The sequence below is a fragment of the Oryza glaberrima genome, chromosome 12, assembly GCF_000147395.1.
Source record: "Oryza glaberrima chromosome 12, OglaRS2, whole genome shotgun sequence".
Classification (NCBI taxonomy): domain Eukaryota; kingdom Viridiplantae; phylum Streptophyta; class Magnoliopsida; order Poales; family Poaceae; genus Oryza; species Oryza glaberrima.
In genome coordinates this window covers 4,959,118-5,086,552 of record NC_068337.1, presented here as the reverse complement: position 1 = coordinate 5,086,552, position 127,435 = coordinate 4,959,118, and the positions used below count along the sequence as shown (strand labels likewise).

The window sequence follows — 127,435 nt, the reverse complement described above, 5'->3', positions numbered from 1 at the left end:
TACCCAATAGAGTGGGAACCACGATAAATTCTTATTCCAAATTTTGAATTCAAAATTTTGACCTCCACGCGGTAATGCACAGTAAGCCGTTTCGTTCAATTAGATAGTATCTATAAGACCAAAAGCATGCCTGTCTTGTTTTATTTATCAAATGTTTTGTGTTCAATGTTTACATACCTTGTTGCTTGTATGATATATTCAGATATGACAGTTAATATTGGGAGCTTCCTGTGTAATTGAACTTTGCATTCTGGCATGCAAAGGCATTGATTTAGGGTATTTCAATCAATTTTATTTCAGACATTACTAGTATTGTATTAATCAGAATTATTAGAACTATTTAGATTGGCTGTATAAAACCATATGTATGATTCAGATGAAACATGGATGGCGTCTTTGGGGGATTTTGTCCAGCGTCTGAACTTTGAAGGGAGTTGTATTGGTGCATTGTTACTTTGTTACGCCAGTTTATCCCTTTTTTTGGGGAATGCAAGAACTCTGTCAGAAATTCAGAATACTGTTTAGCCTAGTTTAGTTCAGGTTAGCAGATTGCTGAAAATGTTATATCAGTTGATCGTTTTTATATCGATTATATTGGTTGGGTATACTCACTTTCTAATATTATCGATGATTATTCCCAGGAAAACAAAATAAAACAAAAACAGAGCAAATTCGGATTCGGAAGATTACCTCGAGAGGTTCCACTCCCTCCCCGGCTGCCGGACAGCCGCCGCCCCGGTAGGTTGCTCGCATCACCCGCCCGCTCGCCGCCGGCGACCCTCATCTCGGCGGCGTCGCGCCGTCGCCGGCCGCCTCTGCTTGCGTGCGTGTGGCGCCGGAGAATGGAGAGAGGGAGTGAGATGGGTCATGGGGTGGGATGGTTGTGGCGGCCCATGAGAAATGGGCTTGACATGAACTGGCCCATCTTTTGGTTTCTATGGCCCATTTAGTTTTTCACACCGAAGAACAACAAAACATACCAACAATAATAACCATATTTTTCTCCTTTTTGCTAGGTACTGAGAATAAAACTAGAGATGAAACGAGCGTAAGCTTAACTAGTTAAGTTTTCTGTGATGGAATAAATTCTAGATTTAACACGGTTACACTTGTGCTTCTATTTACTGCTAATTACTATTTTAATAGTAACATCGTCAATTCCAAGATATTTTCCGGTTTCGATTATTTTGTGATTTTCAATCATCACACACATTATGGATCATTTGCACATAGTCTCACGAGCTATGACTGATGATCCTCATCAGGATGAAAAGATAATACTCCAATAAGGATGTTTCGCACTCAATCCCTCAAAAGGCCGCCACTACACATCATCCATCCCATCGGTCACCACTACATACGCGTAGTATATCCACCACTATATATGTACGTATATAGTGAGTATATGACTATGCTACCTACCTCTTGAGCTGTATAGTACTGATACTAGTATATATTTCGTTCTAAAACACCATTAACTTTCTCGTAACATTTAGTTACATTTTATTCAAAAAAAAATAATGAATATTATTTATTTTATTGGGACTGGTCTTCCCATAAAGAAAACTATGTTCTTACCTTATAATTTTATATATTCATACTAAATTTCTAAATAATAAGACGAATATATAGTTAAATGCTATATAAAAAAATTAACAGTGTTATATATTTTTGGACGAAGAGAGTGTATGCGTGGACGTGCAATGATACGGTCGTTGTACATTCAACTTCAGAAGTAATCAACCCATCACATACGACGATATATAGATTATACGTGCGTACGTAGCGTAGACGTTGTACCGGTTAAGCGTCCAATCAAGCTTGTGATCTAATTTTGTCATTTCCATAACTACTTCATAACGGCAAGAAAGGTAGGCTAGCTTGCCTAATTAAACTTTGTTTTTTTGCCTAATCTTATCGGCGTACTCGATCGCCATAAAAGCCTTGGCAACACATGGTGTTTTGAGTCGATGGATATAAACCAAACGTATGTATATACCTAACTCTCTTGAGCAATCTAAAATCATCATGCAATGCATGTGGAGAGAAGAGCCAAAGTGAAACAAATGAGAAATCTATAATGTATATACCAAATTAGTAGGTTTATTCCAAGTCAAATATATATTTTAATTTTCAACCATTCTATTCCTATAAATTCATCTAGTTTAACATCGCAAGATTTATATTTTTAGATTTAACACTAGAAATACTTTTCAAATATATAATTCACATGTTGTAAATCTACACGGATAATGGTCAAAGATATATAAGCAAGTTTTACTTAGAATAAACATAGAACAACAAATATTTAAAAAGATAGAGGTAGTATCAAAATTAGCAAAACTGATTGATATCTTGCTCCAATATAAACCTGTTAAACATTATGTGTGACGTGTATGTACCGAGTACCGACCTAAAAAGAAGAGCAAATTAAAGATTATATATAGATCGAGATTGATGTCAACTCACAGTATCTTTTAACTTATCCTTCGCTTACTGATCGTCCTACAAAGCCTTAATATACTTTTTGTTACAGTACCAAGCATAAACTTTTTCTCGCAACAGGCATACCAAATCGATCGATCGATCGCACCTCTGTAATCACTATAAAAAGGGTTACTAAGTGCTTGTGGTTGCATCAGCTAGCCTTTAATCATAAGGAATCCAAGTGCTTGTTTGGATCTGTGAACACGTCAAACGAAAAAGGAAGAAACATAAACAAAAATACTTTTGTAGAACCATCGGTGGGGCACATGTAATTATTCCATATAATTTGTACTCATATATAATTATGCAAGCTATGCTTTTAAAAGAATTTTAATAGTTACACAGGTTTATTCATGACCTCCTATTCAACATATATATCTTGAGATGAGTATATTACATTTACAGCTTAGGACGCTTGTTAGCGAAGTTTTATTTTGTATTCTAAGCGTATATATTTATTCCAGGCCCCTTCTCTTATTTTTGTTGTTTCGCCTGAACCACCTTTTAATTTTATTGGTATATACAAATCTAGTCTCGATGTGCCACTATGATCTATGCACTAGTCATACTCCTATTGTCTCTCCACTAGATTGAGATCCTTTGAGGCTTTGACATACCGTCAGAGGGATGTGGCCTGGTCACTGATACGTAAGCCTCACTACCTACAGACCGATATATTAGTAGGGGGCATTTGCAAACTTGCTACCGATTTTTTTAATATTGCAAGGATGCTACTCGAATGATAGTTCTAGTAGTATTTTTGTAATTTTTTAGTGACAATTTTGTAATAACAATTTAAAGTAGTGGTAAATTTGTAATTGCCCCTATTAGTAACTGTACATGTCAGGTAAGTTAATTTAGAGGATCTACATCATGTTTCTACCAATATACGACGATGTTCTCTGTCTAGACGGAGATGATACAGTGTTGTGGAAAAGAAATCATGCAAATCGAAGATAAAGAAATTAAAATGGTGCCCAAAGCGAAAATATCTATCAAAAAGGTTCTGACATGAATTGAACTTCAGTAAATTAATAAAGGGTCTAATGTAAAGTCCACTGTGACGTACTCCTTCCATATTTTAATGTATGATGCCGTTGACTTTTTAACCAAGGTTTGACCATTCATTTTATTCAAATTTTTTGTGTAAATATGAAAATATTTATGTCATTCTTAAAGAACATTTAATGATGAATCAAGTCACAATAAAATAAATGATAATTACATAAATTTTTTAAATAAGATAAATGGTCAAACATTGAATAAAAAGTCAACGGCATCATATGTAGTAATTATTTAGCAGATGAACTTGTGAGCTTGGTGTGGCGTGCTTGTGAGAGGGTGCACTCACCTTTTCTTTTTTATGTAACTTTAAAAAAATAGAAATATTGTACGTTAATTTATAGAGGAAACGTACACGCGTATATGTGAAAACGCTTGTGTCTGTACTATACTTTTCTATGAAAAAGAAAAAAAATAGAATACGTAATCTTATTAAAGAAAAGAATAAAAGAAAAAGGAAAAGGTAGAACAGCCAGCCTACCATCCGCAGCAAGCAGCATATGCACCCAGACAGCAGGAGCTGAGATTCTTCCCGATGAAACACACAATTAGCTTAAGCAGGGCAGAGCCGTACACACACGCGTCGTCCGATCCGTTATGGTTGCTGCTAGCTACAACCGCTAATCTGGCCGGAGTTGGTGATGATGGCATGTGCGGTTGAGCATGCTGACGCCGCCGGAGCTGTCACGGCTGCCGCATTTGGTAGCTACCACTACCCTCAGTCCCTCAGGCCTCAGATGGGATATCGACCAGACATTCAGATTCAGAGACCAATCATTTAAGCTACAATCAGTGAATTTACCACTAATCCACTACTTACAAATTCAAATTCTTTCGGTTGGTTAGTTATCCGAGTCTGAACATATGTAGGATTCGGAGATGAGGACGTGCAAACCGGCAAATCTATTCCTTGTGCTACACCACCCAAGAAATGACGCTAGCTACACCTCCTTGCGCACTACAAACTCTCTAGGAGGATTTTGGGCAGAAATATAACGGTGGACCCGTCTCCATCTTCGCTTGCAAGTTTAGGAATCATCAGGGTTCATAATTCCGACGAAAACCGATCGAATTTCGCGAAATTTAGACGTTTCAACACAGCTTAGAATTAAGTTTCGATTTAAATTTCAAAGGTTAAACAACAGATTTGGTCGAAATTCAGTTGATATTTATCGAAAACCGATCAAAATTTACCGAAAACCGTGATATCGATGGGGCTTGAAATTTAGTGGTCAACCGATAATGTAAATCCTGGGACGCATGCGCCTCAGTTGCGCAGTGGTGGTTTTGCCTGCTAGCTACACACGCGGACACGCCGCTAAACCTGAAAATGCCTCTAAAATCGTTGATCATGCTCGTCGCTTGGGGAGCTTTGGGGGTGAGCGTAATGCTAGTGTATTCCGTTACATAGCTAGCACGCCCACTACAATCATTGCCGAGACAACGGAAGAAGCAACGGCTTAGGTGAAAAGCGAGAGATATATATGTACGTTACCTTGCCTTGTGTTCCTGATCTATTTATTTATACGAGTCAAAGCTTTACTTCTTTTAAAGAAAAGACAAGCTGCCAATTTTTATTGAATAGAGAAGGAGTAAACTGTACAATAGCGAAAATGAGCTCAAGACCTTTGGTCCGAGCTAACTAAAAGAAAGCCAATTATAAAGATTTTTCGCGCCCACTAAGTCTCATGTTTTGGCCTCTTCTTTGATTTTGACCAGAAGTGAGGTGGTCGATAGCTTCTTTTGCTGAAAGGTTCTGCGGTTTCTCTCATTCCAAATCTCACATGCGACCAGCAGCATCAGTGTGTGAAGAGCCTTCTTGGTGCCTCCTGAATGGTCCCACCATTCTAACACCGTGGAGGTTTGCTGCCACTGACATGGTTTCAGCCCCTCACGTTGTCCATTCCACAATTGCCTCTCAGATTCTCTTTGTATATCTACATCCCGCGAGAAACCCTATTTTTTTAAAAAAAATACTACTACTTACTACTCCGATCCATCCATTCCAATATATAAACATTTTTAGATTATGTACTTACTTTTAATATCTTAGTGGCTAAATTGTAATTGCTTATATTCTCATTCTAAGCACACGATTGGCTGAAAAAAAATATGAATTTTGTGCATTAGAATCGGTGTTTAAAAATATTTATATTGTGTGTAATATTTAAATCATGGTTATATTTTTGAATGGAGGGAACAGTTGCTACTGTATTGATGCGAATACGGCTACTGTACTACGGTGCCCGTGGTCGCAAAAGTGGTCGCATTAGTTGAGCTAATTAACCACCACGTGACCTCACCTCAATTCGTCGGCCGGTGATATAACTGTAGATTAATGGACGACGACACGGTACAAACAAAAAAACACACACAGACAATAGTAATGCATGTGCAATTATGCATAATTGCATACAAAAGGGCATGATCATGACCAATCACAGTGTACCAATAGCAAATGCGTTAGGTAAACTCGTGATAAGGTAGAGTAATTAGAGAGTGAATTAGCACTGTTCTATCTGCTGGAGAGGTACGAGCTAGGCCAGAGTGCACATCTGTAGCCTGGATTTGGTAGAACAGGGGAAAATCATTGTGCTTGTGATGTACTCCCTCCGTCCCAAAAAAAAAAAAAAAGACAAACCCTGGTTTCCGTGCTCAACGTTTGACCGTCCGTCTTATTTGAAAAAATTATAAAAAAATTAAAAAGATAAGTCACGCATAAAATATTAATCATGTTTTATCATATAACAACAACGAAAATACGAATTATAAAAAAACTTCATATAAAACGGACAGTCAAAGTTGGACACGGAAACCCAGGATTTGTTTTTTTTTTTTGGGACGGAGAGGGAGTACTTTTGCTGGCCCAGGAATGATCATGAAAAGTGATCCAACACTGAGGCAGCTCTCCAGGTACAAGAATGATCTGGGGTTAATTTCAAGCTAGCCTAGTGCCCAAGTTCAGGGCCCATTTGGAATGTGGAAAAATTTTTGGATAGTAAGTTTGTTTTAAAAGAATAATTATCTTTATCAGAGTCAGCTGAGCCAGCAAATTTCTAGAGCTCACACAAATCTAATTACGTTGAATGTTTGAAATCATTACGATCAGGGGCGGAAAAAGACACGGTGCAGCTCGTTTTTAGCCCCATGCCTAGCGACATAATCCCCTTACAATCTTTAAAAATACTATGTAATACGTGAAGCTTTTCCAGCTCCGACACTGACTACAGTAACATAAAAGTTATGTTACGTGTTCGAAGACAAGCTCAAGAGATTTGGATCGCCATACGCGCCCCTAACTGCCTAACATAAGTTCATGTGCGGGTTGAATGATCAGCTTTGGAAGATCATCTAGGAAATATAATGTCTCATGCAAAATGAATAAATTTTGATGTTTTGCGAAAAATGAAAAAGCTTTGTAGCGTTGGATTAGCAATATGAGCCTTCTTTACAACATATAAAAGAAAGTATCCATTACTGCAGTCTGCAGGAATCAAACTGGGGTTATTTTTGTAAAAATCTTGCAAAATTCCTGTGAGTTTGCTACCCTTCAAATGATGCCATACTGTTTTCAAGAAGTGGCAATAATTATGCAGGGGGAAAAACTGGGGAGAAAACTATAGGATTTGCTCTGTTTTTTACTTTTTTTTTTTGATATTTTGGCTTGTACATGCAATTTACCAAGAGTTTACTTAAGAGGAATGTGCTAATAAAGCAACAGCATTTTTGAAAAAAGTGTGTGAATCTACTAGTGCTTCACTGCTTCTCTAGTTGCTGTTGCCTACCGTAAATCATTTTCTGCAAGAACCTGAGGCGTACAAAGCTGGAACATGCAAAAATCTACTTTTTTTCGCGAGGAAAAAGAATTAAAGGATGCACTTTTGGAACATGCCACGATAGATCTACTTTGTTTCCCAACCACTCTAACCAAAATGATTGTCCTTTCCTTTCAGTTCACTCCTTTACACGAATGTAACATCCAATCTTAATCTTATCAAGTAATCAGTAAACACTAACACCACATAAAGTCCCAACAACTGGTTTGGTAGGCCTTGCTAAAATGTCTAATCACTTTTCAATTAGATTAATTCCTGCATCGTCATGATAAAGACCAGATCTCGCCAGACTCTGCAGCCCTGTAATTAGCATTAGACATTAGTAATTACTTGTTTTCTGAAATCCATTTACCTCAAATAATATTCCATTGTTTTCCTTCATGGAATAATTTTGTGTTCATGTTGTTCAACTGGTGTTATCATTAGCAAGCACAGCACTACACTTAATCATCAATTAATGAAACATTCCATGAACTGAAAAAGGAACAGGCTGTGATGCTGGACATATTGGGTTAGCATTAAACCCACTCGAGTGATTAGCTTCGCTTTCTTTGCAAGCTCAATTAGTTGGTTAATCGCATTCATTGGGGCAACCGGTAACCTCTCAAATCTTTTTCAGCAACAGAAGGCACAAGAAAACAGTGTCCATCCGTACCTGAATATAACTGACTAACCGTTGCTAAGGACACAATTAATTTGTCCCTACAGTCTGGCGACACAAAATCCAGGCAAACACAAAATTCATGATTGATTTTGTAGTGGATCAACCTTGCCAATTTTCGAATTTTTTTTGTAAATTCGATTTTTCATGATATGTTTTTAGTAACTATGTAATATTATAAGTGGTTGTAGCTTCAATTGAAGTAAATGTTGGGTTTAATATCCATTCAAAAACCAGGAAACGAATAACGGTGTAATTAACCATTAAGCAGAATTGCTTCGATATTATCTTCTTAATTATTATATATCTGAAAAATTAGGAATGAAAATTCCAAACCGACACCCAACATATCTACAAGATAGGACATTGCATTCGCATCATTTAAAACAGGGCAACATCTCTCCAGTACTTGCACCCATCATCCACCACATCCATCTGATATAACTCTCGATATATCTCTATCTCCAACAATTAATAGATACTGCAATTAACAAAACCAGAAAAAACCCCACCAAAAACTAATTAATCTCTGACATCCATAATGTCTGCAATTAATCAATCTGTTAATCTGTTATTAGTAGTTACTACTAACAATTATAGAGTATATTAATTGATTTAAGCTAAAAAAATGGGGCCCACAAAGCAGAGGAAGAGAACCCATCCATCCAACCATTCATAAAATCTATCTAGAATTCCAACTTAACACCAAATTTATTGGTCTCTTGTCTTCATCACCAAACCCCATCTTCATCGTCGTCATCTTCAACCTCCATCCCCATATATTCCTTTGCCTCTCCTTCAAGCATCATCACCAAGCAAAAAGAGAAAAAGAACCCATAAATTTGAAGAATTTTAGCTTCATTCAAGAACTCGATCGAGGAGGGCCAAGAAAGGTGTGAGACCTTGATTTGGTCGCCATGTCGAGCCCCATGCATGTTCGCAAGGCGATCCACTTCGTCTCCATGAAGGCCAAGCTCCAGAGCTTCGGCGGCCTCCGCCTCCTCCTCGTCGGCTGCCTCGCCGCGCTGCTGCTGCTGTTCGCCGTCAGGACGCTGTCGTTCACGACGTCGTCGGCGACGGCGACGGCGGCGAGGGAGGCGGCGGAGGCGGGCTGCGGGAAGCTCCCGGCGGCGGTGGCGCAGGCGATGGTGCACTACGCGACGGCGAACGTGACGCCGCAGCAGACGGCGGCGGAGATCGGGGTGTCGCTGCGGGTGCTGCAGCGGCGGGCGCCGTGCAACTTCCTGGTGTTCGGCCTGGGCCTCGACAGCGCCATGTGGGCGGCGCTCAACCACGGCGGCCGCACCGTGTTCCTCGAGGAGGACGCGTCCTGGATCGCCTCCGTCAAGGCGGGCCACCCGGGGCTCGAGTCCTACCACGTCGCCTACGACACCCGCGTCACCGACGCCGACGAGCTCATCGCCCTCCGCCACGAGCCGGCCTGCACGTCCCAGCCGGACCTCGCCGCCGCCGCCGCCGCGTCGTGCCGCCTCGCCCTCCGCGGGCTCCCGCCGGTGTTCCACGAGGTGGAGTGGGACCTCATCATGGTGGACGCGCCGACGGGGTGGACGCCGGAGTCGCCGGGGAGGATGGGGGCGATCTACACCGCGGGCATGGCGGCGCGCGCCAGGACGCCCGGGGCGGGCGCCACCGAGGTGTTCGTCCACGACGTCGACCGCCACGTCGAGGACACCTTCTCCAAGGCGTTCCTCTGCGACGGCTACCTCGTCGAGCAGGTGGGGCGCATCCGCCGCTTCGTCATCCCCAGCCACCGCGACAAGGACGGCACGCCGTTCTGCCCTTGATGAGAGATGAGCTTCGCCTTCGCCTTCGCCGCGCACATGGACACCGTGATGACACCATTGCCATCGTCATCTTCTTCATCTTCTTGAATTCACATGTCTTTTGTGAATTCACATGTCTTTTGTGATGATCAAGGATAAGTAGGATGATGAGTGCACCTTTGGGATCATGCACCAATGGAGGCGGTGGCGCGATGCGTGTGAGCTGTCGGATCAAGAACGGACGGTTCGGATCGGACCGTGGAGATATTGTTATTATATATAGTTTCTTTTTTTTTTTCAAATGCAGCTTTTTCTTTGTTGTTTTTTTTATGGACTGTGGGTGAGATGGATATGCAGGCGAATTATAATTCTTGGCTATTTTTCATAGATTATCGTTGTGTTTCTTTTTAATTCATAATTGAGATATCATCTTCAGTGGGTGACTGATGAGTGGTGCCATTTGAGATTCCTAGCTACTGAAGCAATAATGCTCAGATAGAAACTTGCATAATTTGTTGAGAAATGCAGTTGATTTTTAGATGATTAACAATTAATGTGGCAGAAGTGAGGGTGTGAAATTAATACTCTACTCACTTTAAACAGGAGAGTAGAGTACTAGTACCATTCAACTGCACTACTACTACAGTACTATGTTTGCACAAGCTGATGTGTGAGGAGGGTGACCTGATTTTGATAGCCTATTGGAATATCTGGAGTACATTGCCTTTTGCCAAGGCTGTGACCTGCTTGGCATTTTGTAGGCAGGACATTGATTTCCTGGCACATGGCCCAAGTATGATGAACTAGTACCATGAATATGAAGTCACCTTGGGAGATGGGCATCAACAGATGAACTGCTGAAGACTTGACAATCGTCCTATGCTGTGTAGCAGCACAACCCTTTCTTCTGGGCAAGTGCATGGCTCTGCTTCAACAAGTGTATTTTCCCTTTTTATATATACTAACAATATGCTCGTACATTGCAACGGATCAACGGGTCAATGACTACTTCAGTTATGTTCGCAAGTAAAGGATTTCAACCTTCACTTCCTAGAGTTTCTGAGCTACTAAACAGTTCTTTTTTTGCAAAAGTTTTATCAGAAAGTTGATGTAGAAAAAACTCATATTAATCTATTTTTCTAAATTGTTTAACTAATACTCCCTCCATCCTATTGTAGATGCAGTTGCGAGCTTCTATATGTAACGTCTGACCGTCTGTCTTATTTGAACTTTGTTATGATTAGTATTTTTATTGTTAGTAGATGATAAAACATGAATAGTACTTCATGCTTGACAAATTTTTTATTTTTTTATAATTTTTTTAAATAAGACGGATGGTCAAATGTTGGATAAAAAAACACACTACTATATGTAAAATGGGACGAAGGGAGTATTGAATTAATCATGTGTTAATAAGAGCAGGTACAATAGCAAACTATTAGCCAGCTGTAAACATATTTTAATGAGATAAAAGATGAGAGAGAAGACCAGCGGGCTACAAATCTGTAGCCAGCTGTAGCGTTAACTCCAAGACGCAATGCGTGTATGATAGGTGGGACCATATATTAGTAGTATAGTAAACAACTATTGTACGAATTGGCTATTAGATTGGCTATAGATGAATTGGAGCTAGGAGTGGGCTTTCAGTTTTTAAAACCACGGTATGTCTCGCGGTTATCACGCCGATCTTTTCGCGGAGGTGTGGTAACCGTGCTAAAAATGATAAGGGGAACCTGTTGCGAGGTCAACACCTTTTTGCCGCACGTCTTTGGCACCGTCCAGTTCGTCGTGAACGTAAGATAGTTAGCTCAGAACTCATCTTGATTACTACTAATTAATCTCATCAGTGTCATCACATTGTTTTCTTGCGTGTGCAGAGGTGATCACAGCAACGACAGCGATACTGCTTGGCTGGCATGAAGTGGCTGAACGGTCTCGCTGAGCTCTACACCGACGGCTCGTTGAACTGAGCTTCGAGCAGAGCACACCGGCACGTCCGCCGTCTTCGCTGCCTTACCACATCGTCATTGATACTACCTCATCATTTTTAATAAATGATACCATTAACTTTTTATTACACGTTTGACCATTCATCTTATTAAAAAAAGTTATGTAATTATAATATATTTTGGTGTGAGGTTTTTTTATCACTCAAGTCTCAAGATACTTTAAGCAAAATTTATATATTATGCATTTGCGTAAAATTTTTTAATAAGATAAATGGTCAAATATGTGTTCAAAAGTAAACGGCATTATCTATTAAAGAACAGAGAGTGTATATTTTTTTAAAAAAATATAGTTCACTGATAGAAAAATATACTCCCTCCGTCCCTAAATATTTGATGCTGTTGACTTTTTAAAATATGTTTGACCGTTCGTCTTATTTAAAAACTTTTGTGAAATATGTAAAACTATATGTATAAAAGTATATTTAACAATGAATCAAATGATAGGAAAAGAATTAATAATTACTTAATTTTTTTAATAAGACGAACAGTTAAACATGTTTAAAAAGTCAACGGCATCAAATATTTAGGGACAGAGGGAGTAGTTCACTGATAGAAAAGATAAACAAACATCAAAACATGCAATCTTCTATTATATTCTAAAAATCCATTAAACTTCCTACAAACGCTCTCAAATCGTTACATGGCGTTATAGTAAATCAAAACATCTAACCATTGGTTTTCATTAAATCTGGTGGACCCATTGTTTTCCACCATTAGATCCATATTGAAAATTTACCATTTAAATTTTCCACAATATAGAATGTACATCGCTCCTCTATAGATGCACGTATGTACGTCCGTACATAACAGCCCATCCCAAAAATAGGTACGTACTTTTTTTTTTCTTTCCCAGACTAATAATTCAATTCTATATTATCTATGCTTTTATGCTTTGAGTTATAAAAACATATCTGATTAGTATTATTAAAAGTTACTCGCTCCGTACGGTAGAAAAAGCACGTCACATTATTTTATTTATTTATATATTATTTGAAAATTAATGATCAAATATATTATTTGGACACCAATATTCTATATCTCCTACTTTTACTACATTTGATCTAGCTTATTGGTTAAGCTAAAAGTCCATTAAACTTTCTACAAACACTCTCAAGACGTCTTATGGTACTCCTACAAACGCTCCTAAACTGTCACGTGGCGCTCTAATAAATAAGAGAAAATCTTACAAATTCTGAGAAAAAAAGAAAAACATCCAACCTTCGATTTTAATTTAATTCGGTGGACCCACTATTTTTAAAACATTACATTAGATTTATTTAAAATATATCCCACGTATATATACGTACATATACGTACTTCCATACTTTGCTACTCATGAAAAAAAGGAACAAAATACATAATTATGATTGAAAAAAAAGAAGGATTAGCCATGCCACGGTCCCACCTAATTGCTACTAGAGAAACGTACATACGTACTGCTCAACAAAAAGACTGAAAAAATTCTCACATGTATAATACATGCTACTATCCACGATTGAGAAAAAATAAAATCTCCCGGGTATGTACATACTACGCACCGTTCTTCCCTACTCGTATCTTTATACATACGAGAAACATCCACCCGTCCCTAATAAACTTATCTAAAGTAGATGTATATAGGGAAAATACTACGACTACATTTGATATTACCTATATTTTCATTTAAAAATTATCACATGGAAGTATATTTAGCTCTTTGCCCATTAAACATTATGTAAACGCTCTCAAGCCGCCATATAGTACTTCGACAAACACTTCTACGCCGCCACGTGACATTTCAATAAATTAGAAAAATCATAAAATTATGAGAATAAACAAAACATCTGATTGTCGATTTTCACTAATACATGGTGGACCCATTGTGCGTATGTACCTCCCCACCTATATCCTTTCTCTCCTATTTTCCTCATTTAGTTAGATGAAAAAATATTTTATGATAAGAAATTTTAAACAATTACATTATCTAAATCATATAGCTAACTTTTTATTGGTGCTCACCATTAGATTATTTAGTATAAAACTTAAAATTGAAGAACCAAGTTAACTATATTTTTACAAAAAAAAAATCATTACTTTGGATCATACATATTCTATGGACTAGCTATTTTTCACTAATCCATACATTTTTAAGAAAAACATCAAATATATTTTTAAACCTTCTGATTAATAATATACACTTAAACTACAACAATTTAAGTAGTTTAATTAAAAATACAATACCTAAAGTATTTTCTAATATATCTAAGATTAAATGTATTTATAAAAATAAACAACTCAAAACTAGGACCCATTCCATTTATCTTAAAAACAATAATCTCCTCCCATCCTCATGCTTTTCATACACCTTTACCCTCCCCTATGACTCTCCCATCCTCTCCTCTCCAATTCAATTATCTCCTCTTCTATTTTTTTTAACTAACATAAAATAAAAATAGTCATAGCTATTGTTTTATTTATAATAAAATAAATAAATCAAAATCACATTAGCTATATTTTACTATATAAAAGTTAAAATTATCGTGGACTGACAACTAAACAACAACGAAAAATTAATTGAACCTATGTACTATGTTATAAATCACTTTACGTAACAAAAATCAATTAAACGCCTTCCAGAGCGCTCATAAATGACCATATATCATCACCTAAAATTCTAAGAAAAACCAATTAAATTGATGCATCCATTATATTTGACTATCAGAGCTATTTTATTAAAAGAAAATCTTAATTTGCCACGTGTCACGTCCTATAACAGAAAGAACCTTAGGAGTTCTTAGAAAAACGAAATACCCCATCATCGTCTTTGTCTTAATTCATATAGAAAAATTAGAAAAAAATCTCCTCTACCTCTTCCTTGCCATCACATGCACACAGCACTGTTCGTCACCTCCCTTTTTTTATCTATTAAACTAAAAAAGAAACAACAATTAATGTTGGATATTTTTTTAGAAACAAAGACCTCCTTTTTTTATCTATTAAACTAAGAGAGAAACAACAAATAATGTTGGATTTTTTTTTTAAGAAACAAAGTACATACACCCCCTATGAACGAACAACCTACCCCTATGAGGACCTCTGAGAGATTAGTCTGGCATATTTTAAGATTAACGAACTGTTGATGGATACGTCGTCTACCACTGAAAAAAATTTTCAAGTCTAGGACTTGAACCCAAGTGGGAAAGTTCCACCACAAGTAAACTAACCAGTTGAGCTACATTCACTTTGTAATAATATTGGATATTAAAACAACCATAATTTTTAAGCTACATCTTTGGAATATTCCTATGCTTTTTAAACCGATGAAACCATTATTTCTAATAGTTAGATATATCGTTATATGTATTCATGGTACATCACATTTTAAAAATATTATTGTGCAATTATATTTCACATCATGTTAGGTTGTGTAGTAACTCTTACCCACTCTACATAAAATGTTAATAGATGGACCACCTCTGAAACTATGTCAATCATGATAATATGTATGCAATTAAAAGAAAAACATCTTACTTTTATTTTACACTTACTTTTACTTCATTGACATGTTTTCTAAAGAAAATAAGTCCACCTTCTTTTCAAATGACGAAGAAGATTATAAATAATTATTTATAGATATTATTTAAATATGATATAATATAAAGCTAATATGTTAGAAAATTATAAAAGCAATTAATACCGACAAAAACAATCGGGAGAAATTATGGCAGATGTTCTTGGTTAATATTTCGCTCTTATAAGTATCTCAAACCTAGCATACGACACATGCCCGCGCATTCGCATGGTCTACCTTTCTAGTTAATATAGAGAAGATACACAAACAAGTGAAAGGAAGGACACAAACACCCAAACAGTACTGTCATCAACGTTGATCGAGTTTAGTTCCAAACTTTTTTTCAAACTTCCAACTTTTTCATCACATCAAAACTTTTCTACACACATAAACTTTCAACTTTTCCGTCACATCATTTCAATTTCAACCAAACTTCTAATTTTACCGTGAACTAAACACACCCGTTGTCTAGCTTGCCATGGAGATATATACGACCGTGTGCGGCGGCTGTGGCATCCGGCAGCGGTGCGTACGACTTTGACATGTGTACGCGCGTGTCGTTGGAGGTGGCCAACAGGTTACATCGCCTGTACCGTGCTGATCAAAAGGTGTGGTTTGCGCTGCGTCGTCCCTGTCTATAGACGAGGTGGCGATGGTGGAGGCTCAATCGGGTGGGTGCTCTTTCGTACGCTGAGGCGCCCGTGGACGGCTGGGCTACCATTTACGTTGAGGCCCATGACACGTCGTAACCGGACGAACATACACCATAGTGATAGTGTTGAATCTCTACTATTATAAGATATTTTTACCGGTATTTTGATATGTCATCCGTGTTTAAGTCAGTTTTTAAGTTCGTTTGCTTTTGGGAATACAAATCTATATTTGAATAGGATTTTAATCTCGTTTGCTTTTAGAAATATAAAAAGAGTCGTATAAGTTTTCTCTTTTAAAAAAACTCCATATGCTAACTTGCGATGAAAGTCGTACTCCTAATTGCAGCTCATGATTTTCTTAAAAAAAAAAGTAAGCGATTTCCCATAGTGAATTTTACCCAACTAAACCGTATATAAATAACAAGATTAAAATAAAATTCACCCACTGTAAACACACGGGTATTTTTCTAGTATACTGATAAATTGATTCATGCACTTTTGAGGGCCATGAGAAGCGAAATATGGCAGGCATTGGGGAACGGGATGAAAGTCGCAACATAGTCGAATTGGTGCACGCCCGATCAACGCAAACTTTTCTGTGACGGACATAATCGCACTAAGGAATCAGAATCGGAATCGCAACGCGAGATGGACAACGTACCAAAATTTTTTGGCAAACACGTCTTCAGTTTTTATAACAGTAGAGAAAAAGAAAGAGATATCGCATTTGCTATTTTGCAGTCGCCTGCAAAATTTTAATCGATCAGTCAACTTTTGTGCGTGCTATCAGGCTAGTGGAAAGGCTCTTTTTTTTTATATGGGTCGTGCTTTTCCATCACCTTTTCCTTGCTAATAAGCCCAGAGCCCGCAGCCCACAGCCCACAGCCCACAAATAGCTCTGGAAAAATCCACCACACCTGTGACTCTCTAGAGAGCGCTTCTGCTTCTCGACGTTTCTGTTTCTCGAGCAGGAGGCGGAGTCCTGCAAGCGGAAGGCGCCGGAGATTCTTCTAAGGTAGGCAGTGGAGGGGAAGGGGAGGGGGGCGGCGAGAGGTGGGGTGTGCACCGCGAGCGGCCGCGGACGGCGCCGGAGAAGAGAGGCGGGGGGAGAGGAGTTGATGCACTGTAGGTTTTTCATCTCTCTTTTTTGTTCAAATCCTCACATCGTGGCGGCCTGATTTCCTTTGGTCCAGATTTCTATCCTGTGGATTGTGAGCTATTAGGGCTGGATTGGCTACCATTTCAAGGGGAGGGGGAATCCCGTGGACTTTGTTTCATTGCTTGAGTTTTGAGTTGATTTTGCCCAATGTCGAGTAAAGCATCCTGGATCTGAAACCACATGGTGAGTGCGCTTTGATGTTTTGTTCGATGTAGTTTGGGAAATTTTTTTAGGGCTTTACTGCACATCGTGTATGATATAGTCGGCGGGAGGTGGGCTGTGCCTCTGCCTGGTTCTAAACCTTGGCACTAATTATTTTCTCTCTAACTTCATTTGTTAGGGAGTTTTGCAGTTTCACTACTTGGATCTGATATATCATGGAATGCACACACATGGTTTTACTCTAGATTTACTCGTTAATCCTGTAGGCCAGTGATGACCTCTGTGCCGTGGCATTTTAGAAAGGAGTTTAGGGATTTGGTAGCAATTCGAGCTCAAGAACTAACCAATATTTCATTAAATCCCAGCAAATGCTCTTACATTTGTCCCTCAGTATTGTCAGATTATACAGGGAGTTAATCAGAGGTTACTGTATACAGGGATACCACATTTTTTTGGATTTCAGTGTCACTGTATACAGGGAGGAGTTGTGTTTTCTGCTTGTAGACAAAAGCTATCTTTTGTTTTCTGTGCTGTGTATTTTTTTTAACGGTAGTCCTACTCAACTGTGACATACTCCTGCTCAACTGTGACATACTAAGCCACTTTTGCTTCCATTCCATCAGTGATCAATCTGAGATAAGCCTCCCTGAAAATGAACTCCAGGCTCTGCTCCTATCAATTATGTTTAATCTTTTTAAGATTACCAGTAGATCACTGAGAGAGGAGAGTAATCGCAATTCGCAAAAGCATCGGTCTGTGTCATTAGCAACTCAGTAAATGACAGTGGAAAACGCAAACGAGGGTGAGATTAATGGAAACAGTAGGATTAATCTGAAACTAAAATACAGAGAATAAATGGACAATATAATTTACGATAGTACTGTATAAATGGACAGTATAAAGCATTTCTCTTCATATGCTACGTACAGTTATGTTGTATCAATGATTCACTTATTTACTGCTTTAAATATAGCCTCAAACTAAAACCTATGCTTTCGATCAGCACATGGCCTTAAATTTTCATTATTTCTTTTTCTGAAAATTATGTATCTACGCTAGTTGCGCTCCCTGACTATTGTAGTAGCCATTTTGAATTTTCGTGCAAGTCGTGTAATAATTTTGTGCAACTAATGTTTTTTTAACCAAATTTCCGTTTACTTTGATAAATAGCGTTTGTTGTTTGGGAAAACATGCATACAAGTGAGGACTTTTGGTAGACAACTTGTTTTCTTAGTAATTTCATTGCCTTTTCTTTTTCTTTTTATTATGATGGGAAGGGGATTCATTTGGTGTTTTGCGGGACTTGGGATCAACGCCACAACAAATCGGCGGTTCTTTTGGATGTTTGGCGAGCTCAGGTTTTTCTGGTGAAAAACCTGATCTGGTGAAAAACCTGAGCAAACTGCGGATGCTAATACAGTAGTAGTATAATCAACAGTGACTCTCTTTGCAATTTTTTGGCTGTAACTTGGGGAGTAGTCTAAGGATGGATTGGATATAGAAGGATTGGCAGTGGTTTGACAGTGGGATGGTGGAGCTTGTGGCTGGAAGTTAGTTCTCTTGTTATTAGTTACCTTTTTCTTCATTTTTCATAAATCCCTTTGGCAGTACTAATTTCTTTTTTTACAATTTGCATACCCAAGATGTTGTAGTTGACACTTTTCTAAATATGCGCAACCATTAATATGTTTTTATATAGCTTAGTAATTGCCTTTTTTTTCAAACATGGGCAACTTCTAGGTTAAGTCTCTACAAGTTTGGTTTATAAAGTTTTTTTTTGTCCAACTTTTCATGTGTTTTTGCTTTTTGCAACCCATACTAGTTTCATGTTGTATCTTTTTTTTCTCATGAACACACGACATCAAGTGTGTCTCTTTTTTTCATTTACTGTGTTTTTCCGCTTCAACCATCTACACCCCAGCAGCATAGTCCAAATAGCAAAATCAACTAATACTATACATTTCGCGCAAGTTATGTTATAAATATATGCAATTTCAATTAATAAATCGTGCAACTAATTCTTTTTTAGCTGACTACTATATGATTTTTTTCCTAATTTTGGTTATAAACAAGCACAACTTCAGATTGATTGTATGCTCAGATGTAATAGCTCACTACGATTTTATTTTCAGGGAGGGTTGGATCTACGGGGGAGGAGCTTGCTGCAGGCCAAGAAGAGTACATTTCCTTCTGTTAAGTTTTTTGATTTTGCTGGTGAGCTTGGAAATGTGGGCGGTCGAATAATATAATGTCATGTCTATCCAGTTTGTTACTTTTATTTGCAAAAATTGCACCTTCCTATTCCTACAGTCGCCATTTTTTAATGTTGTGCAACTTTGGTTATTAATTCGTGCAACTTTAATTATGATTTTGTGCAACTATAATCATGCTAATAGTTAACACAATTTTTCGCAATACCAAGATGTTGTAGTTGACATTTACTCATATGAGATAGTAATCAAATTTTCTGTGCAAGACATTAAATTTTGTGAATTAATAATGTTATACCTGCATATGCAGTTTGCACATGATTTCAACCTTTGCACGAATTCTCAAAAAGCAACAAGATGCAAATGGTATTGTTTGAATTTGGCACTACTTCTTGTTTTTTTTGGCACAGTTTAACATGTGGCTTAGCAGCCTATCAGGACATTGAGAGTTTTTTTTTTTGGTTTGATTGGTTACACATGGGCAACTTCTAGGTTAAGTCTCTACAAGTTTGGTTTATAAAGTTTTTTGTCCAACTTTTCATATGTTTTTGCTTTTTGCAACCCATACTACTTTTCATGTTGTATCTTTTTTTTCGCATAAACGCATGACATCAAGTGTGTCTCTTTTTTTCATTTACTGTGTTTTTCCTCTTCAACCATCTACACCCCAGCAGCATAGTCCAAATAGCAAAATCAACTAATACTATACATTTCGCGCAAGTTATGTTATAAATATATGCAATTTTCAATTAATAAATCGTGCAACTAATTCTTTTTTAGCTGACTACTATGATTTTTTTCCTAATTTTGGTTAAAAACAAGCACAACTTCAGACTGATATGTATGCTCAGATGTAATAGCTCACTACGATTTTGTTTTCAGGGAGCGTTGGATCTACGGGGGGAGGAGCTTGCTGCAGGCCAAGAAGAGTACATTTCCTTCTGCTAAGTTTTTGATTTTGCTGGTGAGCTTGGAAATGTGGGTGATCGAATAATATAATGCCATATCTATCCAGTTTGTTACTTTTATATGCAAAAATTGCACCTTCCTATTCCTACAGTCGCTATTTTTTAATGTTTGTGCAACTTTGGTTATTAATTCGTGCAACTTTAATTATGATTTTGTGCAACTATAATCATGCTAATAGTTAACACATTTTTTCGCAATACCAAGATGTTGTAGTTGACATTTACTTATATGAGATAGTAATCAAATTTTCTGTGCAACACATTAAATTTTGTGAATTAATAATGTTATACCTGCATATGCAGTTTTGCACATGATTTCAACCTTTGCACGAATTCTCAAAAAGCAACAAGATGCAAGTGGTATTGTTTGAATTTGGCACTGCTTCTGTTTTTTTGGCACAGTCTAACATGTGGCTTAGCAGCCTATCAGGACATTGAGAGTCTTTTTTTTTTGGTTTGATTGGTTACAAGATCTCTCTTTTTTCCATTTAATGTGCTTACTTCTCTAGTTCTTTTTTCCAGCATGGCAAGTGACAGGACATCATCAGATGATGAATGTTCATCAAATAGCAAGTCGGACAACAAAGTGGCAGATTCTGATTATGCCAACTCTATTTCAGAAGAGGAAGAAACCAGTGATTCTGACAAATACATAACAAAAAAAGATCTCGTCAGCAGATTAAAAGATCTGGTATATATGTTTCTTCCTTTTTTTCCAAAATATCATTTTCTACTACCACAGACAGCTATCAATAACTTCATACTTGTTTTGCCTCTGTTAGTTTTCAGTATCGATCAAAAGGAAAAGAGCTAGGACAGACAAACCAGTAAGGAGACAAAAACAAAAGGTATCACTTTCTGTCTTTTTTTTCCTAAACATTTTTTTCCACATCCAGTATGTTAATTAGTTTATGTTGTTCTTTGTTAACAAGACATAATTACATCTCTATTTTTTTTCTTCCAGCACACAAAACTTGAATATGACCAAGATAAATCTGGAAGTGCAGAGTCCCCAAAACCAAGAAGCAGACTAAACATCACATACTTTTCCAATTTGATTGAAGGGCTCAGCAACGAGCAAAGGTCAATTATTGAGAATTCTGCTTTTGGTTCTCTTCTAAACTTTCAAAGGTGTGCTATACCACTATCTTTTGTCAAATGGATAGCTAGTCACACTGATGTCAGCTGCTCAGATATAGTTGTCAATGGGAGATCCATACCAATCAACCCAAACACCACCAACTTCATACTTGGTATCCCAAATGGAGGTTTAGAGATCAAGAATGACAATGATGCAGGAAAACATTTTTTTCATCAGCATTTTGGGAGCACAAAACCCTTAATTTCCTTCTTTGGCAGTAAGTTGCTTAGCGACAAGGGTGTGAACAAACTATCAGAAGATGATGTCCTACGTTGTTTCATGGTGGTTGCACTATCAACCTTTCTTTGCCCCAACTTAGACACTCACCCCAGCCCAAAATACCTTGAACCTCTGATTGATATCAAGTCCAGCTCAAAGTGGAACTGGTCAAAGTTTGTTTATGAATGGCTTATGACATACATAGCCAAGTTCCAAAAGGAGAGTAAATCAAAGGAACAAACATCAAAAACCCTTGGTGGCTGCAGACACTTACTTGCTGTATGCATCTCTTCTTTATTACTTAAGTCATTTTTTAAACCCATAATATTTCTAAAGATTGACTTATTCTTTTTCTTTTGTGTTGTTTCCTTAGATTAATTATCTTGATTTCAAAGATTTTGGAATTAGAAATATCCCAATTGGTCCACCACCTAGAATCTCTGTTTGGAAAGGCGGAATGATAAAAGAGTATTCAAAAATGGATGAATGCAAAACAGGAGATTTTGGAAAGCGACCAGTAAGCAAAAGCAACAGAAAAATTTTATTCTGTGTCAATTTGTTTCTTTTTTTCTTAGATCATACTCTGTTTATTTTCTCAGATCAAAGCAATGGAGAAATTAAGTTATGACGCAATATGTTCAGGGGCCCGCTGCATTGAGCAACAGGGCAACAATAGCAACATGTCATGCAACGACGCTCTCCAGCAATAGCATAGCAAATCATTTAACCCACGGGTAATTTTTTTTGCTCCTCCAAATGCTCTGTTTTTTTAAAAAAATTGTTTTTTCCTAGTTTGTATATGTATGCTCCAATATAGTCACTCCTATTGTATGAATCCTACCAATCAGATTATAATCACCCTTTTCAATCCCTCTCCTCGCCACACTTAGATGATGAATACATTTTTTATAATGATTTATGTGCTTTTTTCCTTTTGTTAATCCCTAGTTTTGTGTATATGATTTTTTTACCGACCTTCTATTGTGTTTTTTTTAAATGCAGCTCATTGATGACATTTCCACAGTTTGCAAGTGGTTCACAAGAGAACATTCTGACACAACATATGGAAAAAATGCACAACTTGCTGCCAAGGTTTTGGATTGCGTCTACATGTCAAAAGCAAGCCTATTCACACAAAAAGATACCACCACAACAAGAGAAGAGAAGAGTGGAGAAGAGAAGAGCAAGGGGGGAAGCAAGCAGGGTGGCAGCAATGTAGCACATAATGGTAATGCCCCACCCCTAGAACAAAACCACCCAAACAACACTGATGTATGTTCCCAACTACCAAAGACACCACAAACAAAATCAACTGCAGAGCATAAAACAAAGTCTAACATCAACAACACTAGCAATAGCAAAGGAGCACCCCCTACAGGTATATGTTATTATTCTGTTAGTTTGTAAATTTTCTTTTCAGACAAATAGCACACAAACACAACAGATCAAATAATTGTGCCAATGCTAAGCAAAATTTCCCTACCACCAACACCAATCTATCCAGTCCAAAAAAATGTTCATTCTGGACTATAGCATTTTTTTTACTTGGCATGTATAATTTCTTTAAAATCTGGAACAGGACTAAGCATAGCCTAGTTCTGCGTCAGTACTCAATGTTACCAGAACCATAAGTTATCAGGCCCAAATATCTGTTTTGTATTTCATAAATATAGAAGATATATTAGGATGTTCATACAGAGCCCTATTAGTCTATTGCTCAATTAAATTTTTCAAAGCGAACAACTATCTGTTGTTCATTCAATTTTTTCACATAAATCTTGTTTTTTTTGTCCCAGTAGGCTACCCATGGATCACATTGATTAGTTTTATTTTTTATCACCAATTTTTTAAGCTGATTTAGCTATGCCACAGTCCATAGCTTTGCAAGCTGAAATTTTTTCAATCTGAAAATATAATCTCGCTGCACACCATCTACTCCATTTTTTTAATGTTGTCTCACTGGTAGCTGTTTCTTTAATATCTGTTTTGTCAGCAATACTTTTTTTCTGAAACAAACTTTTTTCAGAGAATGTTACATGTTCCCAACTACAGACCACACCGCCATCAAAACCAACTAAACAAGAAAACTTAAAGTCAAACAGCAACAAGGACAACGCTTGCAAAGAAACGCAGCATGCAGGTTTTTTTTTGTTCAATTTGTACTATAGCATTATCTTGTTTTGTTCATTTTTTTATGTAACAAAAGTGTCATGCTCCCATAAACATTCATTTCTTTTGTTTAGTATGCTTAAGCAATGTCTTGTTTAGCATAATTTCACTCTAAAACAATCCTTTTCCAGATAAAAAAGCATCCAGTAAGGACTTTGTTTGTAGTCAGCAATCAAACAACTCTGTGGCATCCAGGACTAGAGCTAAGAGATTACATTCAGCATCCCCTTTGTCGGTTGTATCAATTAGCCCATCGAAAAAAAATTCTTCTGACCAAAAGATTCGCAAAGCAGTAAGGAAACAGGTAAAAACACTATTACTTTTTTTATGTCATATCATTATATACAATACATTATTCATGGATTAAAAAATTACAAAAAAGTTTGCATAATATAAGTTCATTTTTTTCAGCCCTTGAAAGCAACAGAACCTATCAGTACTCAACCAGACAGGGAAGAATCAAACAAGGATGGTCTTTTCGTGGAACCTATATGTACTATACCAGCTAAAAAGGAGGAGGTAAAGTTCAAAATTAGGCAAGAGTCAAAATTTCAAACCATTATATTTTTCCCCCTGGCTTTTCACTACATGTCTTTTTTTTTTGTAAAAAAGGTGCAGCCCACCAAGAGTCTTGAAAGCAACTCTACAGAGTTTGTTATTGATATAGAGGGTCCATATGATGCTGAAGACATAACAGGTCACACAACGGTAATAGAAAAAGATTTTTTTGACTACATAATGTACTTTTTTTAAAAAAATAATTTTTTGTTCCATTTTTTTCAATGATTTTAATCAATTTATATCTTTTTTTATTATGCTTTTTTAATATTTTTAGGATAAGACGAAGTTCATTCTTGTGAATTATTCAAACTCTTCAGAAGAACATAAGAGCTAAGATCCTACACAAGATGAATCAGACAACATTCCAAACAAGAGCACAAATGTATCAAACATATATCATGCATTTTAAAGCACTAGTATTTTTTAAGTATTTTTTTAGTGTTTGTTTTGTGAGCAACAAACCGCTTTTTTTTTCATTTTCTCTTATTTTTGTTTATTATACACCTCTATTTTTTATATAATGTTTTGTTTGCATTGTACACTGGTCCATAATTTTGTTTTGTACATATTATATATGTGTGGATGATTTTTTAGAAGCAGATAGACATTTTTTTAGAAAACACCTCTATACACAAAACGATAGACTGTTGTGCCTATGTAGAGTTCAAATTTTAGAAAACAGATGAAACTAGAGCATAGAGGTGTTTTCTAAATCACTTTTATTTTTTGGGTCATCTTTAATTTACAGTGTCATCTTTACTTATACACATCAAGAACAAAATCTAAACTCCACATGTCATAAAAATTTGGTTTGTCACAATTTTTCTACTAGTACCGTGTACTGATTTGTTTTATTGTTTTGATTTTAATCCTCTCAATTTTTGCAGCATTGATTGACTGATAAACTATCTTTTTTTTATATCTGTGTTGCACTTTTAATGTAGAGAAAATGTACTTTATTTTTTTGATCTGTCCCGATTTGTAACTTTTTCATTTCTTCTCATGTAACTCACACACAGCAACCCAAATTTGAATGCTTACATCATTTTGATGATAAATCAAAAACAAACAAAAGTGCCAGCCTTGGGCACTTCTTGTCCCAAACAACATCAGGCACAAACATCATGGACATTGAACATAGCAGCATGCAGGTGACGCAGGGGGAGAGGTACATGCACACACCAAAAACATGCATAAACAATAAAAATGGAGTTCAACATTTATCAGGTACAACTTTGACATGTTTTCTCTGTACACATAAAATGATTTTTTTGTACTATCATTAATTTATTTTATAGACGTAAGTACTAACAATCAAGGGGGGAATCAAAATGTCTAGGAAGAATAAAGAGATTAACTAGCCAAATTTATTTTGCACAATCATGTTAGATGTTTCTTTTCTTGTTACTCTTTTTTATTTTTATGTGGATGATTTTGTTAGCAAACTTCACTGCAAACATGGGGAATAGGAGGCTTGAGAGACATCACTGTGATGAAAACGAGTATCAAGATGACTTTGCAGAATTCTTATATGAAGAGGAACCATCAGATAACATCGATATGGTTGAACAACATGTGGTAATAACCTCTGTTTTTTTTACTTTTCTTTTTTTTACAAACATCAACCCTTTTTGGGGTATGCTCATTACTGGACAATTTCTAAACTTCTGATATTTTAACACTGGTATTATAGTATTTTTGAGAATAATTCTTATGCAAAAAAGGAATAATTCTTTTTATATTTATGAGATGGAGGTAGTAGTATAGAAGTATATATTGGAGGAATAAACTACAAGCAAAAGCTGGCACTTGAAAAATATAATACTATCTTGGGATCCTAAACTTTTAATATAACAGCACAACTTAAAAGGTTTGTTGGTTTTTGGAAGGTCAGTCTACAATTGCAATTTTGATCAGAGCATCATCTTCTCAATTCAGAGCCACTACCTCTTTGAGTTCACCACTTCCTTTCGAGTTCACAACAGCAAACACATCCTTTGAAGTTCATATCCTTTTTCTTTTACTTTTATTTTTCATCGTTGCAGCAACCACAAATAAACAATAAGCAAAGTAGCCCTCAAACACCACTGCACATAAACATTGCTTCTGCAAGGACACCTGCTACAAAACAAGTAATACAAATTGTAAGTACTTTCCTATCAATTTTTTGCTTAATTTTTTTCAATCAGCACGACATAAAACTATGTCTTATACTCTTTATACATTATTACAATAAATTCTTTTTTTTCCCATTTTTCACTTGTTTTTATTTTTAATGCAGAGTTCACAATCATCACCTGATATAGGTATGAATTCTCCAAGAATAGCACAAATGAGGGAACCAAATCAACATGCTCAAACAGAAGAAAGACAATATTCAATGATAAGAATCATCGACTCACTAAATGCTTCTGCCAATTGCTCTTGTACCAGACACAATCTTTATCGCCCTAAAAAGAATTGTCCATCCAAGTAAATACAAGAGCTCACCATATGACAACTACACACGGCACCAAACCATCTCGGTAGCTGAACTAAATCACTACAACAACATACTCAGCATTGGTGAGACGCAACAATATAAATAGTAAGTGTCACAAAATAACATTATAATGGTTGCTTTTTTACATTTCCTTTTTTTAGATTTTGTGATCATTTCAAGCTTTTTTTATTTAAAAAGAAATGGGAGGTGGGGTGTTTTCTGTAGTTTTTTACAAATGTTGTTCATAACATAGAGTAGAACATGCACCGCTGAAGTGATACATGTCGCACTAATTTTCCACTTTTGATTTAGATTTTATATTTTGTATGATAATCCTGAAGTGGTAGGCGCAGCTGAATTTTGCATTAACAACCAAATGAAAGTTTCACTATTTGTTTAACACAACAAGGCATGCAAAGAAGGTGAAAAATCTATGACATTACAAATTGTTTTTGCATTTTTTCATAATATGCATAACAAAGAGCATGTGCTGACTATTTCAATTTTCTGAATTTAAGTAATCTAAACTTTTTTGTTTTGTACTCTTTCTGTCTTAAGAGTACTTTCTGCCTTAAGAGTACTAAGCATTACTAAAAGCATTTATCTTCTTTATTTCTGGTACAGCAAATTTGCAGTTCTAATGGACAATGTAAAAGTCACATGGTCATCATTGTCTAAATCTCTATCACCAAGGGGAGTGGTGGATACATTGGTCCTCAACGCATATGCCAAGAAGATTGCCAATGACCAGAATAACAAAGAAAATGAATACAGGAATTTTTACTTCTTCCACAGAACTAGTGTATGTGATTTTTTCATACTTTCTACCACATACGTTTTTTCTCATCTCCAGTTGTAGCACTTCAAAATTCTCTACCTTTTTTCCACAGGTTTATTTCTTGAAGAATTGGGAAGGTACTGGAAAAGAGGAAGACTATGAAAATTGTGCAAGACAAGCCTTTTTACATTTGCTAGGAACAAGAAACCTCTGCACTACTATGACTTGGTTTGTACATTTTTCTTTTTCAAACATAAAATTGATCGGCTTTTTTGTGTGTGTGATTAACATAAAGTGATGCCCTTTTGGTTTTTATGTTATGTAGCTTATTTTCCCATGCCTGTATGACAATCATTGGTTTGTGTTTACTGTGGACATCAAGGGGCATCACTTTGTCTTCCTGGACTCCATTTATGATGAAAACAGCAAATATCATAAGAAAATTGAAGGGCTACTGGTGAGCTATACAAATTTTGTTCATTTTTTTCCATACAATTTTTTTATAGATGCATCCACTGATTTTTTTTCTGGTATTTTTTTTTCATGCTCCTCTTGTTATACACAGATACCAGGATTCATTGCAATGTGGGAAGAATTCTCAGATGTGGAGAAAAACTTTAGTAAATTTGATATCCAATACCCACCAATTACTCGCCAAAACAATGGGTAACTGCCTATCAACCCCAACAAACATCCCCAAATTACATATCATTTTCTTTTTTGTCCAAAACTCCTCCCTTTTTTCCATGATTTTTGTTTTTCTTAAATGATTTATTTATTTTTGTCTCATCAAGCCATGATTGCGGAATCTACGCTATGAAGTGTATGGAATGGTGGAACCCAAGGCTGCACTTGAAAGATATGATCAGACCAGAATATATCCCAAACATGAGGAAGCAAATTGCAAATGACCTATTGTTCTCAGAACACAATTCACAAGAAGAAGCAAAAATGCTAGCTAGAAGCTTCAATCCAACAAAGCATGGAAAGTACGCAAGGCAACAGTGAAATAAACTCCTGTTTTTGTTTGTGTACCAACAGATTACACAATCCTGTTTTTTCTGTAAAGCCCATAAGATGGGGCCACACACTACCTGGTAGTAAGAGAGAGAGAGAGAGAGATGTCATATTTTCTTGTTTTTTCAAGCCCATGCAGTTTGGGTTTATGTCAGTCCTCAACTTGTTGAAAAAAAATACTATCTAGTAACATACAGTTTCAGTTTTGTTTTGGTGCACAAATGCAAGATACACTTATATATACAAACACTTTGTGCTTTGCTTGTGTTCTATGTGCTACAACTGAGTTCTAAACTCTAGGACATGTGTTAGCAAAATTTTGTGCTATGTGTTTTCTATGTGGAGCTTAATTCCTATTCTAGATATGATAAATCTAATATCATAACACCCAAATATTAAAAAAGGACCTGTATTTTTTTAGGATTTCTTTATATGTTTTAAAGGACCTATATTTTTTTAGGATTTCTTTATGTGTTTTACATTATATTGATCGTCTCACTGATGAGAGATACTTTTTCTCTTTTTAACTGTGTGCAGGTTCAATTGTTTTTTTAGGGGGTGGGGGGTAGGGAGTGAGGGGAGGACAGATATACGTTAAATACAACAGAAGGGAGTGAAGACAAACTACGGTATGCCATTTTTCACACAAGCAATTCTTTCTTTTTTAACAATCAGTTATGCCTGCAAAGCCAACCATGTAACTGTATTTGCACCATCCAAAAAACACACAAACAAAAAGGGGGTAAAGACATACTGTGGAATGCCATTTTTCTTGATGTTTCTACTCATAAGACATAGGCCAGTCATTTTTTTGCTACCCAAAGAGTTTTATGTCCCTAAAGTTCTCTAGATTTCCTCTCCTTCATCACTTCTGTTGCATTTGACTTCTCTTTTTTTTTGGGACAAGTCCGAATGTTATGGTCATGGGACCCACAACCACTACATGTCACTGAACCCTTGCTTCTAATCACATCTATCAGCCTCTTTTTTCTTGGCTCACTCTTGTGCCTGCCTTTGCTATTAGAGCATTTTGGATCCAGCAAAACAAAAGTAGAAGCAATTCCAACCATATCTGTTGTTTCAGTTTCAGCAACCGCACCCTTTGTGCTCTCAGCATCAATACCAACACCACTAGGACCCATCGGTATACCAGTTTGAGCATCAACAGAAGCTATACCACAAGTTGTCGCCGCTGCATCCTGAACATGAACAGTAGCATCATTAGGAGCCGTGTCACTCATTGCCTTCAACCCATTTTCAATCTTGTCACTTTCATTCATCACATATACAAACTTTTCTTTTGTTTTTGATGCATCTGAAGCCAACTTAATCATTTTGTGTGACAAGATGTTGAACCTAAGTAAAGGGTTGCTTTCAAGAACAGCAGCAGGCATCAATGTGTTTGGCACAAATAATTCCTGGTTCTTGTCTTTTAGCTTCCATCTTTCAATAAAATATTTCTCAGGTAGTTTTGTTATGTTCAAGTGAATGAGTACTTTGAGCACATGAACACACAAAATACCATCCTTCTTAAATCTTGAACAGATACATTCATATTCTTCAGCTATAGTATCAACAACCACAATATACTTCCTTTTTCTGAAATCCTGCAGTGCATGAATCTCTGATTTGTACACCTCAAAAATAGAATCGTGCACTTTCACGGTCACATCATACTTGATATAGCTTTGCAAGATACGCTGAAATGCCCAAAATATCTTCCTAGTATACAGTTTTGCAGCTTGCTTCTCAAATTGATATTCTGACCAAGTATCTGGAACAGTATTCCTAGTCAGCGATTCTTGTTCTTTGAAGCACTCATAAATTGTTTCTGCAATCCTTTCATACTGTGCTAGGAATGCAGAAACACTATGAGATGAACAAATGTTAGCTTTGTACCTTGAATTTGTCCCCTCACTCCTTGCTGTTGTCTGAATCAAAGGGCACCAATTGCTTTTGAAGTAAATTGGTGCCCATCTCTTTCTAGTGACCCACATAAGCTGAAAATACCTAACATTATACAGATTCTTTCTTCTTATGAAATCTTTCCACAAATATTCAAATTCAGCCTCTGTCTGGGATTTTGTAACAATATCATGGAAATCCTTGTAAACTTCTTCATCCTCTGAATTGAATGTCCTTCCTGTTTTGTCCCTTGCATTTGATAACATATGGAACAGGCAATTCCTATGAATAGTGTCTGGAAAAACTATGGCAATAGCAGCTTTCATTGCCAAGTCTTGATCAGTTATAATAGTAGCAGGAGCCTTGCCACCCATACAATCAAGGAACGTATTGAACAACCACTGAAAAGTCTCACTTGTTTCGTCTTGTAGGAATGCATAACCAAATAGGCAATTGTCACCATGACTAGTTATCCCTACAAATGGAGCAAAGGGCAAATCATACCTATTGGTCTTGTACGTCATATCAAAACTAACTATGTCACCAAACATCTCATAAAATTTTCTGCTGTTCCCATCGGACCAAAACAGACTCTTCACAACATTGTTCTCATCAGTTCTGAATCTGAAATATAACAATGGATCCTCTGATCTTTTCTTCTCAAAAAAATCCAAACACTGCATCATGTCATTTTTCCCACTTTCTCTTCTAATACAATCTCTATAATTGCTCACAGCCTTTTTTGTGTAAGGAACTGCAGACAAGCCACCCCTAACATATGACAAAACAGACATAATCATCCTTGTGGGCACATTGATTTTGTTCAGAGTTCTTATCAAAAGTTTCTCCTGATCTGTCATATGTTTGTGAGACCTTAGGAATTTTCTTTCTTCTGGTGGAGATAGTGGATGATTGTGCTCTAGATTAAGCCTTGTAATGTACCAAAAGCCCCTCTTCAATGTTATCACCATCTCAGCTTTGCAATTTGTGTAAACCACTTTGTTCTGTTTCCTTTTTTTTACTAATGGATTTGTTGTGTTTGTTTGCAGACAATTTTCAACTTCATCAACCTCAGGCAGGTCCTTCTCCTTTGGATCACTTGGTTTCCTCCACCTGTTGCATTTGAATGTGTGCCTTGTCACAATATCGGTTTTCCTGCTATGGTAATTGCTAGCTTTGCATCTAGAGAAACCAACCATATAAGCATAACCATTGTAGAAGTCAAAAGCTTCATTCTCATCAGCAAAAACTTTGTTGATTGACGGCACATGTGCACTGTTAGCTTCCTGACCACCTCTCTGAACACCTGTTACACTTTCATTCTCCAGAAATATATTTATATCTTCCTCACTAAAATTTTGATCTGGATTTTCTGCACTTTTATCTTGTTCTATTTCCTCAACTTGCTGAAATGTAACTATTGCATGATCAGACAATAAATCCTCTTCTGTTGCTTGCTCAAAGTGCTGGTCAAAACAGGCATCAGCCTCAATGGTTTGAGTCTGCATTTCATTATAAATCACTTCTACAGATGATGCTTTCAATTGTACTGTTGACCTGCACATCTCAGCTTGATTATCAACATCAGCACTTGATTTCTGCATTTCATCATATAGCATGTCCAGTGATGCCACAGGAGGATGCACAACTACACTTTGTGGCAAAGAGTTGCACATCTGAGAGGTGTCTGTTTGTGCATTTTGTAGGTCATTTTGTTGATAACCATTGTGAGGATCGAAACCCCAAAAGGTGTTGTCATACTCAAATCTATTGGATGTCAAATATAGAGCAGTCTGCAGTGGTAAGAAAAAAATTCTAATAAAGAGACCTTTTTATAATTCTATTTTGATTTGAACTTTTATCCATATTAGCTATATCCACATCAATCATGAATATGTTTTTAATCAAATAATGGGATGGCACAGCACAAATCAAATAAACAAGAGGGAACACACCTCTGATTCAATAGGAGCTTGCAATAGCTGCATGAAACTGCCACAAGTGTTTTGGAGCAAGGGAAGACCACCCTGTTTTACAAAAAAAAAATACATTGGGGGTTATGACTGTGCACATAAAGTTTTAGTTTAAACATTTTCATTTAATATGTGTTTTATTTCTAGTCACTGCCACCTGAGCACTAGGAAGAATTGCATTAGGTGAGACAGAGACTTGCTGGATTAATTTTGTATAGGTGATGCCTCCCTCCTGTGATAACCTGAATAACATCCCATAGTCTTCATTTGATTCTGTCTCTGTGCCCTGTACATTTGGATAGATGAAAAAAAATGACATTACATCCTTTTGTACAATGTAATGGCATTGCATGAACAGAGAGCTCCCATAATTCAAAGAATGACCACAAGAGAACAACTACTTGAACTAGAGCAGTTTTAACAGTTAGCGAATCAAGATATTCTGAGTTGTGCACTATTAGAAATTCAGTCACCCTATTGTGCATAAGGAAAAGCAGACACTCTGCACAAGATTTGCTATAGTTGACTGCAGTATTGCATTACAACCACATGAAAAAATAGACCAGATCAATATTTTGTGTTTCTTATGAGTTTTTATATAATAAAGTTTTGTGCAGGGAAGCAGCAGAAAACGCAGGGACAGTGGAAAGGGAAGAAAGGAAGAAGAGGTTAAACTAGAGAGAGGGAACACAGAACAAAAAAAACCTCCATCAAGTAAATTTCCTCCAAGTTCTTCCTGTTCTTTCCTCAACACACGTTGTTCTTCAGAGGAAGGGAGTGGTGGAAAGGTAAGAGAAAGCAAATAAAATTCAAAAGATGGGAGGAAGAGGTGAAAAGGAGGGAGGTGGGAACAGAGAACAAAAAGAAAAACCTCCATGAAGTAAAAAATTTCTCAGGTTCTTCCTGTCCCCCCCGAGCACACGTTCTTTCTTCTTCTTCGTATTCTTTCTCTCCCTTTCTCCCTTTTGCTTTTCCAATCTGAGTTTTGATCTCTCCTCTTGTTTTTCTTTTGGATCTAAGTTTTGATCTGAGTTTCTATCTTGGAGCACAAGACATTTTTTTAAGGGAACCAGGGAGTGGACCATTTTTGTGACAGAACCCAAATCGGAGCTAAAAGGCCCAAAACGGGTATCATGTGAGAGCCTATTTGTTTTGTTGAAAAAAGCCCAAATCACAGCTAAAAAACTGAAAATCCAGACTCACTGAACTACAATCCAAAAAGACTTGGGCCCATACCTTCGCTGGCCCATAACACAGCACAAAAAACTGGGGCCCAAACATTGGGCTTTTGTAAGTTTTTGGACCCAAAAGTGTGTTTTAACCAACTTTGGGCTTTGGGCTTTTTGTTAGTTTTTAGGCCCAAACATCTGCACCAGATTGTGATCTTTTTTGCACGTCACGTTTTGATTTTTTGAGCTTTACCGTTAGATACATATCTAATGGTGCACAAAGTTGACTGATCAAACGCAAAAATTGCAATCAACTGCAGAATAGGCAGTCCCAAGAGATATACTACTCCTTTCAAAAAAATAGGACTTGGATGTATCGTAATATGCTGATATATTTTAGGGTTGAAGAAATAGTTTGTTTCTTTGCTTTACACAAAGATTTTTCTACATGTTGTTAGCTTTTTTAACTACCTTAAGATTTTCTTTTTGGTTTTTTTCTTGGAGATGAACATTTCTGTTTTTGAACATATATACCAAAGTAGATATTGCAAATTAAATATGTAGGAGTAGCTAATCTATTCAATGTATCCTCATTTGAAAGTCCAATAAATTATTATGGCGAGTATAGGTTTACATCAGAGTTCACAATATCGGTTTTCGCAGTTTAGTGTTTTCCTTTTTCCCCTTCTCTTTTTAAAACAAATCGAGCGGCGCGGAAATCATGATATTGTTTTGTACTCATGTTGGTTGCTCAGTACTAGCTAGCAGGATAAATTGGAAACTACAACGATCTGTCTAGTCTCTGTAAGCGAAAACAAACAGAAATATTCAACCAGTTGGTTTTTATATAAGACTTGGTATGGACTTTTAAATTCAAGTTTGGTACAAATTCAGAAGTAAATTAAAATGCAGTAAATTAAATACAAAGAGCCATACTGAAGCAGTAATCTTAATTATATCAAAATTTTATTACGTTTGCCAAAATTTGGGTCAAATTTAAAACATGGGAAGAATCAGGGCCCCTTTGAATCGCAGGATTGAAAAAACGGAGGAATAGAAAAAACACAGGATTTTGGTAGGAATGCAAGTGTAAAACAGAGGATTGCAAAACATAGGAAAAATATAGGAATGACCGTTTGATTAGACCGCAGGAAAAATACAGGAATAAGATGAGAGAGATAGACTAAGGAAAGTTTTCCAAGAGGTTAGAGTGGATGTTAACTTTCCTATGTTTTTGCTCTAGAATTGTAGGAATAGGAAAGTTTCCTACGTTTTTCCTTTTCTTATTCCTACGAATCAAAGGCATGAATAGTGTAGGATTTCAATTCCTTTATTTTTCTCCATTTTTCCTCCAATTCAAAGGGGCCTCAGTTTGAAACATGCGCAAAATCTATTCTTCTAAAGCCGGCAGTGGATGCCGGCATCTGATTGGTTCAGTTGATGGTCCTCTGTTTGATTGACACGTGGCACAAAGAAACAGGTGAACATACCGCTGGAGAGATCCGGGAAGAAAACGAACCGTGCGTGCGTGCAGTAAAAAGAAAAAGATGCGGCTAGGCCGCTCGCTCCAGGGCTGTGCGTGATTCGTATGTCAGCCTGGTAGGAAAAAAAAAATCATCGACAGCATGCGACCTAAGACAGTTGTGCAATATAAATAAATAAAAGAATGAGATAGAAAGGGGAAAATGTTAGGATTCATAGATTTCCATGTTTAGCAAATTTATTCAAAAAGTTAAATCAAAATCGATATAGTAATTTCATCCTGTTAACATTTATACTCCATCTGTTCCAAAATATAAGTATTTTTGGATCTTGACACGGCCTCCGAGATGCTACGTTGACCAATAATATCTATTATATTAAGATGTTTTAAATAAAAAGTGTTGTATATTATGATAGTTTGTTTAATGATAAATCTAATAACATTAATTTTACATTATAGATCTTTTTTAATGTTTTGCTAGTAATGGTCAAAGTTAAAAATGTTTGACTTGTCACTATGCTAAAAATGCTCATATTTCAGGACGAAGGGAGTAATAAATAGTAAAATTAAATGTACGGATAGTTAAAAATCTTTGAATAAGTATGATCTACTATAGGTTTAATAAAAAATTCAAGACAAATGCCTATGGTTCTATAGAATGAAAACAATATATAGATTTATGCGTGAATGTTAGAAAATATCTACTACCTCTGTCCCATTTTAAGTGCAACGGTGAGTTTCTGTGTTCAAATTTAATCGTCCGTTTTATTTGAAAATTTTTATAATTAGTATTTTTGTTGTTGTGAGATGATAAAACATGAATAGTACTTTATGCGTGACTCATGTTTTTATTTTTTCTAAAAAAAATTTAAATAAGATGGACGATCAAAGTTAAGCACGAAAAAGCATGGCTGCATTTAAAATGAGACGGAAGGAGTCGATAACAACAAAAATATATTTACCATGTTGGTGTGTCCTATATTTATAGAAAAATGAAATAATATGTAGATAGAAATCGGTAATCTAAGACACATTAGTTTTAGGATACATATTTGCAGCTAATTATACAAATTAGATGACTCACATGTAAACACATTTTATTGTACGAAAAGGAACAAACTTTAGAAAACAAAATTTTACTTTTTTTTCTCTAATATCACTATCTTCCATGATTAGTTCCTGGACATTTTTATATAAACACAAAATTGAAAACTCATTAAAGAATCACCTTGAATGTATATTTCCTAAAAAGAACATTATAACAATTATGCTAATGTTGATAAAATTCTTGCAATATTTCGACGTATGTTGCTAAATAATACACATGGGCTATAATTTAGGGTAATTTGGAACCATGCCATTATAATTTTTCAAAGTTTGAGATACGCTATCGGTATCTCAATGACATGTAGGACCCATATGAGTCAATGACATGTGGGTCAAGATGGCATATCTCAAATTTTACAAAATTATAATGGCATGGTTACAATTTTCCCTATAATTTAGTGGGCGCCAGTTGGCGCGCTTTATTTTCTAGTTATGTATCTCAAAATAGAGGCAAATGTGAAAGTGGTGTAAAAAACATAGGAAAATATGCAAGGGTATACTTGTCTTTTTACCTCACATTTAACACCATTAGCCAGAGTTAATAGGACGCTAATTCGTTTAAAAAAATTTAGGGAAAAAACCGAAAACACTAAAGCACATGAATAAAATTAATATTGGACACCAAAATAGGTTGCAGATTGCAGTTACCATCAAAAGTAGTGCTAGTAAACAACAATCTCGCTGTTTGGGCCGTTTACACTATTAATTGGGCTCTCAGAGTTTGGGCCGAGATGTATGAAGTCATCATCTTTCTTCTTTTTTTTTTTTGGGCAAACTACACAATTTCGGATTTCAGAACAATCGGAGCTCTTATTGTTTCAGAACAATTCATGAGAGCTATAACTCAATTCCAATTAAGATCACGAATTTCAGAAAATTTTGTGTTTCAAAACTTTTTGTGCAAAAACGCATATGTAGTTGAAAGTTAAAACTACAAGCATGTTCATTCACCCAAAATTTACGCCGGTGTCCACACTATCTGAATATTTTGTCACCTGTTGGTAACTAGAGCTTGATTGCAAAATAAGCCCCTGTTCCAGCAATTGCACCCAGAGGGGTAGAAACCATGTAGACCCATATCTGGGTGTAATTCCCTGCGACAATGGCTGGACCAAGTGTTCTTGCAGGGTTCATTGATGCTCCTGTCGACGGCCTGTCACCCAAAATTGAGGACAAAAATCACTAAACCAAGAAAACTCTAGAGACAAATCAAGGTAGTTTTTCACACTTCTATCCAGTCTAACTACATGAACAGCTAGTACTAGTGAATGATGAACAATGACAGATTAAATGCCTGTTTATCCATTTTCCTTAGTGTTACTTAGGAGGTGGAATACGAATTATATGAAACTGAATTTCAGCAAATCTGTGTACTTGTAAATGGACAATAGGATTTCACACGCATACCCTGCGACAAGAACGTTCATCATCGCTGTACCACCGACTGCCACTGCTATCAACTCTTTAACCTGAAAATATAATCATCCTAATTAAGATCATTAAGTAATAACACAAGATAAATTCTTAGATAACAAGAAGAAATATGTAGTTTTGTTTAACGAAAATAGGGTGACGTAGTAGGAAATCTAGCTACTCCCTCCGTTACATATTTTAGTCATTGTGACTTTAATCAAATATATATCAACTTAGCTTTTCAACACAATACAAATACTCCCTCCATTCTAAAATATAAGACACAACCACTCTTATTATCTTGTTAACAGCATTAAATGTGACCAAGAAATAACATAGGAAATAATTATTATATTGTAGTTTGAATCATTCTGATAAATATAATGCATGCATCCAAGAGTATTAGATAACATAAGAGTAGAGGATTTAAAAAAGTAATAATTTAATAAAGAAGATGCCATAGTTAATTGTATGTTTGCATGCATGTCTTATATTATGGAACATCTAAGAAAAATGGTTGTGCCTTATATTATGCAATAGAGGGAGTATACGATAAAAAATGGAAGAGACTGTGGATCGGGCGCTCGATCCGGATTGGCAAAAATCGGGCGCTGATGTCAGCATGACATCAGCGCCATGCATGCATGTAAAACCACTTTAAACTAATTTTTCTCTTAAATTATTTATCCAAATCATGATCCGATTGCACCATTAAATTCGTTGCAGTTAAATCTTCAAAACAAGACCACACATGGATATATTGCGATGGAAATTTTTTAGCTTATATTGAATTATTTTTAAATGCTGCACGATATTCTACCAAGTATATCGGAATTGTTTCACTAAGTAGATCGAAAATGTTTCAATCGTTTAAATTAGGTGTTGTTTCACCTTATATAAAAATAATGTTGCAGTAAATAGCGAAAGAATGTTTCAGTTCACTGCAACATTAGATATATACGTAGTGAAATATTGTGAGTACACTATGTGAAACATTTTTGGTGGAACAAAAAATAAAACGAATTCCCTTAATAGAGGGTTTTCCAAAATATATGGGTGATTTGTTGCAAAAGAATGTTTCGTTCACTGCAACATTAGACCTATACACAGTGAAATATTATGAGTACACTAGGTGAAATATTTTTGGTGGAACAAAAAATGAAACGAATTCCTTTAATAGGGGGTTTCCAAAATATGTGGGTAATTTGTTGCAATAGAGTTGTATGTGTGGACACGTGGTGGCCCGGGGGGAGCGCACGCGCTCGCGCCCTAGGTATGCATGCGCGCGGAGGGCTGGGGAGCGCCCGATTTCTGCTCCTCTCGCTGGTCGCCTGGTGATAATTATTCTCGTCAAAAAAATATACAATATCATATTTAATGAAATTAATTTGGTGTTGTAGATATTTTTTTATATAAATTTGACAGATAAATAATGATCAAAATAATTTATAATGTAAAACGGAGGTAGTAATTAATTACTGCGTTGGGATCGGCAGAGAGAGCGGTGATGACGAAGAGGAGAACAAACGTGGTGACGAACTCGAGGAAGAACGCCTCCACCGTCCCCACCTTGGGCACGCTCACCATCCACCCGCGGCTCGCCGGATGGAAGATCCCGTCGACGGCGGCGGCGGCGGCGACGGCGCCGAGGACCTGCGCGGCGACGTAGGGCAGGAGGTGCGCGGGCGGGAGGCGCCCGAACGCGGCCATGGCGACGCTGACCGCCGGGTTGATGTGGGCGCCGGAGACGTGGGCGAGCGACATGACGAGCACCGCCACGGCGAGCCCGATGGACGCCGCCACGCCGACGAGGCCCTCCACGCCGCCGCGCTGCGCGTCGGTGATGATGGTGGAGAGCATGGCGAAGATCAGGATGAACGTGCCCACGAACTCGGCCGCCGCCTTCTTCGCGAGAGGTGGACATGGTCGACGCCGCCATGATCGACGACGAGGTCCATGTCCATGAGACCGAGAGGCCGGTGGTGGTTCTTCGGGATCAGTGACGATGACCAGCTCGATTGGCGTAATCTTGGAGCTATGGCTTCTGCCGTCGTCGAAACTGGTGGACTCCAAATTTGCGGCGGCGGCGGCGGCGGCGGTGGCCGAGGTGGACGCCGGTGATGAACCATCGTCCATTTTCTTTGAAGCAGAATGGGTTTTGGAGCCCGACATGCACACTCATGTGTAATATCCAATGTGAACGGTGATAGCTAGCTGTATTTTTTTTTCTCAGAATTAGTGGGCTTTTTATTTTTCATTTTTTTAAAAGTTTGAGTCTGGTTCAAGATGGAATATGCTGTTCCTACATGGTATCTTCTTGTTTAGAAAAAAACATTCTACTAATTCTTTTATTACATAGATGTAAAAGCAGAATATGATTTTCAGAGGTTGGTGGTGGAGCAATTCTTCTCCAAGAGCAAAGAAAGCCAAGAGGAGGAGTTGACCTTTGAGAGTTGACAAAAACGATAATTAAATTAAGAACTTTTGTAGATCTTCGAAATCGAAATCGTCACTGGTGTTACTATCTAGGTGATGATTTCCCACACTACAAGAATTACTAAATACTCATCTTCAACATGTTTTTTTTTCAACAATGGAGCTAGGAGTAAATAGAATATCTATCTATCTATTATATACTAACTAAAAGTCCATTAAACTCCCTATAAACGCTCTCAAGCTGCCACGTGACTCCCTTAAAATGCTCTCATATTGTCACGTGGCACTCTAATATAATAGAGAAATCTGACCATCGATTTTCATTTAAATCGGTGGACTCATTGTTTTGCATCGTTAGAACTATTTTAAAAACCAAAACCTCCCACCGGCCCCACCACCTGCAGTACGCACGTACTGTCCATCTGTTTCGTTCTCTTTTTTTTTTTTCGTTTGTTCCTTTCTTTTCTTTTTCCAATCATAATTAGAATTGTACCTATCTTTTTTCCAATCATAGTTAAAATTGTACCTATCAAGATAGAAAAGAATACCCTATAAAAGAATACCCCCACAAATAGACATCAACGCGATAAAATCCATTAAATATCATATAAATGTTTTTAACTGTTATGTGGCACTCTTAAATTAGAGAAACATCCAAACGCTAGTTTCCACTAAAATCGATGGACACATTATTTTACGTCGTTATTAGGTCTGTATTAACTAAAGTCCTAAGTCACCACGTAGCATCCTGGAAACGCTCTTAAGCCGCCACATGCCACTCCAACAAATAACCATTGATTTTCATTATATTTGATGGACCCATTATTTACAACCATTAGATTTATCTTATAGAAAAAGTTAACCACCCAAAGCTAACCCCACCAACGTACGTACTTATATCTCATATACAACTACTTATTATATATGAAAATAATAATAATATACCTCATGTATTATTATTATTATTATTATTATTATTATTATTATTACACCACCCTCTTCCTAGATTAACTCTTCCTTCTCATATTTTTTATGCTTTATTAGTTAGAAAGAAAAATATTCTATTATATATACTAAAAGTTCATTAAACTTCCTACGAACGCTCCTAAATGGTTCCCTGTGGCATCCTACAAAACGCTCCTAAACCGCTACGTAGCCTCACTATTTTTAACTATTATATTTATCTTTATAAAAAAATATCCTACAACCCACCCCTTCTCTTCTCCTCAGTACGTATGTACGTACGTAATACAATGCCAAGCTTTCTCCCCTCTTCCAATCCTTCTCTTCCTATTTCTAGATGAAAATTTTAACATGGAAAAATATTATAATAAAACATCCAACCTTCGCTTTTCACTTAAATCGATCGGTGAACCAATTATTTTAACCATTGTCCCTACAAAAATATTTTAACGATTATTTAAACCGCTAAACCCATTAATCTATATATAAAAGAAACCCATTAACGATCATATATTCCAATGCCTTGATAAAATATATGATCTTTTTTTAAGGATAAATGTATGATCTTATACTATGTGTTCGGCACTGAGGGTTGGGAAACCTTAATCCTTTGGAAGTTGGACATTAACTTATAGCCCAAAATACCAATATCACGTTGCTCAAATCCAACTAATACACCATGAAAAGAAGAAGGACAGAGGGTGTCTACAAAGCGGTCCTTATGGATATTTTACTAATAAAAATTGATTTCAGATACTTATTTGTACTTATTAAATTATCTAATCACTAGAACAAAAGAACATACTGTCCATGGAGTGAACAAATTGGAGGGCTAACCGGTGCATCCCGGTGTGCATGCATGGGTATAATTTTTTTTTTCTTTAATGAAAAGAGGGGCATGAGGTTGTTACATGTATATACATGCAGGGCACTTTTTTCTTCTAAGTATGATGATGTGAGCATGCTGCCGGAGGCAAAAATTAACATGTCTACCATCCATAGTGAGGGAAGACGAATAATTTGCTTAGTTGGACTCTGCACAATATGTTAGATCTTCTACATATCCAATGGTTAAAAATAATGGTCTATACTCGAGGGTCATATATTTTGTTTAATAAATTGATTATCAATTTTTCTATATAAATCAGTAGAGCCATTAATTAATTATATATGGTTTGTGTATGTAATGTCTTTTATAACTTAAGTTTTTTCTCTTTCACTATGGAACTCACAATTTCCTATGAGGACTTATCCATAGCTATGACCAATCGATGTTTGCCGTCAAATAATAAATTAATTATCATTTTTTTCTAAAAAATGGGTAGAGCCATTAATTATATATGGTTGTATATGTAAGGTCTTTTATAACTTAAGTTTTCTCTCTTTCCCTGTGGAACCTCAAGAGTCATATGTCTTAGGTACCATTTTTTATACCGTAAGATACCAACCCTAATCTCCAATAGATAATTTTATAAATAACAATTAAATTTGTCATGCAATTCTAACGAAGAAAATTCATGGAAAAAAACATAATTTTAAAACGTTGCAGATATTATTTCGCTGGTGTCGACGGGTGATACCCGTAGACCGGATATAGAGGGTATTGAGGTACGTTGGTACAAGGGCCTACGTAATACGACATCGAGCAAACAGAAAACAAAGATTTATACTGGTTCAGGCCCCTTGACAGGTAATAGCCCTAATCCAGTTGATATGGGATTATATGATGGAAGTCACAGGTTACAAAAGGGAACAGTGGAACTCGATGAAATCGTCGAGAACGTAATCGAGTAGGTTCAACTAGCTCTCCCGACGATATGGCTCCTGTAGGCTCCGACTTCGTAGGCTGTGGTGGTTGTGTTGGATCTGAGATTCTCCCCCTAGGTCCTCGCAGGGGGTCCCTTTTATATAGCAGGTCGGGCGGTTTCCAAGTCGAACTTGGAGACATCGGACCCCACACGGTACATTGATGACCCAGTCTTGTCCGAGTTGAACTCTTATTCTCTGCAACCTCCATGAAGAATTTCCTTAATGTATACGGAGAACATCCATGTATATGCGGGCATGCCACATCGACATGTGATGTGTATCGAAGGGTAGAGGGTATGCCTGACCCGTAACCCTGACAGTAACCCCCGACTTCTGCTTAAATGAACTCGTGTAACCAATTGCGACTTCTGATGTCGAGACTGACGTCATTCTCGGTGTGGGAACCGTAGAGATAGGACATAATCGAGAACACCATGTGAAGCCCAACGGTCATGAGTGAGTTTAAACTGAAGTCCGAAAAAACTGCCGCGCGCAACGAACCTAGAGATTTCCGGCGGGCATCTCTCTCCTTTCCTTGAAATTCGCACCATCGGTAGTGCGCTTATTTAAAGGAGTTTTGGGGGTTCATCTTGAAGTCCGCCTGTTGTGGAAAAACCCTCCAGCTTCCAAACGCACTTCGTCTTCTCCGCTACGGTAGGAAATCTTAGCTCGTCACCTTCCGTCCCTTCTCCGGCGATCCTCCGGCGGCGATGGATCTCGGCAAGTCCACCTCCACCAGCACGTCGCTAAAGAAGCTACAAGAGGATGGCGCCCTCCCCGGCCGCGGAACCATGGGGAGGGAACCAGGAGGTACTGAACCTGAACCCGTCCTGGGTCGCATGGTTGCGATCGAGGACTACATTCTTTGTGGCTTTCTTCCTCCGCCTTCTGAATTTCTTCTCTTGATCTTGAACTTCTATGGCCTTTCTCTGCTCCACCTGAACCCCAATTCCATCACCTTCCTTAGTATCTTTTCACATCTTTGTGAGGCCTACATTGGGGTAGAACTGTTTCTCGACCTCTTTCGCTTTTACTACGAGTTGCGGTGGATGGAATCGATCAGGGTATCTGGATGTGTGGGTTTCCGGCTTCGGGATGGCCTGAAGTCGCGATATATCCCTTTCCAGTGTCCCTCTTCTCGTAGCAAATGGCGGGCGAGATGGTTCTATCTTCAAATAGAGGATTCAGATCCAATCTTTGCCATTCCTGATGGACAACCAGACAAGATCTCGTCTTGGACCGCAAAACCTGCCTTGACCCCTTCTCTCCAATCGTTCATCGATAGCATCGATGAGCTCCGAGCGCAAGGGTTGTCGGGGTACAAAGTCGCTGCCGACTTCGTTGGTAGGCAGATCCAGCCGCTCCAGGCTCGTGCCCACCCAGCCTTTGACTACTCTGGGTTGGAGGACATGACCCGGGTTTCTCCTCGGGGTATTTTTCTTGCGTTTAATTCGACTTCATTGTGTGCATGTTGCTCCTGACTTACCGACTTCTGGTTTTTGGCTTGCAGGCTTGGACAGCGAGACAGTGGAGCGCCGCGTCGGGCAACTGATGATCAGCGGCCCGACAACAACAAGCAACGTCCCTATCCCCCTTTGCGATAAGGGGAAGGCTGAGCGCGAAGCTGCAATCAACGTGAGTATATTCGGCAACCTCTCCATTTCTGCTCCCAGATCGGAAAATGACTTCATGCGATGTAGGCTCTTCCTCTAACTGACGTCGTCGGACCGCTCGTGGACCACCAGGTGTCGGCTTCGTTGAAGGAGAGTGTCGTCTAGGAGGCGACTGATGCGGCCACTGGTGCTACAACTAGCGGCAGTCGTGTCCCGAGGACGGGAAGAAAATTCACTTCCGTGCTCGGCAGCCGCCGGAGGGCGTCCTCCCCATCGGTGAGTCTCTTAGTCTGTAAGCTTTGTAGTCGGAAGATGTCCCTCTCAATTCGTACTCGGTTTACTTAGGCCGCGGACGCGTCTCCACCACCTCCGCGACGGCAGAAACTGGTGACGCTGGGCGAGAAGTAAGTGGACGAAAGTCGAGATCCTTCACTTGTTCGGACTCTGGCGACTTGTGCTGAGGGCCAGACATGATGATCTTCTGTAGGTCGGCGCGGGCAAAGGCTGCACAAGACCGGTCTGGAGGAAACTCCAGCGCATCTCTTGCGGCAACCTCACCTGATGTCGTGGTCACGCCCAGGAGCCGTGAAGTGACGCCGAGCGGCCCTGCCCATGACGTCGAACCTGCTTGTAGCCCGCCTGCTGAGTCCTCACCTAGGGGGAGCTCCAGGTCGAGATGAGGCGCATCCTTGAAGCTGGCGCTCGCGGCGTAAGTCGCGAGATTACGGAGGCGAGGGCAGCTGCGGCGTCATCGGCGAACAAGCGCGCCGACAAGCTGGAGCGCGACTTGGTGGAGGTGCACGAGGACCTCCAGAAGATGAGGGAGCTGGTGGCCAGCAACGAGGGACAACGGCGAGGACTCGAGAACCTAATGTCGGAACTCGAGATCAATCTGTCGAAGATCCGTGGCTCGTTGCGAGTCAGGGTTTAGGGTTGGAGGAGACGTCCAACGGGATATATACCAGGGCGTCCTTGCGTGCGTGAGGCTAGCGCACCCCGAACTCGATCTTCAACAGATCTTGGTTCAGGGGGCGGCCAACGACGCGCGCAAGGGGGTGATGGAAGAAGTCGGCGAGCTGGGAGAGTCTGTTCTTCCGCTCTTCGAAGAGTAGGACCTAAGTTCCTTTGTAATCTATTGTGCATTTAAAAAACCTTTGTTGGCTTCAACTGTCCTTCCTCGTGCAGTCATCACCTTGGTCTCGTTTAGCACTTTAATCCTGAGTACTCTTTGTTGTCTGTTGTAGAAATGTCGATGTCGAGAATGTCCAACAGCGTGGGCAGCCCGAGTCATCACCGGTCCTTCCGGATCTTGCGTCCGAGGACCACGTATCGCTAGACCACGTGGCTGAGATTTTGCCCGCGAGAACGACAACGACTTCGTTAGGTTGGTGGTCTCTTCATCCCTTTTCGCTCCTCCGACTTGATCAGCCATGTTCCCGAGAGGGAACAGCAGCTTAACTTGGTTGCTTCCATATTGAACAGACCTCGAGAACGCACTTGTGGACCAAGATCGTCGTATCCAGTATTGGAAGACGAAATTTGAAGTGGCGGAACTCGAGAGAACCATGTTACAAGTAAGGAAGGAGCAGGCTGTGGAAGCGCTCCAAGGTCGTGAGGTGTGGTTCAACTCATATTTGAAGAGTTGCTGCATGCTCATGGCCCGAGTTTGTAGAGAGCTCCGAGTACCCCGTGGAGATCCCGAGGAGTCGGCGGCCGGATATATCTCATGGCTGAACGGGGCTTGCGCACAACTCGATGGCATCGGCAAGCGCCTTGACGAAGCCCTGAAGCAAGAATGCCGCCGATCAAGCCGATATGCGGGAGGGCACGTGCTGGCTTGCATACGAGATCATCGTCTGCATCTGCACCTCGAGTTCCTTGATGAGGGGTTTACTCGTTCTCGGAGGACTCCGGGGGAGATAGACCTCCTAGCGAAGTTGATGGCGCCGCTGGCAGAGAAGGTTTTCCAGTCTATGGACTGGTGTTGGCCTTCTTGGTAGTCTTTGTACCCTGTGATATACATCTTAGGGAGAAGAGGTGTAATATAACTCTGGACTTGCATAAAATTGTAAGAAGTGTCATGTAAAATAGAAAAGAACTCTATCTTACTGCGTCCTTCTTACTCTGAATGTAGTGTGCAAGAGTACATCCTCAGTTCCCGACTTTAGCTAGTCGTCTGAGTCGTACACTCTCCCTAGCCCCCAGCCTTGTCGTCGGGGAGTTTTTTCCCGGGGACAAGGCTCTTGGACCTTCGACTTGCCTCGGTTGAGAAAACGCTGATCCTAGCCCCCAGCTGTGAAGTTGGAAAGTTAATTTCCAATTACACGTCTTGGTTAATACGCACGGCGAGAATTCTTACACGACCAGGTCTGACATGGTCTTTCGTCTCTTATGAATCCGACAAGGTCTTATCGGCTCTGGGCGTCCCCAGCCGAGGATCCCTTAGGTTCCTCGGAGACCTTGTCGGTATGGCGTAAAGGGACATGAGGATAGGTTTCAACGCTAGGTGTCATTTGGGTAAGGGATCATCAGGCGGGGACACTGTGATTGTAGTATGCGCCTAAAGATAGGCTTTATTGATACTGTAAAGTGTCTTACAGGTATGGATTGTATTGACTCATACGTAGAATTTACGTAATTGGTCAATGTTCCAAAAATTTGCCAACTCGCGGTCATCGCCGTCTGCAATCTTAAATGCGCCTGGCCGCAAGACTTGTGTGATCGTGTAACGTCCTTCCCATTTGGGTGAGAGCTTGTTTCGCCCTGCTTGGCCTTGAACTCGTCGGAGGACGTAGTCGCCGATCGAAAGTATGCGTGCTCGGATGCGCTTCTCATGGTAACGGCGGAGGGCTTGTTGGTAAGCAACTGCTCGGACGGCAACTCGTTCGCGATGTTCTTCGAGTAGATTCACATCGTCGCTTCTCAGCTCCTCCTGATCCTCGTCGGAAAACCTCTGTACTCGTGTACTTTGATGTCGTAGCTCGCTGGGGAGCATGGCCTCGGAACCGTACACGAGGAAGAAGGGTGTTTCCTTGTTAGACGTCGTCGGTGTGGTGCGTACGGCCCATAGTACTGATGGGAGCTCTTCGACCCATTTCTTGTCGTGTGACATGAGCCTGTCGTAGACACGGGTCTTGATCCCTTGTAGCACTATGCCGTTTGCCCTTTCGACTTGTCCGTTGCTTTGAGGATGGGAAACTGAAGCGAAACATATCTTGACTCCCAGCCTGATGCAGTAATCCTGAAAGTCGGCGCTGATGAACTGGGAGCCGTTGTCGGTGATGATGCGATGTGGTAGTCCGTATCTGCAGAATATCCCTTTGATGAATTTGATGGCATTGTCAGCTTTAATTTCTCCCGTGGGTATCGCTTCGATCCATTTAGTGAATTTGTCGATTGCTACGAATAGGAACCTGTAGCCACCCTGTCCTCATGGGAATGGCCCGAGTATATCTAGCCCCCAGCTCGAGAACGGCCATGTAAGAGGGATGGTCTGCAGCGCTTGTGCGGGTAGCTTTGTGTGTTTGCTATGGAATTGATAGGCTTCACACCGTTGGACTATGTCGCATGCATCTCTGAGGGCGGTTGGCCAAAAAAACCCTTGTCGAAAAGCTTTCCCGACCAACGTGCGACCAGCGGCGTGTGACCCACAGATGCCTTCATGTATGTCAAGGAGGAGCTGTTTGCCATCGTCGGACGAGACGCATTTGAGAAGTACCCCGTTTGGCGTTTTCTTGTATAGATCGTCGTAGATCATGCAATAGATTTTTGCCTTACGGGTTATTTTCTCAGCTTCTGCGTCGTCTTCGGGCAACTCTTCGTTGTTAATGAATTTGATCAATGGGGTGCGCCAGTCATCTGTGGTCTCGATGTCGGCAACGGCGCGTTCTGCCTCTGTGGCCTCCGAGCTGATGTCAGGGGTATCTGGGTTAACTTTGCCGCTGACCTCTTTTACTAATGGCTTTGTCAGGATGTCCAGAAAAGTGCCGGGCTCGAGCGGTTCCCGTCTGGACGCACGCCGTGCTAGATCATCAGGCTCGATGTTGTCCTTGCGGTATACGTGTCGGACCTCGATCTCATCAAACCTTTTCTCCAGCTTCCTGACCTCTGCGAGATACTTGGACAATTCGGGGTTAGAGCATTTATAATCTTTGTGCACCTGGTTCGCGACTAGTTCGGAGTCCCCTTTCACGATCAGTCGTTTGACCCCAAGTGCGGCTGCAGCTCTTATCCCGGCGAGTAGTCCTTCGTACTCGGCTGTGTTATTGGTTGCCCTGAAGTTGAGGTGGATTGCGTGCTTGAATTGATCTCCGGAAGGAGATGTCAAGATGAATCCTGCCCCTGCTCCTTGGCTGTTGAGCGTGCCATCGAACGCCATTGTCCATGTTTCGTTGCCGATTTGGTTGTCTGATTTGTTGTCAGGCATCGTCCAATCGGCTACGAAATCGGCGAGCACCTAGGACTTGATGGCTGTTCGTGGCACAAAGTGGACGTCAAACTGACTTAGCTCGACTACCCACTTCGCAATGCGGCCGACAACGTCTTTGTTCCTCACGACTTCACCGAGGGGGAAAGAGGAGACAACTGTGACTCTGTGGGCTTGAAAGTGGTGACGCAGCTTTCTTGATGTCATGATTACCGCGTAAAGCAACTTTTGCATCTGTGGGTATCTTGTCTTTGCGTCATGGAGAGCTTCGCTGACGTAGTAGACTGGTCGTTGTATTTGCTCTCTCTCGACAACAATGACAGTGCTAACCGAATAAGGTATGGCAGCAATATAAAGGAATAATTCTTCATTAGGTTGGGGAGCAACGAGTACAGGGAGGTTTGATAGGTAGCGCTTGAGTGCAATGAATGCCTCTTCGGCTTCCTGTGTCCATACAAATTTGTCCTGCTTCTTCAGCAAAGCGAAGAAGGGTTGTGCTCGTTCTCCCATCCTGGCGACGAACCTGCTTAGTGCTGCCATGCATCCGGTTAGCTTTTGTACTTCCTTGAGTCTTGTGGGCGACTTCATGTTCTCGATTGCTTTGATCTTCTCGGGGTTTGCTTCTATTCCTCTGCCGGAGACGAGGAAACCGAGCAGCTTGCCCGACGGTACTCCGAACATGCACTTCTCTGGATTGAGCATGAGGCGATATCGTCGGAGGTTGTCGAACGTTTCCCGTAGATCGTCAATCAATGAGTCGCTTGTCTTAGTCTTGACAACGATGTCGTCGACGTATGCCTCGACGTTGTTACCAAGCTAGTTGCTAAGTGCGCCCTGGACCGTACACTGGAAAGTGTTCCCTGTGGTTATCAGTCCGAATGGCATCTTAACATAGCAGAATACCCCGAACAGCGTGATGAATGCTGTCTTCTCTTCATCCTCCTTCGCCATGCTGATTTGGTGGTAGCCTGAGTAAGCGTCGAGGAAGCTCAACAGCTCACAGCCGGCTGTTGAGTCCACCAGCTGATCGATTCGAGGAAGAGGGAAGTGATCCTTGGGACACACCTTGTTGAGGTCGGTGAAATCGACGCACATTCTCCATTTTCCGTTGGCCTTCCGCACCATGATTGGATTGGCTAGCCACTCTGGATGAAGTACCTCTCAGATAAAGCCAGCTTTGAGAAGTTTGTCGAGCTCTTCCCGTATGGCTTGTTTTCGGTCTGGTGCAAATAGCCGCAGTCTTTGCTTTACTGGCTTGGCATCGGGTCGCACCATGAGTTTGTGCTCGATCACCTCCCTGAGGACCCCCGGCATGTCGAACGGCTACCAAGCAAACACATCAGCATTGTCGTGGAGGAAGGCAACGAGCGTGAATTCCTATTTCTCGCTTAGTGATGCCCCGATCTTGACAGTCTTGTCGGGGTTAGCGCTGGAGAGTGGAACGATCTTGATCGTGCCGTCTGGCTTCGGCGTCTTGTTTGTCTTGGGCCACTTTCTTGGGTTGCTCAATTGTAGTGGGTGGGCTAGGCGTGTGCTCGACCATGTCGAGGCTCCGCTTGTCGCACTGTACCGCCAACTTGGCGTTCCCTTGAATAGTGATTGTTCCTTTTGGTCCCGGCATCTTGAGCACTTGATACGCGTAGTGAGACACGGCCATGAACTTCGCAAGTGCAGTTCTCCCGATGATGGCGTTATACGTTGTATCGAATTCAGTGACATCAAAGGTGATCTGCTCCGTTCGGAAGTTGTTCGCTTGGCCGAAGGTCACAGGCAACGTAATTTTGCCCAATGGTTTGGATGAGGATTGGGGAGTAATTCCATGGAAGGGTTGATCAGTGGGTGTCAACTCGCTTCGTGGGATTCCCATCGCGTCCAAAGTGCTGGCGAAGAGAAGGTTGATTGAGTTGCCACCGTCGATGAGAACCCGCGCGACCTTGATGCTCCGAATAGTGGGTTCGACGACAATCAGATAGCATCCTAGGATGACGGCAGTATTGGGATGGTCTTCTTGCGAAAATTCAATCTTCTGTTCAGACCACTTCATCTTGGGTGCAGCCCCCCGCGATGTCGAACAGAATTCGTGTTCGACCTTCTTGTATTCTCGTTTTGAGGAGTACGCTGTGGAGCCTCCGAAAATGTGAGGGGCGTGGAGGTCAGAGTCTGGATATGCTGAATCCGATTCCTGAGCAGCCGCCTCCGCATCCTTCTCGATCACTCGTATTCGCTTTCCTTTTTCAAGCGCCATGTGCTTCTCGAGCGACTTTTTGAAAACAAGGCAATCTTCCATAGAATGTCTGTTCGTCTTGTGTATGGGGCACCATGCTTTCTTTGCGTCGCTACCTTGTGGGTCTGGGCGCTTGGGTGGGTTCGCGTATTCTGCTGCGAGAACTTCCGCCTGGGCTTTCCTTTTTCCACTCTTGCGATTTTTCTTCTTGCTTGACTCGAGTGCGTCCATAGCCGGTTTCTTTTCTCCCTCCGTCTTCGGTTTGTCGTTCTTGCGTCTCAACGCATCGTCTACGTGGGCGCATCGCTCAACGATCTCGAATAGTCTCCGAGTAGTTGTGATGCGTCTTGTCGCCAACTCCTGGGTAGTATAGCGATCTCGGACACCGGACTTGAAGGCGCGAGTTACAGAAGCATCAGTGATGTCGAGGATTGTATTTCTACACTCGTTGAAGCGCCGAACATATTCCCTCAAGGATTCACCCGAGTTCTGTGTCAACGCATGTAGGTCGTCTTCTATCGCGTGGCGCTTGTAAGTTCCTTGAAAGTTGGCGACGAACTGCTGCCACAGGTCTGCCCACGAAGAAATCGAGTAAGGCGGGAGATACATTAGCCATGAACGTGCAGAGCCTTTTAATGCGGTTGGCAGATAATTAGCCAACGCGTTGTCGTCTACTCCGGCAGCGTAGAGTACCGTGGAGTAGACTTGAAGGAATTCTTTTGGGTCAGTACTCCCATCGTACTTCTCTATTGCTCCGGGTCAGAATCTCTTAGGCCATCGGACATCACGCAGGGAACGACCGAAAGCCCTACACCCAGCGCTGGGGGCGGTGGGTTGTCGGCGGTCGCGTGACCTTCGCGGATGTCTGTCTGACGATGAAGATGATGACGATGACGATGCATCGCTTGGATCCGGTGTAGGATTACCAGAACGTCAACTGAGTTCTCGAGAATCCTGTCGTCGTCCTCCATTGCTGTCCCGGCGCCGATCCCTGTCGTCCTCGTCGTTATGGCGGTGTCCTCGACCAGTATCACCTTGCATCCGCCTTTCGCGATCATCATGATCGTTGCGGTTGTGGTGATTAGCACGGTCTCGGTCTTCGTCCGAGCGGCCCTCTCGTTCTTCGTGATGTCGTGAAGAGACGCGGTATCGGGAGCGGTTCCCGTCATCTTGCATGCGTCGTGCCGCTCGGCGGCCATTGAGATGGTCGCGGAGATCAACGGTGCCGCGAGGTGGAGGAGTGGCTTGATGTGGTGCTTCCCGATGTTCGGGATTTTTTCCATCGACATCATCTCTTGGTGGCTGTTTCGGGTGTGTTGCAGCGGCAGCCTCTTCGAATGCGTTGCTAAGGTTGGTCACTGATTCTCGTAGTCGTCTGTCCACTGTGCGAGGTCATTGTTTAAGGCGGGATCGTAAGGGGTCTCCCTCAGTATTGCATTGATGGTCCTGATGTGCTGGGCCGGTGTAGTCGCTTGATTTTGCACCTCCACATTAGCATGTGCTGATGCGCCGGTTCCGTCGATAACCAATACCTTGCGTGGCGTACCCGTTGGCGATGAGCTATAGTCCTCGAGTAGATGCAGGGCTGATGGTTCGTGGGAAGCGATATTGATCTCGCCAACGAATCGTTCTGAGATCAGCGTTTCTTGTTCCTTGTCTTCATCTCTAAGGGGTATGCCTGACTGCTGGACCCTAGGAGATGACGTCTTTGTGGCGCCGAGAAAGACCTTGCAGCTTGAGAGGTCGTGATTCTTTGTCTTGTGGATAGGACAGTAGACATCACGAGTTGGGGAGATACGCTGAATTCCACGCTCTTTGCAAGCGCGAATTTCGGCATGGACGTCAAGGAAAACCGGGCAATCTTGCAAAGTGTGTTTCCTGGTTTTATGGATAGGGCACCAGGACCTTGTCGCTCCGGAAGTTATTCTCGTTGGCTTGTGGTTCTTGTTGGAACGACAAGGTTTGGCCGTGGTAGAATTCTTCTCGAGCTTGGATGTAGTCGATGCTCCGTTCTCCACTTCGGCGAGAGGACCCTTTGACATGGGGTCGTCTTGGGTTGTGGCCACTGCGTTCTCGTTTCCGGTCATTGTCAGACCGGGTGAGATCGGCATCGTGGTGTAAACCGGGAAGACGATTTCGCCGACTTGAGTCCACACCAGCATTGTCAAGGCAGGGATTCCCTGGTTGAGGTTGATGCTGGTGCTGTTGTCGACGGAGCTGGATGACGTAGTAGTAGAACCTTGAGCACCAAGGCCCCCTACCTGGCGCGCCACTGTCGACGGGTGATACCCGTAGACCGGATATAAAGGGTATTGGGGTACGTTGGTACAAGGGCCTACGTAATACGACATTGAGCAAACAGAAAATGAAGATTTATACTGGTTCAGGCCCCTTGACAGGTAATAGCCCTAATCCAGTTGGTATGGGATTATATGATGGAAGTCACAGGTTACAAAAGGGAACAGTGGAACTCGATGAAATCGTCGAGAACGTAATCGAGTAGGTTCGACTAGCTCTCCCGACGATATGGCTCCTGTAGGCTCCGACTTCGTAGGCTGTGGTGGTTGTGTTGGATCTGAGATTCTCCCCCTAGGTCCTCACAGGGGGTCCCTTTTATATAGCAGGTCGGGCGGTTTCCAAGTCGAACTTGGAGACATCGGACCCCACACGGTACATTGATGACCCAGTCTTGTCCGAGTTGAACTCTTATTCTCTGCAACCTCCATGAAGAATTTCCTTAATGTATACGGAGAACGTCCATGTATATATGGGCATGCCACATCGACATGTGATGTGTATCGAAGGGTAGAGGGTATGCCTGACCCGTAACCCTGACAGCTGGTATACCACCTTTATAAGTTTCTTAAATTTATCCTATGTAGCAGGAAACCCGTAAGCATTGTGAATAAATAGACACATACCAATCCCTAGAAAAACATGCGATCTCTGAAATGTTGATTACTGAATGCCTGCAGTGTCACTGAAATAGGTGATATTTTGAGTAAAAGTAGCAGCCACTATGGCAAATCATGCTGCCAACAAGTGGGTGAATTCTTATGCCATACAATGGTCTAGTATCTGTTAATTTCCAATGGTCTGACACATTCATTCAACAATCTCACATATGCCATTCAGTGGGAATAAGAATATTGGCAGCCTCCTGCGAACGTGTCGTGCACTGATTTTAGGATCTGTTTACTAGTCAATTTATTAAGGGAATTGATATGAGTCGATTTAATCACAATGCATAGGGGGTTTTCTGCATACACTGCTACACGATTGATTTTTCTAGACACTATCCCCTTTTGTTTCCATGCGGTTTGTAAGTGGAACCGCACGGAAAAATAGGGGGACCGGCGCTGGGCTGTTGCCCGCATGGGAAAATCAATTTTCCCGTGCGGTCCTCTTAAATGGACCGCAAGGGAAAATAAGCTGATTTTTCCATGCGGATCTATTAAGAGAGCCACACGCAAAAATACTCGTCCCTCTTTTCCCTCCTACCCACTTCGAAATTTCCCCTTTTTCCACGCGCCTCGGTCCCCTCTCTCTCTTTTATTCTCTCACGTGTCTTCTCTCTCTCACGCGCTCCTCTCCTATCCTCTCCTCACTCTTCCTCTCCTCCCGCGGCGACAGTGATGACAGCGCGCGGCGGGCGTAGGCGAAGGCGGCAGCCTGCGGTGGCCCGCAGCGACAACGACGACGGTGCGTGGAGACAGCGACGGCAGCGCGCGGCGGCGGTGGAGGCGCGGGATACAGCGGGCGGCGGCCGTCCCCACCACGGATCCGGCGGCCGGCCGCCCTCCCCCCGCGCGGGATCCGGCACCCCTCCCCTTCCCTTCTTCCCCTCCCTAGATCCGGTGGAGGGGAGGGGCGTCGGCGGTGGTGCGGCCGGAGGGGAGCGCGGATCCGGCGCAGAGGCATGCGGGAGGCAGTGCCAACGGGAGGCCGGCAGGAGGCGGGCGCCGACGATGATGAGACGGGCGACGACGACAAGGCGGGAGGGAAGCTGGAGGCGGCACCGACGGGAGGCCGGCGGGAGGCGGGTGCCGGCGACGACGAGGAGGAGGCGGCGGCGGCCGGGAGCAGCAGTGCCGCCGTGCCGATCTAGGGTTTTTTTTTTGAAATTTTATTTTTTTTCGGATTTTTGTTTTTCCGTGTGTGCGACATAAGCACCCGCACGCGAATATCCGATTTTCGCATGCGGGGGTGCCACCCGTAAGCGAAAATCATGATTTTCCCAGACACTTAGGTGCGTGTGGGCCACCCACCCACACGCAAAAATCGTTTAACCCGCACGGGATAATCGGTGTTGTAGTAGTGATATATCCAAATGCATTTTTTTCAATCCTACATGGCATGCCATGTATGCTCCCGTGGATAGTTATATAGGTAAATGACTCATTTACCTCACATTAGTGATCTAAATGTGCATTTTGAAAGTAGAGTGACCTATACGACACAATGACCCTCCATGTATTTTTACTCTTATTTAAAAGCGGAATTGTTATATTTGTGTCTTCACAATTTTGTTCATTTTATAGTCAGATCTCAGACCATCCATTGTGCTTTGAGATTTGTCTGTCACAGTCGATTATCTTCAAGATTTGTGCTAGTATTCGCTTTCAGTTGGAGATTAAACTATAGGAGGGATCGACAACAAAGAACATTGTATAGCGGCAGAAATTAAGTTGATAAATATTGATTCCTGAACCTGCCGATATTGGTGTGAGCAAAGTGGAGAAAGATAGAATAGTTGTGTCAATGAACGGTTCTCTGTTTTGTGTGCAAGTGATCAGGAAGAAGCCAGTGTCTAACACAGTCAAAATGCAATATGATAAGGATGAACCGAGTCAGGAGGTCAACTTGGATGAATTACGACTAAATTCATGAAGGAGGTAAGGTTCAGTTAAAAAAAATACCAGGTGACCAGATTGGATGTAAGGTGACACATGACATGATAAATGACCACTGTTTAAAAGGTTTGCGCAATGGGCTCCATATATAAGTAGAGAAATTTTACAGTGTTTGCATTGGAAAAAGGTATAGATTCAACACTCCTTAATCGCAGGTATCATGTAAAAGTTATTTAAGTATTGGTATAGGTACTTAACTACTAAGGGTACAAATAAAATTTTACTAGTAGAGCGAAAAAAAGGAAAAAAGATAGAATTGTCTCTCAAATTAGAATCGGTACCGTGTAGGTACTACCGTACGAGCTAATATTTCCCCGGTACCAGTTTTACAGGTTCTTATTTACATATTTTCTCTCTGCGTGGTTTCCTCTAAATTTATGTTGTTTGAGTTAAGTCATTTAGCCAGCACTAGCGTTACATGTTTTTAAGTTACTATGTTCTTTGATGTTCGATTTTACGTGGTTTTCTCTAGATTTACGGTGTGTTCTTATAACCTATACATGTCAATCAGATCTTGCCTCTTGTTCAAACGCTTGACCATGCTAGATCTTCTGCCTCGTTGTGTCTCCTCGTGGGTGCACCCGTTCAAACACTAAAGAACACCATAGGAGATCTCGTTTACTATCCCACAAAAATTCCAGTCCCCTATATAAGGAATTTATTAACCACATAAATTTCAGATGCGCTAGCTTGCGCCTAATCATCGATCGGCGATCTCATCTCCTCTTCAGCCCTCAACCATGCAGACGCCTTTTCCTCTGTCTCTTTCCGGTGAACCGTTCAAACCCTAAAACAAAAACAAAGCGAAGGGAGAGAAGAAAAGAGATGCGATTTTTCTGTTCATTTTGGTGCAGATCGAATTGATCGCTGCTAAATCAACGACGTTTTCCGTGATTTACTTTTTGTTCCTCACAACATACCGATCTACACAACGATATGTTGATAGATGGATGTAGGTATTCAATTCACAGATAATGCCCATGTTTTATTAGTTAATTACTCCACCACCATCATCTTATAATAAATTTGTTCCATACCTTACCCCTCTCTTAATCAATGATATATGTTGTTCTATCTCGAGTACCTCTAAATACCTCGCAAACACCGTAAAAGGTTTCGTATAAGTCGTGTGTATGTGAAAGTGATGGGAAATCATGAAGAAATTTGGATAAGAAAATCAGAAGAAGAAAAATAAGAAGGGGAGAAATGTTGCTATATTACCTATCGAGTACACGATTGATGCCTGTGCTCTTTGCAGTGGCGTAGCTATGGGTAGTCCCTATGGACTCGGGACTACACCCCCCCCCCCCCCCCCCCCCCCCTCCCAAACTTAATTCAGACCCAATAGGCTCAAGATGTGGAGCAAAAGCAGCCAAGTAGGCTCTAGGGTTGAGCCGCACAATTCTCTTCCTTGGCAGTCCGCACATACTGTCGCCAACGCCCGTGACTGTATCGCCGTTCCTCGCCTTGCCTCGGTGCATCAACGCCTCTCTCCACCAGTCCTCTCCTAGCCACCATCGACCGCTCGGCTCGAGTTGTGGGGGCGCAGCCGCGCAGACCTCCGCTCCCTGCCATGGCGCCGCCACCGAGAGCTCTCGGGAGGCTAACTGAAAGCCTGGAACCTCCGACTCTAGCTCCTACTTGCCCGTCGCCCATCACGGCGTGGTCGTAGGCCACAGCCAGCCTTTTCTTGGTTTCCTGTAGGTATCTATGCTGATTTAGCTCATTTGTGATTAGTGAATCTGTAAATGTTCCACTAACCACTACCAATTTGTGATTTTATTGACAATGAGATCCATTCAATGGGTGGGAGCCGGTTGCAGTCTCTCCATACGCGATGATGAGCTACTCCTGACTTGTTTGTCCATGTGTGTTTATTAGCTTTTTGGTCGATTCCCGGCCAGTAATTTAATCACTCCAAGTCACTCCAAATTGCCGTGTGCATCTAGCATTTTAAAACAATGAAAATCTAAGTCCGTGCGGAATTCCAATGTTAGTATATTATCTTCATGAAATTTCCGCTATTCGGATGTAGTTTATATTGTGTTTATGATTCATTTTCATGGATGAACAGATATAAAGAGTTTATCTTTTGCAGATGCTCACTTGTATTGCAGAGCATGTCATCAAGATTGACGAAACATCCATTAAGGTATGACATAACAGATTTTGAGTTGTGACTTCTACTTGTTTTGCATTTGTATCACATTTTAACTAAATTTATACTCCCTCCGTTTTTTAATAGATAACGCCGTTGACTTTTTCTCACATGTTTGACCATTCGTCTTATTCAAAAATTTTATGCAAATGTATAAGATATAAATCACACTTAAAGTACTATGAGTGATAAAACAACTCATAACAATATAAATTATAATTACGTAAATTTTTTGAATAAGACAAATGGTCAAACATGTGAGAAAAAATCAACGGCGTCATCTATTAAAAAACGGAGGGAGTACATGTATATAGGATTTGGCAGTGTTCGAAAATTTTAGTATGTAATGTGAACCTGTGAAGTAGGACTACCCAGCGAAAAATTCATTCCTGTCTATGCCACTAGCTCTGTGTGTTGATCAATGGAATAAGTCCACTTTAACTCCCTTAAAAGTGACCCGAATCTAATCCGTGACTCTCAACCATAAAACCGAAAAGGGTGATTCCCCGAATTATTTAAACCAGTGCAATTTGACTCCCTCTGCGTTTTTGGACGGCTGTTTTGCTGACGTGGCGATGTTGACGTAGTTTGTGGTGTTGATGTGGTGCTTAGATTGTATTAAAATAAAAAACTATATGGCCCCATTCGTCATTAAAAAAAATTATAGGGCCCACATGTCATCCCCTATCTGTCCTTCTTCCTCCCTCTCTCTCCCTTCTCTGTTTGTTTCTCTTCGTCCAGATTCGGCACGGAATCTGGAGCGGCGGCAGGGCGAGGGCCGGCGTGGAGGAAGGAACTCGAGCGGGTCAAGCGGCGGCTCCGGCGGAGAGCCAGAGGAGAGGCGATGGAGCGACGACGGCCCTAGCTCACTATAGAAGGTGGGGTCGTCTGGCGGGTGGCCTCCCCGCGATGGTGCCGCGTCTAGCTGGGACGAACGAGCGGCCTGATGCAGACGGTGAAGCCCGAGACGCCACCGGCCCCAGCCGCGCCTCCCGGTCTGCGCCGGCAGGGGGTTTTCCGCATCGGCGGCGGTGAAGGTCGCCACGGCGACCCGAGCTTCCCTCCTCACCGTTTTCGTTGGCATACCTCGAAGTGGACTTATTCCTTGATCAATCGTTGGTTCATCTAGCGGGCTTCGTTGGCCCATGTTGTGAGCGAAGAGCAGTAGCCCAGGAGGAAGCGACAGGCCGACAAAAGCAGCAGAGGCCGGCCCAGGCTGCGGTGCATTCTACCTAGCTTGGCCAATAACGAGGATTGGAACTCCCCCCCCCCCCCCCCCCCCCCCCCACACGATCGATCTCATCGATGTGAGCATCACCCTTGTGGCGTTCTGGGTCATTAACTCCTCCATGAGTTTAAACCGATACTATTGTTGTTAACTGATGTTGATCCGAAAGTCTTGTGTCTTTAATTAGTCCTCTTTAATTAGTCCCACATTGTCGTCCTCATAATTGAGAATGATGTACCATATGTATATGTGTGTGGCGAAGTCATATATAGGTAGGCCGGGTGTGTTTCATCTCCTAAGAGGCTGAGAGGATATGATGTACCATCTTCATATTCATATGTATGTGGTGTGTACGTATTAAAGTTACACATCTTATAACTTACTTGAAAAATGATTTTTTTTTTATCATCACATGAGTTTTTCGTCCGTCTATCCGTTCGCATCCGATTTCCTCCGTCGCGCCGCGCGTTTGCTTTACATACGATTTCCTTCGTTGCGTCGTACGTGTGCGTCTGGGATCGGAGCTCCAGTCCATCCGCAAAGCCCCGACCATCATCTACTCATCCTGTCAGCAACTAAATTTAGTGCAGCCGCGGAGACCATAAAACCCTCAGTAATTTGATAAAAGGAGAAATACGTCTCACAATTATCAATCTACACACGAATCCCATTACCATCAAACTTAGGAAAATCCATTTTAGGAGTCCAGTGGCGATGCCCCAAGTCAGCCATATGCGAAACATCCAATTGAGGATCATGATGAGATACCTGACGCTGGGGTGTACGAGGTAGCGGCGGCGGCGGCAGAGGTGGTGGAGGCTGCGAGGAAGATGCCACCAATATCGAGTCTAGAGTCGATAAGATCGGTTCCTCAACATCCTGGAACACATGCTATCTCCCTCCTCTCAACCACATCATCTACTCCATGGATCTTCAAGAACCATAGTCCTAATCGAGAAGCAAATTGGAGAAAACGGACCAAGAAGGAGGAGAGGAGCAAGAGTAGAGGTGGATTGGTTTTTCCTGTCATCTTCTCACAAGTTCTCAAACAAACACTAGCTAGGTGAGGCTTGCCCGGCCTTTGCTATAGCGAATGTCTTTTTTTTTATTAGTGAGGATTTGATGCATTTTACTATTTCTTTTGTGATTAAGATTGTTCCAAAGAAAAAAAATTACTCTCAGAACATGATAGTTACTTACAAATATATATGGAGTATCACGTGTTGTTGCACTAGACTAATCTGAGTTTCTACCAAATCATTGATCACTCCGGAGGAATTGGTTCAGATGTAATAAGTAATTTGGACTATCAAATTATTTAGAGTAAAGTCCATCACCGGTTCTAAACTCGCAAATCGACCGTTCAGGTCCTCAAACTTGTTCGACTGTGTTATCCCGGTCCCTAAACTTGCAGATCACTCGTTTAGGTCCTCCAACTTGTTCAGTTGTGTCACCCCGGTCCCTAAACAGGACGGTCTAAAAACTTTATATCAAAAAATAATTCATAACTTTTTCATGTGAACTCTAATGAAGACAAACTTTATATCAAAATTATAGCCCTTGACGCGACCTACAACTTTGTAGTTGAAAAGTTTTTTTAATTAAAACTGTTTAGGGTCCCAAAATATTGTTGCATGTTTATAGATTTTGAAATTTTAATTTTAAAATTACATTTTGGGACAAAAAATGACTTAAAATAAAACTACAAAGTTGTAGATCGCGTCGAGGGCTACAAGTTTGATATAAAGTTTGTCTTCATTAGAATTCATATGAAAAAGTTATGAATTATTTTTAAATATAAAGTCTTTAGACCATCCTATTTGACCCATATGATATTCAAATCCAAGTTTAGAAACCAGGGTGACACAACTGAACAAGTTGAAGGACCTAAACAAGTGATTTGCAAGTTTAGGGACCGGGATGATACAGTCGAACAAATTTGAGGACTTGAATGGTCGATTTGCGAGTTTAGGGACCGGGATGATACAGCGATACAAGTCTAGGGGCCGGTGATGTACTTTACTCAATTATTTATTTAGTTTAGACGAGGCAGTACAGTTTGGTTTTGGTTTTTTACATTTACCTAATAATTTGGAAAATAGTCTAATCACGAAAACTGAATCTTAATCTTGCAATGTTTATCACAAATTTAGTTTATCTCGTTGCAACGCACGGATATCTTTTATAGTATATATAAAGATCTATACTATTTTAAATTATGCTAGTAGTTGTGTTCGAGTCTGTCTTCAATGTCACAAGCTGACATATGGGACCATAATATAATATATAAGGTCCATTGGTCCACACACATGAACGTTTTTGCCTTTATAGGCATTAATTATATATGTAGCTTTAGCTAGTTAAGAGAAATATATAGAGTGATTTATACGTTGCTTACCACACTGCCACTTATTCAAAACATGTAGGCCTTGGCTAGGAGGGAGCACTGAACACATATGGCGTACACATGCAGTAGCTACTGTCTCTGTCCCAAAATATAACAATTTTTAGCTAAATGCTTATATTTATATTTTGTTACGGATGGAGTATATATTATACATGATTTATTGATATATCAGAACTGGTAGACGACGCCCTTATTCTTATCCTCCTGGTCACGATCCTTAAAGGTATCCTCCTTGCCGATCAACCTCACCATTTTGTCCACCGCCTTCTCCCCAGTCGCCGCCTCGTACTTCTTTTCCTGCATACATATGCACAGTAATAAGCTATTATACTATACGTTCTGCTCTAAAATATAGTATATTTTAATACAATAATATGATTCTATGTACGAATGTGCTTTAGACCAGATTTTTTTTCTAATGTTGAGTCTTAGGTGAGGCTTCCATATCTGTTCAGGATTGGTCATATCAATTTGTTCATTCAAGGAGAATAACACAAAACGGCACATCACTGAAATTATATAATTAATTTGATCTATGCCGCACCACGACTTGTTATTATATATATATATTTTATAATAACTTGTTATTATATTTCACTGTAATTTTAACTGGCAATGATTTTGTATCAGCCTGTTAGCTTTCTGCTTAATTAACGAATCCCCTTGTCTTTCCGCAGGGGATATCATCGATCGAATTAGTTAATTAAGTCAAAATAGATTTAGACTCGGATCATGTACTTAACTAACTGGAGTAGTAATTAAGCTGGTAGTAGTAGTAGTACGTACGAGATAAGCCGTTCCAACTTGAACAGCGCCGAAGTTGACGTACTCCACCGCGTCGGCTATGCGGCTGTGGCCGTGCTGCTTCTCCTCTTTCCCGTGCTCCTTCGCCTTGCCGGTATCCGCCGCCGCCGCCTCCTCGTCGTCGACCCTCTTGTGCTGGGGCAGGTAGTCCATGGCTCTATGTAAGGGAGCTAGCTAGCTAATTAAGTATACGAAGAAGAACAAGCTAGCTACCTTATTATATATAGGCTCGGACCAATGTGAAATGTGCTAGCTGTTAGAGTTTGCCATTAATAATCCTTTTATATTTAAATAATCCATGCATATGCAAGCACAGCGGTAGTGGGGTTTTATCCCCTTGGTTTTTTCTTCTCCTCCTCTCCCCGAGCTCGATAAGACCCGTGGTCCCATGAGACGATAGGGTCGGGTACAACCAGATCTGATGACTACACGGTCAGATCTAGCGTGCCACTAGCTAGATCTAATGTCACTAGTCCGATCTTATGGGGTGGCGATGAGGGGCAAGACAGGTTGGTGGGAGCGAGTTCAATGATGGGAGGCACCGATGGACAAAGGCAGAGGCGGCTGGATTGAGTGGGAACGACCAATAATGTCTGGTTGGTGGAGGTGTGTGCTAGCGGTATGCAAAGACTGCACATCCTCGCCTAGATCTAGCATCACCAAACGAGTTGACGAGGAGTGGGGTTTTATGTGGAAGGCTTGCGGGGAGAGCTCGGCAGGCAAGCAAGGGCAAAGGATGGTGGGTGGGAGTCTCAGGCGATCAGAGGTGGAGGCAAATAGATTGAGTGGGAGTGTCGTGCGAGGCCTGGCCAATGAAGGCATTGGCGGCATGCTAGAGAGGCAGCGATTGATGCAAGCTGACCCTTGAGGAGGCTGTTGAGGGATAGCCAACGGAGGGGTGTCAGTATGGCGGTTGCGTGCTAGAGGTGGTTGGAGGGTGGTGCCTGACTTGGTGGCGTCAAGGTTGCAGCGATGAAGGGAGGGGGAGGGGGGACTCCAAGCGAAAGTCCAGCATAGTGCTTTTTCTAGCTGGTAAAGGCGATGTCTTAGACACCGCAATTCCCCTTGGGGTGCATTGTTGAGGTGTCTCTGTTCCTTTCTAATGGGGCTCTCCATGTGAAAATCTTCTCTAAGTTTTCTTCAACAGGTGGCAACGGCATTTTTAGGCGTCATGACCTCTATGAAAGTGTCGTTCTAGGAGGCTCGGTTTTGTTGTTTCCGTCTCAGGATGTCTGATGTTGTATGCGATCAATGATACCCTTGGAAGTCAATGATGGTGGCGAATTTGTGTTAGGGACGAGCAAATCTTTCTTCTCTCGCTCTCACCTTATTCGCCCCTACACTTTCATAATGACTGGGAAACCCACCTTCTCAGCGATCAACTATTCACGGGGTCAGAGATGGCCCTTGTTCTCCTAGCAGTGAGCGGTCATGCATAGGGTACGACGACTAGTTTGGTGCTAAGTCCCTCCTTTAACAGGGTATAAGGTTGTAGTTGGCACGTGATATGAGTTGTTTTTTTCTTTTTTTTTGGGCTATAACCTATCCTATAACAATAATCTTATAGTTATCATGCTATAGGGCCTGTTCACTTTGATGCCAAAAAAAAACCTTACCAAATTTTAGTATGCTAAAATTTGGCAAGTATATTTTGGCAAGTTGGCATACTTGCCAAAATTTTAGCAGGATTTCTTATATAGTTACCAAAATTTAACAGCAAATTAAATGTAGCTATTTTTTTGCAACTTTACCAAAATTTGGTAAGGTTGAAAATGGCATCAAGCCCATATTATAGTAGATACTTAGAAACTCTATCGGGTGCTCATTAAAAAAAAGGAACCAACAACTTTTGGATTTTGATCACTCATCTTTGTTTAAGAAAAGATAGGAAGACTTAAAAAATGTCATGTTACTTCATCCGTCTAAAATATAATAACCTAGTACAAGATGAAACATATCATAGTACTATAAAAATGTGTTACGTTTCATTCAGTACAAGGTTGTTATATTTAGAACGAAGGTGACATTAAAGAGTATTATGATCTAAGTAAAAATAAAACTTACTCAATTTAGTCCTCAAACTATTTTAGATTACAATAATTATATGTTAGTCAAAGTTCACATAGCGAAGTTAACGTTGTCAGTTACTCCCTCGTTTCAAAATACAGGGGATTCTAAGGGGCTGTTTAGTTCCCAAAATAAAAACTTTTCACCCATCACATCAAATGTTTGGACACATGCATGGAGTATTAAATGTGGAAAAAAACCAATTACACAGTTTGCGTGTAAGTTGCGAGACGAAACTTTTAAGCCTAATTGCGCCATGATATGATAATATGGTGCTACATTAAACATTGCTAATGACCGATTAATTATTCTTAATAAATTCATCTCACAGTTTTCTAGTGGAATCTGTAATTTGTTTTGTTATTAGACTACATTTAATACTTTAAATATGTGTCCGTATATGCTATGTGACACACAAGGGCAAAAATTTTTTCCAACTTGCTATTTAAGAGTATTAAACGTAGATTGGGGTTATGAAATGGATTTTGTCAGTAATCTATGTTTAATACTTCTAAATAGTAAAATTGCGGATGGCTATTAATACTCCAGATAATCCAGGCCTTAGATGGGAAAATATCTTAGGTCGATGTGATTGAGTGAACAGAATGAGCAATCGATCAGAAGCGGCCTGCTCGATCACATCATCCGCCCCATCTCACCAGTAACCTAATACTCCTTTCGAATAGTGCAGCCATGTTTTTCTATGTCTAACTTTCATCGTTCATCTTATTTTAATTTTTTTAAAAATATTAAAAACATAAGTCACGAGTAAAGTACCATTTGTGTTTTATCATCTCACAAGAAAATACTAATTACAAAAAATTTTCAAATAAGACGGAGACAATTAAAGTTATGCGTGAAAACTTATGGTTGTATTTAAAATGGGACTGAGCAGTAACTAGTACTATTGGGCGATAGCGACGTTGCACCTGCTCCGGAGTCACTACGTGGCCGTCGACGAACCTTAGAAACACAATCAAGTCTGATCGATAAATGCATGCACCTTGGATTAAATAAGAGTGTCAACATTTCACATACAACCGATTATAAAACTCCAAGAATTGATAAATGTGGGTGCACGTGGGAAAGTATTATATAAAAAAAATGTTGTTGACAATAAAACAAAACAATATTATTGTAAGGCTTGGATGTCGTGGCTCGACTTATAGCCAACCAGTTGGCTCTCAACTATCTAACTTAGCTCTGAGAATTCCGTATAGAAATCACTAGTGGATATTTTATTGAGATTAGTGGATGCTTTTGGTAAATTGATGTGGTATAAAAATTCCTCACGATGGAATTGGGCCACGATCAAATTAGATGGGACTCTTATAGTGGAAAATATACATGGGCCTCACGTGGTGGCTATGTGTGAGATGGGTTGAACTGTGTTTAATCTAACCATATGTTGTATTTTTTTCAACCAATGGTTCAAAGGCGATCAAATCTAATGATCCAACGGCTAAGAATTAACGATGACATGGAACATTGAGATTTGAGCTTTAGGATCTTAATTATATTTAGTGGGTCATAACTTTATAAGTTATAGTAAGAAGGGATTACTAGCCAAAAATGTGATTTTAGCAGGACCTAGATATTTCTTTCTGCATGCAGTCCAAATTATAATCGTCTATGAAAATGTGTAAGACCATTGTTATTGTCTGTATGTGAAAATGACGGGTTTTAAGAAAATTATTGGTAAAAATAGGTCTATTTTCGCAGATAGTTTTCTTAAGAAAAGTGTAAAATGATGATTTTCTAGGAACCACGCTTAAAAATGAGTCATAAAAAGTCCGATCTCTTTTATATGAAGTTGGATTATGATAAATTTTATATGAAAATTTTAGTTTTTGATGAACTTTATGGTTGAAAGTTTTTCCACTTGAGATCTTTGCCCAAATATTTGTTACAAGATCTTAGGTCTATAAAAAACTTTTTTTTCAATTTTTCAAACCACCTCAGTTCTCGGATAGAGAGCTCTATACGGAAGGGACTATTAAAAAACTGCCTCACCATTGTCGTACTGGCTCATCGCCTTGAAGGGCTAGGGGGCTTTGTGGGTGGGTTCGCTTGCTCTGCAACAAGGACCTTTGTCTCTGCTTAATGCTTCCCATTCTTCTTGCGATTTTGGCTCTTCTTTTTGCTAGACTCCGGTGCATCTTTCTTGGCTGATTACTTCTCCTCTACCATCTTGCCCTTTCCTTCTTTCCTCCTAAGGGCGTCGTATGCGTGAGTGCATCTATCAATAATCTCGTACAACTTCATGACATAAGTGATTCGCCTTGTCGCCAGCTCCTGGATGGTGTAGATGATGAGGACACTACTAGCTCGGATATAACCATGACTACCTTATGTATTAATCAACCAAAGGTGCATATATTCTACATTGGGTTTACTTGTTATATATTTGAACAAACGTTGCTACACAGTGAGTCATGGTTATATCCGAGCTAGTAGTGTCCTCATCAGTAGCAATCTCAAATGTCTAACTTGAACGCGCGTATGACAGAGGCATCGGTGATCTCGAGGATCGTATTCCAGCATTCATTGAAATGTCATATATAGTCCCTTGAGGATTCACCCGGGTTCGGCCTAATGGCATGCAGATCGTCCTCGACAGCGTGACGCTATTAGGTTCCTTGAAAGTTGGTGATGAATTGCGGCACATATCTTCCCAAGAAGAGATGGAGCGAGGTGGGAGGTGCACTAGCCATGATCGAGCAGATCCCTTCAACACAACGGGAAAATAGTTTGCCAATGCATTGTCGGCCGCGTAGAGGACTGTAGAGTAGACGTGTAGGAACTCTTCTGGATCAATGTTGTCGCCGTACATTTCTACCGTAGCATGACAGAATTTATTCGGCTACCGTACCTCTCGTAGAGCAGGTGTGAATGCCCGACATCCGCCTCCCGGTATAGAAGGTTGGCGGCGTCCTTGCGGCCTACGAGAACCGCCTCTAGATCACGACGATGATGATGAGGGATCGCCGTAATCGGGGGTGCGACCCCTTGACCTGCCCCGTCCTTGGTCCCTCCTGGATTTTGGGGATTGCGAGTATCGTCATTGCTGGTTGTCATCATGGTGTTGTTGACCTCGATAGTTGTCGCCCTGGTGACTTTGGCGATCCTGACGATCTCAATCATTGTTGCAATCTTGTCGGTCACCATTGTTGTCTCGCCCTATGTTTCCTCCGCAAGGTGCATGAGGTTGGTAGTGGTCATTATCGTTCCGATCACTTCGCTCCCGCCTTTGATTGTCAAGTGATCGCGAAGATCGTGGTCATCTTGAGGGGGAGGGGTTGATGAGCCTGTCTCCTTGGTGATGCGTTCTGAGGATTGTGGCCTAGATCCCAACTGGGGTGCTCGCTAGGAACTTCCTCGGCCACATCATTCTTCACTGCTCGGTCTCCATTGTGGCGTGGTGGAAGCTAAGAAGGACCCTACGGTGTTGGTCCGGCTGCGGCCAAGAAGGCGGAGTTGAGATTGGCTACCATAGATTGTATCCGTTTGACCCAGTTGTTTGTCTTTGAGAAGGTAACTGGATTGAACGGAGTTTAGCTTAGTAGAGAGTTAACCATGTGTTCAGCTGGGGTTCCGGATCGGTTCAACCGACACGCAAGGTTCTCGATGCTCAGGCGGCTCATCACCAGAACGAATTTCCCTATCCTCTCAAACGTCCTCGACGACTCCATCAATTACATTGGCATCATGCGGGAAGTTGGATCCTGAAGATTCCTAATTATCCAAGCTATAAAGGACGAAGGGCTCGTGAGGAACGATGTCGATGAATCCGACAAAGCAGTCTTGAGCTCCCATCTCGCTATCGTCCTCCGATGCATGTTGAGATTTATCTCGGTGTTGGTGGATCGGATAGCAAGGGGTTCGGATCATGGATCCGATGATCTTCAAAAAGATTTTGCAAGTCAGTAAGGGCGTGATTTTTCAATTGATGAATCGGGCACCACACCTTATATGAAGATGTGCGCTGGATATCTCGAACTTTGCAGGCATCGAGTTCAGCCTTCACTTGAAGTATCACCTTGCATTCAACCAAAGAGTGTTGGGACATCTTGTGGATCGAGCACCAGGTGTGGTGTTGTTGACGAAAAATCCATGCTCGGCCGATGGTGCCGGATTTGTGTTGGCGTGAACTAAGTCAACGAACAAAATGGTCTGGGAGATCTACTTAACTCTAGCGTAGATCCAAAATATTAATGAGATACGAGCGTGCTAGTCAGTTTAATACTGCAACTTACAAGATATATAAATAACAGATCAAAGAGCTGATCGGCTGACAACCCGATGAAGCGATACCAGCCGATGTCGATCTTGACGTATGCATACGAGGAGCAAGAGTAATGGTGATCTTGTTCTTTTTCTTTTTTTTCCTTTTTAGCATTTTTTTTCTTGTTGGGAGGAATGATGATCCTCTGTTGGCCGAGAAAATGGACATTTGGCCACTTTCAAAACGTGGTTTCGCTCGAATACCATACCAAAAATGCGTCCCTTTAAAATGCCAATATGGACTGCGCCACCACAGGCACTTTGCCATTTTCTCCATTTTCGTCATTTTGGATTTAATTTTCGGTGGAACGAGGCTTGATGAGACGATTTTGCCCCTCTCCCCACTGTCTTCTTCTCTGCTTGGGGATCATGGTACCAGATTGGACTGTACTGAGAACTCCCAACACTCTGCATTCAGATTCCAGAGACGAGAAAAAACAGCAGCGAATACTGATACCATCGTCTCTTCATGTTACTAACTCTCAAATTCTCGATGTGCTTTACTGATATATCTGGAGGAATTCAAATACGTGTATGTTGCATTCTGAAATATGAATTCAAATTCGCGCTGTGCTTCACTGCAATGGAATCAGGAATTGTTTATTTTTACTACGTTTCTACTGGGGGTGGTGATGGTGCTTGACGACGAGCTGCTTCACCCGGAGCTCCAGTTCCTGGATCCTCGTCGCCCACTCGCGCCTTATCTCAATCGGCCTCGCCTCCCCCGCCGTCGCCAGCTTGCCGCCTCGCCGCTTGCCGGCGTCCTGCCGCCGCACCGGCCGCGCCCCTGCTTTCTTCCTCTTCTTGGCCTCCTTCGCCGCCGCCGCTCTCTGCAGCGCCAGTAGCTGCCCCGCGGGCTCCTGCTCCGGCGAGGAGGGTCGTCGCCTTGCAGGAGCAGCGTCGTCTTCCGCAGGCTCCGGCTCCGGCTCCTCGTCTCGTGCGTCACCGAAGAAGTTGGCGTCGATGCGGTCGTCGGCGGCGCCGTCCTCGTCGTTGCTGCCGCCGCCGCCACCCGTCTCCCCATGAGCGGCTGCGTGGTGGGCCAACTCCGCCGCAGCCGGCGCCCTCCACGGCGTCGATGATGCGGTGGACCAACTCCGCCGCCGCCGGGACCCTCCACGGCGTCGATGATGCGGTGAATGAGGTGGCTGTTGGGGGACGCGTTCCAGCGTCATCTCCAGCGGGTGAGCCTCGCGGCGGCAGCAGCGTCCCCCGGCCGCCCCTCCTCCAGACAGTAGGTAGCAGGGGCGGGCCTACAACAATTCAAGGGTATTCAAATAAATACCCAAGAATTTTAGCAAAAAAATTAATATATATACTATGTATTTTATGTGTATTCAAAAAATTAAAGAAAAGACATCAAATAGCATATCAAGCAAAGAAACCATCCTTTTTGGGCCGTGTCCTCCCCCTTCTTTGTTGGCCCATTAGCACAATTAATTCACTCTATTTTACCCAACCAAAAAATCTATATACACGAACTTATGCTCAATTTTATGTTATATATATTATATATTATACAACTACTAGTATGTGATATTATATAAGCCAATTATTAGGATTTTTGATTGTAGAAAATTTTTTTCCCTCTTTATTTTGAATACCCAACCTTAAAATCCTGGACCCGCCCCTGGTAGGTAGACGAGCACCTCCTGCTCCTCCGCCGTGAGCGCAGACGCTAGGGCCAGCACAGCGGCCGGTAGCACAACCGCCGCCGCCGCATCAGCACAACCGCCGCCACCACAAAACGACGAAGGAGAGAGAAAGAGAAGAGATGGACGTGCCAGTGGCCCCAAGGGCATTTCGGTCTAATCACTACAAAGAAGAGGCAAAATGATTTCGGAATTAAGAGAAAAATGAGAAAATGGCAATCCGGCGAGTTGCGTCGGCTTGATATTGGCATTTTATCGAATTACGTTTTGAAGATGGCATTCTAGCGAAACCGTATTTTGAAGATGGCTAAATATCCATTTTCTCCTGCTGGCCAGTGCAAATTCCAATTTGAAGAGAAATGACCACTTATCACAGCCCACAAAGGCCCATATCCTCGAGGCCCATAAACACACTCTCTCTCTCTCTCTCTTCTCGCTCTCTCTCCTCCCCCGCCGGCGCTCGCGATGGCCACGGGGCTCGCCGCGGCGACCGCCCGCCGCCACCTCCTCCACCTTCCTCGCCACCGCTGGGCCTACCTCTCCTCCTCCGCTGCCACCACGGAAGGGCTGGACGGCGGGGACGGGAGCGGTGGCGGCCGCGTCAAGATCTTCGACCGCGACCTGAAGCGGCGGCACCGGGACCGGGCGGCGTGGGCGATGGGGGAGACCGACGCGCTCGCCGACGCCGTCGCCGACAACCTCCTCGACCGCCTCGAGGACTGCAGGAAGGCGTTCCCCTCCGCGCTCTGCCTCGGCGGCTCCGCCGGCGCCGTCCGCCGCTCGCTCCGCGGCCGCGGTGAGTGAGCTCCTCAAATCTATCTCCTCTTTTGTTGTTCTTGCGTGACAACCCCTCTCCATATGCACCAGTAGAATCGCTGAATTTTTCCAGCTTTTAACTTAATAGGGAGTATGTTGTAATGTGGTGATGGGAGGAATTGGGTTTTGTTTTTTTGTGTGATAGGTGGAATTGAGAAGCTGATCATGATGGACATGTCGGCCGACATGGTGAGAAAGTGGCAAGAGATGGAGAATGCTACCGACGATGGCCTCGAGACGCACTTTGTCGTCGGAGATGAAGAATACCTTCCAATGAAAGAAAGGTAAAGATCAATGGGAGCAATGGTTAGTCTTCAGTATGTTGGTTGGTTCCATGAATATATTATTAAGGGGATTATTATGTTCTTGATTTGTTGATTCTGGCAATCAACCATTCGGTACTAATGTTATCCACCTTTAGTTGAAAATATTACATTCGTAAATTGGATACGCAAACCAGCTCTTTATCTTTCCACATTTCTACTTAATAAAGGTAATATCATGCAGTTCTCACAATTATTTAGTTTAAGTCAAACAATGTTTCCCGATCTTCCTATCTACATATTGCTCATGTCATTATTAATGTGGTTATGGTCTCTGAAGCTCGCAGGATACTATAATAAGTTGTCTTGGGCTTCATTGGACAAATGATCTACCTGGAGCAATGATACAGGTGAATTTTATTTTAGTTTGATTCTTACTAGCATAGTTTGCAATATACAACTATTCTCAGTTGAATTAACTGGTTATACTTGATGGCAGTGTAGGTTGGCATTGAAGCCTGATGGCCTTTTTCTTGCAGCAATTCTCGGTGGAGAGACTCTTAAGTGATAACCTAGCAAGCTTTAAAATATTTTGACATTTACCATGGCATCAGCATATCCTAATTATCCTTTGACTTGCCCTTTTCCGGATGCTATAATCAGGGAACTAAGAATAGCTTGTACAATTGCTCAAATGGAGCGTGAGGGTGGCATCAGTCCCCGAATGTCACCTTTAGCACAAGTAAGATTCCTGTGCGATCTGAAGTTTGGCCCCAACAGGATATTATTTTGTGCTTCGTACACCTTTTTATGGCATCAGTTTCTCAGAAGCACATTCCTGGCCTTTCGCTTATGAGATAGGACTTGCAACCACTTAACAGCTAGATTGCATCACATTATTGCTTTATCTTGACATATTGGTGTTTATTCAGTCTGATGGTGATATTGGGTTGCACTTTTCAAGGTCCGTGATGCAGGAAACCTTTTGACAAGAGCAGGCTTCACCCTTCCAGGAGTTGACGTTGACCGTTACACTGTGAAATACAATAGTGGTTTGTAAACAAAACCTTCCTTTTCTAATCAGTGGTATATTTTCAAGGAAAAATCAGGTACATGCCACTTCAGAGCATTTCTAAATCATATTCAGAGTGGCACGTACCCAACTTTTCCTATTAGAATTAATGATTGGGTATACTTCTTTTTCCTGGAATAATGATTGGTAGTACTATATCTGAAAAGTTCTTTTATATTGATGAAAATTCTGTCATTGTGTTGAACATTTAAACATCTCCATGTGTTGCTTATCTCTCTTGAATCCTGAATTCCTGATATTACTGCTTCTATCGAGTAGCTTTGGAACTTGTTGAACATCTTAGAGCGATGGGGGAAACAAATGCTCTCTTTCAAAGAAATCCTGTGAGTATATTATAGTACTTGTCACATAAATAGGTCAAATTCTAATTCATACTCAGGTATTTGATTTTGTATGTATTTGTATAATCAGATATTAAAGAAAGATACAGCTTTGGCAACTGCGGCCATTTACCAGTCAATGTTTGGGCTAGAAGATGGAACTGTTCCAGCAACCTTTCAGGTTTTGTAAAGTTGTGCTGTATAATATTAATTTTGTTACATCTGAGTATTATTTAACAATACAAAACCCCCATTAGATACTATTCCGACTGAGCCACCCCAATGGTCATCAAATGTTCTTTTCTTGTCTGTGCAGGTTATTTATATGACTGGCTGGAAGGAGCATCCATCACAGCAAAAAGCTAAGAGAAGGGGTTCTGCTACTTTATCATTTAGTGACTTACAAAAACAATTTGGTTCCAATCAGAACTAAACTTTATCAAATGGAAAGATGATGCTAGAAAACTCCTGAAGGATGAATAAATCCTCCTAAGAAAAATTTCTGAGGCGAACCTTAATTTGCTTATGAAGAACTGCACATGGTGTCAGACCTTCGAGAAGTGTTCTCCGTTTAGTTGTTGCTGATATCGTCCAAAGGACAAAATTGAAGATTTGCCAGAACCACTGAAACTTCGTCTTTAGTCTAACCTTCTGCCAGTGTGTCTCAAAGCACTACTTACCTGTGACGTTATAGGGCACAACTTTCTGTTGTCAACGGCTCAATGATGTTGATCATAGCAAGTTTAGAGAATAAATTCTGTAAGTTTGTCGTTCAGTTTCCAGAGGTATGCTGGTTTGATGTAACTCTCGCAATCAGAATTCATGATCGAATGATAATATTTCTAGCACCATTTGCCTGCTTCATTTATCAAATGTCGGATTCTTCTATGTTTTCCCTGTTTTCTGAGAACAATTTGAAACAAAGCCATTCCAACATTGTAGATCACTTGGTGCCAACTAGATTTTATTCTGGAGCATTGCTCCTGTCCAGCAGGTACCAATGTCCCAGCCCGGTACCAAATCTTAGCCATTCATTCGGCTCGATCGGACAGTGGAAAATATGAGGTACCTCTAGGTACATCTTTGCCTATGGGGTGGTACCGAAATCATTAGAGTGGTGGAAGGGTATTGTTGTCTTTTCGTGTAGGGAGTATGAGTTTTGAGGGTTGAATGATCTGAACTAGGGTTTGCTCTTTTGCTAATCTCAATCTCGATCTGTGGGAGGTGGCGGCCGTGCTGGACGCTTGGAGCCTCGGAGGCGGCGGCGAGGTGGTCCTTGGGAGGCGGCGGCGACGGCTGATTCGTGGGAGGCGGTGGCGGCTGATTCGTGGAGGCGGTGGGGCGTGGAGGCGGCGCGACTGCGCCGCTCCGTTTCTGCGCTTGGAGGGAGAGAAAGAAGTGGTGCGAGGAGGGAGGAAAGAAAGAGCTCAGCTAGGGAGGAAAGCGGCCACGCGACTCGGGATTGATCCGCTTCTCTTTTTTTCTGTTTTCCAATCGTATCCTCTCAAGATGGATGGCCAGATTAGATTCGGTACCTCCCACTACTAGTACCGGCCGGTACAAGCAGGACGGGAGAAAATCTCTTTATTCTGTACCTGCTCAGGCAAATGGACGGCCATCGTATCTAATTGGAAGGGTTCACTCACAAGATGTACCATAGCCTTCTGCATCATTCCGATTTGCATCGACTTGATGCAGAACCACAGCAGCACCACCAAAGCGACTCTTCTTTTTCTACTTTGGATCCAGCTCAGTTTCTAATGCTCCAGGAGCCCAGGGCTCCAGGTTAAATAAGGAAAAATTCACAATCCAACTGATGAAAACCTCACAAAAACTCTTAAATTCAGGTACTGCTATGAGGGGAAAATTTCTATAAATCCAGCATGCTCTTCAATCTTACACGGTGATCATATCCTATCTGATAACACATTGTTACAAGCTAAAACTCTACGTATGGGCTTTTGCAGCAGCCTGAAATTGCAGGAGAAGATAGGAGGTTGCAACCTCTGAACTCTGGTCCATCTTCTCAGAATTCCAAGGCACCTTCCAACTACTTAAGCTACCTGCCTGGCTTGCTGACACGCGCCTTGCGAACGGCTTCTTGGATCTGCCTCTCGTGCACCTTGAGCATGTCCTCAACGTTCCCTCCTGGCGGCATCAATGGCCCTGAGTGGTGGATCCTTCTGTACTTCCTCCCATGGTTCTGATCACAACGGCAAATGCACAAGAAATGCGAGGTAAAACAAAATCATGGTATACAATCTTTTTATCCTCGTGCAGATTTGCAGGAGTTCATCAGTATTTGCTCTAGCAGCAGCAAAGCTATGCTTACCATGGCGTCCTTGACTTCTGGGTTCTTGTTCTCATCATGCCTGTCTGGTGAGTCGTTATGATCAGTAGCTTCAACAGTGCTCCTCAAATCGGTCGCACCAAACTGTGGTATGAGCGAGTGTGATGACCCCTTCTTCCTTATGCCACAAGGATTCGCGACGCGCACTGAGCAGCAACCGCGACCAGGTACTGTTCGCTGGTCGTTGTCGCCCTCCATGTTGTTCCATGTGGAACTGTACCCAGGGAGCTGCACCGCAGTTGGACGTTCCCGTGATTCCACCCTAAACCCTGGAACACTGTCCTCTTGGTTGAACGCCTCGCTGTTGCTCTTTGAGCTGGTGTGTGTTTGTTGCTGCATGTCAGGCAGAGTTGGTGAGATGAACTTTTGAAAAATATAAATGTTTTGAAATTTGTTAAAAGAAAACTGAAGCATTGAGTTTGCAAAAAGATGTTTAGAACCATAGAACAAACATGGCGCGGTGAAAAATACCATAAAGCAACCAAATGTTCTGATATTTATGTTTAAAATGATCGAGTAAATTGAAACTTGGGCAGTAATTTGGATTAGTCACTTATACCCACCTTCAATTCACCATTAACACCACTAATAGTATGATTCGTTACACGATTCTCATTTTCTGGCCTGACAGATTCAGCTCCTTGTCCGGCAAGAGCTGCGGTTTTTTGCCTGCAAGAACAAGAAGTCAGGTGTTGGCACCACATTGAGCTTCACAAGTCACAAGGTTTTTGGCTATGTTGGCAAAGTGTACCTCCTGGCTTCCTCTTGCCTCAGTCTAACATCATACTCCTTGCTTGGTGGAAGTTTTGGCAGGCTTGATGGGTCGCATGCAAATGGCTCTTTTGTGAAAAACTGAAATTGGTTTGAGATATGTTATTAGTGCTACAAATCTGAAGGCATTCCTACAAGCAAAGTATTATAAATGCATAATGTTCACACAAGATGGAACACAGATTTGGCCATTCGTTGATTTCACAAACTGCTAAGAGAATTTTATTTTCATGTTTCAACTACATTTGCAGCATGTTAAGCTTTTTTTTTTTTAGGAGAACAGCATGCTAGGCTTTTGGATAGGCTCTGCAAAGCTATGTCCCACACTAAACAGAAGATATGCACTGAAGCCTGAAACTCACATCACTTTGAAGAGCTGAGGCAGCTGTTCCTCGAGCTTCTGGGTCTAATGAAAGCAAGGAGTCTATGAGAACAACAGCTGAAGTAGGAAAAACTTTGAAAGTCTCAGCAACACACCGCCTATACTGATGCTGAGGCTTGAACATTGCTGTCTCTGGCACTTTTGATTTCTTGCAATAATCATCCATGGGTGACCCACAGAGCTTAAAAATCTTGTGAATTTGCTCCACCTAGTATGACATTGTTGCAAAAAGGCAGATGAGGTTTTGACTAGTACACATAAATCATATCTTTCAAAAATCAAATGTTTTTCCTGGAATTCCACAAGGCAAAACAAGAAATACCTCAGTTCTTCCTGGCATGATTGGTTTTCCAGCAAAGAGTTCTGCCACAATGCACCCTGTGCTCCACATATCAACAGCCACACCATATTCTGTTGCACCGAGCAAAAGTTCTGGTGGTCTGTACCACAATGTCACAACACGGCTTGTCAGCGGTTGTGGATTCTTGGGATCATAAGATATTGCCAGTCCAAAGTCGGCAATTTTCAGCACTCCATTGTTATCAATCAAAAGGTTTGAGCCTTTGATGTCTCTATGAAGAACTCCATTTTTGTGGCAATGATCAAGGCCATGAAGCAGCTGCTGAACGAAGCACTTTATCTGATATTCATGTTTAATCATTTTAGTTCATCCAATTTTCTTAAACGATATCAATGTAAGATGAATTTTCTAAAAAATCAATGTAAGAGAAGCATAACAACCACCTGTGGCTCAGAGAGCTTGAGGCCAGGAGTTGCAATGAGACCAGAAAGGTCATGTTCCATGTATTCGAAGACAAGATACAGGCTTTGCGATACGCGAGATGTTACAATCCCTTGAAGCTTTATGACATTTGGATGATCCAGTGTCCTAAGGATTTTGATTTCTCTAGCCATAAAACGCACGCTCTCAGGGTCCATGTTGACAAACCGCACCTTTTTTAGTGCAACAATGTTTCCTGTTTCAAGATCCCGAGCTTTGTATACAATACTATAAGTTCCCTGTCCAATCTGCAACTCAAAAAAGTCATTCGATTTTTAGAGTAATTTGTATCTCAAGAAATGAAGGATATATATCTGGTGTCATCGAATCAGTATATTTACCTTGTCTAATTTCTCAAATGAATCGGCTCGCCGAGGCACCCAGCCTTCTACTGCTTTTGGTGCCACATTTGCGAGCCAAGCAGGCCACCCAGCAGCTACATGCTCACCTGAGAGCCCCTTCAGTTCTGCATTGTTACCACTACCGGTCCTAACATCTAGAGCTACGATCGCCTTCTCTCCATCACCCAATTGCAATTTACTTGCATTTTCTTTCAGCTGTCCATCAATCACAGCTGAGTTGCCATCATTCGTACCGGTTGCTGTCTTAGCACTTGCTGCAGCAGAATTCCTCGATGGTGTTTTGTTCTCAGAAGTGGCATCGGTATCATCTTTTGCGCCTTTGGAGCAAAGGCAGCCCATAAGCACATAAGATGCCTTCTTGAATGAGTGGATCAAATTGAGACCAATTTTGACAGAGTTTCTTCCAAATATCTGCACTTGACAAGAAATCATCATTGTGTAAGCCTCTTAATCTTCTGATGACCTGATCATACTCTTACAAAACAACACAATTTTCCATGTGGCTGTTCATTTTTCAGGTAATTTGGAAACAATTCACATGTTTCACCAAATTTTAGGACAAAAAAATACAATCATATCAAATAGAAAACTCAGGTAAGATTTATGGAGAAGTGAATTCATAAAAATAATTAAAATGAACATAAGGCAACAAGGTTGGTGCACAATTAATTTCTTTCTTCCCATCAAACTAACCCAAAAAAACTGTAAAAATGAGAAAAGTAACTAAAGAACACTATTCGGTTAAAAGACTCACCTTGGGGAGGAGGCATGAGTACGCAAATTTCAGCTTGGTGTGAAGGCACATTCCAAAAGCAAGAACAAAGAATCTAGTATTAATCTGTTTTTCCCTTTCGAGAAAACATTATGGGTTCCACCCATTTCAGGTAGGAATAAGTGTGACAAATAGTAAGAAAAACTGAACTTGGATTTACAACAGAGAGATTTCACATTGAGAGTTTGATTAAGTTACTTCTCTCCCTCTTTCTCTCTCGTTCCTAACAAAACACATAAAAAAATGGAAAAATTCTCAAAAGCAAAACAGCATACTATTAGAGGTAACTAATAATAGAGTATGAAATGAATGCATGAAGTGAATGAATGGATGGGAGAACTTGAAGAGGAATGGCTCGAATAATTTACCGACAACTAAATATAGTTAACACTTTGGTTTTCTTAAAATAGTACATGACTATGCCTTTATACTCTTTTGTAGATAGAATAACTTGTAACCTTATGTTTACATCAATTAACGAGTTTGTAAATTAAAATAGATGAATGTTGCTACAGATAGAGAGATGCATAAGGAACTCTCTACATTTCTAGCATAAGAAAGACGATAACAAAGATGAATTGATAACACAATGATAATCATATCAACTTCAATAATTACTAAAATAAAGTTCATAGTTTATTATTAATTTTGCTAAAGCAAATTGATGGTGAGAGAATAATCCAACAGTATCATTTACTGTTCAAAATTTACATACAATAGAAAAGATTAATACTTAGTTATCAGCCTAGTGACTAATGACAGGTTAGACGAAAGCAAAGTAACAATTTTCTTGTTAAAAATATGGATGACAACTCGAATGCAACTAACAGTAAATGTTAGACCCTTCTTACATTAATAATTAATTAAGCAAATGGGAATTCTTGAAGTCAGAGTGGCAGATCGTAACTAACTTTAGCACGCCATTGATATTTAATCTTTTCTTGAAAAACAAATACCAAGCTTACCTTTTCAGACAATAGAAAAGGAGTATCAGTCATTTCAACAAATCAAATGTGGCGTTATATACAGATTTACTGCTGTTAGCAATTCAAAGAGGGAGTTGATAAATTAAACAGAGTAGCTTTCAGATCAGCAAACCGATGTGCTTCAGAAGTCCTGTCTGCAGCAGTGAGAAGCCGTATAATGCAGTCAAAATTATGTTCAGACGCTTCCAGATTGTATTCTTGCACCATGGAGTTGAAAATCTGAAGAGCTTCATCATGCAACCCTGCTGCTTCACAGATTCTCAGCAACACATCAAAGGTGCCATTATTTGGAACAAACCTGTTTGACAGCATCCAAGCAAAGAGTTCCAGTGCCTCCTTGTGTCTCTGGTTGATTGCATAAGCTTCTATTATGGCAGTGCAAGTAAGGGATCCCTTGGACTCAATCCGGTTGAAAACCCGTTGTGCTGCCTTGAGGTCTCCACATGTGCCATACATGCTAACTAGCCCTGCTGCAACTAGGGGGAGAGGTTCCATCCGCAACTTTAACGCTTGACCATGCAATTCCTTGCCAAGTTTTGATGCCCCAATGTCACGGCAGGCACTCAACATCCTGCTGATTGCAACAGCATCAGGCCGGCGGTTTGAGAGCAGCATTGATCTGAACACATCAACAGCAGTTGAAGGATCACCATTCTTTAGGTACGCATCGACCAATGCTGTCCAAGCTTGTACAGTCTTCTTGTCCATGACATGGAACACCCGCTGAGAGTAATCCGAGTGACTGCACGTACCATACATAGTGATCAGCGAAGTGCACAAGGAAACATTTGGCAGGAACCACCTCCGCAAGGCATAAGCGTGAAGCTCTTTCCCTTCCCTCAATGCTTTCAACTTCGTACATACTGGGAGCACAGTCCCCACGGCTATAAGATCCGGTCTGATTCCTTCTTGTTGCATCCAAAGTATGCACCTCAGCGCCTGGTCAGGCCTGCCATTGCATGCATAGCCAGACATCAGTGCCGTCCATGAGACAACATTCCTCTTCTTAGCGCTATAGAACACCCGTCTCCCAGAGACCATATCGCCACACTTGCAGTACATATCTACCAACCCTGCCTGAATGTTTCCAACATCCTTACGATGTTGGAACTTCTTCAGCACAAAACCATGGATCTCCCTACCCAAGTTCCGCGCACGCAACTCGCCAATGACGGGCACAACTGACGTGAGCACCACAGAGTTCACCTTGATCCCATCCTCCACCATCCACCGGAAATGCTCCAGCGCCTCCCTCTTCATCCCCTTATGCGCAAACCCGGCAATCACTGCACCCCACGCAACCACATCCCTCTCTGGCATTTCCTCGAACACCATAACCGCAGGCTTCACCTTCCCGCACTTGAAGTACAAGTCCATGAGCCCCGTCATGAGCATCCTGGGAGCGCCCGCGTAGGCGTTCTTGATCAGCATCGCGTGCGTGGCGGTGGCCATGGCCATGGACGGCGCGGCACTCCCGGAGATGGACTTGAGGACGCACCCGTACGTGTACTCGTTGGCGTCGGCGCCCGCGGCACGCATCTCAGCGAACCCGTCCGCGACGGCGCCGCCCGCCTGGCCGCGTCCCAGGCGCACGTGCCCGTGGAGGAGCGCGTTCCACGAGAAGGAGCTCGCCCGGGGCAACCCGTCGAGCACCTTGCGCGCGTCCTCCCGGGCGCCGAGCGCGAGGTAGAGCTCGACGAGCCTCGCGAGCAGGAACTCGTTGGAGTCGAGGCCGTGGACGCGGAGGTGCGCGTGGACCTGGCGCGCGTGGGCGAGCGACCGGCACGCGGTGAGCAGCGCGGCGAAGGCCGAGGCCGTGGCGGGGACGCCGCGGTGGGAGAGGTGGTCGAGGAGGGCGAGTGCGGAGGGGAGCCTCCCGACGCGCGCCAGCCTCCGGAGCTCCGCGGACAGCGCGGGCGCGTTCTTGGAGTCAGGCCGGAGCTCCGCCTGCGACGACGACGACGAAGCGCCCCGCGCGGCCGCGGCGGCGCCGGCGTGGAGCGCGCGGGAGAGGGGCCTCGCGCGGGTGAGGGGCTTGGGGGAGGAGAGCGGCTTGGAGGGGAGGAGGGGGTGGTTTGCGGCGGCGAGGGAGGAGGACGCCATCGCCATGGATGGTGGGGCGGAGGTTTTCGGGAGGGAAGGAGAAGGGGTTAACGGTTGGGAAGGATGGTGGTTGTTGACGATAGACTAAAGAGATTTTTATTAGTTTACTTTTTCAGTTTCTTTGCATTTTCTAGAGAGTTTTGTTTTCGAATTTCTTGTGCATTTTTGCGAATAACATTTTAAATTATGACAGAAAAATTCCCTAGCTATAAAGTTAGATAATGCTCCCTTAGTAGCATCCATTTTGATTAAAGAAAAATGTGTTCTCTACCCAAACAACCTAAAACCGTAAGAAGCTACTCCCTCCTTCCTTAAAAAAAAAACCCGATTTTTTTTATCTAAGCCCATGCAAACCACTAATTACAAATGTGAACACACAACAATCACATTTAGTTATTTAGGCAAGATGCTCATATGCAGCAATATGTTTCCATCTAACCAATAGCCCAACAAACTACTGGGCTGTATTGGGCTGCTGAATTGATTACGTTAACCCAACAACCCACCTCTAAAATTGGTTAGTTGCATCATTACGGGGAGTCAAGAAAACCAGGGCAGTTTGCCATCTTGTAGTTGTCGTCAGAGTCGAACTTTGTTCATTCTCCATCGCAGCTTCCTCTGACCTAACCCAGCAAACAATATTTCTTGGTTTTAGATGTTGGCTTCCGTTTTGGATATCGGAACTGCATAGACGGTGAGTTTTCCCCATTGTTCAAATCTAATTCATCCGGTAGTACATCAAAATCTTAGGGTTTAGGGTTGCATACGACAAGTTTTTTTCCATTGTTCAAATCACAAAGAGAATACAAACAACGTGATATTATACTACTAAATTTTCAATACTAGCGATTCATATTAGTGGATCAATTGTTTGCTGCACGCTAGTTTGATTAGTCTCACGTGCTCAGAATTGATGAATTTTAGTTGCACTATGGCCACACTAACACTGTCACTGTCAAAGGTTATATTAAATGGTTTATACATACACACACTGCAACTTGGCCGTTGCCTACATTGGACCATATAGCGCTATTCCCATATATACGATAAGTTAGATAACTTTTTTCATGGGGCACCATTTTCCGCATATGCTTTTTTATATATATAAATTGTCTATTATATTATGCCAAAAACTTAGATTGAATTCATCATGTATATATGTTTGGTAAATAGTTCATGCTACTTTCACATGTATATCAAGCAAATGATAATAACATGTTATTTGTTTTTTAGGCACAACTACACAAGCCATGATAATTGTTCTTGTGTATGCGGGTGGTGAAATCATATACGAAGAGAAGGCAGGTGCATCATATAGTATTCCTCCCAAGATCACTTTTCCTGCTACCAAGTCTACTACGCTAGAAGATGTGAAAAATGAGATTTTCCGTGGCCTAGATTTTTCTGAGGTTGCATATTCATTGGTTATAAAAGTGAGGTATGATGTGGGGGCACCTGGTCCACATTTTTTCCAGTTAATCCCCTTATACGAGGAAAGATCTTGGCAAATGATCCTTGAAATGACATCAGTATGGACCAATTGGCATATGGTAGAATTGTATGTTGAGACTGCATCAATTAATATTGGGAGAAGTCATACTTCAAGTATTGGTGTCATGACAAGAGGAAATAATGAAATTAGGGAGGTGTAATAGACTTATTCCTTAAACAAATAGGTAGCCCATATCGTGGACAGTTATCACCAGGCCAATCAGATTTACGGTGGTGACGTGGGCAGTTTTGCTTAGAAGTAGAATTTCAACTTTTGCGTGCTCACAATTGTAATTAGTGGTTTGCATGTGTTCAGATAAAGAAAAATCGGAAAAATAACTCAACATAGGAGGGGACGTGACGACTCCTAGGACAATGAATCTGGACTACCCTTTGTCCAGATTCATTGTTCTAGGAGGGGATGTACCTCTCCTAAGTTGAGTTTTTTTGGACGGAGGGAGTAGGTGCTTATCCCTACCTACGAGTCTGTATACACTAATTTTGTATTTGAGTCCCTCAGATGAGAGATCGGGGCTGAACTTGGATGGATGATAGCATTGAGGTTGTGAGGATAACGGAGGACGATAATAGGTAGAGAGTAACGATGAATGGGAGGAAGTTCACGCATTGGCTTGCGAAAAAGCGTGCGGCACACACGCCATCGCGGCTCCTTAAGCCGTGGCTTCGCTTGCTAGGTCTGTGGACCGGCAAAAGACACACATGCCTTGTTTAAGCCACCCGTACAAACTAGGTTAGAAACGTAGCTACTATGTGATGTGGCGTTGTGACATATGAATAATCTTATTTTTATGATCAATTTATGTCTTATGTTTTTTTTTCTGCATATACAATACAAGACTAAGACTAAGTGAGAGAATAGTTAGGAATAGGATACAATACAAGACTAAAACTTAAATAGGATAGTCATGTAGGAAAATAGTATTGAAAAACCCACTATTTATGAAAAAAAAATAAAAATCGGGATGGAAGTAGTTGATGCCTACTCCAAAACACTTGTGTTCTTTATTGCAATGGGTAGATCAAAGGGAACTATGATTAATTTTGCACCAAGGTTTTGGGCAGGTCAGAATAAAATTTGGAATACGTGTGTTCGATCACTGCATTTCTGTCCTCCCCTTTGCGTCAATCTCAGCCGTCCAATCTACTAGGTTGGATCGAACGGCTTTCCGCGCTTCTTCCCCGCCGCCGCCGCACTTTCTCCCACCACCGTCCTCCGCCGCGAAGCCACCCCCCACCCACCTCACGCGGCTACGGCGAGCCGAGACCGAGACCCGAAGAGGCTCGAGTAGGCGGCGCCGCCTCGACCGGGAGGTGGTGGATCGAGGTTTGCGCTCGCCGACGACCCCCACCCGCTCGCCCCGCCGCGATGCCCTGCGAAGGTAAGTAGAGAAACGCAGTAGGATGCAACGCAAATGCGGCTCGCTTGTTCTCAGCTTTGCTTATCTCTTAGATAGTGCACACTTTTATCTTCTGAGCAAGCATATGGTTGGTGGTTGCTTATTCTTGCTGAATGTTGCGGTTGGACCGAAGGAGTTCATGAAACTTCGATTTGGATGTCGTCAGTGATACATATAGGTTGGTTTGTTTCTTACCGATGTAGACTTAACATTATACATCTCATGTACTTCCTCCGTTTCATATTATAAGACTTTCTAGCATTTCCTACATTCATATATATGTTAATGAATCTATACACATATATATCTAGATTCATTAGCATCTATATAAATGTAGGAAATGCTAGAAAGTTTTATAATATGAAACGGAGGAAGTAGCAGTATGGTTGGAACATAGGGAAAAAAATAGCACCTCATAGTAGAATCTGTTGAGGAAAAAAAAGTACCCCTCATATTACAATCTCAAGGAATTTTACTGTACTTGAAAAAGTACCTTAAGGTACCTAAATTTTACATTAAAATTTTTGATACCTAGAGATATTAAATTTTACACTAGAAAATATGATACTTTCTCAAGAATGATAAAATTACCCTACAATCTTATACAGACATTGCACTAAGATTTGGTTGTGTGGTGCGCGGGTCTGTAAATACTGACATGTAATGTTGGAAATGCCGGTTTTATAAGCTAATACTAGCATTTTTCTAATTGCTGACATGGCGGAGGCAGAACCAGAGATTTTGGTGAGGGAACACTTCAGAATGAGGAATTCTGAACCTATTAATTCTTTGGATGTTTCTCATCTAAATACTAGCTAACTACCTAGATCTCATCACAGTAATGTGATGGTTTAGACAGGACGGTATAGAAAATTCACAATATCGACCAACAATTTTCTTGTAATATATTTTGAGAAAAAAAATCTAACGATATTTATGCTACGAAAAATCTTTCCCAACACTTATACATACATATTTCATATGGATTGTCCAAAAGTTCATTAAAATCAGAATAATTTTGTTGCTAGCTAGCATGCCACTTTTTCACCAGAGGGATTGATCTGCAATCTGCACCATAAAAATACAGGAGGTAGTACAAGTGGGCTTTCTGTTTTCTTACAAGATTATAGGAAAGCGGGAAGTCAGACTTGTAGAGAGCACTTCCCTTTGAGTGGAAAGATTGAGCCACATATATACAAATTTGCAGTCAGAAGACTTAGCAACAAAGTACTGCAAGTAGGCGTAGTTAAATCAAATGAGTGCTGTGCTGTCCACGTCCATAGTCTGGACATAACTAATGGCATTGACTGGTTCCCAACTATGAAATTTCTTCAGAGATACTCCATCTAGTCCAGTCACCCTCAAGACAATTAACAAAGCTGCAAACTGAAGATGCCATTGTTACAGGTACTAGAACTGTGCCTCCTATTTAGATGCACAAGATTTGGGATCCTGATGCATATGAGCCTGTGATATAGTTACATTGACATGTGCATGGAGAGGATTTTTTTCCTTTGTGTGCTTCTACAGTAGCCATCTTCGTCTTGAATCTCTCTTTGTGTTGCTTCTTCTCTTGCAAATTTTATGTGCATCTCCATATGCTGTAATATACTAATTTCTCCATAGAGATCTTTCTCTATAGCTTCTGCCATGGCACTAGTGTTTGCTGGAAAGGCAGTGGCAACTGCAGCCATCTCCTTCTGGATCAACAAGGCTTTCACCTACCTGAAAGAGTACAAGGTTGAAGGCATCGAAGATATTAAGAACAGGCTACTGCAGTCGATGCCGAAGATCCAGGTCGTGCTCGATATTGTCAACCCCAGGTATGTAAAGGAACAGAGCAGTGCACTAGATGCATGGTTATGGCAGCTCAGGTATGCAGTTGAGGAGGCTGAGGATGTGATTGATGTGCTCGAGTACTACAAACTCAAAGAAATGGCAAAGGACCACAAGGTTAGTGACTGGGGTTCCTCTTTCTCTAAGGTGAAGCACAAAGTTATTAAGTCTGTTAAACATGTCAGTAGTTTGGACAAGAATTTGAAACAATTTACTCACCGGGGCACTCTCAAGAGGTTGAGGGAAGCTGTGGAGGGTTTAGACAAGGTTGCTTCAGATATTATGAGCATTCTCACAGTCACAGAGCATCTCAAAGAGGTTGCTTCGTGTAGTCAGCAGCAGGAGTATTCAATGAACGATGATCGTGCGACAGGTTTGACATTAACTCCGCCTAAATTTGTTGGACGAGAAAAGGAGAAAGAAAAGATAGTTAGATGGCTGACAAAGGCATCAACTGACGCTTCTGGAAATTTGATGAGCACCAACCATATTCCTATTCTGTCATTAATTGGTCACGGTGGCATGGGGAAGACTACGTTGGCTCAACGTGTTTGTGAAGAAATGGTTAGGAAGAATTTCAAGGTTATATGGGTGTGTGTATCTGATAGCTTTGATGTAACATCTGTGACAAGTAAAATACTAGAATCTGCTACGGGGGCAAAACCTAATGCTAATTGTTTGGAGACACTACAGCAAAACCTAATACACAAACTGAAGTATTCTACTGATTTTTTGCTTGTTTTAGATGATGTGTGGGAAGATAAGAAAATAGATAAATGGGAAAAGTTGTTTGCTCCTCTAAGGACAGGGAAGAGTGGGAGCAAAATTTTGTTAACAACACGGATGCAGTCAGTAGCTGTTTTGGCCGCAGAAGCCATGGGAATTGAAACAGAGTTCTTGACAATAGAAGGACTAGAAGAAGGTGAAAATCTTGAGCTCTTCAGTCATTCTGTATTTTCTGGTCAGAATCCACAAGGTTTTCCAAATTTGAAACCAGTCAGCAAACAAATTGTGAAGAAACTAGGAGGATGTCCCCTGGTAACAAAGGTTGTTGGTGGCCATTTGCGGAGCAAGATGAGTTTTCAACACTGGAACAATTTCTTGCAAGAAGGTTTGGAACATTTTAAAGGAAGTGAAGATGATATTATGGAAGTCCTCAGACTAAGCTACTACTGTCTACCAACCGAGCTTCAGATTTGCTTTCGATACTGTAGTATATTCCCGCAAGATTATGCATTTAAAATGAAAGACCTAGTGCTGATGTGGATAGGTTCAGGACTGATCTCACAAGCTGGAAATAAACCACCAAAAAGGCTTGAGGACATTGGAGAACAGATCTTGGCTCAATTAGCTGGGAAATCATTCTTTGAAACCAATATCAAAGTAGATCCGTATAGTCAAAGGAAAGAAAAATGTTACATAATGCATGACTTAATGCATGAACTGGCAAGGTATGTATCTTCTGGGGAATGTGCAAGAATAATCAGTCCTGGCATGTTGGAAAATGAGAAGGATACAGTTCGACACCTATGTATTTCTGGAATTGACTATTTATCTACTGAGGAGGTTAAGAAGATCTTACATTTTAAGAATGTGCGCACTGTTATCATTGAAGGCCCAGGTTTGATTGACAGCAATTTATTTCATGCAGTTGAAAATGTTATGGAACAATCAAAATCGCTGCGTCTACTGCAATCAAATTTGGAGAATACATTTCATCTTCCAAAAATTGCTCATCTAAAGCACCTCCGTTACATTGATCTACCTAGGATATCTCCTGATACCATAAGTGGACTTGTGAGACTTTATCACTTATTGCTAGTTAAATGTTTCAATGGTTCTCGCGAAGAGCCAAAACAAGTGAGGTATTTGGGAAACATTGATCATCTACGATATGTGAATTACGGCAAAACTCTTGAGTTCCCAATTGGAAGGCTCACTTCACTTCAGGAGCTGCACAACTACAGGATCCAAGGTGGCAAAGGTAACAAAATAAGCACAATCAGCAACTTGAGTACTCTTCGTGAACTAGAGGTGCTTGGTCTTGAGAATGTTGAGAGCCATGAAGAAGCTGACAATGTCAAGCTAAATAATAAGAAATATATCACCTTGTTATCTTTGGCATGGTCAGCACGTGCGGCTGTGGAAAACGGAAAAGATGAGTTGCTTCTTAATCACCTTGAGCCACATGCTAATATTGAAACGCTGAGAATTTCAGGTTATGGTGGTGTAAAGTCTCCTATTTGGATTGAGAATCTCCGCGTCAAGAACCTAGTGTCACTTGAGTTGGCAAGGTGTTTATATTGGGAAAAACTTCCTTCACTTGGAGAGTTATTATCTCTTAAACATCTTTGGTTGGAGTGTCTTCCTAGCTTGCAACAGATTGGTCAATCATCTGATGTGTCAATTAGTGGTTGCATTGATTTATCCCTTCCTCCAAATCTTGACACTATGATAGTAAGACGCTGCAAAGAGCTGAGGGCATTGCCTATCCTGCCTACTACCTTGGTTCATTTTGAAACAAGTAATGTTGGCTTGACCAAACTTCCTAGGATAGGAAAGGAATGCAATGAGAACCTTGAGACCAAGTCATCCAGGCTCCTGGTCGTAGTTGTCGAAGAATGTAAATGTCTGAACTCACTTGAAGAGAGCCTTCTAGTGCAGGGAGACTACATCAAAAGCATCCATGTCCTACGCATCGCAGATTGTGAAGATCTGGAGGCTGCTCCATTGGCATTTGAACAGATGAATGAACTTAGAGAGCTTGATATCAGAAACTGTCCAAAGCTGAGGACATCGAGAGGTGTTGGAGATACATTCCTGCCATTAACACTTCAAAAACTGAATGTCAATTACTGTGGTGAACTTGAACTTCCACTGATTGGAGCACTACAAGGACTCACGCGTCTTTCTGAGCTGGTGTTGGAGAAGTGCAAATACCTAGAATCACTCCCCTCAGATGATGTGTTCAAGAGTCTCAAGTCTCTGAAGTTTCTTGAGATAATAGGATGCGAGAATCTCTCATCCTTGGGTGGTCTTGGTTCCCTTCAATACCTTATTAAGCTGAAAATCAGTGCTTGTAGTAAGCTCATGGCGATCGGGTCATCTCAAACTCCCGACGCATCGTCTAGTGGTGAAGAGCCTGTGGTGGTGACTACTAGCACCCTGCAGATAGACTATCTTGAAATTGATCTGCCAGACATACTGCATCTTGAGCCACTCAAGGGTCTCTGTCACACCAAGGGGTTGGTGATCAGAGGTGGAACGCAGCTGGAGAGCTTACCTGAGGAATGGCTTCTTCGGAACCGTGGAAAGCTCCAATCCCTGAAGATTTACAGTGCCAGTTCTTTGGAATCTCTGCCCCTCCATATGCGAGACCTATGCTCTCTCAACTTCTTGCTGTTATATGGTGCTGGGAAGCTTCAGTCTCTTCCTGATTTCCCATCCTCTCTGCAGAAGCTCGATATCACTTGCTGCTGCAAAGAACTGGAGGAGAAGGTTGGAGTAAATGAAAGCCCTGAATGGAATAATATCTCCCACATTGCCAGGGTGCACATAGGTACTGCATGCCTTCTCTGAGCTCTTCGTTCTTATTTTGTCATGTCATATGTCTCTCTGATTAGCTCAAACAATTTATGTGCAAGGAAAATGTCTCAACATGCCAAAATTGTTTCGAATTTTTCATCCAAGAGTCTTCCTGAAATGCCTTTATTTTAATATGTTCTTCCTATTAGTAAATTCCCTGTTTTCTTTTAATTTCAATTTCAGTTGTTTTGTGACGCAACTTTCCCTAGTTTGATTTGTATTTGAGACAAATTGGAAGTTTGTTTGCAAACGCAATATATCCCAATTCTCTCGTGTCACTTGAAGAATGGGCACAGCTTGTCTAGAAGGTAGCATTTCGAAAGTTCACATATCACCATTCACATGTATGCTACGATACTCTATTGTGCAAAAGTTTCTTTAACAGACTCCATAAGCTATTAAACTTAAGATTTGGTCCTATGTTCAAATATTTTTGTTTTTTCAGTTCATTCTTGACAAATTTGTTTATAGTGATACACTTGATGACTAATTATAATCACCTATTTAGGAGATTCATACTTCATGGACGGCAAAAAATGCAGTGAAGAGACTTTGGACAGACAGCAGTGATCGTTGCTTTCTACTGAAATCTAGGCAAACTCTGTTTCTGTTACCATGATCTTTACTAGAAGCTTGTTATTTGCTACCGTTAATAGCTTTATTACTCTTTTCATTTAAGCTATGGAATCTCTAAAACAAACGTTCGACAGTTTTTATCTTCCAAAACTTTCGAATTTATGGTCTGTTAATTTGTTCTCTCTCCCCTAGCTACCACAGTGAGTGGAATGGCTAATTGTGTATAGCATCGTCAATGTGGATTCAGCCTGTGGATTCAGATCTAGTCGAATCAGAGCAGTGACTGTTTACGGTTGTGTTATACTCCCTCCATTTCAAAATGTATGACGCCATTGACTATTCACATAACATTTGATCATTCATTTTATTAAACAAATTGTATAAATATTATTTATTTTTTCATGATTTGTTTTATTATCAAATAAAATATAATCTTAATCTATACTTTTACATATTTATACTAAATTTTTAATAAGACGAATGATCTGTGCGAAAAGTTAGCGGCATCATACATTTTAAAATTGAGTTACTATACAATTTGAATGCCTATCAGTGATTTCCACTGGCTGTCAGTGAACAAGGAAATGCTCACGCAGGCCACTTGTGGAAATGTCGATTTCCAGTCGTTTGTGTAAAGGTGGGCAGAAAATCCGCGATCGGTTTTGCCCGTCTAGACAAATTTCTTTTGTAGTGCTTCCTCCGTTTTATATTATAAGATTTTGTAGTATTGTCCACGTTCATATATATGTTAATGAATCTATATATATTAATGAATCTAAACATACATCTATATAAATGTTAGCATAATGTGGGCAATGCTAGAAAGTCTTATAATATGAAACGGATGGAGTAGTGTCTATCCAAAAGGAAACCATGAGCACATATATATGGTATATACCGTAGATTAACATTTAGATTTTCTGCAGGACACAAGACAATAGGGACATACATAGGAATAGAAACATATCATAGAGAGACATACATACACACGCGAGCTAGCAACTCTTATTCAAGACCATACTGTTTTCTAGGTATATAGCTACTTACTGAACTCAAGAGCATAGAAGTTCAAGAATATGTAGGTCGACCGGAAGGTGCCGGTAAAGCCAGACTCCTTGGCAAGCTTTGCAAACTCCTCCTCTGTCCTGTGCTTTCCTACCTTGAAGAGGACAAACAAGATCATATCCATGGTGAATGAATCCCGTGCAGCTGGAGTAGTATTTGGGGTCTCCGGTAGAAGACCTTCCACAATGATCACTTTCCCGCCTTCAGGGAGAGCTTGGTGGCAGTTCTTCAGTATCTTGATGCAGTCCTCGTCACTGAACATAAGGAGCATCCACTGCATATGTATATGCATGTATGAGTTAATTTTGCATTATTTCCATCTTTATGGAACGTTCTTTCTACTAGCCAAATATCCCAATTTCACAGCCATATATAGGAGACATCGTACAACGCGCATCAATTGTTTTATTGTATTTGTACTGTCAAAATTTCATGCGTCACAAATTGTTTATGGTTAAACATTTTCTTTCCATATGACTATATATCAGGGTTTGAAATTTCGAAATTGGATTTTATGACGGGGGTTACCAAAATTTTGGAAATTTCGAGCCAAAATTATTTGAAAATTTGACTGAATTTGAACAAAATTTGACCAAATTCACAAAAAATTACAAAAAACCAAAAATTTCAGTCGAGATTTGAGCATGCTGGTGGGGGTCGAAATTTTGGAAATTTCAAACCCTGCTATATATAACAACCCAAATGATTCTGCTAGTCATAAACTTAGGCCATCAAAAGAAGCGGAATATATAGAGTGGGTACACGTACTATCATACCTGCAAAAGAATTGCATCTCCATTGGGCACGCTCTCATACATATCTCCAGCTATATGTTCCACGCCTGTAATATAAGATCAACATCCAGGGCATATTGCTCACACTTATTTAGTTACTCCTTTCATTTCATTTCATATTATTAGTCATTTGACTTTTTTTTCTAGTTAAAACTCCTTAGGATTAGAAAAATTAGCAACATCTACAAATATCAAATTAGTTCCATTAAATTTAATATTAAATATATTTTGTTAATATGTTTGTTTTGTATTAAATTTTTTTTTATATTTTTCTACATGTTTGGTTAAACTTGAACAAAATTTAAAAGGAAAAAAAAATCAAAGCACTTATAATATAAAATGATTTTGGATCTTTTTATTCGATCAGTTCGTCGTGCAAACTGAATGGTTTGTAGTCAACACAAAATCTCACACACTACCTGGAAGAGATGGGGCCTGAGAGATGACATGAGGCAGGTCATAGTTGATGCCCCTAATATGCTTATACCGCGAGGTGATCATCCCCAGGGTGGATCCGTCGCCTCCACCGACATCGACGAGCCGCTGGATGCCGTCGAAACCTTCAAAGCGTTCGAGCAACTTGCGGGCCCGGATCGCCGAGTGCTGCGCCATGGCGTGGTCGAACAGCCCGCCCAGCCTCTTGTTCTTCCCTATGTACTCGTGGTAGGGCATCCCGTGGGTCCTCTCGGACGGCGCCGGCCCGCCGCTCGCCACCACCTCCGCTATGTGTTGCCTACATGGATATGCATATATGCTTATGATGTATTTGATTCAATTCACAGTGGAGATTTGCTCGGGTCTAGCAAAAAGTATCTCAAGGACTGGAGCAAATCTCTTTCTACGAAGGTAGGTTGCTGCTTACCACTAGAAAATATGAAGGTAGGTTGTCGCTTACCACTCAAAAACTTGAACTCCGATGAGATGTTACATCATAGGGAATCTAACCAGTTAGTAAATTATAAACTCACTTCGCGCATATGATATAATGTACCATTTGGTTCAATTCACAGTTGTAAATAGGATTATAGGAAGAGTGTATATACCAGGGCAATAGGTGGTCTTCGTCGATAATAAACACGGAGAAGGGAGCCAGCGACCCCTCGCCGTTGTTCTCGGTGAGCCACCGGCACACCGGCGCCGGCGTGTAGCGCCGGAGAGCCGCGCCGCCGTCGGGGCTCGTCTCGGTGGAGCACCTCACCACGTCGAAGGACGCGAGGAACCGGAGAATCCGATCCACCGCGACGCCGTCCGTGGCCTGGATTTTCCCGGCGAGCTCGTCGGCGGTCAGCGCGTCGCCGCCGGCGGCGAGCGCGTCGAGGAGGCCCAGCTGGATCGCCGCTCGCAGCACCATGGAGCGGTTGTAGGCGAACACGAGCTCCTGCGCGTACAGGCAATGCTCATCCTCACTCTCTCGAGCGTTGTCCATGGCTAGCTCTAATTAACAATCGTTCAATATTTCTGTGTGTATTAGTTGTGTTTGATGCCTATTAGTAGATGGTAATGGTATCGAGTATGTGCGCGTATGTATAATGGGAGCGATCCCTGTCTCTTTCTCGTGTGTCCTCTCCTAATAATAATGGTGACAAAAGTGCAATTCTTTTCCATTGTTAACAATCCTGAAGTTCCAGACAACAGTGTGTACATAAAGTTTACAAGAAAAAAAAGGCTAAATAAAATTATTCAAGTTTTATACATAACAACGTATACAAGATTTTAACTATTTCTACGGTGGAGGTTGTAAAATTCAGTATAGAGCAAAGGCCGTAAAGTTTCTACAAAATTTAGTTTGGAACTAACGATATCTTCTACCAATACTCACGATATCTAAGTTCACGCGTGTGACGTACCCCTTTGATTGTTGATCACCTATTCTTTCTAACCGGTATTATAATTGGACTAGCTTAGAACTTTATAATGTTTTGGCTAGATTATTTTAACTTTACTTAATTAGTCATGCTTAAAAACAATAGATTCACTTAAAGATAATTAATGCTTCATCTATGCTTAATTATTGGGTTATGAGCACACGGTTTTGACGGTTTTGATGATCTAGCTAAAAAAATTAAAGGCCGATTCACGAGCTACTGTTGTAAAACATTTACCAAACTAATAACGAGTTAGTGTACGTAGAAAAGGAAATTGACTTTGTGGTATATATAACATGATCAAATGTGAGGCCCTAGACTAAGAAGTGGCAAGATAAGCTGACGTAGGTGTGCTCATGTGTTAGGTTGTGTAATGCTAACAGGTTTGTGACAATTCATTTCGGAGGTATATTGTAAGGCATATGGTAACAGGTCGTGAAGTTATATCTTGTGTGTAAATTTGCACATATCTGATTTTAGAGTAAAACTATTCGAATTAATAAGGTGAGTGTTATGAGAGAGCTAAACATTATTTTTTGTGATATCTCTGGGTATGGAGTAGACTCCGGGTGTGGAGTGGTTTGGGTTTGTGCAATCAGGTAAGGTTGTGCTGAAAAATATATCGCAAACCCAGAAACTAACGAATGATCTAAAAATGGACGCTTTGTTTAAGATTTGTCCACATCACCAGATTAAAACGTTAGTTCCATAAAATTTTTACTCATGATTAAATATTAGAGTAAAACTTTTACTCGTAGTAATATGGACAAATCTCACATGTCTATATACTACATTTGCAATACATATTTTCTCTGGTTGTACGGTGGGCTTGTGCAACCGCGTTAGGTTGTTAAGTGTTGGTTTACTATTGCTTATATATTCAATTATTTTACAATTCTCAAATATTAAGCAAATGCTTTATTTAAATTAGTCTACAATACCCTTCATCGTATATCCTCCGCACACACATACTCTATCTGTCCCAAAATATAAGGTATTTTGACTTCCACGGCCTCTCTCCCTACTCATTTCAAGTCCTCTCTTTGCCCACTTATTTTTCTCTTCCACTCCAACCCTCCTCTCCCACTTCCTCATGGACCCTGACGGCGGACTTGGGTTGTTGGTGGTGACGGCCGGCTCAGACAATGGTGGGAGCGACGGCGGTGAGTGCAGGGCACAGGAGCGGAGCAGCCGGTGAAGGAGTGGGGGTGACGGGGAGGCGGCAGATATCGATCCGTCGGTCGTGGATCTAGTCGGGATAGATCCAAGGTGGGACGGAGGTGGTGGAGGTGTTGGGAGGGGCAGCAACGGGAGGCTCCTCAGCTTGTCCTCCTCCACCGCTGGGAGGGAGCGGCTGGCCAAGCAAAGCAGGAGAGGTGGGGAGCTCCACGGCAATGGAAAGGGCGGTTGGGAGACGTAGTGGCAATGGATCCGATGGTAGGGAGCTCAGTGGCGGCGGATCCCCAGCTCCTCCTCCCGCGCGGCGACGGCAACGAGGAGCTGCTGGGCCTCGGTGATGACGAGCGGCGGCGGACTGTGACAATGACGACGAGGAGCAGTGCTTCGGCGATGGCGATGACGAGCGGCAGTGGATGGGATTTTTGGGATATTTATTTTTTCCTTGATTTTCATTTTCGCATGAAGACGAGATAACCACCCACATACGAAAATTCAATCTTGCGGTGCACCAACTGCATGGAAATAGCAATTTTTACAAGCCCCTCCGGATAGACGGACGGTTGAACCATTTGGAAAAATATATAGGTCTTGAGCATATGCAAAAATGGTTTTTTAGGTAGTGATTAAAATTGCTTTGTAATTTAAGAACGGCAAATATTTTTGGCACAGAATTTCAACGCTAAAACGAATAAAAGGAGGAGTACTGTACTTCTATTACTGTACTGTTTATGCTTTCTAAAAAACTGATTAAAAACTGGTACTGTACGATCCTCTCCTTTAGTATTATACCGTTCATGAAAAAGATTGGTACTGTACTGTCCTTTGTTTTAAAAAATCATCAAGTTTGAAAAAGAAATATTTAATTTCTTTATTCTGAAAATGTTTTATTCTGGAAAAGGATTTACTTTATTCCAAAAACTGATTATTTAAAATCTGAAAACTAATTTATTTCGAAAATAAAAAGCTTAAAAATGTGTTTCTGTATTTAATTTGATTTTCCTTGTTTAAATGGGCATGCTAAATAATATTTATTTTGTGATTATTCCTACCTTAAAAGCACGGAGTCCTCCTTTTCCTCCCCTTCTCTCTGTCTCACGCGGAGAGAATATCAGGTGCTACCAAACAGTACCATGCTACCGGTGTTACCAACTTTTAAAAATACATTTAAAAGTCACAAAAAATATGAAAAAAAATTCTGAGATGTGCAATACCATGACTTGTAGTATCACATAAAAAATAAACTCAAAATTCGTTGTAATCGTGAAGAAGCAAAAAAGACAAATCTGTTGTGAATAGTGATGTGAACTGTTTGAGCACTATTTACGGAACGAATTTATCTTTTTTGTTTCTTCACGATTACAGCGAATTTTGATTTGATTTCTTGTGTGATACTATATAAGTTATGGTGTTGCACGTCTCAGAATTTTTTCATATTTTTTTGACTTTTAAATGTATTTTAAGGGTTGGCAGCACCGGTAGCATAGCACTATTTTGTAGCACCTAATATTCTCTCGTCTCACGCGCCGTGCATGTTTGAAAAAAAAAGAAGATTTGATCAAGGGAAATACATTTCTCTAAATATTTTTTTAAAAAAATTATGAGCGATTTGAGGATTAAACACGAGACCAAAACCACTTACTCAGTATCACTGCACTATCATAGTGCATCTCATGTTGGAAACAAAATCACCGACAGAACAGCAGAAAATCGGTAATTGATATCTCCGCCTATGGAGCGTTTTGGGTTTGTGCAACAGGGTAAGGTTTTACGGTGGGCCCGTGCAACCAGGTTAGATTATGTAGTGCTGGTTTAATTTTCCTTAATTATTCAACTATTTTTGTATTATCAATTGATTATCAAATGCTATTTGTTCAAATTAGCCCTAGTATACTCTCGTTTGTTATATGATATACGCTTGCATATTTGGATATTTGTTATATTTGTTATGTGGCTTGTTGAATATACAATATGCTCCCCTTATAATAAACTACCATATGCTGTTCCTGGTTAAGCTGTCCATATAGTAGAGTCGTCGCATATGCTAGTTTTTTTCTTCCACTGCTTAGAACTCTTACGATTGAGAGGTTATCCACATCTATCATAATTAAACACTTGTACCCTGTTGTTAATATTGTTTATTACTTATCTCGACTAATTCCTGAACGAGAGTTAAATATACATATAAGTGTTTGAAATTATACATAAAAATTTCGGGAGTGAAAAGTTGATATGAGAGGCTCCTTGGCTTTAGCCTAAGCCAAATGAAAATATATAGAAGCCTTCCCAAAAAGATTTGAAAAATTAGGACCGCTTTTCTCCATTCCTCTTTAATAGTATATATACATCATTTCTTTGATTTCTTCTTTTTCTGAGAAAATATTCTAAAGAAATAAAATTTTGCATTTTTCTTTTATAAATCTGGTGCCGCGCATACTCTTTCCTTCTAAATAGTAATGTACTTCTTACTGTCCTGTTTATGCTTTCTTAAAAAATTAATTAGAAATTGGTACCGTACGATCCTTAATTTGCTTTTAGTATTATCACGTTCTTGAAAAAAGAACTTTTTTTTTGGTTTTGTACGTACAGTACGACCCATCGTTTCAAAAAATCAACCAGTTTGAAAAGGACAAGATTTAATTTCTTTAATCTGAAAATGTTTTATTCTGGAAAAGGATTTATTTTATTCCGGAAATTGATTATTTAAAATCTGAAAAATAATTTATTTCAAAAAATAAGAAAACTTTAAAAGATATTTCTGAATTTTGTTTGATTTACTTTCGCTTTCTGGTTTTAGTTTTTATTTTCACTAGTTTTCAGTTATTTCTGTCTTTTCAGATAACCTAACTCAATCAATGAGACTATCCATTTGTTCGAAGTTGGTGGTATAGTTACGGAGCTGCACATAGGATTCAAGCTAACCCCAAGTTCATCGTCAATAACTGTTATGTTCATAAATGAGAAGTGTCATGTTCCGTAAGGCATGACTGTTATGTTCGTCTGACGGCGACAATTAAGTGATCGTTAAGGCATCTTGTTCATGATCTTCGAAACTGGAGGAAGGAACTTTTGCCCATATGTATCAAGAGGTGGCATTGGTGGCCATCCGAGAACTTTGTCATAGGTATAGTGAGCTCTTGAGGGACACCTCTTATTGTTACGATCCATCTATGACCCACAATGATGAGTACAGCAATTACCAGAACGAGAACAATTCTACTATGCAATACTTGGTGAGGATGCTGAGTGCAATGGACAATGGACTGATGTAATGATAGGCTGATAGCGGCTCATGAACAGGAGAATTAATGACAACTATATCAAGATCTGCAGGGGGCAAAACCAGATAGATCACTTGAAGAAGGAGCTGGTACAAATGTAGGTAGAAGCATCCCCATGAGGAGCTACGGATAGGAAGGGTTCATCTTCGTCCATGCTTTCAGCTGGCATCAAGAACCCGTGTGTTGAATAACAATGTTCTACTTAGGATCATTTCCCCAGTTGTACACATTGTTGTTGATGATGAAGATTCCAAATAGGTAAGATGATGTTCAGCTTTAGATGAGCCATATGGGAGAGAAGGTGAAACAGAGGATGAAGATGTCTCTCTGAATACGACTCGGATGCTGGAAGATACCCTTCTCCTCGGTATCGTTGTGTTAGTTTTGTTTGTGTGTGTGAGTTAGCATGTGTACAATATTAAGGGTTGTGATATAGTTGCATGAATTAAGTTGTTAATTTGAGTGTGAGAGTTAAGTTAAAGTGTAAGTGAGTCTGAATAGTGCTAAATTACTCACTTCAAAGCAATAGGAGTTTAGTTAAATTAAGTTCTTCATTCTAAATGGTTCCTCATTTTTCTCGCTTGTGCTCTTGCTATCTTCAGACGGTGAACAGTCATAGCAGGATTAACTAGAGAGTTCTCTAAGAGTGCATCATACTAGTAATAGGGGCAGGGGCAGGTAGTATGAATGTAATCTATCCGTCCATTTATATAGGTAATTTTATAAATGTCATGATACTTTAGAAAATTATTACCACCGAGGGCAATTTAGTCCCTATCATCGAATCTTCCTTTTTCCTATCCACCTCCATTTGCTGAATAGTTGGCCAGAAGACCCGAGACCCGATGGCCCGGCCCACGCCACGGGGTTTTGGATCGGCCCAGGCACAGCACGACCCGATTGGTGTCGGGCTCATGTTGGCACGGCTGAACCGTTGGGCCATGCCAGGGCCTCTGCCTCGGTACGGTGGGCCGGCCGGTACAACACATTTCAAAGATAAGGAGGCAAAATAGATTTATTTCGGTCATATAAGGTATAACCCAAAGAGATGAGGGTTAGAAATAGACTATTTCCAGCCATATAAGAGATGGTCCAAATAAATGAGAGAGACAAAATAGACTTTTTCCAAAGAGTAACACAATAGGCTTTCGTGCCTTCGGACCGATCCATCAGAGCCCGAATCTTATTGGGCTGTACCTAAGCCAATAGTTCAACAAGTGGGTGGGCATAGCCTGGCCCGTGTAGGTCAGGCCATGTCAGCCCGACTGATGTTGGCCCGGGCATGATCGGGCCTAAGTTGTGCCGGGCCAGACGGCCCGTTTGGTCATCTATACTTCGCTGTGCCGCCTCTCTTCCCATCGGGAGTGCTCTGCGACCCTTACCGTTGTGAGCTGGCTGCTGCCCATCAAATCGCCATGCACCGCGTTACCAATGCATGCCAGTATGCCACCGCTCCAAGTACCGCCGCACGCCCGCACGGCTCTTTGACGGAGAACACCATGATAGAGGCACATAGTTTCTATCAGCAAACCACTACTCACATCACCACCGGTTAAACTAGAAAATCGGTGCGCGCGTCGTGCACCGATTTTAGATGTGTATGTGGATGTAGATATGGTGCATTTTTACACTTTTTTTAATTTCCATTTTTTTGGTATTATTGTGGTATATTTAATTCTTTTGTTCTTTTATTAAGTTAATGTTCTTTTACTTTTGACTGAAAAATATAATACGCTCCTGAAAAAAGGAGCAAGTCTGCTAGTTAGCTTCTCTGTTCATGCGTCTCTGTATAGTGCATTTTTTTTTTGCTGGCTGTATAGTGCATTTGAACAATATTTTAATTCCCAATTTTGGTGTTACATGCCATATGCTTACAGTTTTTCAATAATAAAATAAAGTCACATTAAATAACACATATATTTTTTTTACAATGTGATGTGTGGTTAAATATTATGTTAAAATTCAACGAGGTCGTCTGTTTAAAAGATAGAGGGTGTGATATTTATGTGAAGATTTACAGTATTATAGGTTAAAATTTTTTCATTACATGTTCGATAACACGAGCTTATAAACAACCGGGGACTAAAGTGCAAATCCCCAGAAGTGTGGTTTGACAAGCCTGTGTTGAGCCATGCACATAAAACGTTCAGTAGACTCATAAATAATCAAACGGAAATGCTAAACTTCTGTTGACAGAAAATACAACCTCAAATCTTGCAAATTTTAGATCACTGGATGTGCTTCATGATTTGTGCTCTTCTTCTCCAACTCCGACGACCACCTCTTCTTCTCCAGCGTCGGCGAACCCAAACTCCGGCAGAAGGTCGACGAATTAGGGTCCCGGGGTGGGGTGGGGGTGGGAGGGGGGAGGGAAGGGGGAAGAGGAGGGAGTTCACCGGCTTTAGAGAGATGGCCGTGGGAGGCGGTAGCCCGGCGGTGGGCGGCGAGGTGGCGGCGGTGGTGCCCCGCCGCCGGCGATGGGGAAGACGACGGACAGCTCGCCGCCGCCGGCTTGAGGCAAAGGAGAGGAGAGGGAGGGGGCCTCGCCGTCGCCGTTGACACCTTTCGGCCAGCCGGCGAGGTCGGGGTGGCGGCATGGTGGGGCGGCGACGGTGGCGGCGCAGGAGGCGCGGGGTGTCGAGAGAGGAGCGAGCGATTTTTGCGGCGGCAGGGAGGGGGGGAAGGAAAAGTTGTTAGGGTTTGGTGGGGTTTGCACAAATCTCAAATCAATCCAATGGTCAAAAATTTGTAAGATATTAGGAGGAGTTTTCTGTCAAATGAGGAGTAGACGGTCTCTAAATCAAATTACGTTTAGCTATGGATGTATATTTTTTTTAAAAGTCCATAGAGCGCCATGATTACGATTATTTGTTGAAAATATTGAAAAAGAAATTCAAATCAAATAAATAAAGGCCACATCTATCCCTACCTCACTTTGGGCTTTTGGCCCACGTCATTTTTTCCCATGCCAGCAAAGCTCAAAGTGCTCTTCTAGAAATCACCGATGTGAAAATGTCAAAATAAAAAAAAAATCTTATCCTCAATCCCCTAGCACGAGTCTGCAACGCATTTCCAATCATGCTCGCTGCACCACATCATTGATGACTCAGAAGTTTGACTCAATCAGAAGGAGATACCGTTGGGCTGGTATAATCAGGGGCGGGCCTAACAATTCTAAGGGTGTGATTCTAAGGGTGTGTTTGGATAATAGGAAATAAGGGGGGTGGGATTAGGATTGAGAAATGAATGAATGGTTAGGATTAAATGGAAGGGGGAGAATGAATGGTTAGGATTTAAAGATATGTTTTGGTGGGTGGGAAATCATTTCCCTATCCCATTTGCCAAACATGGCCTAAGGGTATTCAAAATGAATACCCAAGAATTTTAGCAAAAAAAAATAGATATATATATACTATGTATTTTATGTGTATTAAAAAATTAAAGAAAAGACATCAAACAGCCCATCAAGCAAAGAAACCATCCTTTTTAGGCTGTGTCCTCCCCCTTCTTTGCTGGTCCATTACCACAATTGATTCACTCTATTTTACTCAACCAAAAAATCTATATACATTAACTTATGCTCAATTTTATGTTATATATGTTATATATTATACAACTACTAGTATGTGATATTATATAAGCCAATTATTAGGATTTTTGAGTGTAGAAAATTTTCCCCTTTTTATTTTGAATACCCCACCTTAAAATCCTAGGCCCGCCCCTGGCTGGTAACAAGCAGGGGAGGAAGTATCACATGGTCAGATGGGCTGACCAGGCTCTCCCCAAAGACTTTGGAGGAATTGGTTTAACTGAGACTAGAGTTTTGAATTCTGCTTTGCTAGACAAATGGCTAATGAAAATTGAATCCTCAGATAAGATTTTGTGTGTTGATCTCCTCAGGAGAAAATATATGCAAAATGGGGGAGTTTTTCAACATAGTTCTAACCTTGGCTCCCAATTCTGGAAAGGCATCATGAATGTGAGAAGATGGATGAAACTGGGTTCTGAGTGGAGTTTGGGTGATGGGTCACATGTATGGTTCTAGCATGATGTGTGGTTAGGCCCCTGCCCTCTAAAAGTTGTATACTCCAAGATTTTTGAGATTTGCAACCAATAGGATATCTTGGTCTCAGATGTTGTCATGGGAGGTATTAGTACCTTGTCTTTTAGGAGATCTTTTGGGGGGAGATAGAAATGGAGGAATGGGAGTCAATTAGAGATGTTATTAATAACCTGGAACTTAGCAATGCTCCAGATGAGTTGAGATGGGCCCTTACAGCTAACAAGGCCTTTAATACAGTCTTTTATATAGAGTTATCTTGTTTAGATGTGTTATTGATATTAGGGAACAACTGTGGACTGTGGAGAGTGGAGACCATGGATCCCGGCCGCCTTCCCCGCACCGCCAGGTCCCCTCCTCCGCAGCCACCGCCGTGGGCTCCCACAATGCCGTTCGGCCTCTCTGTAGCCTGCTCTGCTCCTGTCGCTCACCGGCGTGGCTTCTTCACCGGCTGCCTCTTCCCCAGGCAGCAGCTAGCCCTATGTGCCTCCGATCGATCCTTGTCATTGCCATTTCCTGATTGTTGATTGATCTGATATCCGCCTAGGTCTGGGATGGCCTCTAGTCATCGTTATTCACTTGTCGTGCTTCTTGATTGTTGATGTGATTTCTGATTTTGAGTGTTGATATAATTTCTAATTGAGCCTCACTACAGTGCTCTCTATTTGTAGTAGAAAGTAATCCGAGACGTTGTTCGTAGGGTTGAGATCTAGTTCTACTACCATCACATTCAATAGTAGTAAAAACGTGGAGATGTATATTTGTCCACGGATAATAATTCATGTAGGGTATTGTCGTAAATTATCATTCTAACTCTACACCCTCTTCATATCCTATTCGACGCCATACGCTTGTCGTTGCCCGTCTGTCTCCCTTGCCGCCTCCGTCGTCTCTAGCGCCAGCACCATCGGCAATGCCCTCGCCTCCTCTGCCGTCCGCCTACCCTGCCCTCGCCGCCTCCTTCGAGGCCGGCACTCTCACCGTATAATTCTTTTATGAATACTCATTCATTGTAACAATACACGAGTAAAAATTATTTTTACGTCAACGTGTCTGCCAACAACTCGATTGACATGATAAACAGGTCGGGAGATCCTACAAGAGAGTCAACAGCCTCTGCCGCCATCCTCCTTCAAGAAAGATGAACCTTGACGCACTCAGCTTTGAAAGGTAAAACAAAGAGTATATATAAACGATCTACAACAAAGATAGATAGAAATTAAACCTAGAAACCCCGAAAGAAAAAAAAGGAAAATAATCGAATCACTCCTCGCATGCTCAGTGCTCCTTGTTTGCAATAGCCTATACCCAACACACTACTACATAATAGCAAAAATGGGATGGCACTATGTGTGCCAGAAAGTGTAGAACTGACGCCTATAATATTTTTTCTACTCGAACGCACTCCCTTGGGGTTCTATTCAAGACAAACGGCAGCTATGTGGTAACGTAGGTGCTGGTTGTTAATAGGAACCGACACCTATATTCCTCCCAAAATATAGGTCTTTTTTTTCTTCTGATTAGTATATTTAAAATTAGCAACGGTTTCATTTTTTTTTTGAAAACAGGCACCTTTTGAGTGGTCAGCGGAGCCGGGTGGGATGGGATAAAAAATCGACTTTAACCATTCACCTCTCTCACTCTCCCCGTCCTTCCATTTGGCTTCCTCTCTCCCTCTCCCATCTCCCTACTCTCTCCATCGGCATATTCTGTGATGTGAATTTGTGACTCTTTTTTTAAGGATTTTGTGATCTATTTTATGAAGCATCGCCTCGGTTCGAATTAATTAGCCAAGCCTGTTTTTTTTTCAGAACTGTACAACTCATAGGTGTATATTCTCAATTTGGCATCGGTGAGTCCCTCTCATCATTACTACCTCTGTGGTACCGGTTGGAAAATCTGGCTCCAATGTGGGATTCCCAACCGGCACCAAAATGTGTTCCTGTAGTAGTACGTGCCACCTGCTCCCTCTACCATTTCTGGTTTGCATCGATCATTTCAGTCGGTGCAGGCAATTGTTGGTGTTTGAAATGGAAACGGCAATATTTTCCGAAAATGATAGTGGAAAGGGGATTGAGGTTTTTCCAACCGTTTTGTTGATAACCGTATTTGTTTGGTAATTTCTGTCAAAATTTCAAAAGTTCCCCAGCGATCCACCCAGCTCAACCCATTGAAAGCCTATGAATTGAGGAAGCGTAATAGGCTTTCTGCCTATTAGGAAGGGGAAGTGGCCAGGGGAAAACGTTGTCAAACCTAGGGTGTGGCATATGGGGTCTCCCTAAATTATCAATGTTGAAGTATTATTAAACTTTATTTATGTTATTCACTAAACTTATTATCACATTATTAATCAACATATAACAGTGTTATGTAGTGTGTGATGGTGCAAGAATAAAGTTATAAAGTTATCTTCATGCATAGTTAAATACATGTGTGGTTACGTCAATATCGGTAGATTCCGTTCCGACGGTTTTGTTTCCGATATACCGATATTATCGATATCGCTAGTTTTTGGGTCTATCGTTTTGATTCCGTTTTCGAGAAGAAAAAAAAGATAGAAATGAAAATGGTAGAGGGTTTTTCCAAAAAAAAAAATGATCGATGAAGCTTGCGCACAGAAGCATGCAACAAGTACAGGCACACCCTTCAACACCAAAGCACAAAGGTAAATAAATCCACACCGATCGAGAAGCATATATACGCACATCACACGGCCACAGAACCTTAGAACACACAAGCCACGCACAGAAACTACCTCGCCCTACCACACATGCACAAAAGCAATAAAACGCGTAGTTCTTACGCACTCTCTTCTAGCTAGTTTTAATTAAGCCCTAAACACAGCGTACGTACGTGCCCTTATCGACCGTGGCGGCCTAGGCCTTATATATCTATAATATATAAATACCTCATACACGCCAGCTTCAGTCTATCGCATCGCCCAGCCACATCCACAGTAGCAGACACACCAATTCTGATCTGCCACCAGCTTGCAGCTAGATCTCTCAGCCATGTCGGCCAGCAACAAGCTGCAATTCACCCCGCGTAGCTCGCTATTTCAGGGCAACGAGATCAACTTCAGCAAGCTCTACCTGCACCACACGCCGGCTGGCCCAAGACCAGACCAGTCCGGGCTTACAGGCAATAACAGAGAAACCGGCTTGGGCCCCTTGGTCGTCAACAACTGGCCGGTGTATGACGGCATCGGCCGCGACGCCAAGGTCGTTGCCCGTGCACAAGGCCTGCACATTTATGCCGGTAACTGGCATAACTCCTTTAGCCTTGTGTTTGAGGATGAAAGGTGCGTGAGGGAGTATATTGATCTGTACATATATATGTGTATGTGTATGTATGCATGCATGAGGATGGATACACTACTCTAGCTCTTTTAATCACACTATAATGAAAGCTAAGTTCTACACCTGTATTTGGCCATTAGTTTTTTTCTCAATCAATTATAACGTGGTAGTAACCTATTGGTCGATGGGGTGTTTTATGTATATGTGCTATACAGGTTCAAGGGATCCACGCTTGAGGTGATGGGGATAGTTGTTGAACGAGGTGAGTGGGCTATTGTTGGGGGCACGGGACAGTTTGCTATGGCAAATGGTGTTATCTTCAAAAAATTCCACGAACAGAAACAGGAAGGCAATATTATGGAACTCACTATCCAGGGATTTTGTCCTGTGTTGAAAGGGTCACAGGTAATTAAGGACAATAATCTATTTTTAGCTTTGTTAAATGTTATGAATCACTTGGCGTACAATATCAATATCAATATATATGGAATATGTAAGATTTACATATATGCAGAGCCTTGTCACCAAGATTGGGCCTTGGGGTGGAATTGATGGAGGGAGAGCTCAAGACATCACAGCAATTCCAAAGCGTCTAGAATCCATTACAATACATAGCGGCTGGACTGTTGATTCGATATCGTTTATTTACTTGGACCAAGCTGGACAGAAGCACAGAGCAGGTCCATGGGGTGGTCCCGGTGGGGATCCATACATGGTTAGTGAACTTCCATTGCGATCTGTATTTGATAACAATCATCTATCCATTTGTTCAAAAATATATAAACCTAGTAATGCACTTCCTCCATTTCATATTATATAACTTTCTAGCATTGCCCATATATTCATATATATGTTAATGAATCTAGACATATATGTGTGCCTAGATTCATTAACATGTATATGAATGTAGGCAATACTAACCTGAAACGGAGCTGAAACGGAGGTAGTCCTATATTTTGGATAGACGCTCGCCCAGCTCACACTAGACACTATGGTACACAACTTTCCTTGTTCACACACCACATGTGGATTGGCGGATTTCTAATAGTTGGTGCTGCTGCACATGCAGCCATTTTTATGGTAAGAGACTATGATCCAACGACTCGATACAACGATCTATTAGATCGACTTTGCCATCGGGCAATTGTTTGTTTTCAACTGGATTGGATTCCGAACCAAGAAAGATAGGCAACTTTCACTTGAAAGAAAGGAGCTTCAGAACTATTGTATTCCACCGAATAAGAATAAGAGCAAGAAGGGGCTATCTTTGTGAAGGGACCGGCACCAGAAAGTAGATCATATGGCCTTTCTTTCGCCAAAAAAAATAAAGTAAAGCCCCGGCCCAAGTCCTGCGGCAAAATAGCTCGATGCCAGAATGATAAAAAGCTTAACACCTCTTATTTGACTCACAATTAATGAAAAGAAAATACTAATATATTAGGCAGTAAATTTCTTACAATACTTATCTTTTTCCTTTTCTTTATGTAGATTGAATTTGGCAGTTCAGAGCTTCTCAAGGAAGTTTCTGGAACGTATGGCCTATATGAAGGATGGAAAGTTATAAGATCTATTAAATTTGTCACCAATAAGAAACCATATGGGCCATTTGGACGGCAGGAAGGAACCCCTTTCAGCGTCCCGGTGCAGAACAACTCCAGTATAGTGGGCTTCTTTGGGCGCAGCGGGAAATACCTCGATGCAGTTGGTACCTACGTGCATCCGATCTAAACAGTCAAAATCAGCTTCCCGTGTTTGAGTTTTAAGTGTATTTTCAGCTACAAATAAATATGCTGATGGGGGTTCGTCCCTTTCATTTCTGTATTGTGATGAGTGATGCTATGTAGCTGGAGTACTGTCAGTGGTTTCAGTTTGCAGTGTGTTGTATGCATCAATAATGATCTTCATTGAAGGTTGGTTTGGTGAATCAAGTTGTCATTCAATGAGTATATCTATCAAGCTGAAATTAATATTTGTAATAATGCCATACTGAAGATTGGTTTTAGAGAGAATCTATTATTCTATACAATTAAGTTTACTTCAACTCAACGGTTAGCCATCAACTTTGTCTTCCTTAATAATATGCCACCGATTTTGTCAATGTTTTCTACTTTATACCATTGGGGTGGATATTTTTCAAAAAAATGCCTAAAATGCCCTTTAATACATAGAGGGTTTATAATTGATTGACCTACTAGAAAAGTATTGAAAAAATATGAAAAATTTTACATAGCCTCCTTAAATATTATGAAGTGTGCGTATATTTTAAGACTTTCAATTTGCATGTATTATTTTTTTTTATGAAAATATCATTTATGTTCAATATGCTAATAGAATACTCATGCGTTGATGTTATTTTATATAAATCATCTTTCATATGATACATAAAATTATTTTTCTAATCCGGCTATGTTTTGTGTATGTGATTCATCTTTCATATGCCATAAAAATAGTTTTAAAAAAAACATTGAAGAAAATCCTAAAATATATACATAAACTTCTACATTCTGTAAGAAGGCTACACAGAAACTTTCATATTTTTTCAAAACTTCTAATGAGTCAATCAATTATCAACTCTTGTATGGCTTGAAGGATATTTTAGGCATTTTTAAAAAGTATCCACCTCAGTGTGGTACATTATAGAAAAAATTGACAAAGTCAATGGTATATTATAGAGGAAGACAAAATTGATAGCAAATTATTGAAGTAGAGTAAACTCAGTGGCATAAAATAGATTCTCTCTTAGTTTTATATCATCGTTGTGAAGTACACGAGGAACATTATGCATGTTGTCATGAATATGCATGTATACGACGAACACTGCAGGAATAACCACTAAAATAATAAAAAAAAGATTAGCAACATTAGTTAGTATTATCTGAATTTCAGATTTATTTATCTATATAGGAGCTAAAATAAACCAGCACGTGATCAGCAGAAATTTGTGATCTGGAAACCTGAATGCAGAGCTTAATCCGCAGAAATTTGTAACCTCTTCTCTTGCTACTGCATGCTCCTCCATACTCCTATTGTCTTGTTGTGAAGTTGATCATCTTCTAAGGTTTAATGTTGAATGTGACTGGTATTTCTAAGCATTTCTCTTAGTTTTGAGATTATACAGTTTTTCGACACTCCCATAAAAAGAAAATGCAAAAAGAACTTCTTGCTTCTTTAATTCGCAACAACGGCTGAATCTACACTACTGGAGAACCCCACATCTCTCCCGGTTCGCAATCCCCTTTACTCCGGGTAGCGAACCAGGAGAAAGAATCCGGAACTAAAGATGCCAGTCTTTACCAATCGGGACTAAAGATGGCAGAGCCACGTCCCGGTTGATCCCCTTTTCTTTTTTTTATTTTCATTGTTTCTTTACTACTTGCCAGGGTTAATCCATGTATTTCATCCCAAATCAAGTGGCTGCATATCCCAAATCAATCCCCAAATCCCCAAATCAAAGTAACACCCCAAATCCCAAATCATTCACATCACAAAGCCTAAGTTACTTATACAAACAAATCAACTACATCACAAATCCTTAAAAAATTTACACACAAATCAAATACACCACAGATTATACATCTCAGATCCATGCAATGAATCACAAATTCTAAAAAAAAGAAACTATACATCACAAAATATCAAAAAAGGAAAAAAAAAAGACGCCGCCGGCCGCCGCTCGCCACGGCCGGGCGCCGCCGCCTGCCCGCCACGGCAGCCGCTTGCGCCGCTGGCTGCCTGCCCGCGCGCTGCCGTGCCGCCCACTGGCTGCCGCCGGCGGCCGCCTGCTCGCGCGCGGCCACGCCGTCCGCTGGCCACAGCCGCCGGCCGCTTGCTCGCCTGCCGCCACCCCCGCGCGGCCCGCGCCGGCCGCCTGGCCACCTGGCCGCTTGCTCGCGCGCGGCCGCGCCGCCCGCTTGCCACCGCCGCCCCCGCGCGGTCGGCGCTGGCCGCCGCTGGATGGGAGGGGAGGAGGGGGAGAGGAGGAGAGGGGAGTGGAGGAGGAAGAGATAAGATCGAATATAAGGGAAGGAGAAGATGAGATGATCCGATCTTATCTAAATATTTTGTCTGAGACTTAACCGATCAGAGATGGGAGAAAATATTTACTCCCGGTTGGTAACTCCAACCGGGACTAAAGTTCATTTAGATCTTTAGTCCTGGTTGGTAGTACCAACCGGGACTAAAGTTGTAATCTTTAGTCCCGGTTGGTAGTATCAACCGGGACTAAAAATCCTCGGCCCCCTGGCAGGCTTCTGACAGGGGATGAATCGGGACTAAAGATGATCTTTAGTCCGGTTGGTAACACCAACCGGTACTAAAGATCAAAAAACTTTTAACCAGGACTAAAGACAATCCGGTTCTTTTTAGAACCGGGACTATATATTGTGGAAATCGTTCGACCCTCCAAAGATCATTTCTCCAGTAGTGCTAATTGTGCTTGTGGTTGGCTGAAAAGTAAACAAGATGATATATCCAACAGCGCCTGCTTCTCTTTTTAATTTAACCAAGGTAGATCTCATGCCTTTCTACTAAAAAGAAGTTGTTGTGGCAAAGATGAAGAATATAAATCAAACTAAAATGGGGACTACCTAGATATCACTTGAAAGATTTTCTTTAATAAAAATCACACTAATATAATTAAAGCGTAAGTATGGTGTAATCACAATTACGTTGTTTGTATATTAAATCATAACAAGATTGATAGCTTGCTCATTTGGTTACAACCACGCGGCATCAACCAAGAGGTTGTGGCGTTTGCCTTCAATTTTTTCATCTCAATGCATGCATCGTATGGTCAGGAATTTCGTGTGATGGCTATGGAAAAAAAGAAAATCTTTCGAGTGATTTATAGCAAAATTGAACAAAATGTGAGTGGACATAGCGCAGATGACAAGATGCAGGCAGTATGCTGCCCGTGGCCCATGTTTGACTCTCCAGAACATTTTTTTTTACTCAATGAGGAGAGAGTATGGGGAACATTTTTTTTACCATGTTCGATAATGGGGAACATGATGACAAGATGCAGGCAGTGTGCTACCCGTGGCCCATGTTGAACCTTTTTTTTTATGGTTTGGATTAACATTGCGCTTGGGGTGGGTTCGTTCGGATTATGTGAATGAGTGACAAATCAATACCTATAACTCTACTATAAGTGTTTTGATTAATTAAAAAAAATTGATACTTATAATTATAAGGGATCAAAGGTATCAGTTTTTAATTTTAGACACGTCCAAGAAGTGGGAAGGGGTCATATGAGTGCTAGTTTTAGATGAACCGGGACATTTAAGGTGTCTCCTATAAGGATTTATGTAGAAGTAAGGGTAAGGGTGTAAATGGCTAACCCATAAACTCACTTATAGGTTAAAATAAGCCACGAATCCATTTATTTTAACCTATAAGTGAGTTTACGGTTTAGCCACTTACACCCTAGTGACGGCTGCACATGTTCTTTTTTTTACTCCATATATACTGTCTGTCCTGTTGACAGACAATGTATGGCACTATTGCTGATATGGTTTAGGAGTGCCTATTGCTCAAACAAACTTACTAGATGGGATCTGGCTAATCCACCAAGTATAAAGCAACATTCCAAGGCAAATTGTAGCATCCTCAATGTTTGTTGCAAAATTAGAGACCAAGTTGAACCTGTGTCAGCTGACAATACTAGGTAGGGGAGACATCACAATGTATAAATACGTAGATGAGTAATATAAGGTGGAACCCGCCTTAAATAATATCCCCAAACATGAGCCATGCCATAATTTTAAAAAGAGAAGTGGAACCCACCATAAATAGTTTATATCTAGTAGTAAGCTTATGCCCTGGAAGTGGTAGTTACTACCTCCACGGTGTGTCTTACATGATAACAAGAATGTGCTTACTACTTATTATCTTCTATTCCACTATATTGTGGAGGACTTTAAAACTACATCAATCATAGTGAGTTACTGGCATAGTGGGAGGCAACAAATGAAGTAGTACATCAATGAAAAAAGAAACCGAGGCTTGTTAGAAAAATCATATTAAGTAGCGACAATAAAGTACATCATCCATTTTTCTCCACTATCCAGTCTGTGTGGCCGTGCTCATGCTCGCCTCTGAGCTAGTTGGTGGTCTGGACTTGCCAACTAGGAACTTGGGGCGCTTGACGTGCGTACTGAGCTGGCTTTGCAATAGCTGCACCAGTTTCTCCTTAGGACCACATTTCTTCAGAACAAGCTCGTTAAGGTTGAGGAGATGTAACACTCCAGACAAGCCATTATCATCATCGCTCAATTTCTGGCACCTGTTCACCCAAAGTTGTTGAAGTTCAGGCATCGCACCCTTCTCAATGTTAACTGTTTCAATAATCTCCAATCCATCGATATCGAGGAATATGAGCTTTCGGAATGTGCCATCATTGAATATCAGTGACTTCTCTTTGTAGGACTTCTCCCACAGGCCTAGTGAAGCTAGGTTGCGCAGGTCCTTGAGGTGATGAATGTCATCCTGCTTTAGTTGTGTCCCTATTAGCTTCACCTTCGTCAGATCATTGAGTGACTTGATCCATACAGGAAGTTTCTTCAACAGACCGCACAACCTAAGTGATACTAGATACTTTGGTGGTGCTGCATCAAGAAAATCAAGTGACTCGGAGCGCACCTCAAGCCGTTGCAACCTATTGAGGTTCTTTATCGAGTTCCATAGCTCCTTGCCTTCCTCCTGACCAAGACCTGTGACCCCTAGCCTTTGCAAGTTCGTCAGCCTCTCCAGCTTCCCAGCCACATCTTTGCTCTTGCGCACATTGACCACACTCAACATGTGCAAGTTCCTTAACTTCTCGATTCCTTCAGGAACCATTACACTGAATTGATCCATGCCAGATATCTCACAAGATTGGGCGTTGTAACAATATAGGCAGGATGCCAAGTTCCCCAACAGGTTGGAATTGTGGTTTTCCATCCCAAACTGCGGCATCTTTTGTAGCAAATCTCTTGAGAAATTGACTCCGGCGAGAAGGTAACGGAGCTTCTCAAGTTTAGCAATGCCATCTGGGAGCTGGGTGACCTGCGTGTCTTGGATGTCAAGCGTCTCTAGGTACAGAAGGTTCTGAAGAGAAGATGGAAGCTTGGAAATATCTGTTCCTCTAAGACCCAGATATCTCAGGTGTCTCAGCTTTCCTATGTGCTTAAGGTCTTCGTTCTTCAGATTGGCCGTATCTTCCAGGTCGAGAACACGAAGCATTCGCATCTCAGGGGTAATGAGAGATGCTGGGCACTCTCCAAATACCGTTAGCGATCGAATCAATGACAGGTTTATGTTCTCCAACTTTTCATCCCTCTTCTTCCATCTGTTCACAACCAAGTGGCGTATCTTACTTTGTGGAACCTCGTTGCAGTGCTTCTTGATGACAAAGAGCTGGTTCTCATCGATGGACTTGGACAGGATTATATGGAGCATCATGCCATGAACTCGACAGCGATCGACTTTCAGGCCATGGCTGACCTTGGAAGATTGGATCATGCTTCTGTTGATAAGCTCATTGAAGAAGCGCTCTCCCACTACTTCGACGGGCATGTCGCGGTTATTCGCTATGTAACCTTCTGCGATCCATCTCCTCAACAAGCGGGTGCGCCGGATCTCGTTGTTCTCGGGGAAGATACTAAGGTATAAGAAGATTGGCTTCAGGTGATATGGCAGGCCATGGTAACTTGAGACAAGTACCTTCGTGATGTCCTGGAGCTGGTCGGACTCCAGCTCTACTCCAAGGTGTTCGTGCAACTTCTTCCATTCCATTCCTGTTTTAGGCCTATTGGCAAGGAGACCTCCGATTGTGGATATAGCAAGAGGAAGCCCCCAGCATCCCTTCAAGATGCGACTGATGTGCGGTTTCATGTCCTCCGGCAAGGTATAGTTTGGTGTTCTGTAGACCTTTAAATGATGGAAATGGAATGAAATAATTAAATTAATGAGACGAGCAGTGCGTAGGCCAGCGTTTGTTAATGTTTGAAAAATGAAAATGACTATAGAATGAAATTGAAATTATGAAAGCCAAATGTAGGTGCATGAAGGAATCTTGAAAAAAAAATTACTATTTCGGAATACATAGTTATACCCGGGTCACTGAAATTTCAGGGGAAAAAAGGGGAAATTTCAACAATTTCAAAATCTTGACAATTTTTGCATAATATGAATATAATTTTGTTAATATAAAAAAACATACTTTGCACAGTAGAACATCCTTCTTTTAGAAAATGGATTAAAATTGAGCTTCTACAGCCGGTAGAACATCCTACCAACACACCGAAATTTTGGAATTTCGGATCCAAAATTGTTAACCCTGTCTAGAAGTGAGTTTTATGTATGGGTGTCGTTCTTGCCAATTTCCCACTGAAATCGGTCAGGTGATTTCTGGAAAGTTCCCATTTCTGGTTTCCTCCAAAACTTCACTTCCTATATGCAAGGGAACTTTATGAGTTCCTTTTGTCCGAATAAGATCCTCGACTCTATTTGTCCCCAATCCCCTCAATTTTACACATGTCATAATTTTTTGAAAATTTTTTAACAAAATAGATTAATATGTGATATATCACTTTATGCAAGTTGAAGTCCAACTTATATATGTAGAAACAATATCAACAAATTTGACTCTGAACAGAACATGTAATTCCTAGTCAAATTTATTATTTTTGTTTCTAATTATATAGGTCAAATTTAATTGTGCAGTAAATATCACATGTTGATCTATCTTACCATTTTTTAAAAAAATAATGATTTTTTAATGACATGCACGAAAAAAGTGGACGTCCCCTTAAGAGACAAAAATCCATATGTGGTGGTGATAAATTCAGTCCGACCAACCATGCCCCACTATGCATAAAAGTTTTTTAAAACACCTTGAGGGATGTCCCTATATTTGTTTGCCATGCAAATATTTATGAAACAGTATGTTTAAAAAATATCAATAAGGATTACAGTCTCTATTACTGCATAAAGTCGTTAATCTATGATTTTCACATTAACTATGTTTTACTTTAAAAAGGAGTGATTTTATGGTCATTGAGAAAGTATCCGTAGGTACAATATTATTTTAAGTATAAAATTTAGTACCTCCGATATTAGGAGCTATGGAAATTTGCACTATAAATTTTAGTAACACTCTTGGTGCCTCTTAGAGACTTTAAAATTTCTCAAAAAAATAAATATAAATGTTACTCCCTCCGTTTCAAGTTATAAGATGTTTTGACTTACAATGTTAATAGACAAATATAGTAATATTTACATTACTAAATTATTTTTATTAAATTAGTAATTAAATACTTTTTTATAATAAATTTATATTGAGTCAAAAATATTACTATATTTTCTATAAACTTAGTTGAACTTAAAGTTGTTTCACTTTGATAAAGGTCAAAAACATCTTATAACCTAAAACTGGAACGGAGGAGGGAGTATCAACTATCAAGCAAAGACATGCATGTACCTTTCGACAAAGGAGATCCTTGGATTGCTTATCATCCAGACGTTTCAGCTCGTAGACATGGCCATGCTCCTCAGGCGCGAGGCCCGCGCAGTGCCCGGCGACGTCCTTACGGCGCGTCGTGACGATGACGACGCTGCCCTTGTTGTTCAACGGCTTGAGGACTTGCCAAATCTGATCCCACTCCTCCTGGCTGAGCAGGTCGTCCACCATGATGATGTACCTCTTCTCCCGCAGGTAGTCCTGGATGACGTTCTGGTCGTCTCCGGCTGCGGCGCCCAAGCCGAGGCCGAGCTGCTTCCTCAGCCGCCGCCTGAACTCGTCGGCGCCGTCGAGCGGGTGCGGCACCGTCACCCACGCGCTGCAGTCGAACACGTCGAGCACCGCCGGGTTGTTGTGCACCATCCTCACCAGCGACGACTTCCCCATGCCGCCCATCCCCCACACCGCCACCACGCTCGGCGACGGCGAGCCACTGCAGCGGGAGTTCAGATCCTTCAGCTGCTCCTTCTCGCCTGCGCGGCCGATGATCTCCGACTCCTGGAACGCGAGCTCGTCGGAGCTCGAGCCATGGCCGCCGGGGAGCATGGCGACGACGCGCTCATGGTACGTGCGGCTCGGGTGGTGGTGGTCGTCGACGACGATATGGTAACGCAGCCTAAGCTGGTTGAGCTCCTCGACGCTGGCCTTGAGCTCGCGGATCCGGTCAGCGATGCGGCGGCGCGCCGCGAGGGGGCCCGGCCGGAGCCAGGAGCTGCCCGTCGGCGACGACGAGATCCTGGCGGCGTAGAGGGCGAAGTCGAGGAGGCAGTCCTCGATGTCATAGGCCAGGTCGCGCACCTGCTTCACCCACGTCCTCAAGATGTCGTTGTCCCCGCCTCCGGCGGCGGCGGCGGCGTCGGGGTGCAAGGAAGAGGAGGCCGTCTTGATGAAGGCCTGCATCATCTCAAGCTCGTTGCGGATGAACTGCACTTCCTTGGGGACGCCGAGGAAGCGCGCGACCTCGTCGGCGACGGCAGGCCCAACGCTGCTCAGGACGACGTCGAGGACGGACCTCGCCAAGCTCACCGCCGTCGCTTCCATCGTCTCTCTGCCCTCTCACGATTAGAGCCTTTTTCCTGGTTTAATTTGCTTGCAGAGTGCGCACGACAGAGCGAGATTTATCTGCTTCTTGTTGATGCAATTGAGGGATCAATTTATACAAAAACTTTGGCGGGAACGTGCGCGATATATATGCGTACCCGCCATTTCTTTTTGACTGCCTATATGTAATTTGACAGGAATCTAGGATCTAAATCTTGCAAATTTTATACCGTTGGTTCAAATTTAAACCAAAGGCCTAGATTTTGTCATAGTCCCATATATATTTGCCCCTAGGCGTCACGGCTAGGGATGAAAATGGTGCGGGTATTTCTCGACCGCTCGCCCGACTCGAGGCTCGTGGGAGGAATATGGGAGAAAAAATAGGATACCAGATACTATCCGAGTTTGAATCCGAATTCGTTCGAATTTTATTGTTGGGTTGGAGGTTTGCTCCAGAAAAGTTTGGAACAAAATGTCTACCGCGTTGAAGCCCATAGCCCCATGGAGTTCCACGAAAGTATGATTCTTATCATCAGGAGCCTTTTGAACGTCTCTACGATGAGTCCAGATTCTATAGCAGTCCAATCTGAAATGAAAGACTTCTCACTCTTGATCGGAGTCATAAACTAAAACTACCTCTACCTCTTCATCAAGGTTATAGAAAAACTTCGTCATCTAGTTCTACCATTTTGAAAATCAATTCTCTTTTCTTACGGGCATTTTGAGTTACTTGTTGACTCACGATTGTGCCTATTAAAAGTTTCAAAATGTCCTCTATAGGATACGGGATGACATGTATCCGTCTATATATCCCATATTATAAAATATGTATGAAAATCTATTACCTATAAACATGATAAAAGATCGGCTAATTACTATTTTATGAGCTCACATGTAATATTATATAATTTGTCTCTTGATGTATCTCTTTTAGTACTTTAATTACCTTAATATATTTAATATCTATGAATTAGATATACAAATAGATATCCGTTTCCGAATCTGATTCAAAGGAAATAATATGGGATATGATACACCTTAATATATATAATTTCAATGAATTAGATATACAAATAGATATCCATTTCCGAATCTAATTCAAAGGAAATAATATGGGATAGGATACGGGATGAGTGATATGTTATCCGGTACTACCCGTATCCGGTTCCGAACTTAAAGGGAAATATAGGTTTGGATATGGAAAATGTTACAATTCGACCGTACCCACCCATTTTCACCCCTAGTCGCAGCTACTTCCCTCCTAGCCCCTCCCCCTCCCCCAAGCACTGCCGGCGAGACCAGCCGACCAGCACCAACACCACCATCATGTCCTCTGGTGCCCAGCGCCGCCACTTAGGGTTCAGAATTTTGGAAAAAAAATTTTCTATTGGACCTTGGCCCCCCGCGCGGTCTTCGGCTCAAGTTGTATGAGGCAGAAACTCGTCCCATACATGAAATTATTTCAAACAGATTTGGATTTTTTTTCATTTTTTATGAATTTGGTCAATTTTGTACTACTTTGACAAAATTTTATTCAAATGGTGGAAATTTTCTAAATTTTTATCAAATCGGTACCCCGAAATACATTCCGAAAACGGTAAATTAAACCCTACCACCACCTCCCTGTCATTCCCCCTCTCCCCAAATACCCCGACGCCAACCCTGAAATCTAGTTTGTCGAGGTCGCCGGAGTTCATGACTCTGTGCACGAATCTTCAACCGAATCAGTTGGATCGGAATCAAAATATGAAAGATTGTTATAGCAATTCCGGTTTTTTTAATTAGAACGGCAACCCGCTAAGTTCGTTGACATTTGCTTGCCTCCCATGCTTAAGCTTCCTTGGTAAGCTGTGGAAATTTCATGTACGCAATGATTTAACAATTTAAAACTGAGGTTTAAACTAGGGTACTCAACTTTGATTTCTCCCCATATTATAGTAATTTAATATGTCAAGTTGTCAACATGTTAGTTCTTGTTAAGACGAAACTGCATTTTTACTCATTTTTTTTTTTTGCGGGGAAAACTGCATTTTTACTTACCTAAACGTAGCGTATAGTTCTAGTATTTGGTTGTTCAACCTATGATGGAGTGCTCAGTGGTGGACGCAGACATGGGACGGATATACTCGATAAAAACAGCTAATTGCAACATATACTTCCTCCGTATTTTAATGTATGACGCCATTAACTTTTCGACCAACGTTTGACCATTCGTTTTATTCAAAATTTTTACGCAAATATGGAAATATTAATGTCATGCTTAAAAAATATTTGATAACGAATCAAGTCACAATAAAATAAATGATAATTATATAAACTTTTTGAATAAGACGAATGGTCAAACGAGTTGAACAAAAAGTCAACGGCGTCATCCATTAAAATATGAAGGTTGTATTATATAAGGTTTTGGGATTCATACCGAATGCTCTGAAATTCGTCTATTTCCATGAGGCCCAAGACATGACCTCCTGTTCGTTGATATTGTTTGACTTGTATGCTCATGCTTCCTTGCAAATGGCGGAATATTCATTTTTGCTATATATAGTTTAAATTGAGGTTTAATAAAGCTAGGATTCCCTCCATATTATAATATATAGGAGGCTAACATGCATGTCAACACGGTTGTTCTTGTTAAGATAAAAATAACGGCATCACCTTAACGAAGTTTAGTTTTAGTATTTGTTGTTGAACAAATTAAAGCCCGACGAGTTAGTTGACATTGTTTACATTGCATGCTCACGCTTCCTTGCCAAATGGTGGGAATTTTTTTTTCTTTAGTTTAAAGTGAGTTTAAATTAAATTAGGGTATATATAATCGGGTTGGGGTTTCTCTTCATATTATAATAATATAGGTGGGAATGTGGCTAACATGTCAACATTTTTTATTACGTAATACCTCCTTCCGCGCTAACATGGGAACATGGCTGTTCTTGCTAAGATAAAACTGCATGTACTTACCTTAATTAATATACTAGTTTAGTTTTAAAATTTGATTGACGAACCAATTAAAGGTACTTGACGAGTTAGTTGACATTGTTTGCATTCCGAGCTCAAGCTTCTCGGCAACTGGTGGAAAGTTCATTAATTTTTCTATAGTTTAAACTGAGGTCTAAATTAATCTGGGCATAATCAAGTTGGGATTTCTCTCCACACAGAGGCTAACATGTCAACATGTTCGTTCTTGTTAAGATAAATACTACTACAAAACAGCGTATATATATGCCACCCTTATCGATGCCGGTTGGACCAAAGCCGGTTCTGATAAGGTTTCCTGCCCTCTCATACTCACGCGCTCTCAATCAGTGTTGGTTCCTTAAATTAATGCCTAGCTGCACTGACACTACGCTGGATTAGATCATCTCTGACGGGTTCAAACCTTTACCTTTGACAAGGCCATAATAACTCTGTTCACCTTTGTTGGGTGGACAGTCACATTTTATATATGGGCCCGTATTTTTTGTCCCATCAAAGGTGAGGATCTTCACAAGCCCACGTATGCTTGTAACCCGTTAGAGGTGAGACACCTATGACGGGTGCAAAGTTTACGACCCGTCAGAGGCGTCCCCTTATCTGACATACCTACTTTGGAGCCATCACAGGTGACTCACCTCTGACGGACTGATATACCAACGCAGTTAGAGCTTAGGTCATCTGTGACGGTGTCTGTTTATGACCCGTCAATAATGAGGTACTTTCAAAAAAAATTTAAAATATTAGCTAGCTTCAGGATTTGCTTGCCATGCCCTCTAAGAAATAGATAAATCACAGATATTCCAGCCAATCCCCAATTTCACAGTTTTCCACAATTCAGCACAGATACATCACAGAATTAACATCATACACATGCATTCCAAAATCCCACAAAAATTACATTGGCAGTCACATATTCACAATGCACATGCCTACCTCACATTTCTTTTGAACCTAAGAAGGCACAAACTTACCCATTTTTATGAGCACATGAAGCTGCAAACTTATTGTTGACGAGAAACATGGCAGCCTGAGAGATCTGCTTAACTCCAGTGCGCTAAGGGCGTGCCAGTTGGTTTGATCCTGCAACCAGTAAGGAAACAACAAACAAAGTGAGTGAGCCGGTAGCCGATTGGCCGATGACGTGTCGTTAGTGATCCTAGCTGATATAGTTAGACCAGATCAGCTATGGATTGATGTGTAAATTAAGCACAAACCCTAAATATGCCACATCGGCTGTAATATCATCTCCTTAGTTTTGATAAAATAGATTTAAGACGATATCATAAAAATTGTCGATGTAACAGTATTTAGAGCAAGATAGGTAAATAAAAATAATGTACTAGCTAATACTCTAGTACAAACTTATACAAACAAATTAATCTATAAAAATATATCAAATAACGATCAACTACCAGGTTTGATAACCTAGCCGATGTTGATCCAAACTTGATATATTTATATGAAGTGATCTGTCCATATAAGTGGAAAATATACATAAAACATGTAAAGTAGCATCTATATTACGTAAGATCGGCTGAAACTCCGATACTATCTCTAATTATAATTAATTCCAGGTTAGTTTTTAGAGTTCTAGACAATACTATCATAAAGTAAGTAATGAAACCTAAAGTCTAAACAGTCAAGAAATTAATTACTTTTCAAGATGGTAGATGCCTTAGTTAATCTAATCTAGTAAGGCAATTTATCCGATATCGTCAAGAACCCTAAAACGAGAACCAACCGATAGAGGTAAATTGAGATACTAAGACTAGATTAACTAATACATATGATAACAGATGGTCATGATAAAAGGATTAGAACATCTAAGATGATATATTGGACCAACCGATATAGCCCCGATAGCTCAAGCCATCGAGACGGGTTACTTCTTGTCGAGAGAACTCGCCGAAAAGAAGAACAAAAAGGGTGGCGATGCGCCGAAGATGTATTGGATTGTCTCTCTCTTTTACAATGATCTGGGGTCTATATTTGTACCGGAGTACAAATTTAGTCCATTATAGGCACGACTCAAACTTTCCTAAAGATAAGATACAAACAAAGACTACATTGCGATCTCTTACCAAATCTCTAACAAACCGACCTAAATATCACAGATAATGCAGCTAATAGGAGTTGTTCTACCAAGGTCCCACATTTTGCAAACATTGCATGCAATTTTTAAACATAATAAAACATTTGTGAAAATATAGTATTCAACATGTTCGAAGGAGGAATTGAATAGGACTTGCCTTGCTCAGGAGTTACTCAAGTATCTCTTGGTCGTGCACACTCTCATCAACAGCAACAATCAATTTGTCCTCTATTTAAATTTAAACATATATTCAAATGAAAATCCAATAGAACTCCAAGATAAAATGTGATGCAGGGTGCATGAACATATTCAGTGTATAGAGGGTGATTTAATATAAATTTAGGAGAAATAATCGCCTAAATCCGATATCAAATGTGCAAGTTATTGTGTTTCTAAGATTTTAAAATACACTACTATTCAAATTTAAATTAGTGAAAATTTTCACAACAGTGATGCTATGTTTGAGTGCGCAGTATTAAAGAGAGAGCTATTATGAAACTAATCCCTCAGGGTTGATAATACTTATTGTTTTGGACAAGGGCACTGTCTTCAACAAACAACTTTAACCATTATTTTTTATTATAATATGTATATAAATGTTAACAAATATATGATTTTATTGAAGTATTTTTTAAGACTAATCTGTGCATATAGTCACCATATTTCAAAGATAAATATTTTAGAAATTATTCATAACTAAAGATTTTAAAGTTTGACCTCACCCTTATCCAAAACGACAAGTATTATCAGCCCGGAGGGAGTAACAAAATTTGGTTCACGTCAATCGGAGCTAAAATGAATTTTCTATGATTTTCCAAATTTTCAGCATTTTATAGTGCATAAATAATTAACAGAAAACCTTTTCTCAGATTTAATAATTTGTTTATAAAAGAAACTAAAGCAAACTGTCTGTAATACGTTTTCCTACAGGGAAGGCGCATTTTCGTTCTGTGTATTCATTTTAAAACCGTGGGGTCCAACTAAACTAAAGTTTGCATAAATTACATGTAAGTCCTAGGCCAACCTGTCAGTGTCTGGCATTGTTCGGAAAGAACCCTATATTTTATCCTAATTACAGAACAAGGTCCTTCTTGTTCAACCTGGGCACAGGCAGCTCGGTAGGCAGAGAGGCGCGGCGGCTCGGGAAGGGCAGCGTCGCGGCTTTTGCGCGGCTTTGCAGTAGCGCGCGCAGCTTTGCAGGCGTGGTCGGGGTCGTTGTGCTGCTGCGTCGCCGCACGGGCAGAAGGAGAGAGAGAGACCGGCGGCATTGGAGTGGTGGCGAGGGGCGGCGGCTTCGGGTTGGCCGCGGCGGGCTGCGAGGTCAGCGCCTGGGCGCGGCAGGGCATCGGGCAGGGAAGCACCAGCCTTGCCTCAGCTTTGCCAGCGGGAATCGCGGGCAGAGGTTGCTTGGTCGGCTTGGAAACGATGACCTCGATCTCGCACGCTAGGTGCTCGATGAATTGCCTGAAAGGAATAGAGGGAGAGGAGGGAGAAAGACAGAGAGCTGGGAGATGGGGATGGTGGCTGGCAGGTGGGGCCAATGGTCCTTAGGCCCACTGATCAGAGAGAGAGAGAAAGGGAGAAGGGATGAGGTGAGGGGATTTTTCTGGGAATTTCCAAGAAGGCTGAGAGTTTGATTAATTTTTGGATATGCTACAGTGCTCAAATGCTTGCGCAAAAATTACTGGAGGTTAGTGTGGTCAAGAACTCCACTTGGTGAATTTTTGGGATTTTTCTCAAGTCCTGTTTAGTTTTGAAAATTAAAACAAGTTTACTAATTTGAATCAAATTTTGGATGTTTTCATCCTTTTAATTGAGTTGCAAAACTTTTGAGATTTATGGAAGTTTATTTCAAGTGTCTACCACTTATTTTAATTCTTTTTATTTGTTAATATTTATTGCATGCAAAAGTGTTATGAGATGCAAATCGGTTGTTTTTTTCGTCCACACTTAATGCTCCATGCATGTGTCCAAACATTTCATGTGGTGGAAATTTTGGAAGTTTGAAGGGAACTAAACACAGCCTCTATCTATAAATAGCTGATGCATGCCAGCTTCAGTTTCTTACATCCCTCACAGCCACAGCCATAGACCATAGTACTACACCACATCTTCTCCCCTACCCACCAGCAGTTCCCAGCCATGTCTGCTAGCAAGCTGCAATTCACCCCATGCAGCACACCCATTCAGGGCAATGAGATCAACTTTAGCAAACTCTACCTGCACCACACGCCGGCTGGTCCAAGACCAAACCAGTCCGGGGTCACAAGCACAAACAAGGAAACCGGGTTGGGTTCCTTGGTTGTTAACAACTGGCAGGTATACGACGGAATCCGCTGTGACACCAAGGTTGTTGCCCATGCACAAGGCCTGCACGTTTATGCTGGTAACTGGCACAACTCCTTCACCCTAGTGTTTGAGGATGAAAGGTAAGCATATATTTGTGTTTCAGTGTTTGTGTCTGTATATATGTGTATGCATGCGTGCGTGCATCCTTCGGTATCAATGGATGGGTTACACATACACTCTAGCCCCTTTAATCACACTACAAAAATAAGTTCTACACTTGCATTTTAGAAGCACATGAACATTAGTTTTTTCTCAATCAATTGTAACGTGGTAGATTAACATTATGTATATGCTACAGGTTCAAGGGTTCCACTCTTGAGGTGATGGGAATAGTTGTTGAACAAGGTGAATGGGCTATTGTCGGGGGCACGGGACAATTTGCTATGGCAAATGGTGTAATCTTCAAAAAAGTTCCATGAACAAAAAAAAGAAGGAAATATTATGGAACTCACTATCAAGGGATTTTGCCCTATCTTGAAAGGGTCACGGTCACAGGTAAGAACATTAATCTATTTTCTATAGCTTTGTTAAATGTTAAGAAGCACTTGAGATACCATATCATTATGGGATATGTAAGATGTACAACATATCTATGCAGGGCCTTGTCACCAAGATTGGGCCTTGGGGTGGAATTGATGGAGGCAGAGCTCAAGACATTACAGCTACTCCAAAGCGTCTAGAATCCATTACAATACACAGCGGCTGGACTATTGATTCGATCTCATTTATTTACTTTGACCAAGCTGGAGAGAAGCACAGAGCAGGTCCATGGGGTGGTCCTGGTGGGGATCCTTGCACGGTTAGTGAACTTCCATTGCAATTTTTATTTAACGACAGTCATCTAGGAGTACCTCACAGCCCACACCACACACCCACAATTAATGAAAAGAACAGAACATATTTGGTGTTAAATTACTTATACAGTAGTTATCTTTTTTTTTATGTAGATTGAATTTGGCAGTTCAGAGTTTCTCAAGGAGGTTTCTGGAACGTTTGGCCCATACGAAGGCTAGAAAGTTATAAGATCTATTAAATTTGTCACCAATAAGAAAACATATGGTCCATTTGGACGATAGGAAGGAACCCCTTTTAGCGTCCCGGTGCAGAATAACTCCACTATAGTGGGCTTCTTTGGACGCAGCGGGAAGTACCTCGACACAGTTGGCATCTACGTGCATCCGAGATAACATGTCAAAATCAGTTTCCCATGTTTGACTTTGAAGTGTGTTTTCTGTAATAAATAAATATGATGGGATCCTCCCTTTCATTCCAGTAGTGATGAGGGATCCTTTCTAGCTGAAGTGTGTTTACTTCTGAATTTGCAGTCCTTCTGTCGGTGGTTTCAGTTTGCAATGCATTGTATGCATCAATAAGGATCTTCGTTGAAGGTTGGTTTGGTGAATATAGTCGTCATTCAGTTAGCAATGTGTTGTATGCATCAATAAAAATCTTCATTAAAAGTTTGGTTTGGTGAATAGTTTTCATCCAATGAGTATATCGATCATCTAAGCTGAAATATTTGTAGTGCCCTTCTTTTTGAAGCAAATAGTACCCTATCTAAGGTTGGTTTTATATCAACCTTATGAAGTATGAAAGTGACCGAGTTGTGTATGTTAACTTGGCTGCTATTTCTCACATCACGACATCTTGGTATTTGAAACGGATGGAGTAATTTATATTCTTATATTTAGTAAAGGCATGTTATAAGAAAGAGTTCAATCATTTATGGCATCAAATAAAAACTAAAAATTAATTACTAGGATTGCATGAAAACTCTTAACCACTTCGAGGGGCAAGATGGGGCATGGTGAAAGGCCTCGTTTTCTTTTAGTACTAGATTCAGCTTATAGAATTGAAAGAAAAACAGATGGCTTAATTCTATAGGCGGTTTTTCAACAAATGGTAAGATGGCTTGATGTTGGGTGCTCCAATAACGTCGGACCGGGAGCACATGTGTACTGAAGATTAACATTGGATTATTTGTAGGAACACACAATATAGGCAAATACAGTATACTGAAGATTAACACTGGGTTATTTGTAGGAACACACGATATAGGCAAACACAGGAATAGAAACAAAACCTTATACGTACACACACGAGCTAGCAGCTCTCTTATTACCCTTATAAGACCACGTTGCTTTATACATATAGCTACTTATCTATCTATTATATACTAAAAGTACATTAAACATCCTATAAACGCTCTTAATCTGTCATATCGCACTTCTGCAAACGCTTCTATGATGCTACATGGCACTCTAATAAATTAGAGAAATTCCTACAAATTTTAAGGAAAACAAAACATCTAGTTAATTTAATTTCCCATTGAAAGAATATTGAAATATCCAAATAACACCATTTGAAACATTAAATAAAGATTAATTACAACATAAAAACTTAAAATGTGTAACATACTCGAATTCTCATTGAAACATTAACTTCTCATACTATTATAAATGAGTTACTCACCATTTATCAAATGTAGCATACTATACATGCACGCGTGAAAATCGCGGCTTAGCTTCGTTTGGGATTAATTGTCTGACGAGTTGCTATTGCTAGCCTAATTTCTTCCGCATCACAAACACAGGAGTAGTACAAGAATTACTTCTTTCCCGATGAGGAAGGGTGATTAGTCAAACGGATTAATCGATCGTCCTCTCGTCCATTCAATTCGATAGGAGTACAGGACCAATAGCCTCTGAGACAATTAATCATACATTAATTGGATATGTCATCCATTGTGACGTCATCCATGGGTACGTCATCAAAATTCTCATGTGATGGGCGTCATGACATTAGGGTCTCACGAGTAATTTGTACCTCAGTCAAAGAGAAATTTGCATATATGTCATCCTTAAAAATCGGTTTCGCTAGAATGTCATCGTTAAAATAGAATTCGCTCGAATGCCACTCTCAAGCTGTGGGCATTCATTACAATGCAATTTTCTGTATTTCTTGCATTTGGAGATCATTTTTCATCCATTTAATTTTTTTCTCAGATGCTTTATCCTCTAGCTGCACGGGTTGAACCAAACCACATCCACTCGCTCTAAGCAAGCACGAGGAAAGGCAACCACGATGACGCTGA

At 41.1% G+C, this 127,435-nt stretch overlaps 12 protein-coding genes and 1 pseudogene across 14 annotated transcripts; 5 read left to right on the top strand and 8 right to left on the bottom strand.

Annotated features, from left to right (window-relative positions):
- Positions 1–8,735: 8,735 nt before the first annotated feature.
- LOC127758232 (glucuronoxylan 4-O-methyltransferase 1) lies at positions 8,736–10,234 on the top strand. Its single transcript, XM_052283857.1, has one exon. It carries the CDS (start codon positions 8,964–8,966, stop codon positions 9,849–9,851), a length of 888 nt encoding a protein of 295 aa, XP_052139817.1. The 5' UTR covers positions 8,736–8,963; the 3' UTR covers positions 9,852–10,234.
- A 19,510-nt stretch (positions 10,235–29,744) lies between these two features.
- LOC127757393 (protein FAR1-RELATED SEQUENCE 5-like) lies at positions 29,745–34,036 on the bottom strand. The gene is made up of 5 exons (XM_052282895.1): positions 34,023–34,036; positions 33,188–33,260; positions 32,944–33,072; positions 32,769–32,840; positions 29,745–32,606 (listed from the first exon to the last, which is right to left on the bottom strand). Exons 1-5 carry the CDS (start codon positions 34,034–34,036, stop codon positions 29,745–29,747), a joined length of 3,150 nt encoding a protein of 1,049 aa, XP_052138855.1.
- A 3,512-nt stretch (positions 34,037–37,548) lies between these two features.
- LOC127757392 (aquaporin NIP3-3-like) lies at positions 37,549–40,130 on the bottom strand. The gene is made up of 3 exons (XM_052282894.1): positions 39,438–40,130; positions 37,953–38,014; positions 37,549–37,698 (listed from the first exon to the last, which is right to left on the bottom strand). The coding sequence occupies exons 1-3, from the start codon at positions 40,128–40,130 to the stop codon at positions 37,551–37,553; spliced, it is 903 nt and encodes a 300-aa protein (XP_052138854.1). The 3' UTR covers positions 37,549–37,550.
- A 22,055-nt stretch (positions 40,131–62,185) lies between these two features.
- Positions 62,186–63,148, bottom strand: LOC127756874 (uncharacterized). The gene is made up of 2 exons (XM_052282256.1): positions 62,922–63,148; positions 62,186–62,432 (listed from the first exon to the last, which is right to left on the bottom strand). The coding sequence occupies exons 1-2, from the start codon at positions 63,090–63,092 to the stop codon at positions 62,304–62,306; spliced, it is 300 nt and encodes a 99-aa protein (XP_052138216.1). The 5' UTR covers positions 63,093–63,148; the 3' UTR covers positions 62,186–62,303.
- A 6,235-nt stretch (positions 63,149–69,383) lies between these two features.
- On the bottom strand, positions 69,384–70,531 carry LOC127757748 (uncharacterized). The gene has a single exon (XM_052283315.1). It carries the CDS (start codon positions 70,463–70,465, stop codon positions 69,908–69,910), a length of 558 nt encoding a protein of 185 aa, XP_052139275.1. The 5' UTR covers positions 70,466–70,531; the 3' UTR covers positions 69,384–69,907.
- A 799-nt stretch (positions 70,532–71,330) lies between these two features.
- LOC127756986 (putative methyltransferase At1g22800, mitochondrial) lies at positions 71,331–74,307 on the top strand. Its single transcript, XM_052282373.1, has 9 exons — positions 71,331–71,738; positions 71,904–72,042; positions 72,362–72,431; positions 72,521–72,585; positions 72,685–72,763; positions 72,986–73,073; positions 73,373–73,437; positions 73,526–73,615; positions 73,751–74,307. The coding sequence occupies exons 1-9, from the start codon at positions 71,408–71,410 to the stop codon at positions 73,865–73,867; spliced, it is 1,044 nt and encodes a 347-aa protein (XP_052138333.1). The 5' UTR covers positions 71,331–71,407; the 3' UTR covers positions 73,868–74,307.
- An 863-nt stretch (positions 74,308–75,170) lies between these two features.
- Positions 75,171–78,979, bottom strand: LOC127756985 (probable serine/threonine-protein kinase At1g54610). Its single transcript, XM_052282372.1, has 9 exons — positions 78,835–78,979; positions 78,060–78,491; positions 77,682–77,966; positions 77,260–77,577; positions 76,918–77,145; positions 76,536–76,636; positions 76,348–76,453; positions 75,767–76,117; positions 75,171–75,637 (listed from the first exon to the last, which is right to left on the bottom strand). The coding sequence occupies exons 1-9, from the start codon at positions 78,883–78,885 to the stop codon at positions 75,494–75,496; spliced, it is 2,016 nt and encodes a 671-aa protein (XP_052138332.1). The 5' UTR covers positions 78,886–78,979; the 3' UTR covers positions 75,171–75,493.
- Positions 78,980–79,881: 902 nt separating this feature from the next.
- Positions 79,882–82,008, bottom strand: LOC127756984 (pentatricopeptide repeat-containing protein At1g71460, chloroplastic). The gene has a single exon (XM_052282371.1). The coding sequence runs from the start codon at positions 81,945–81,947 to the stop codon at positions 79,893–79,895; it is 2,055 nt and encodes a 684-aa protein (XP_052138331.1). The 5' UTR covers positions 81,948–82,008; the 3' UTR covers positions 79,882–79,892.
- A 2,491-nt stretch (positions 82,009–84,499) lies between these two features.
- On the top strand, positions 84,500–91,237 carry LOC127757636 (putative disease resistance protein RGA1). Of its 3 annotated transcripts, none has more exons than XM_052283200.1 (3): positions 84,500–84,832; positions 86,493–90,245; positions 90,780–91,237. In XM_052283200.1, the coding sequence occupies exons 1-3, from the start codon at positions 84,820–84,822 to the stop codon at positions 90,839–90,841; spliced, it is 3,828 nt and encodes a 1,275-aa protein (XP_052139160.1). In that variant the 5' UTR covers positions 84,500–84,819; the 3' UTR covers positions 90,842–91,237. The 3 variants fall into 3 exon arrangements, with proteins under 3 accessions (XP_052139160.1, XP_052139159.1, XP_052139161.1); XM_052283199.1 differs by lacking the exon at positions 84,500–84,832 and adding an exon at positions 85,161–86,257 and having other exon boundaries at positions 86,477–90,245; XM_052283201.1 differs by lacking the exon at positions 84,500–84,832 and adding an exon at positions 85,162–86,257.
- A 496-nt stretch (positions 91,238–91,733) lies between these two features.
- Positions 91,734–94,190, bottom strand: LOC127756849 (3-aminomethylindole N-methyltransferase-like). The gene is made up of 4 exons (XM_052282236.1): positions 93,750–94,190; positions 93,126–93,439; positions 92,689–92,753; positions 91,734–92,186 (listed from the first exon to the last, which is right to left on the bottom strand). The coding sequence occupies exons 1-4, from the start codon at positions 94,130–94,132 to the stop codon at positions 91,887–91,889; spliced, it is 1,062 nt and encodes a 353-aa protein (XP_052138196.1). The 5' UTR covers positions 94,133–94,190; the 3' UTR covers positions 91,734–91,886.
- Positions 94,191–106,036: 11,846 nt separating this feature from the next.
- Positions 106,037–108,333, top strand: LOC127757754 (mannose/glucose-specific lectin-like). The gene is made up of 4 exons (XM_052283327.1): positions 106,037–106,389; positions 106,603–106,792; positions 106,902–107,102; positions 107,876–108,333. Exons 1-4 carry the CDS (start codon positions 106,100–106,102, stop codon positions 108,113–108,115), a joined length of 921 nt encoding a protein of 306 aa, XP_052139287.1. The 5' UTR covers positions 106,037–106,099; the 3' UTR covers positions 108,116–108,333.
- Positions 108,334–112,354: 4,021 nt separating this feature from the next.
- On the bottom strand, positions 112,355–117,024 carry LOC127757909 (disease resistance protein Pik-2-like). Its single transcript, XM_052283501.1, has 2 exons — positions 115,848–117,024; positions 112,355–114,295 (listed from the first exon to the last, which is right to left on the bottom strand). The coding sequence occupies exons 1-2, from the start codon at positions 116,925–116,927 to the stop codon at positions 112,448–112,450; spliced, it is 2,928 nt and encodes a 975-aa protein (XP_052139461.1). The 5' UTR covers positions 116,928–117,024; the 3' UTR covers positions 112,355–112,447.
- Positions 117,025–123,107: 6,083 nt separating this feature from the next.
- LOC127757735 (uncharacterized) lies at positions 123,108–125,807 on the top strand (annotated as a pseudogene).
- Positions 125,808–127,435: the final 1,628 nt, after the last annotated feature.

Excerpts from the sequence above, each read along its gene's own strand:
- LOC127756986 (XM_052282373.1), top strand. The coding sequence starts at position 71,408 with ATGGCCACGGGGCTCGCCGCGGCGACCGCCCGCCGCCACCTCCTCCAC. Across the intron at positions 72,432-72,520 it reads TACCTGGAGCAATGATACAG|TGTAGGTTGGCATTGAAGCC; the intron begins GTGAATTTTATT and ends ACTTGATGGCAG. Across the intron at positions 73,616-73,750 it reads CTGTTCCAGCAACCTTTCAG|GTTATTTATATGACTGGCTG; the intron begins GTTTTGTAAAGT and ends TTGTCTGTGCAG.
- LOC127758232 (XM_052283857.1), top strand. The coding sequence starts at position 8,964 with ATGTCGAGCCCCATGCATGTTCGCAAGGCGATCCACTTCGTCTCCATG.
- LOC127756985 (XM_052282372.1), bottom strand. The coding sequence starts at position 78,885 with ATGTGCCTTCACACCAAGCTGAAATTTGCGTACTCATGCCTCCTCCCC. Across the intron at positions 77,578-77,681 it reads TCAAGCTCTCTGAGCCACAG|ATAAAGTGCTTCGTTCAGCA; the intron begins GTGGTTGTTATG and ends CATGAATATCAG. Across the intron at positions 75,638-75,766 it reads CAGAAGTCAAGGACGCCATG|AACCATGGGAGGAAGTACAG; the intron begins GTAAGCATAGCT and ends CGTTGTGATCAG.
- LOC127756984 (XM_052282371.1), bottom strand. The coding sequence starts at position 81,947 with ATGGCGATGGCGTCCTCCTCCCTCGCCGCCGCAAACCACCCCCTCCTC.
- LOC127757636 (XM_052283199.1), top strand. Across the intron at positions 90,246-90,779 it reads CATTGCCAGGGTGCACATAG|GAGATTCATACTTCATGGAC; the intron begins GTACTGCATGCC and ends TCACCTATTTAG.
- LOC127756849 (XM_052282236.1), bottom strand. The coding sequence starts at position 94,132 with ATGGACAACGCTCGAGAGAGTGAGGATGAGCATTGCCTGTACGCGCAG. Across the intron at positions 93,440-93,749 it reads GAAGACCACCTATTGCCCTG|GCAACACATAGCGGAGGTGG; the intron begins GTATATACACTC and ends ATATCCATGTAG. Across the intron at positions 92,187-92,688 it reads GAGATGCAATTCTTTTGCAG|TGGATGCTCCTTATGTTCAG; the intron begins GTATGATAGTAC and ends ATACATATGCAG.
- LOC127757393 (XM_052282895.1), bottom strand. Across the intron at positions 33,073-33,187 it reads TTAAAACTGCTCTAGTTCAA|GGCACAGAGACAGAATCAAA; the intron begins GTAGTTGTTCTC and ends CCAAATGTACAG. Across the intron at positions 32,841-32,943 it reads CAATTCTTCCTAGTGCTCAG|GGTGGTCTTCCCTTGCTCCA; the intron begins GTGGCAGTGACT and ends TTTGTAAAACAG.
- LOC127757748 (XM_052283315.1), bottom strand. The coding sequence starts at position 70,465 with ATGACGCTGGAACGCGTCCCCCAACAGCCACCTCATTCACCGCATCAT.
- LOC127756874 (XM_052282256.1), bottom strand. The coding sequence starts at position 63,092 with ATGGACTACCTGCCCCAGCACAAGAGGGTCGACGACGAGGAGGCGGCG. Across the intron at positions 62,433-62,921 it reads AAGTTGGAACGGCTTATCTC|GAAAAGAAGTACGAGGCGGC; the intron begins GTACGTACTACT and ends ATATGTATGCAG.
- LOC127757392 (XM_052282894.1), bottom strand. The coding sequence starts at position 40,130 with ATGTCGGGCTCCAAAACCCATTCTGCTTCAAAGAAAATGGACGATGGT. Across the intron at positions 38,015-39,437 it reads TCTCTGCCGATCCCAACGCA|GTTAAAGAGTTGATAGCAGT; the intron begins GTAATTAATTAC and ends TTATATTTTCAG. Across the intron at positions 37,699-37,952 it reads ATGAACGTTCTTGTCGCAGG|GCCGTCGACAGGAGCATCAA; the intron begins GTATGCGTGTGA and ends TTTGGGTGACAG.
- LOC127757754 (XM_052283327.1), top strand. The coding sequence starts at position 106,100 with ATGTCGGCCAGCAACAAGCTGCAATTCACCCCGCGTAGCTCGCTATTT. Across the intron at positions 106,793-106,901 it reads CTGTGTTGAAAGGGTCACAG|AGCCTTGTCACCAAGATTGG; the intron begins GTAATTAAGGAC and ends ACATATATGCAG. Across the intron at positions 107,103-107,875 it reads CCGGTGGGGATCCATACATG|ATTGAATTTGGCAGTTCAGA; the intron begins GTTAGTGAACTT and ends TTCTTTATGTAG.
- LOC127757909 (XM_052283501.1), bottom strand. The coding sequence starts at position 116,927 with ATGGAAGCGACGGCGGTGAGCTTGGCGAGGTCCGTCCTCGACGTCGTC. Across the intron at positions 114,296-115,847 it reads AGGATCTCCTTTGTCGAAAG|GTCTACAGAACACCAAACTA; the intron begins GTACATGCATGT and ends CATCATTTAAAG.